The sequence below is a fragment of the Salvelinus namaycush genome, chromosome 3 (genome assembly GCF_016432855.1).
Source record: "Salvelinus namaycush isolate Seneca chromosome 3, SaNama_1.0, whole genome shotgun sequence".
Lineage (NCBI taxonomy): Eukaryota > Metazoa > Chordata > Actinopteri > Salmoniformes > Salmonidae > Salvelinus > Salvelinus namaycush.
Window position 1 is genome coordinate 32,885,720 of NC_052309.1, and position 144,179 is coordinate 33,029,898.

Here is a 144,179-nt window from a genome sequence, read left to right on the forward strand (position 1 = left end):
AACTTTGATGATCTTCATCAGATGACACTCATATGACATCATGTTACACAATACATTTATGTGTTGTTCGATAATGTGCATATTTATATCCACAAATCTCGGTTTACATTGGCGCCATGTTCAGAAATGCCTCCAAAATATCCGGAGAAATTGCAGAGAGCCACTTCAAATAACAGAAATACTCATCATAAACTTTGATGAAAGATACATGTTTTCCATATAATTAAAGATACACTTGTTCTTAATGCAACCGCTGTGTCAGATTTCAAAAAAACTTTACGTAAAAAGCACACCATGCAATAATCTGAGATGGCGCTCAAACATAACAACATTTCTCCGCCATGTTGGAGTCAACAGAAATACAAATTACATCATAAATATTCCCTTACCTTTGATCATCTTCATCAGAATGCACTCCCAGGAATCCTAGTTCCACAATAAATCGTTGTTTTGTTCAATAATGTCCATTACTTATGTCTAAGTAGCTACTTTTGCTAGCATGTTTAGTGCACATGTCCAAACGCTCGCGCAAATGCAGGCGAACTCGGACGAAAACTTCAAAAAGTTATATAACAGGTCGAATAAACTCGTCAAATTAAGTAGAGAATCAATCTTCAGGATGTTGTTATCATATATATCCAATAACGTTCCTTCATGTCTGTAGAAGTTATGGAACGCAAGGCGATATCATGAGGAAAGCGCGTTACCAGGAACTGGCAATCTGACAGACCACTGACTCATTCCCCTCCCATCCGGCCCCACAACACAGCATAAGCTTCATTCCACATTCTACAGACTGTTGATATCTAGTGGAAGGCGTAGGAAGTGGAATTGAATCGGCGATGAGTTGAACATTGACCAGTCTCAGAATTCTCACTTCCTGTTTGGATTTTTTCTCAGGTTTTTGCCTGCCAAATGAGTTCTGTTATACTCACAGACATCATTCAAACAGTTTGAAACTTCAGAGTGTTTTATATCCAATAGTAATAATAATATGCATATATTAGCATCTGGGACAGAGTAGGATGCAGTTCACTATGGGCACGCAATTCATCCAAAAGTGAAAATGCTGCCCCCTATCATAAAGAAGTTAAGTTAAGATAGGAGATGGTGCCAGACATGTGCCGGAAACAACCCTATGAACTACGCCTACAGTGGTTTCTCCTTTAAAAGTTGCGTCATACTGCGGTACACCTTGCGTGCTGCTGCAGCATGCTGTGGCACGTCATTTAATTCTCAGCTACTTTTTCTGTTACTGCAAGTTATTGCTAGTTTGACTACCAGAGGGCAACTTTAAAAAGCATTTGATAGTATTCCGTATACATAGTATATGGGATTGATTTTAAGACAGTTGGCTTAATTAATTTGATTAATATTATAGTGTTTCTATTCAGAGAAAAACAAAAATGTTTCCGTTAGGATGGAATGTAAAATATGGTGCTGTACAACATGATTGTCGGGAGTAGGCTACAGGATTGGAGGATTCTAAATAGTTTGCCTTCATTAAACAACTTTGTTCCAATATTTCTGTAAATCAGTGATATTTATTCCCATAGTAACTCATTATGGATCCATAACTGAATCAACATCTGCATTTTCAAAGACTATTTTTTAATCATTATTTTATTAATGAAATGTGTTTATTTGTTTATTAGGCTAGTGTGCAGTCTACAATGCATACTGTAGTAAACATGGGATAGTGCCTAATTCCTTACATAAGGGAGAGCAGGCCATGTCTGCACTACAGAATGCAGGGCATGTGGGAGACCGGTGTTATTTCATAGTTGTGACATCTTCACTATTATTATACAATGTAGAAAATAGTAAAAATAAAGAAAAATCCTGGAATGAGTAGGTGCGTTCAAACTTTTAACTCGTACTTGCTTAATTCATTTAATTAATATTATGGTGTTTCTATTCCATGAAAAATGAAAAACCCTCGGTCTCAGTTGATGGAAATTCAGGCCATTTTGCTCTCGGAGCACACACTGGATGTTCGGGCTGAGGAGTAGGGTTGATTTGAGCGTTCTGGCCTTACAACAGCAATCAAGCACCCAAGCTAACGTTGGCTAGCTTGCTAGCTACTTCCAGACACAAATGAGACCACTCTGACCATTTTACTCGCCCTAGCAGAGCTGGTAAGGCAGTTTTCGTGTTAACCAGCGCGTTGGTGACTGTAAATGTGCTGCTGGAAACAATTGAAATACGCCTTTTTCCCGACAATTACTGACACCGGCCATACTCAGTGGGTGTTGAGCGCTCGTAAATGAATTATTCTGCGTTCTGGTACACTCAAACGAGAGTGCTCTGAAATCCGTGTAGACAATAAGTTGGACACATTACATTTTTAACAACAGTCTTTTCTGATAAAAACTAGTTCATTGCACCTGCTGTGGAGCCCAGTTTCATAATATGAGCATATTTCCCAGCTGCTTGCCGTCATTTTGAAGTAATCACGAGAAAATGGGCCTTATTTTAGTGCATTTTTCACCCTGCCAGCTCCTATTAGTTCTATTGAGCACCGTGGCACCAGCTCGCCTTCCGAACGTTCTATTGCCAGCTTATTGTTCAACGTCACAATGCCTGCTTCGCTATTGTTGGCAATGAGACTTGCTCACGTTGTTTTATAGTTAAAATGTAAACAACAACAAAAATAATATTGGAACTCTGCGGTCTTCCCATTGTTTCCTATTGTGGAAATTTAGGCATGTCTGTCTATTTTGCCAAATATCTCGCAATGTGTATCTTCATATTTTTTCAAGTCGGACGCCATTTTAATCATGAGAATCTCCTCTTTCTAATTATGTAAGCCTGGGTAGCTAGCTCGGTTGTCATCAAATGCTAGCCCCAAAATACTTTTTGCCCTTGGAATGCTGAGCTCCCCCCATTGTTTTCCTATGGAGAGGCATGCCAGTCTATTTCTACAAATATCTCACTGTGTATATTTTGTTTTTTTCAAGTCGGGCGCCATTTCAATCAGGAGAATCTCCTCTTTGTAAGTCTGGGCAACGAGCTCGTTTGTCATCGATTGCTAGACCAGAAATAGTCAGAAGTTTTTATTTTTCCCCTACTTTCTCATTACGCAGACCATCGAGGTGCGAATGTTTACTTTCTACACAAGTTGTTTTTTTCCAGATTCGTCCGACGAACAGATTGTAGTGGTAAAAAAAAATGATACATTTGTTTCATAAACTTTACATAAAAATACTTGTTGTATGGCAAATGAAAGATACACTGGTTCTTAATGCAACCCCTGTGTTAGATTTAAAAAAATAACTTTACCATAACATACAGCTTGCGTTATTGTGAGACAGTGCTCACTAACACGGCGGAGAATAGGAGTCAACATTTTACACAGAAATACGAAATAACATCATATTTGTTTTCTTACTTTTGCTGAGCTTCCATCAGAATGTTGTACTTGGTCCAGAATAAATCGTTGTTTGGTTTTAGAATGTCCATTTCTTCTGTCGAATTCGCGCCACAATGCTAGCCAAGGTTGCTAACATTCCCATCCTCTCTTGACGCAAAGAACGGAAAACTCCAAAAGTCCCAATAAACGTTGAATAAACTGATAAAACTCGGTTGAAAAAACCTACTTTATGTTATTATCATATGTATCAAATAAAATCAGAGCCGGAGCAATTCGCCGTGTATACCGAACGCTTTTCAGAAGACAATGTCCAGGTCCCTCGCGCGCCGTCGAAGACAAAGAAAATACCGGACCTGTCACTCCAAAAGCTCTTGTTCGGCCTCAGATCAAGCTAGACACCCCATTCCACCTTCCACTGCCTGTTGACATCTAGTGGAAGGCGTATGAAGTGCATGCATATCGATAAATAAAAGCCAGTTGAATAGGCAGGCCCTGAAACAGAGCCTCGTTTTCAGATTTTTCACTTCCTGTATGGAAGTTTGCTGCCAAATGAGTTCTGTTTTACTCACAGATATAATTCAAACAGTTTTAGAAACTTGAGAGTGTTTTCTATCCAATAGTAATAATAATATGCATATTGTATGATCTAGAACAGAGTACGAGGCCGTTTCATTTGGGCACGATTTTTTCCAAAGTGAAAACAGCGCCCCCGTATTGACAAGAAGTTAAACAGTCATATCTCAGTTGTTTTCATATCTATAAAAAAATAAGCTGTTTTCTTTACTTTCAGAGAGCGAGCTGATCAAGGGTTGGAAAATGTAGATATTGACAGATGTTCACTGTCCGAGGAACAGGCCGTGGAAGCTTTATTGCTGGCAAAAGTGTCCATAACCAGAGGTAATTAACCTGTTTGGGATAAGAGGCAGCATTTTCACGTTCGGATGAAAAGCATGCCCAGAGTAAACTTCCTGCTACTCTGGCCCAGAAGCTATTATATGCATATTATTAGTAGTATTGACTGCCACATATACAAAAAGGATGTGCTTCTCTATAAAAGCTGAGAACCGACACTGTTCGTTGAGCTTTTCAAATATGCACTGTTGAGTGGATAGTTGATTCTCCATTTCTGCAAATCTTATAATAAAGTGTTGTTTAAAAAAATATACAGTCTCTCTCCCCTTTGATTAGAATTACCACAACATAAGTGTTTCAAAACAAACAGAGGGATTGAGCAGTGGGACTGAAATTAAATTAGAGGCCACCATCTGGTGTTTGGGTTAGAGATAAGCTTCCCGTGGAACGATAGATAGTCACCAGTACACACTGTACTCAAACAAGGGACACATTGGGGGTAAGGGACACAGTGGGGAAATTTGTAACAGAGATATGAATAATTGAATAAGACACATTTTTGACAATGTATTACTTAATTCTATAACTTGGGTAGCACCAGTGATTTAAGTAATGCCATCTAAAACAATATGTTTCCATCACGTGGAACTGTGTCCAGACTAGAAGTAGATCCAAGTAAATGTTTTAAAGTTCCGAATATTGAGCTGATAAGCCAGCACCAACTTTTTGAAGGACCTAGCAGATTTGTTAAACAACAGGTTTCATATATTGACTAGTTTACAATGTCAATCAATCAATCAAATGTATTTATAAAGCCCTTTTTACATCAGCCGATGTCTCAAAGTGCTATACAGAAACCCAGCCTAAAACTCCAAACAGCAAGCAATGCATATATAGAAGCACGGAGGAAAAACTCCCTAGAAAGGAAGGAACCTAGGAAGAAACCTAGAGAGGAACCAGGCTCTGAGGCGTGGCCAGTCCTCTTCTTGCTGTGCTGGGTTGAGATTATAACAGTACATGGCCAAGATGTTCAAACGTTCATAGATGACCAGCAGGGTCAAATAATAATAATCACAGTGGTTGTAGAGGGTGCAACAGGTCAGCACCTCAGGAGTAAATGTCAGTTGGCTTTTCATAGCTGAGCATTCAGAGTTAGAGACAGCAGGTGCGGTAGAGAGAGACAGAGTCGAAAACAGCAGGTCCGGGAAAAGGTAGCATGTCCGGTGAACAGGTCAGGGTTCCATAGCCGCAGGCAGAACAGTTGAAACTGAAGCAGCAGCACGACCAGGTGGACTGGGGACAGCAAGGAGTCATCAGGCCTGGTAGTCCTGAGGCATGGTCCCAGGGCTCAGGTTCTTCGGGAGGGAGAGGGATGGAGAGGGAGAGAATTAGATGGAGCATACTTAAATTCACACAGGACACCAAATAAGACAGGAGAAGTACTCCAGACATAACAGATTGACCCTAGCTCCCCGACACAAACTATTGGAGGATAAATACCGAAGGCTGAGACAGGAGGGGTCGGGAGACACTGTGGCCCCGTCCGATGATACCCCCGGACAAGGCCAACCAGGCAGGATATAAACCCACCCACTTTGCCAAAGCACAGCCCCCACACCACTAGAGGGATATCTTCAAACCACCAACTTAGTACCCTGAGACAAGGCTGAGTATAGCCCACAAAGATCTCCCCCACAGCACGAACCCGAGGGGGGTGTCAAACCCAGACAGGAAGATCACGTCAGTGACTCAACCCACTCAACTGACGCACCCTTCCTAGGGATGGGATGGAAGAGCACCACTAAGCCAGTGACTCAGCCCCTGTAATAGGGTTAGAGGCAGAGAATCCCAGAGGAGAGAGGGGAACTGGCCAGGCAGAGACAAGAAGGGCAGTTCGTTGCTCCAGTGCCTTTCCGTTCACCTTCACACTCCTGGGCCAGACTACACTCTATAGGACCTACTGAAGAGATGAGTCTTCAATAAAGACTTAAAGTTTGAGACCGAGTCTGCATCTCTCACATGGATAGGCAGACCATTCCATAAAAATTGAGCTCTATAGGAGCTCTATATGCCTCCAGCAGGGTTTTCTAGGGACAGTAAGGAGGCCTGCGTCTTGTGACCGCAGCGTACGTGTGTTGGAAAAATCAGAAAGATAGGTAGGAGCAAGCCCGTGTAATGCTTTGTAGGTTAGCAGTAAAACATTGAAATCAGCCCTTGCCTTAACTTCTCTTGGATATGTGGGACGCTAACGTCCCAGTTGGCCAAAAGCCAGTAAAAATGCAGAGCGCCAAATTCAAATAAATTACTTTGAAAATCAAACTTTCATGAAATCACACATGAAAGACACCAAATTAAAGCTACACTTGTTGTGAATCCAGCCAACATGTCTGATTTCAAAAAGGATTTACGGCGAAAGCACACCTTGCGATTATGTTAGGTCAGTACATAGCCAGAGAAAAACACAGCCATTTTTCCAGCCAAAGAGAGGAGTAACAAAAAGCAGAAAGAGATAAAATTTATCACTAACCTTTGATGATCTTCATCAGATGACACTCATAGGACTTCATGTTACACAATACATGTATATTTTCTTCGGTAAAGTTCATATTTATATCCAAAAATCTGAGTTTAGGCAGGACGCTACTGTCTCACTTGGCCAAAAGCCAGAGAAAATGCAGAGCGCCAAATTCAAATAAATTACTATAAAAATCTAACTTTCATTAAATCACACATGAAAGATACCAAATTAAAGCTACAGTGTTTGTGAATCCAGCCAACATGTCAGAATTCAAATAGGCTTTTCGGCGAAAGCAAACGATGCTATTATTTGAGTTAGTACCATAGTAAACAAAGAGAGAGAAGCATATTTCAACCCTGCAGGCGCGACACAAAACGCAGAAATAAAAATATAATTCATGCCTTACCTTTGACGAGCTTCTGTTGTTGGCACTCCAATATGTCCCATAAACATCACACATGGTCCTTTTGTTTGATTAATTCCGTCAATATATATCCAAAATGTCCATTTATTTTGCGCGTTTGATCCAGAAAAACACTGATTCCAACTTGCTCAAACGTGACGACAAAATATCTCAAAGGTTACCTGTAAACTTTGCCAAAACATTTCAAACTAATTTGTAATACAACTTTAGGTATTTTTTAACGTAAATAATCGATAAAATTGAAGACGGGATGATCTGTGTTCAATACAGGATTTAAACAAACTGTAGCTAGCTTTCTGGTCATGCACCTCTAACAAACAGGACACTTCGAGTGACCCTCGTTCAAGATGGCCGTACTTCTTCATTACACAAAGGAAAAAACTATTTCTAAAGACTGTTGACATCCAGTGGAAGCGGTAGGAACTGCAAGAAGGTCAATTAGAAATCTGTATTCCCAATGAAAATCCATTAAAAAGAGAGTGACCTAAAAAAAAAAAATCTGAATGGTTTGTCCTCGGGGTTTCGCCTGCTAAATAAGTTCTGTTATAGTCACAGACATGATTCAAACAGTTTTAGAAACTTCAGAGTGTTTTCCATCCAAATCTACTAATAGTATGCATATCTTTTCTGGGGATGAGTAGCTGGCAGTTGAAATTGAGTATGCTTTTCATCCAAACGTGAAAATGCTGCCCCCTATCCTAGAGAAGTTAACAGAGAGGCTAGCACTGGAGTAATATGATACATTTTTTTGGTTCTAGTCAAGATTCTAGCAGCCCTGTTAATCACTAACTGAAGATATTTTTATGCTTTATCCGGGTAGCTGAAAAGTAGAGCATTACAGTAGTCTAATCTAGAAGTGACAAAAGTGTGGATTAATTTATCTGCATCCTTTTTAGACAAAGTTTCAGATTTTTGCAATGTTACGAAGATGGAAAAAAGCTGTCCTTGAAATAGTCTTGATATGGTCGTCAAAAGAGAGATCAGGGTCCAGAGTAACATCGAGGTCCTTTACAGTTTTATTTGAGACGACTGTACAACCATCAAGATTAATTTTCAGATCCAACAGAAGATCTCTTTGCTGAGTGAAAGCCATGCTCTCTTGTGGAATGCTTGTTAGTTAGATTTGCGACAGTATACATTTTTTTGGGGGGGATTGTTCTATTTCTCCTCAATTAAGTTGGAAAAATAGGATGATTGAGCAGCAGTGAGGGCTCTTTGATATTGTACAGTACTGCCTTTCCAAGCTGGTCAGAAGACTTCCAGTTTGGTGTAGCGCCATTTCCGTTCCAATTTTCTGGAAGCTTGCTTCAGGGCTCGGGTATTTTCTGCATACCAGGGAGCTAGTTTCTTATGACAAATGTTTTTGTTTTTAGGGGTGAGATTGCATCTAGGGTATTACGCAAGGTTACAGTTAGTTCCTCAGTTAGGTGGTTAACCAATTTTTGTACAACAACGTCCTTGGGTAGGTGGAGGGAGTCTGGAAGGGCATCTAGGAATTTTTGGGTTGTCAGGGAATGTTTAGCATGGCTTTTGATGATCCTTGGTTGGGGTCTAAGCAGATTATTTGTTGCGATTGCAAACGTAATACATTGGTGGTCCTATAGTCCAGGATTATGAGGAAAAACATTAAGATCCACAATATTTATTCCATTGGACAAAACTAGGTCCAGAGTATGACTGTGGTAGTGAGTAGGTCCGGAGACATGTTGGACAAAACCCACTGAGTCGATGATGGCTCCGAAAGCCTTTTGGAGTGGGTCTGTGGACTTTTCCATGTGAATATTAAAGTCACCAAAAATTTGAATATTGTCTGACATGACTACAAGGTACAATAGGAATTCAGGGAAATCAGTAAGGAACGCTTTATACGGCCCAGGAGGCCTGTAAACAGTAGCTATAAAAGTGATTGAGTAGGCTACATAGATTTCATGACTAGAAGCCCAAAAGATGAAAACTTAGCCTCTTAAAGATGAAGTTACAGGTCTGTGAGAGCCAGAAATCTTGCTTGTTTGTAGGTGACCAAATACTTATTTTCCACCATAATTTGCAAATAAATTCATTAAAAATCCTACAATGTGATTTTCTGGATTTTTTTTCTCATTTTGTCTGTCATATTTGAAGTGTACCTATGATGAAAATTACAGGCCTCTCTCATCTTTTTAAGTGGGAGAACTTGCACAATTGATGGCTGACTAAATACTTTTTTGCCCCACTGTATATCCCACTGTCTGTGCCAATTTGTATTATTCTTTCATTCTAAGGACAATCGAGTTTATTTGTGCTTCTAACAGTGTTCTTTTTCCAGAGGAAAGGAATCTGAACAGGTTGGAAGAGCCAGTGCACAGTGAGTGTGTACTCTCCACATCTGCTATAGCATCCCTGAGAGAACATGCTGCCACCACCACCTTCAGCAGAGAACAAAAAAGATGACCATGCATGAAAAGTTAGCCAGGGAATTTCATGAGCATGAAATGAAAAATCTGAAGGAAGAACATGAAATGAAAATGAGAATTATACAAGTTGAATTGGATATGAAGTTAGAAGAGAGAGGTATGATCCCAAAAAATATACAGTAATGAGACAATTGTGATTACCAGCCATGGTGCATAATATGATATGTAAAAAAATTATGTTTTGTCATTTGGATATTCATGAGTGAGTTTTAATCACCACAAACTACATTTTAAACCAGCCTTGGCTTAGTAACTCATTTAATTTTGCTGCACACTATTGAATGTTGTAGAGAACAAACATCAAAGCAAAAATAAGCCATAATGAAAACGTTCCATATTTAAATGGATCTCATCTAGTTGAAGTGCTGCAATGTGACTCTGTGTGCAAGTCCTCGTTGATCATTGTCTGCCTCAGCCATGGGCACATCTGCTTGATACTGATCTTCCATTGGAAGAAATTAATGCTGCTTCAGGTAGTTGTGCAGTACAGCATCTTTTTGGCTTGAAATTAAGTGTATTGCGTAAACACTGGAATTGATTTTTCCATACTCCAAACATATGCGCGACCATCTCTCTCGTGTGGATATGAGCTCTGTTGTATCTTTGCTGCTCAGCTGTTGTGGGATTTATGTATGGAGTGAATAAAAAGTTACTCTAACCATATCCACTGTCACCAAGTAGTAGTCCACTATGTTGTCCTCTCTGAAACTGAGCACACAATGAAGAGTTGAGAAAAATCCTTGAATCGTGAGTTGCACCTTTCCAACGGGCAACAATGTCATGAGTTGCACCTTTCCAACGGGCAACAATGTTTAAAAACTTTAAATTAGGAGAGCATACACCCTGGGCATTGATGGAAAACCAGTTCTTACGGTTCATGTACTCCTTAGTGTCCTTAGTGCCGAACAAGTCGGCTCCTCTCCTTGTTCGGGCGGCGTTCGGCGATCAACGTCACCGGCTTTCTAGCCATCGCCGCTCCATTTCTCATATATCCATTTATTTTGTCTTGTTTCATACACGCCTGGTTTTCATTCCATAATCACACTACATGTATTTAGTCCTCCGTTCCCCTCAATGTCTTTGTGTGTAATTGTTTATTGTTAATGGTGTATGTTCACACGTTGTGTTTTTGGGCACTTAGATGTCATTTTGTGCCTATTTTTTGACCGGAATAAAAGTCACCTGTTTACTCTACTCTGCTCTCCTGCACCTGACTTCACCTCCCTTACACAGCCTTAACACTCAGCATCAGGAGTTGATGGACACTTGATGGGAACATGACATCCATCTATCCAGCCAATCACTCCTGGGAAGTGCTGATATTCATAGAATTGCACTTTATAGTTGGCTTGGCCAGCAGCATCAGGAAACTTGATGTAAAGACTCCTCAGTTTACAAATGGCCCTGCAGACTTTGTGAAGTGTTCTACACACAGTTGCTTCACTGGCACCGCACAAATCACCAGTTTCACGAAGAAAGATTCCAGATGCCAAAAACCTCAAATTGATCAGAACTTGAAGAGAATTGGGTAAAGGCCTTCCTCTTTGAGACAGAGAGGAAAGTCTAGGCTCAAGCAAACATATTATCTCCAATGCATTTTCTTTGTACAAGTGAAAACGTTCTCAAAAAGCTATTTCATCAAAGTAATTTAATGGATTACTCCTATCCACAAGTACTCGTCTGGCTGGCCTCTGTAGTGCATGTTGGTCTTCATTTATATATTCCAAATAGTCCATGCTCCCTCACAAACAGTACTAAGCAGAAGTTAAACCTGCCTCTTTGAAGGATTAATTTAAGCTTCAATTTAGTCCTAGAGTAGCTCTAATCCTCCCTCTTGCAATCGGCTTTGTTTAATCCAGAACAGGCTAAATCTACGACTATTTTAAGATAAGTCTGTGCAAGTCGCTTTGAGTTAAGACAGCTCAAACAGGCATTTTAGTCTGGGACTAGGCTTGAGCCTTGTCTGTGAAACTGGCCCTACTACATGTGTTATTTCATAGTTTTGATGTCTCACTATTATTCTACAATGTAGAAAATAGTACAAATTAAGAAAAACCCTTGAATGAGTAGGTGTGTCCAAATTTATGACTGGTACTGTATATAAAAATTGGGTTGGGGGACTGACCCAGCAGCTGGGTCATTTATGTAATCCTTAGGTCATCCTAATTTCAATTTTGCTTGCATATTTTTGCCTTCTCTACCACCCCACCCCCTCCCTTTCCTACACACACAATCAAGATACAAATGAATCATTTGAAATTCAACTTGGTATTGCCTGCATTTCAGAACATACATTGCCAGAGAATTGTCCACAATGTACAAGAATATATATATTTTTTAAATAGCACATTGAAACAAAGCCGTATTGTCTAAATGTGTTATTTTACAAAAGATAGGATTGATTATTCAAATGTATTTATTTTATTTGATGAACCAAACATCAGACTAAAGCCTCAGCTGAACTTGATGTGCTCACTCAGATTGCAATCGGAGAAAAACAAAGCATGCGTGCGACCCTGTGTCTTAAGTAGTATTAACACAGATCTGTCTATCAAACAGTGCCAGAGCCAATCAATAGATATTCACATTCACTGACACACTTCGGTGACAGCACACACACACCATGCTGTTTTGCCAAACAATAATGTTCTACATTTGGGTTGAGTTTAAACATTGTCACACAGAGAACAAGTGTAAAATATTACATTTGAAGGTCACCCTACTAAAGGACATGAACTAATGACTCATTACTTGAGCATTAACTGTATTTCATTCATAAAGCACTTTTCACAATCCCCAAAATGTAACATTTGCATACATTGTTGTGATAGAATGCGTGCGTACCAGAATACGCTTCAATAGTTGAACTAAAGGAAAATGAGCCACATAACGTATTGCAAGCAAAAAGCAAGAACAAATGCAAAAAACAACAACTAAAAGTCAATTTAATAGAGCTATAAATATTGCTTTAAGAGCATAGCATTGGAATGAGATACTCATAGCTCGTCCATCCATTGATATATTAATTCACATCAGGAAGACATGTGCTTCCACCTGTCACACTACATACAAGAGCAGATCCTTAGCCACTATTGCCCAGTGGGAAAAAAGACATGCTCGCAACAGTCTTACTGCAGGGGATTCTGTTCCTGGCAGCTGATACACCGGGATCTGTTGGAATTCCCATGCTGGGGCACAGTCTGAAAGTTGATATCAAACACATAATAGGACTTGAAGCACACATCCAGTGCTCCAAACAGTGTACCTTGCTCCAATGCCGGTCCACTAACGACTGTAAACACCTGTGAGAAGTCCCCAAGAGCCAACACAAATGGGTAGGGTCTGGTCACCTCCGGCCGGTGCAGGTACTCAACCATGTTGGTCCCAACCTGTTAGAGAAATCATTTGACTTTAGAATATGAGCACTTACGCAAAGCATGGAGGCACACTGACAATACCATCACACATAATTGATTTAGTATATTTTAGAGCCATTAACATCAATCAACGCCCAATCCCTGTTTGATGCCTACACCTTTCATTCATTTGGGGCTGGGGCTCATAGGTTCATTTACACAACACTAATCACATTTCCATACAACCATTTCATGCGGATTAATTACATGACCCGACAAAAGTCACGACCAGGTTAATGTTAACATGAAATGTTGGTACAGAGGATAAACGGGAAACGGGGTACCTAATCAGCTGCACAACTGAATGCATTAAACCAAAATGTGTCTTCAGCATTTAACCAAACCCCTCTGAATCGGAGTGGTACGGGGGGCTACCTTAATCGACATCCACGTCTTCGGCGCCCGGGGAGCAGTTGCTGTTGGGGTTTAACTGCCTTGCTCAAGGGCAGAACAGCAGAATTGTCCACCTTGCTGCTTCAGGGATTCAAACCAGTGACCTTTCAGTTACTGGCCCAACACTCTTAACCACTAAGCTTAACTGCTAGGGGGGAGATTTCTAAATTAAATACTTTGAGGGAAGGGTTGATAAGCCATGTCAATTGGTTGAACAAAGGCAAGGGAGTGAGTAAAGAGCAAAAAGAATAAGGGCGGCAGTAGCTTTGATGTTAGACAGGCAGCAAGTATGGTAAAATGAAGGCCAGATTACCTGTGCATGCACTCTATCTAGTGGTTTCATGGTTCTAAGAGGCTCTGGTGAAGTTAAGCATTTACATTTCCATTAACGTTGTACTATTGGTTATCGATGACAATGTGGTAGATGTTGTTTGACACAGGGTCAATGAAAATCTGACCTTTCATTGGCTTTGACCTCTGCATTTAAGTACTGAAATAAAGAAATGTTAGAAAGCTAGCTAGCTATACTAACTTGGCTACATCAAATGTAAGGTAAACTCTAATGGTTAGCTAGCTTACAGAATTTGCATCCATCCTCCTCCTCAGTCTTACTAAAGCTGTCACTGTCAGAAACCATTGAAAACCAGTACAGTAATGCTAGTTAACTCAATCAATCACCATGCAAACATGAGATAAGCCTGCCAAATAGCTTGGTTAAATTAACTCAGATGGAGAATAAGTCAAATCTAGCCATGGTAAATTAGCTAGCCAGCTAATTTAGCTAACGAGTGAAACAGTGTCCGATACAGTTCTGAGGGGTATTCCAGAAAGATGGTTTAACAACATCAGAATTTCCTGAACATAAAGTATAAGGCATGTTTTAACCAGATGAGGAAGTCCAGGATTTTTTGGTTCCAAAACGGCTGCTTCACTAAATTATTAGGCTTAGCGAAGCGCTGATTGTTTGATCTGACAACTGCCGCATGCACACAACATTCAAAAAGGTAAAGTCGATGACAGAAAAATCCATAAATATGGAGTCAAAAGACAGAGCCCAATATTTCACAAGTCTAGAAAAAAAACAACTGTAACATACAACAAATATATTCACATATTTACAAAAAAAAGTAATACATCCGCTTCCGCAAAAGACAGAGGGAACCTGGCAAAAAATTGAAGACTGAGTAAATGCACAAGTGAAATGGCACGATTACAATATCTAATAGGCGTAGCATACACACATGGGTGATTAGTAATAATGCTTTAACTTTATAGATCACTTTTATTGCAACGCTGGTGATTTTACATGTCAAGGCCACAGCCTAAAATATAAGTTGTAGTAGCCTATATCACAATTGCAATGGTAGGCCCATTCCAAAGCCTATGTAGGATGAATACTAATTTATTGAATTCATAGAGTGCTTTTCATCACAACACAGGCAACTATGTGTTATATGTTGTAAGCCCATGGGAGTCACAGATCTGACAAAAAAAGTAGGGAAGATCATTGAATTGAATGACTGTTTCTGAAATTGATTTGGTCTGGTAAAAGTGTAGGATACATTATTCAATAGCTACCTGTTTGTTTATGCTGTGAAAATATGTTATTTTCATGTAGTCTCCTTAATTTGGTCCAGAGGGTCTTTGAATGGGGGATGTGTGTCCCATCTATAGCATCAATGACATTTGGAAAATCTGCAGGATGAATTAGGCTATTTATAATTTTTATCATGTTGCCTATGTTTATTAATTTGAGATTAGCAAACCGTCGCTGACAGTCAACTGACTGTGTCGGTCCACTCCTTTTATACAGTTTCATGCTTATACAAGTTTCATAGTCCCTACACATTATGCTAATAACTATATCCCCCTCGGCTTTACTCCACCATTGTTTCCACGTCTAAGTTCTTTCCTCTAGGCGGCGTTTCCCCTCCCCCTAGTTCCTTGGATCAATTATATTGGTGGCATGCCTATACATTATTTCCAGAAAATAATAAGTACAGATTACTATAGGCAATTATAAGATTGCTACACGCCATTATCGGACTATAATATTACTACGGGCCATTATAGGATTAAGTACAGATAACTATGGGCCATTATAGATTTATACCAATAAATACACTTAATCCCAAGATTACACATAGTGCTTTTGCTTACTCCCTTAAAACTTCTTATGGCTACAATCCTGTTAACGGGATGAAATTTCAGAGTGTTTTCTATCCAATACTAATAATAATATGCATATATTAGCAACTATGACTGAGGAGCAGGCCGTTTACTCTGGGCACCTCTGTGCATAACCGCAGCCTACTGTACCTGCAATTCTTTAAAGGTTGTCCTTGATGGACAGCTTGATGACAAGGGAATGCAACAAAGACATAAAACATATCTTCAATGTGAGGCAGACTCTTCTTACTGGTCTACACAAATACTTACCAAACACTTCAGCATCGCCCACATTGCACAGGAAACTTTGTGGCAAAAAAAATAGTTTGTATAGCAGTCAAAGCAAAACCGAGTTGGTTTATATTTTCTATATATATGGGTTGAGTAAATTGACCAGATATGACTGATTGTGCGGAAAAATGATTTATTCTAAAATGATCTAAAGGATGTATTTGAGGTCCAATAATTTGTTCCCTTTGTAAAGCACAGTGAACAATGCAGGCTCCGATGTCAAGTGGATTTTCCAAGAAGGACCAGGCCAGTGTCGAACAAGAATCTGATTCGCGGAGAAGATCGATGTTTATTCACCAGGACAGGCTAAGTTCAAGTTAACCTAGTAGGTAGTAGGTTTGCTTCAGAGCATCCGTTGCTATGGTTTCTGATAAGGCTCTCTTTCAAGCTCTCTTTCTGAGTTTGCACAAGTTTTGGTTTGACAGATATCGCTAAATCCCTAATCCGGCTTTCTGCAATACCCTTCAGATGAAGTGTCATACTTGGCTAGCTTGGTAGCTAACTTAAGACACTGACAATTAGCTAGCTACCTGAACATTGACAAAAAACCTACATTTAGTTATATTCTGCGACAACACTTCAGTAAGCTAGCGTCGCGAGCATAGACATGAGGCTAACATTACCACAGCCAGAGAAATTAGTACAGAAAATGGATAGCTAGCTGACTTTAACCAAAGCTCAAGCTAACGTTAACTAGCTACATAATGATTGGACAACCTATTTAACCTGAATGACCATCAAATGTATAATTCGTAACGTTTGTTTCATACCATTTTCATATTTTTCAGTCAGCCAAAACACCCGTAATCAGTCGAAATAACATTAGCCGTTTGCCACTCAGTCGCACTAGAACTATCTATAAGACTTTCAAGTCCTTACACTTGCTCACATTCTGGTTGGTGGTGGGAGATTTAACCCACTGGCTGGGTCAAACATCCATAGCCCAACCTTAATAACCCAGCACCAACAACCCAACCATTCTGTTTTTACACAAAACAACCCAACTATTGACCCAATGTCTGCAACCCAGCAATTGGGTCATCCAAGCAACCCACATTTTTTTTGTGTAAACTTACATCTCAAAGCCATGCATTTGCTTACATTATCAATCTTGAAGACTATACACTTTTATCACTCAAAAAAAGTGGTATGAGTGAGTTCAAACAAATGTTTAGGCAAATCATTAGTTAGCTAGCTACCCATCACGTGAATTGGGCAAAAATATGATCAATAACATTAGCTAGTGGCACTGACAGATTGAAACTGGTATCAACAAAATGGGTTTCACTCTATCTCATAAAACATGACATTGTTAACGAGGCATCATTTAGCTAATAAGATATTCGAGGTAGCTATATTCAAGGTTTCTATTTTCCAACACATTTTATAATCTCCCTGATTGGTCATCAACGGTCACTGGTCTTGGAACTCATGTGTTCACCAGAAACGGCTTTACATTTTGTTTGCCACCACTAGTGGCAAACGTTTGCAAACTTCTGGCGACATTTTGTGGCACACTATTTAGGTTGCAGCAAATTTGCCACAAACTTGCAGAAAGTTTGCTGCAACAAATTCAGTTTTGTAAGGTGGGTGATCGAGATAAGACCAAGAACCACCAATATAAATAAAAACGTATGAAACTTTTAGAATTGTATTGTTTGCATTTTAATGTATCCTAGGCCTATAGGGAAGAAAGGCCATGTGGAGATGTTCATATTGAAACAAGTCTTTTAAAAGTTTGATAAGATTAGTACAGATTCTCAGGGGATCTCTCCCTCTCCACTAAGCGCCACATCAGTGTCTCAGTAGCCTAAAGCAAAATTATTATCAAGAACATAGTAGCCTATTTTTTTTCTCCTGCTGAGGTAGGCTCCATTTAATGTTAGCCAGCTGAGAACCGATGATGACTTCTTTGACACAACTCTGCAATAAAGAGCTCTAGAGTCTCATATGTATGCTCTATGTCATCAAACCAGACATGTTTTAGCCACCTGAGAACCGACAATCACCTCTTTGACACAACTCTGCAATAAAGAGCTCTGGAGTCTCATATGTAGTACAGCCCTGATCGCTAGACGGTCGCGGATTACGCCCACCAATGGAAGCTGCTGAGGGGAGGACAGCGCTAATGGAATGGCATCAAACACATGGAAACCATGTTTCATGTATTTGATATTATTCCACTCCAGCCATTACCACGAGCCCGTTCTCCCCAATTAAGGAGCCATCAACCTTCTGTGACGCCCCTCCATCCTACCCGAACATCATCCCTATTTACATTTCAGTCTAAAGTAACTAGACCATTAGTAGGTATCATACGTCTTGGAAGTGCTCAGGAATACATTAAGTATGTTTTGTTTGGCTCTTACGCCAGGCTGGGCTGCAATGATGTTACTTGAAACCTTTGTTCAGTTTTGAGGATTGTGCTTCACAAAGCAGGATTAGTTTAGAAGATTTATTTAGACATTAGAGATATGGCACAGTAACTAAAGGCCTATTTCATTGGGGTGGACTATAAATGAGCACTAGCTGGGGCATTGCATGTCATTTTAATTTGCTGTCTAACAAAGCATTTTATAGTATTGCAGGGATTAAAACGTTAATCATGCACACTGCCATAATTCTTGTTTAGTTTAATTGAGTTGTAAAAAATAAAGATATTGCCTTTTGTTAATGCCCCTTGGAATGTGCTTGGCGGGTATACAGTACATACTGTTGCATTGTGTATTACTGGTTTTGTTTGCTGTGGATAGAATCTGATTATATACTTATGCATGGGCAATGAAATTGTCAATCTAAATAGCGTCAATCACATTTAATTCGTCTCTATTACGCTCAAGCAGTGGGTCTTCTGTGTGCTTATTATTTCACATCCTTATGATTCATTTAGCACTAGCTCATATGGATTACATGTATTTATATATTTCCATACACATACAGTGCTATAATTGAAACCATTCATTAATGTGTGCATACTGGATAATTGGTTCAATATACTGGCTCAATAATAGGTGTTCTCTTTAGTATTGGGTGCCACAGATTCACAGTTGATTGGAAGAATGATTTATCAATCAGTTGAGATAAAGAGTATTTCTTAATTTGTGTCGATTCTAAAGAGGTAATAACATGTATAGTGCCTTCAGAAAGTTATTTGCAACCCTCAACTTTCTCCACAATTTTTTTTGTTACAGCCTGAATATATATTTTTTTATTACATTGAGATTTGTCACTGGCCTACACACAATGTCAAAGTGGAATTATGTTTTTATTTTTACAAATTTCTAACAATTGAGAACCTAAAATGTCTTCAGACAATAAGTATTCAACCCCTTTGTTATGGCAAGTTTCATGGACTCACTGTGTGCAATATTAGTGTTTAACATGATTGAACGACTACATCATCTCTGTACCCCACATAGAGATAATTGTAAGGTCCCACAGTAAAGCAGTGAATTTCAAACACAGATTCAACCACAAATACCAGGGAGGTTTTCCAATGCTTAACAAAGAAGGGCACCTATTGGTAGTTCCCCAGCAAGAAATGTCACTGAAACAGAAGGGGGACTAACAAAGGGTCACTGACCAACAACCAAAACCAAACAGTTGGGGTTTTAGTAGGGGTTCTGAAAGACACTCATGGGGGTGTACACTGAAAGTTGACAAGCAACAACAACTGGTACCTAAGACACCCAACATGAGCGCCCAGTAAATTTGCCCAAGAACAGGCAAACAAAATAAAAACCAACACCAAACTTAAAGACGGGAAGCAAACCAAAATGCTTTTCTAGAAATCAAACCAGGCGCACCAACTTTCACAGATGCACAATTGAGAGCATCCTGTCGGGCTGCATCACCGCCTGGTACGGCAACTGCACCGTCTGCAACCGCAGGGCAATCCAGACGGGCGGCAAACTACCTGCTCTCCAGGACACCTACAGCACCCGATGTCACAGGAAGGCCAAAAAGATCATCAAGGACAACAACCACCTGAGCCACTGCCTGTTCACCCCGTTATAATCCAGAGGGCAAGGCCAGTACAGGTGCATCAAAGCTGGGACCAAGAGACTGAAAAACAGCTTCCATGTCAAGGCCATCAGACTGTTAAATACCATCACTAGCACATTAGAGGCTGCTGCCCTATATAAATAGACTTGAAATCACTGGCCACTTTAATAATGGAACACTAGTCACTTAAATAATGTTTACATATTTTGCATTACTCATCTCATATGTATATACGGTGTTCTATTCTACCTTATCTTAGTCTATGCCGCTCTGACATTGCTCAACCAAATATTTATATATTCTTAATTCCATTCCTTTACTTTAGATGTGTGTATTGTTGTGAAATTATTAGTTATTACTTGTTCGATATTACTGCACTGTTGGCGCTAGAAACATGAGCATTTCGCTACACCCGTAATAACATCTGCTAAACACGTGTATGTGACCAATAATATTTGATTTTATACACATCTTTTAACCTGTTTGGGCTGCAGGGGGAGTATTGAGTAGCCAGATAAAAGGTGCCCATTTCAAACGGCCTCGTACTCAATTCTTGCTCGTACAATATGCATATTATTATTACTATTGGATAGAAAACACTCTCTAGTTTCTAAAACCGTTTGAATTATATCTGTGAGTCAAACAGAACTCATTTGGCACAAACTTCCTGACCAGGAAGTGGAAAATCTGAAATCGATGCTCTCTTCTGGGTCCTGCCTATAAATGGGCATGATACCTATTAGTATACATGCACGTCATACACCTTCCCCTGGATGTCAAGATGCAGTGAGAGAAGAAATGGAGTGTTTATCTTGGTCTGAGATGGAATACGTCCTCTTGGAATGACGTGTCACCCATTTCATGTTTTCAGGAAGGCGCGAAGTTGGACCTGGATTTGCCTTCTGAATAGCTGTCGTTATAGGCGACTACTATCTCCGGCTTTGATTTTATTTGATACATGTGACAATATCATCGTAAAGTATGTTTTTTCAATATAGTTTTATTAGATTTTTGAAATTTATTCGGGATATTAGGCGTGTTGCGTTGTGTGCCTTTGTTCAGAAAGGAGAGCTTCGCGCCACTTGGCTAGTGCGCTTGTTAATTCAAGAGGGAAAATGGACGTTCTAAATCCAAACAACGATTGTTCTTGACAAAGGACACCTTGTACAACATCAAGTAACTCATGCAAGCAGTAACATTAGATAAAAAAAACGCCTTATAGAGCAACGGGGACTGTGAAGCAACACAAACATAGACACATGCATACACACACACACACGATAGCATACGCACTATACACACACGTACACATGGATTTTGTACTGTAGATATGTGGTGGAGTATGGGCCTGAGGGCACACGGTCTGTGAATGTATTGTAGTGTTTTTAAAATTGTATAAACTGCCATAATTTTGCTGGACCCCAGGAAGAGTAGCTGATGGGGATCCATAATTAAAAACAAATACAAATACCCAGGTCAAGCTTTTGTTTCAAATTAATGGAAGCTTATGAGCGCAATGGCAAAAACGGACGCCGATCTCTGGTTGGACCTTGAGATGAAATTATGTCGGTAGGCCACCAGGTTGCACGGAGGGATTAAAAGAGGTCTAAAGTGAATGAGGAAAGCAGATGTTGGATTTGAATTTGAAGAAGATGTCATAAAAATGGAGATGGGGTGTTCAGAACATTAGTGACAAGTGCAAACAAAGCGAGCGGTGCACCAGACAGAATTCTAGAGGTGAAATGGACGTTATTGAGGGCGAGGTAAGGGCGGTGGAAGGTGTAGCGTAGAGTTCAGAGCCCGAGCCTGGCATTGATGGACATGATAAAGAAAAATGTGGTCCAGTCGGAGCGACATTTTGGGAGAAAATGGATCCTTGTCTTTTGGCAGATCCATTTGTGACTCCTGGATCACCTGGATTCGGTCTTATGTAGCAACATTTGAATTTCTGTTTTTACATTGGAGAAAAGTAGCGACAGAGCTACAAAATGGTATATCATACACTGCATTTGAGGAAACAATGGGAAAGTAATTCTGCTTTGAAAGTTGATCAACTTGTAAACACACTTTTGAGAACAGTCTTTTGTAGATTTTCCAGTCATCTGATGATTCTCAGTACCTATACTGTTCTCTTTGAAGTAGAAAGAATAATCAATATAAGTTTAAATATTAGACATGTGTAAGGAGAATGAAGGCTGAAGGCCATGTGAGTGTACAAAGCTGAATCAACATCGAATTGACCATTGGACATGTAAAAAACAGAACGTAAGCAGAATATGTGTAGATGACGCAAGGTAGACTAACAAAACGTGTCTGGTCTGGGCCATGTCTGATCTTGTGAAGGCTACTGGACACGCACATGGGTTAAAACCTCTCTGGGATAGGGGGCAGTATTTTCACGTCCGGATGAAAAGCGTACACTTATGACAACAGCCAGCTCAAAGTGCAGGGCGCGAAATTCAAAATATATTTTTTTTAAATATTTAACTTTCACACATTAACAAGTCCAAGACACCAGATGAAAGGTACACATCTTGTGAATCAAGCCAACATGTCCGATTTTTAAAATGTTTTACAGGGAAGACACAATATGTAAATCTATTAGCTAACCACGTTAGCAAAAGACACCATTTTTCATTACTCCACCAGTTATTTACTCCATCAGTAGCTATCACAAATTCGACCAAATAAAGATATAAATAGCCACTAACCAAGAAACAAATTCATCAGATGACAGTCTGATAACATATTTATTGTATAGCATATGTTTTGTTAGAAAAATGTGCATATTTCAGGTATAAATCATAGTTTACATTGCAGCTACAGTCAGAAATTGCACCGAAAGCAGACAGAAAAATTACAGACACCAACGCCAAATAACTAAATACTCATCATAAAACATTTCTGAAAAATACATAGTGTACAGCAATTGAAAGACAGGCATCTTGTGATTCCAGACAATATTTCTGATTTATTAAGTGTTTTACAGCGAAAACAAAATGTAGCGTTATATTAGCTTAGCACAATAGCCAGAAACACTTGGGCGCCGGCGACTACGGCAGATATATGAAATAACATCATAAAATGGGTCTTACTTTTGCTGATCTTTCATCAGAATGTTGGACAAGGTGTCCTTTGTCCAGAACAGTCGTTGTTTGGATTCAGAACGGACACTTTCCCTCTTCATTTAGCAAGCGCGCTAGCCGGGTGCCACGACACTCTCCATGTCAACAAACGGAAGAGAACGGAACACAGCAAAACTCCCGAAAAAATTTCAATAATCTGATGAAACCATATTGAAAAAACATACTTTACGATGATATGGTGACATGTATCAAATAAAATCAAAGCCGGAGATTGTAGTCGCCTATAACGGAAGCTAAACAGAAGGCAATCACACTGTCCAGCTCGCGCTATTCAGAGTACCGAAAATGGTGGACACGAGATTCCAAGATGATGTGTTCCAACTCAGATCGAGATAATCACCTCATTTCTTCTCTCACAGCCTCTTGACAACCAGAGGAAGGTGTATGACGTGTATGTATACTAATAGGTCTTTTGCCCATGTATAGGCATGAAGAAGAACAGAGCATCGATTTCAGACGTTCCACTTCCTGGTCAGGAAAAGTGCTGCAGAATGAGTTCTGTTTCACTCAGAGAAATAATTCAAACGGTTTTAGAAACTAGAGAGTGTTTTCTATCCAATAGTAATAATAATATGCATATTGTACGAGCAAGAATTGAGTACGAGGCCGTTTGAAATGGGCACGATTTAACTGGCTACTCAATACTGCCCCTTGCAGCCATAACAGGTTAAGAAGTAGGGCTGTTCTTTGTAGGTGTCACTCTGAAGGGCTTTAGTCTTTTGTTGCGCGTGAACTGGAGCGCGCTTCACGTTATTTTTATCCGGTATTAGAAACAGTTTACTCCGTCTTCAATTTATCGTTTATTTACATTTGAGGTTGGAGGTGTGATTAGGAACGTTGTTTGATATGTTTGGACCAAGTTTACAGGTAACTTATTAGATACTTTATAGTCATGTTGGAACCGGTGTATTTCTGAATCAAACGTGCCAAATTTTGGGGATATAAAGAAGGAATTTATCAAACAAAACGACCATTCATTGTGTCACTGAGACATTTCACATTGCAAAAAGATCTTCAAAGGTAAGGCATTTATTATATGGCTATTTCTGACTTTTGTGTCGCACCTGCCTGTAACGGTAGTCTTCGTCCTCAGTCTTCGTCTGAGGAGTAAGAAATGTCGGACCAAGATGCAGCGTGGTGAGTATCCATTTTAATAGGAATACGTGAAACAAACAAAATAACAAATAAACGAACGAAGACGCAACAGTCCCGAAATAGTGAACACTAAACACAGGAACACAGTAACAGGAACAATCACCCACAACCCACAATACAAAACAGGCTACCTAAATATGGCTCCCAATCAGAGACAACGACAAACACCTGCCTCTGATTGAGAACCATATCAGGCCAAACACATAGAAATAGACAAACTAGACAAACAACATAGAATGCCCACTCAGATCACACCCTGACCAAACAAAACATAGAAACATACACAGCAAACTATGGTCAAGGTGTGACACTGCCTGGTTGAAAAATTATTTTCATGTGTTTGTATGCGGGGCGCTGTTCTCAGATAATCGCATGGTTTGCTTTCGCCGTAAAGCCTATTTGAAATCTGACACAGCGGCTGGATTAACAAGAAGTTAAGCTTTATTTTGATGTATTACACTTATATTTACGTGAAGGTTGAATATTGATATTTCTGTAGTTTGAATTTGGCGCGCTACAATTTTACTGGATGTTGTCAAATCAATCCCGCTAATGGGATTCGAGCGGGATTCGCACTTAACCCTTTCATGCGTGAGTTCCAAATATCTCTAACGGTCGCCCCAGCGTGAGTTTTTTATGCACGAGATGTTAGAATGTTCTCTCCATTCCAGAATGTGATTGATACGTAACAGTACATTTTATCCGCGCTGCCCTCAAACCAAAGCACGCAGCCTGTTTATATTTATAGGCTGTTTCAACTTCAATTTCAAATTATTTTCTAAAAACAGTTTGAATTTAGGTGTGTTCCGCCTCCTCATACATTCACATAAAAATAGTAATTTTTACTTTTGCGGAAAATTTTATTTTTGGGATATTTCTGACACGGACAAAATTCCCCAAGCACTTCCCAATTGTTTGTGCAGTTCACGTCTGCAGACATTTGCTCATCTCCCGTCAGAACATGATCTGCACACGTGTTCACATTTTCCATCTGTTGCCCTCATTGCAGTCATTGTTTTCGTTAATAATAATAATAACTTTGGAAATGTGTGCGTTTCTATCAAAGTAAGTGCATTATTACGTTGTAATAGTTTCTGTATGTCGTTTCTATTGTAGTGTACTGTATGTATGGAGCATAACATATGTGTATATTCTTTATAACCGCGGACACGTGAGGTAACGTTACTCATTTTATAACCTTTATGGTGTTATAGTCAATCGTGCTTATGTAGCTACATTATTCATTTAGCTCTGTAAAACAATGCTAATTGCGTCAGAAGTACTATCTTGTGTTGTATTTTGAAGCTACATGACTCCCAAGTGGCGCAGCGGTCAAAGGCACAGCACATCAGTGCTACAGGCGTCACTACAGACTCCCTGGTTCAAATCCAGGCTGCGTTTCTATCAAAGTAAGTGCCTTATTATGTTATAATAGTTTCTGCTGTAGCTCACTGTATGTATGGATCATAATATATTCCTTATAACTGCGGACACGTGAGGTAACGTTACACATTTTATAACCTTTATGGTGTTATAGTCAATCGTGCTTATGTAGCTACATTATTCTATTAGCTCTGTAAAACAATGCTAGTTGCGTCAGAGAACTATTAGCTTGTGTTGTATTTTGAAGCTACCCTGACCTTATGACTCCCGAGTGGCGCAGCGGTCTATGGCACTGCATCTCAGTGCTAGAGGCATCACTACAGACACCCTTTTTCAAATCCAGGCTGTATCACAACTGGCTGTGATTGGGAGTCCCATAGGACAGCGCACGATTGGCCCAGCTTTGTCCGAGTTTGGCCGGTGTAGGCCATCATTGTAAATAATAATTTGTTCTTAAATTACTTGCCTAGTTAAATAAATAAAAATATGACCATGGTTTGTTTATTTGGTCTATTCAGCATAGCTCTGTTCTGCCCTGCCTTGCCCCCTTGTGGAGCTCAAAAGTTACCACTTGGTTGTTTTCCGAGTGCATTCCACAAAGCTGTTTATCATGTCTGCCTTATCCACTGCCTCCATTTTGAGGTTATAGTCAAGCACACAATCTGGTTTGATCTTACTCTCTCCCGTCAGGTGGTCCACCTTCCCTGTGGCCGACATGGTTGCTGTATGGACAGTGGAGAGGACATGGACGTCTCGTTTGTCATGCCACTTCACTGCCAGCTGTTGACCGTTCTCCTGGAACTCCACCTCCCCTCTCTGCATCTTCCTGCATCCGAATGCCGGCATCCCCTTCCTGTTCGACCTGACTGTGCCACAGGCCCCTGTGCTGTTGGAGAGCAGATGCTGGAAGAGTGTGGGACTGCTGTACCAATTGTCCACGTACAAAGTGTGTCCCTTGCCGAGATGAGGAGCCAGCATGGTCATCACCACAGACCCGGACACCCCAAACACCTCATGGTCCCGTGTGGCTCAGTTGTTATAGCATGGCGCTTGCAACGCCAGGGTTGTGGGTTCGATTCCCACGGGGGACCAGTACAAAAAAAGTATGAATGTATGTACTTGTAAGTCGCTCTGGATAAGAGCGTCTGCTAAATGACTTAAATGTAAATGTAATAATGTTTGATGTCAGTGGTGGACCCTGTGTAAACTATAATATCCTGGACAAATCCTGTCTTCATGTCGCACATGACAAAGAACTTGACTCCAAACCTGTGCCTTTTGGAGGGAATATATTGACGGAACGCCAGCCTACCTTTCCATAACATCAGGGACTCATCAATGCATAGGTCCTTGTATGGCACAAAGACCCGACCAAATGCTGATGTCAGGCTGATAAGAACATTTCTTATTTTGTATAACGGGTCACTTAGGATGGCAGTAGCATTGTTGACGAAATGCAGGCATCGCAGCAGAACTAGGAAGCGGTCTTGGGAAAAGAGGGTGGCAAAGAAGGGAGTTGCAAACATAGGATCTGTGCTCCAGTATTCTCTTAGAGAGTTCTTCTTTACTATCCCCATGAGGAGGACTGTCACCAGGAAGGTATACATTTCACTAATTGTGGTTGTCACCCATTTAGCGAGTTTCCCCCTCACTCCTGGCTCTCTCTTCTCCTGTAGCTCCAAGGCATAGCGATTGGTCTCCTCTACTATGTTTCCCATCAGCTCCTCTGTCAGAAACAACTTGAAGCACTCTGCCTCAGTTGGAAATGGCAAGGGGCGTTGCACTCAAGACTGGGACTCGTCAAAGCAAACAGCAGGGCCAGGAGGGGTGAAATGACTGGTGGCCTTCCAGCTACCACAGAACTCCTGTACTTCATCCACTGTCGGTCTGCCTCCACCACCAGCATCTTCAAAGGGAACTGGTACTTCGTCAGTGGACAAGGGAAATTCAGATTCAGGGTTCTCAATGGCTACAAGGTTGGGGGGCAGCTCCTCACTGTCACTGTCAGAATCTGATTCCTGACTTTCAGATTCATTGTCAGAATTTTAAAAAATCTCCAGAATTTCCACATTTGAGAGTTGTCTCGTTTTGAAAGAGATTGCTAATGCTACAGCTTAGCTCACTAGCTACATACATAAACAACAACACTGAATGGCTCAGAGTGAGAGGGTACGTGTTTGACTGCCGGCACGCACCACTTGTATCAATTATTTGTGTATTTACGGTTTTATTCACATGTTTTCAATTCTAGGTGACAAATCATGTATTCTGATTCTTGCACAGGTTGTAATGGGCACATATTATGTGTGTAAAATACTTTTTTTGAAGGTTGTACTGATTATGATGAGCTAAGCTAATTCCAGCTGTGTAGCCATGTTTGTTGACATTACAATGCATTCTGGGTTTCACGTAATCGTCTGTTTGACCAAAGATGTTATAACACAATGAGGTGAGTAAGAGTTCACAAATTTGAGGACTTCCGGAAATGAATGGTGGGATGTGAACGACGGTAGATGACACACCCCTTCAACATGCATACTATAAACAGACCAAACTCATCTCGTCTTCTCTTATTATCTTCGGTTTCTGTGAGGAAAAATGCATGGCTGCGCGCTGAAACTAATCATCGGATTACTTTCGATTTCTATAAAGTGTTTTACCTAATTATTTCGATCAATGGTGAGCTCACCCTTGATGTGATTAATTATACATAGTAATTGCTATTAGCTAATTTATATTGTAGTTTATGTCAGCCGAGAGTTAGAAAATATGACTGCTTGTGTTGGGTCAATCTTTCCTCAGTTAGCGCTAGGATGATTGTGTTATGCTATATATACTTCTGTGAATATCTGAACATTGAATCCAGAAATAAACTGCTCACATTCTGGACATAACTTTGTAAGGACTGTGTTTGTGTAAATAGTTTCTGAAAAAAGTGTGGCCAGCTCAAACGCTGATTGTTGCGCCATTCGAAACTGGCCGTTCTAAACGAGCGTTCTAAATGAGTGTTCTAATCACACGGGTGTGATCGTACGCTTCAGGGACCACTGTAGAACGATCACACCCGTGTGATGGTACGTGTGAAAGGGTTAAGGGATCCATAAGAGGGTAACTTGTTAAGGATAGCCCTCCCCATTTTCTCAATTTCCGCCTGAAAACATACCCTAATCTAACTGCCTGTAGCTCAGGCCCAGAAGCAAGGATATGCATTTTCTTGGTATCATTTGAAAGGAAACACTGAAGTTTGTGGAAATGTGAATTGAATGTAGGAGAATATAACACAATAGATCTGGTAGAAGAAAATACAAGGAAATAGACATTTTCTGTTCTTTTACTGTTGTTGCATCTTTAAAATGAACAAGAACAGCCAAACATTCAGATATGATGCTGGGGATCATTTCAAATAAGAACATAGTGGGCAACAGTATTTGACCAAAGTTTCAGACAGATACCTTCAGGAATGAATGAGGTACATGCCATTGAGCATGAAGTCACCCAGGTGTCCCTCACACGTTTCCTAAATGTACCCAAGTGGCCGAATTGGTACAGTGATACATTGATGCAAATAACTATATAAAAAATGTATTCTAACACCCCCAAAAAAACATATTTGAAAAATTTTAAAAAATAAAAAAGGAATATTTCAAAAAATGTAAAAAACAAGGGTAACTATTTACACTTTCAATGTACAATAATGTGAAGACCCTCAGTCCTCTACACAATATTGTGCTGCTGATGCCATAGCCCATAGCAGTCTCTTTCTGGTGTGAAGCAGAGAGTCACCGAACAGGTGGTGCAGGTGACTTCTTGTGGCAAAGAGCACAACGAAGCCTCCCTACTGAGCCCTTTTTTCCCTGAGGCACATTCCTGCCTGCAATGATGGATTTTGGCATGTGAACACCACTGGTTGGAGCAGAAGGGACAGAGGTAGAGGGGACAGAAGGTGCTACAGTGGTCTTGCTGTAGCAAGACACATGCACATTTGTGGCCTGCTGGAGGTCATTTTGCATGGCTCTGGCAGTGCTCCTCCTTGCACAAAGACGGAGGTAGCGGTCCTGCTGCTGGGTTGTTGCCCTCCTACGGCCTCCTCCACGTCTCCTGATGTACTGGCCTGTCTCCTGGTAGCGCCTCCATGCTCTGGACACTACGCTGACAGACACAGCAAACCTTCTTGCCACAGCTCGCATTGATGTGCCATCCTGGATGAGCTGCACTACCTGAGCCACTTGTGTGGGTTGTAGACTCCGTCTCATGCTACCACTAGAGTGAAAGCACCGCCAGCATTCAAAAGTGACCAAAACATCAGCCAGGAAGCATAGGAACTGAGAAGTGGTCTGTGGTCACCACCTGCAGAACCACTCCTTTATTGGGGGTGTCTTGCTAATTGCCTATAATTTCCACCTTTTGTTTATTCCATTTGCACAACAGCATGTGAAATTTATTGTCAATCAGTGTTGCTTCCTAAGTGGACAGTTTGATTTCACAGAAGTGTGATTGACTTGGAGTTACATTGTGTTGTTTAAGTGTTCCCTTTATTTTTTTGAGCAGTGTATATAGAGTAGGGAAACAATCACTATGGTGAGGAGCTGTTCCATTCCATGTTTAGATAAAATAAAATGTAAAAAAATATCTAATATATACAGACACACAGACACAGACATACACCCACCCACAATGTAGCGCAATGTGTACTTTACACATTTCATTACTGATTATATTTTTATATATGGCAAATAAAATACAAATATCTCAAACAACTCAAATTAATAATATTTGATATCATTAATTTCAAACAACATTACTCACCAATCCAACACTGAATCTTCTCCATACAAGAACATACAAGAACATCTCCTCAGATTGAGAGTCAAAAGTATTCTCACTGTCTGAATCATCTTGGAGTAATTCACTATCAATTTCTTAAATAATATCGTGTAGATCTGTATATTTTGTCTTTGTCTTTGATTTTAAAGATTTACTCGCCATAATTCTTCTCTGAAAATGCTCTCAAAACAAAAATGCTGCGAGTAACCAGCGTGGCTGCTTCTGGTAGAATTTTCAATGGCAAATGGCTGTGTTTACGTTCGAGTTTCCCACAAAGGCTAGTCTTCCCGGATAGAACCATTACATGTTGCCGTTTACCTCAGCTCATTGGCTATCTACAAAGCTAGATTTCAAGACGATCAGTGGTCATTGGTCCGAAATACAGTCAATCAACAAAGAACTGGTCATATCATTGGTGTGCAATGAGGTCATAGTTTGGTGTGTTCAAATCAGTTCCTTTCGGTCAATATGTCCCGGGAAAAGAACCATGAAGTATGGCTGTGTTAGTAACAAACAGAGGATTGCAATGAAACATGGCTCGATAAATGTCCGTTTTAGAGTGAGTAATTACATCGAATGTTACGTCCAAAGTTGAAGGACACTGAATTTACGACACAAGCCGTTTACAAAATGTTTCGTGTTAGGCTATAAAAATGGATTATATCGAACAAAACAACAATTTATTGTTTCATCGTGACCTTTAATATTGCCAAAAGAAGAAGATCTTCAAAGGTAATTGATTAATTTCTGACTTTCGTGACTAATCTACTTGGCTGGTAACTGTACGTAATGTTTTGTCTGCTGATCGATAATCGCACGGTTTGCTTTCGCAGTAAAGCCTTTTTGAAATCTGACATGGTGGCTAGATTAACACGAGGTTTAGCTTTCATTTGGTGTATTGCACTTCTGATTTAATTAAAGTTAAATATTTATAATGAAATTTCTGCAATTTTGTCGAAACATTCCGCTAGGGGAACCCCTGTCCTAGACAGGGTAAACATTATATAAAGTGACATAGTTTAAAGTGACTAGTGATACATTTATTACATCCAATTTTTAATTATTAACCTTTAGTCAATAGGGCTGCGCTATTTTCACTTTGTAAAAAATCGTTCCCAAATTAAACTGCCTCGTACTCAATTCTTGCTCGTACAATATGCATATTATTATTACTATTGGATAGAAAACACTCTAGTTTCTAAAACCGTTTGAATTATATCTGTGAGTAAAACAGAACTCATTTTGCAGCAAACTTCCTGTCAGGAAGTGAAAAATCTGAAATCGAGGCTCTGTTCCAGGGCCATCCTATTAATTTGCCTGAAATCTATGGATCTACATGCACTGCATACGCCTTCCACTAGATGTCACGAGGCAGTGAGAGGTGGAATGGGGTGTCTAGCTTGATCTGAGGCCGAACAAGAGCTTTTGGAATGACGTGACTAGATTTTTCATTGTCTTGGAAGGCGCGAGAAGGGACCCCCAGATTGCGTTCTGAAAAGCTTTCGGTATAGACGATAGATATTCTCCGGCTCTGATTTTATTTGATATATGTGTTAAAAACATATCAGTTTATTGCGTTTTTCGGCATTTTATTTTCTTTGCGTTATGTGAAGTTGGGCACGTTTGTGCCACATGGCTAGCTTTGGTTGCTAATTCGACAGGAGAAGACGACATTCTACAACCAAACAACGATTATTCTGGACAAAGGACAACTTGTACAACATTCTGATGGAAGCTCATCAAAAGTAGGAACCATTTATGATGTTATTTCGTATTTCTGTTGAAAATGTTTAGTAATATTTTCCGCCCTGATTTTGGGCGCTGTCTCGCTATAACGTAAAGCTGTATGTCGTACTAAAGTTATTTTAAAAAATCTAACACAGCGGTTGCATTAACCTGTTATGGCTGCAAGGGGTAGTATTGAGTAGCCTGATAAAATGTGTCCATTTCAAACGGCGTCGTACTCAATTCTTGCTCGTACAATATGCATATTATTATTACTATTGGATAGAAAACAATCTAGTTTCTAAAACCGTTTGAATTATTTCTCTGAGTGAAACAGAACTCCTTCTGCAGCACTTTTCCTGACCCGGAAGTTCAAAGTCTGAAATCGAGGCTCTCTTCCTCTTCATGCCTATACATGGGCAATGAACGTAAGAGTCTACGTACACTTCATACACCTTCCTCTGGGTGTCAAGAAGGCTGTGAGAGAAGAAAGGAGGTGATTATCTCGATCTGGGATGGAATAAACCCTCTTGGAATGACGTGTACCCAACTTCCGGTAATCTGAAGAACGCAATTTGGACAGTCGGGTTGCCTTTTGTTTTGCTGACGTTATAGGCGAATATTATTTCCGGCTTTGATTTTATTTGATACATGTCACCATATCATCGTAACGTATGTTTTTTCAATATAGTTTCATCAGATTATTGAAATTTTTTCGGGAGTTTTGCCGTGTTCCGTTCTCTTCCGTTTGTTTACATGGAGAGATCCGTGCAACCCGGCTAGCACGCTTGCTAAATGGAGAGAGAAAGTTGCCATTCTGAATCCAAACAACGACTCATCTGGACAAAGGACACCTTGTTCAACATTCTGATGAAAGATCAGCAAAAGTAAGACCCAATTTATGATGTTATTTCATATATCTGTCGTAGTCGCCGGCGCCCAAGTGTTTCTATTGTGCTAAGCTAAGCTAATATAACGCAACATTTTGTTTTCGCTGTAAAACACTTAATAAATCGGAAATATTGTCTGGCATCACAAGATGCCTGTCTTTCATTTACTGTACACTATGTATTTTTCAGAAATGTTTTATGATGAGTAATTAGGTATTTGACGTTGGTGTCTGTAAATATTATGGCTGCTTTCGGTGCAATTTCTGAATGTAGCTGCAATGTAAACTATGATTTATACCTGAAATATGCACATTTTTCGAAAAAAACATATGCTATACAATAAATATGTTATCAGACTGTCATCTGATGAGGTTGTTTCTTGGTTAGTGGCTATTTTTATCTTTATTTGGCCGAATTTGTGATAGCTACTGATGGAGTCAAAAACTGATGGAGTAAGAATAGTGGTGTCTTTTGCTAACGTGGTTAGCTAATAGATTTACATATTGTGTCTTCCCTGTAAAACATTTAAAAAATCGGACATGTTGGCTTGATTCACAAGATGTGCACCTTTCATCTGGTGTCTTGGACTTGTTAATGTGTGAAAGTTAAATATTTAAAAAAAAAAATCTTTTGAATTTCGCGCCCTGCACTTGAGCTGGATGTTGTCATAAGTGTACCGGTGTCGGGCTGCAGCCCAAACAGGTTAAGAACTAGTGTATCTTTCATTTGCTGTCCAACATGTATTTTTTAGTAAAGTTTATGATTAGTTATTTGATTAGATTAGGTGAGTGTCAGAAATATATCCGGACATTCTGGGAAATGTATAATTTCCGGATTCATTTACATGTATAACCACGGATTTCAGCTCTAAATATGCACATTTTCGAACAAACCATATAAGTATTGTGTAATATGATGTTATAGGACTGTCATCTGATGAAGTTTGTGAAGGTTAAGTGAATAAATGTATATCTTTTGCTGGTTTTTTCGCTATCGCTACCTTTGCGTTGAATGAATGCGGTTGTGTGGTTGGCTATTGTAGTAAGCTAATATAATGCTATATTGTGTTTTCGCTGTAAAACACTTAAAAAATCTGAAATATTGGCTGGATTCACAAGATGTTAGTCTTTCATTTGCTGTACACCATGTATTTTTCATAAATGTTTTATGATGAGTATTTAGGTATTTCACGTTGGTCTCTGTAGTTATTCTAGCTGCTTTGGTGAGATTTGTGATGGTGGCTGCAATGTAAAACTATGATTTATACCTGAAATATGCACATTTTTCGAACAAAACATAGATTTATTGTATAACATGTTATAAGACTGTCATCTGATGAAGTTGTTTCTTGGTTAGTGACTAATTATATCTTTATTTGGTCGAATTTGTGATAGCTACCTATGCGGTAAAAAAATGGTGAAAATATGTGGTTGAGTCTTTTGCTATCGTGGTTAGCTAATAGAAATACATAATGTGTTTTCGCTGTAAAACATTTTAAAAATCGGAAATGATGGCTGGATTCACAAGATGTTAATATTTTATTTGGTGTCTTGGACTTGTGATTTCATGAAAATTATATGCTATGCTAGTCAGCTTTTTTGATGGGGGATCCCGGATCCGGGTTTGTGACTCGTGAGAAGTTAAAGTGGCTAGAGATTGAGTCAGTATGTTGGCATCAGCCACTCAATGTCAGTGATGGCTGTTTAAAGGCAATGCTACCGAACACTCAATTAGTATATGTAAACTTCTGACTCACTGGGAATGTGATGAAAGAAATAACATTTGAAATAAATCATTCTCTCTACTATTATTCTGACATTTTCACATTCTTAAAAAAAAGTGGTGATCCTAACTGCCCTAAAACAGGGATTTTTTACTAGGATTAAATGTCAGGAATTGTGAAAAACTGAGTTTAAATATATTTGGCTAAGGTGTATGTAACCTTCCGACTTCAACTGTGAGCAGTGCATTTTAAACACAGATTCAACCACAAAGACCAGGGAGGTTTTCATCCCTTTAAGTCACTACAAAGATACAGGCGTTCTTCCTAACTCAGTTGCTGGAGAGGAAGGAAAGTCAATGGTGACTTTAAAACAGTAACAGAGTTTAATGGCTGTGGTAGTATAAAACTGAGTATGGATGAACAACATTGGAGTTTATTTATTTTATTTAACTAGGCAAGTCAGTTAAGAACAAATTCGAATTTACAATGACGGCCTACCAAAAGGCCTCCTGCGGGGACGGGCCTGGGATAAAACAACAATATAAATATAGGAGAAAACACACAACACTACATAGAGACCTAATACAGCAACATAGCATGGTAGCAACACAAAACATGGTACAAACATGATTGGGCACAGTCAACAGCAAAGGGTAAGAAGTTATAGATAACAATACAACACACCAAGTAGCCACAACTGTCAGTAAGAGTGTCCATGATTGAGTCTTTAAATAAAGAGATTGAGATAAAACTGTCCAGTTTGAGTGTTTGTTGCAGCTCGTTCCAGTTGCTAGCTGCAGCGAACTGAAAAGAGGAGCCGACCCAGGGATGTGTGTGCTTTGGGGACCTTTAACACAATGTGACTGTCAGAACGGGTGTTGTATGTGGACAAACAAAGTTACTCCACAATACTTGACAGAGTGAAAAGAAGGAAGCCTGTACAGAATACAAATATTCCAAAACATGCATCCTGTTTGCAACAAGGCACTAAAACAATACTGAAAAAAATGTGGCAAAGCAATTAACTTTTTGTTCTGAATACAAAGTTTTATGTTTGGGGCAAATCCAATACAACACGTTACTGAGTACAACTGTCCATATTGTCAAGCATAGTGGTGGCTGCATGATGTTATGGGTATGCTTTTAATCATGGGGCGGCAGCGTAGCCTAGTGGTTAGAGGGTTGGACTAGTAACCGAAAGGTTGCAAGTTCAAATCCCTGAGCTGATAAGGTACAAATCTGTCATTCTGCCCTTGAACAAGGCAGTTAACCCACTGTTCCTAGGCTGTCATTGAAAGTAAGAATTTGTTCTTAACTGACTTGCCTAGTTAAATAAAGGAAAAATAAAAATAATTAAAGACTGGAGTTTTTCAGGATAAAAAAGAAATCTAATGGAGCAAAAAACAGGCATAATCTTAGAGGAAAACTTGGTTCAGTCTGATTTCCACCAGACACTGGGAGATTTTACCTTTCAGCAGAAAAACGAATTACCGGAATCTAGCAGTATGCCTTTCACTTGTGTCGCTATGCGGGTGGGCTCTGTTATTTTTCACGTTGCATTATTGCAACGTTGCAACTTTACCGCTATATGATAATCAGCTGCAAATTAGATCAGTATTCTCCTGTGCATCATGTGTGATTTATGAGAGGTGACTCCATGATGTGGCCCTCAAGGCCAGTGTGTGCATTGGAAATGACAGTGTGCTGAAGCCCTCCGGAGTGTTGGGCTGAGTTATTCATGTCCACTAAAATATCACTGGATGGTCTCATTAGGGCAACACAGTCAACACCACAGGTCCCCTGTCAGAGTAGCCTACACCCAGTATACCAAAGACCCTGTTGAGCTGTTTTTCTTTTTCTCTCTTCTCTTCATTGCCCTCTCTAACTGTTTCTCTGTCTTTCTCCCCCTTTCCTCGCTCCCTTCTTTCTTTCTCTCTTTCCATCTCTCTTAGCATGTATTGTTTTCATGCATCAGCCCCACTCACTCAATCTGATTTGTGAGGATACATATCAACAGATTTTTTAAATAAAAAATGTGACAGCAGCTTAGATACAGCAATTGATAATGCAGTTTTGAATGCAGACCCATTCGCACTCAATACTGGTGAATCTGCAGACTAATTGCCTCCTAAACACACATATGTTGCATTATTAATCAGAAGAAATATGGGAGGCATTAGACAAGTGAAATGTCTAGCTACCAAATTACTGTTAGTTTGACAGATTTGTTTGGAAATAAACTGCAAAAAAAAAAACTTGTAGATGAATCTCATTTATTTAGCTGCGGTTGTGTGTGTATGTGGTAGTGCATGTGTGAACATAAAACCAATGTCTCTGTGTGTGTTTAATTCATGGTGGTCAACCTTACATTCTACAATGACATATGTCTCTTCAGACCCAGACCTCCAGCCTACAGGATATGTGTGATTAACTGATTAACTGGCCCCCTGTAGTCCCAGCATGTGCCATGGTCCTCTTGTCGACCTAACCACACCACACAACCGTGCCTCCTGCTCCAAACTTAGTTTTACTCAGTTGATGTCCCAGAACACAACCCCCTACCCTATACAGCCCCTGCTGTCCTGATGAAGAGCAGATCAAGGTGGAATAGAGGCATGTGCTTGGGAAGGGCCAATCCCTCATTTGTTCTGACATGCCATAGCGGTACTGACCAGCTTGCTGAGAAGGGGATGGACAGGTTGTTCATAGAGGCACAAAGTCATATATAACACCTGTCAGTTCTTGCTCCACATCTGCCTCAGCCACACTATGCGTCTGCTCATGGTCTAAATTAGAAGACAATGACCTTGTGGAGAGAGATATTGTGCATTCTATGAGTTAGTTTAGCTAGAGAACTATATTTAATTGTGTTGGTAAACTGAAGTATTTTAGGTGCAGTACTACATTTGATTCAAGGTCCATTCGATTCAAGGTAATTTCATATCAACTCTAAACTGAGCTCAATGGAGATTATCCTTTGCTTAAGTGAATTCATCAAGACACCAAAAACCCACATAGTTTGATCTATCACCTCTGCATATGTCCTGCATTTAAGTGTCACAATCAAAGTGCCAGCCTGACAGATTTGCCCATGTACTTTAATTTCTCTTATACTGTAACTCACTTTTTTTATTCAGCCTCACCCATAGCCTGCCATTTCAAACGCAAATACTATTATACTTGTTATAATTCATTATTATTTGAATGAGAGAGGTCTTGCTCTGAAGGTGACTTCATTACATTATAGGTTATTGCCTCATATATCAAACCGGGGTGGCCCCAATTTTAGAAAGGGGTCTGTGCCTGACTGTGAAATTGACTGCTCTCTATCATAAAGTAATTAGACTAGCCCACTGGTTATATATAAAATAGTGCAGACTGGGTGGGGTGGTCTCCTGGGGCCGCTGGCAGAGGATGGATAGCTCCTGTTGATGAGGGAGAGGCTTGGACAGATTTGGTATTTTAAGGAAGAGTGTACATGGTGTTTAGGATGGAAGTGGAGGAATCAATGTAGTAGTTTGAAGTTTTCGGACGTTTGTTTTGATATAGGCTATATTGTATAAAAAAATTGAAATATTTGAAAGCAACGTATCTTACCTTCATATGATCATACATTATATGAATTCGGAAAGTATTTAGACCCCTTGACTTTTTCCACATTTTGTTACATTACAGCCTTATTCTAAAATGGCTTAAATTGTTTTTCCCTTATCAATCTACCTCCAATACCACATAATGACAAAGCAAAAAAAGTTTAGATTTTTTAAAAAATAATAATAAAAAAAACTGAAATCACATTAACATAAGTATTCAGACCCTTCACTCAGCACTTTGTTGAAGCATCTTTGGCAGCGATTACAACCTTGAGTCTTGGGTATGACGCTACAAGCTTGGCACACCTGTATTTGGAGTTTCTCCCGTTCTTCACTGCAGATCCTTTAAGTGCCTTTTGGAAAACTCCAAGTGGTCTGTCATGTGGTTTTTACTGAGGAGTGACTTCCGTCTGGGCACTCTACCATAAAGGCCTTATTGGTAGAGTGCTGCAAAGATGGTTGTCCTTCTGGAAGGTTCTCCCATCTGCACAGAGGAACTCTGGCGCTCTGTCAGAGTGACCATCGGGGTCTTGGTCACCTCCCTGAACAAGGCCCTTCTCCCCCGATTGCTCAGTTTGGACAGGCGGCCAGCTCTTGGTGATTCCAAACTTCTTCCATTTAAGAATGATGGAGGCCACTGTGTTCTTGGGGACCTTCAATGCTGCCGACATTTTATGGTACCCTTCCCCAGATCTGTGCCTTGATTCAATCCTGTCTCGGAGCTCTACGGACAATTCCTTCGACCTCATGGCTTGGTTTTTGCTCTGACATGCACTGCTAACTGTGGGACCTTATAAAGACAGGTCTGTGCCTTTCCAAATCATGTCCAATCAATTGAATTTAACACAGGTGGACTCCAAGTTGTAGAAACATCTCAAGGATGATCAAAGGAAACAGGATGCACCTGAGCTCAATTTCGAGTCTCATAGCAAAGGGTCTGAATACTTATGTAAATAAGGTATTTCAGTTGTTTAAAAAATATATATATTATTATTTAATCCATTGTAGAATAAGGCTATAAAGTAACAAAATGTGGAAAAAGTCAAGGGGTGTTTAATACTTCCCAAATGCCTGCCACATCTACGTCCCTGAACAAGGGGGCTACGACTTGAGAGGGTGGAATTATGGGTGCACTCAGGACAAGAACCTTCCCTGAATCATGGAGACTGGACAGGGCATCGGCTCTGATGTTCATTGAACATGTCAGAGTGAAGTTGAATCCAGTGAAAAAAAGGGCTCACCTTGCCGTCTTGCTGTCCATATGTACTCCAGGTTCCGATGGTTGGTGAGGATGAGAAATGGGTCTTTGGTTCCCTCCAGTCAGTGTCTTCACTCCTCTAATGCCAACTTCACCGCCAGGAGCTCCCGATCACCGGCATCATAGTTCCTCTCTGCAGGAGACCGTTTATTTGAGTAATATGCACATGGATACAATTTCTGTGGATTACCTTGTCGTTGGGACAGGACAGCCCCCACACCCACTGAACCGTCCACCTCCACCACGAAATGTAGCGTAGGATTTGGGTGTTAGAGCAACGGGCGGTGGTGAAACGTCCCTTCAGTAGCCAGAAGGCTTCATCGGCTGCAGGTCTCCACCCCAACTTACAGGGACCACCCTTGAGGTGAGAGGAGAGGCGATAGAGCTAAAGTTCCTAATGAAATGGCTAGGGCTGTTGTGACTGTATTACCGCCACATCTGCGGTCACGAGTCATGAAGGCAGTCAAATTCCGAGTGACCATTTAGTCACGGTAATTAGGCTTCTTCAAGTTCTGATGCTGCTGATGGTCATTACTTACTGACTTTATTGTCCCCATAGGGACATTTTGTTGCAGTGTCATGTACACATTTAAAGTGGCGTTTCAATACAACTTTCATAACAGTTACGTACCAAAAAATAAGAAATAAAACATTTAAAAAAAGAAAAGACTAGCCTGCTGGCCTTACGGAGTCGATGGGAACATTCGCCCGAGCTATTTAGGAGGGATATCACACCTGGCATAAATGATTGTCTCGTTCTGTTTTTCCTGCTGAGGGGTGCCCTATACCTGCGCCCAGAGGGGAGTAGTTCAAAGTCCAGGTACAGGGGGTGGCTTGGTTCTAAAATTATTTTGTGAGCCTTACGGAGGGCCCTGACCTTAAAGATCTCATCCAGGCCTGTCTGTTTGACTCCAAGTTCCTTGCTTGCTGTGGTAATAATCCTTCTCATCATATTTCTCTGGCTGACAGTGGCATTGCCAAACCAACAAACAATACAAAATGTTAAAATACTCTCAATAAAAGATTTGTAAAACAGAGTCAATATAGTACAGTCTACATTAAAAGATCCCAGCTTTTTGAGAAAGTACAGTCTCTGTTGGCTCTTTTTGTAAATCAGGTCTGTACATTTACTCCACTGAAGCTTATTGTCCAAAAGGACACCCAGATATTTATATTTCTATATTCTGACCTCTGATAGATGTGCATAGACTTCAGGAAGCGTACAACACCTACCTTGGCAACATCTCTTTGGTCTTGTTGGTATTGAGGACCAAGTGTGATTCCTCACACCACTCTACAAAGTCATCTAGGACTGGGCCATGATGTTCCTCGTCATCATGCAACAGGCTGATCAAGGCAGTGTCATCAGCGAACTTAACGAGGTGTCTGTCAGTATGGGAACTAGTACAACTATTAGTGTACAAGATGTACAGAAGTGGGGACAAAACACATCCCTGAGGAGAGCCTGTGTTGGTATTGCGTATATCCGACACGTGGGGACCTATTTTGACTCGCTGTGATCGTTGGCTCAGGAAGTCCAACAGCCACAAAACCAGCCCCCCATCTAAGGAGAAGTCCCGAATGAGTCTCTGTGCCAGAATGTAAGGCTGGATTGTGTTGAAGGCAGAAGAAAAGTCAACAAACAGAACCCTGACATGGGATTTGGCTGTCTATAGACCATATTAAAACTTCTTATGGCTGCAGTCCCGGTAACGGGACCGATATGACAACAGCCAGTCCAAGTGCAGGGCGCCAAATTCAAAACCCAGAAATCTCATAATTAAAATTCTTCAGACATTCATGTGTCTTATATCATTTTAAAGGTAATCTTGTTGTTAACCTGATGAGGACAGAGGGCGCTGTTGTCACTTTGGGGGAAAAACGTGCCCAATTTAAACGGCCTCGTACTCAATTCTTGCTCGTACAATATGCATATTATTATTACTATTGGATAGAAAACACTCTAGTTTCTAAAACCGTTTGAATTATATCTGTGAGTGAAACAGAACTCATTTGGCACAAACTTCCTGACCAGGAAGTGGAAAGTCTGAAATCGAGGCTCTCTTCTAAGTCCTGCCTATAAATGGGCATGATACCTATTAGTATACATGCACGTCATACACCTTCCCCTGGATGTCAAGATGCAGTGAGAGAAGAAATGAGGTGATTATCTTGGTCTGAGATGTAATACGTCCTCTTGGAATGACGTGTCACCGATTTCATGTTTTCAGGAAGGCGCGAGGAGGACAGTGGGATTGCCTTTTGAAAAGCTGTCGTTATAGGCGACTACTATCTCCGGCTTTGATTTTATTTGATACATGTGACAATATCATCGTAAAGTATGTTTTTTCAATATAGTTTTATTAGATTTTTGAAATTTATTCGGGACATTAGGCGTCTTGCGTTGTGTGCCCTTTGTTCAGAATGGAGAGCTTCGCGCCACTTGGCCAGTGTGCTTGCTAATTCAAGAGGGAAAAACGGAAGGCAGTAGGGGGTTTATTCGATCGCATACGAATTCTCAGAAAGCAGCCTGCCCTCCGGACCCTTTTTCTCCGCATTCTCTTCACGCAAATGACGGGGATCTGGGCCTGTTCCCGGGAAAGCAGTATGTTATTCACGTCGGACTTGTTAAAGGAAAAAAAATATTCTGCCAGTTCGTGGTTAGTAGTCGCAGTTCTGATGTCATAAGAGACAGTAGCAGCAACATTATGTACAAATTAAGTTACAAACAAGACACGAACAAAAAACACAATTGGTTAGGAACACGTAAAACGTCAGCCATCTTCTCCGGCAGTATTACTTATGGCTACGATGCGGAGATTGAGCTTGGGCCGATTCCGGTGTGAGTTATCTGGCTCAAATGTATTATTTGGGGCTCGGGCCGATTGTGTCTACTCTCTGGCAGATGATTACACAGCTGCTTTGTATAATAATTAACATTACATTATTTTTCTATATTTTCTCATTGTTTCTGTGATAAAGAATTGAATTTAAATGTAAAATGTTAAATTAAAAAAGTTAAATGTTTAATTTAAATGTAAAACATGTAAGAGTCTTTCCTGTTTAAGTAGTATTTTGATACTTTGTGCGAGGCAACTGATCAGCATTAAAAACTTTGGTCAAGGGGGCCTCCCGAGTGGAGCAGCGGTTTAAGACACTGCATCACAGTACAAGCTGCATTGCTACAGATGCTGGTTTGATACCTGTCTGTGTCTCAGCCGGCTGCGCCCGGGAGACAATTGAGGCGACGCACAATTGGCCCAACGTCGTTAGGGGAGGGTTTGGCCAGCCGGGATGTCCTTGTCCCATCGCACTGTAGCGACTCCTGTGGCGGGCTGGGCGCATGCACACTGACACGGTTGCCAGGTGTACAGTGTTTCCTCCGAAACATTGGTGCGTCTGGCTTCCGGGTTAAGCATGCATTGTGTCAAGAAGCAGTGCGGCTTGGCGGGGTTGCGTTTTGGAGGATGCACGGCTCTCGACCTTCACCTTTCACGAGGCAAGACAGGCGTGTTCAGCCCCTGCCTGCATATTTTGTTAATTGTGTTGGATATGACGAAAAGGGGGTAAAAAAATACCTTGTGGATTGTTGTAATTTGTATGTATAATAGTAATATTTAGAATGACTAAATAGGGTAATTTTGTATACAATTATTTACATTTGCATCGGGCCGCATCTGGGGGGATTCTGGTAAGATGCCGGCAAAGTCGGCTGAATTCCGATAGACGGAAATGGCTGATGTACTTGTGCTGATTCTGGGCAGTCATTAATTTAGATTCCGCGCCTGATTCCTGGCCTATTCAATCAGAGGGCCACTTCTGGGCCGATTCCTCATTGGTAGCTGGGAGAACAGCTGGAGGATCTAAGGGCCAATGCCAAATCTTTTCAGCCTACTGAGGGGTAAGAGGCATTGTCGGGCCCAATTCACAACTGTGTTGGTGTGTTTTGACCATGATAGGTCCTTAAAGTTCTCCGGTTGGAACGTTATTCAAGATGTATGTTAACTATATTCTAAAGATTGATTCAGTACATCGTTTGCCATGTTTCTACTGACTATAACGGAATGTTTGGACATTTCGTCACGTTATAGTGGTCGCGCTTTGAGACTTTGGTTAGGGTTTTGGTAAACAATTCGAAAGTAGCTAATTTGACATAAATAACGGACATGAACGAACAAATCAAGCATTTATTGTGGACCTGGGATTCATAGGACTACATTCTGATGAAGTTCATCAAAGGTAATGAAACATTTATCATGTATTTTCTGGTTTCTGTTGAGTCCAACATGGTGGCTAATTTGGCTAACCACCTGAGCTCCGTCTCAGATTATTGCATGGTTTATATTTCCGTAAAGTTTTTTTGAAATCCCAGTGGAGTGGGTCAAAAGCTTCAAGTGTCCACATCGTTAATGCAACCGCTGTGTCAGATTTCAAAGAAACCCACGCTATAATCTGAGACGGCGCTCAAAAGTAAAATACCACAGCTGCAAAGATGGCGTCAACATAAACACGAAAATACATGATAAATATTCCCTTACCTTTGATGATCTACATCAGAAAGCACACCAGGAATCCCAGGTCCACAATAAATGTTTGTTCTGTTCGAAAAAAATCAGTTATTTATGTCCAAATACCTTCTTTTGTTAGCGCGTCTGGTTTACATATCCAAACGCTAATTCTGGTCAGCGTTATATCGGACAAAAACTTCAAAAAGGGATATTACCGGTCGAAGAAACATTTCAAACTAAGTACACAATCAATCATTAGGATGTTTTTAACATATAGCTTCAATAAAGTTCCAACCGGAGTATTCCTTCTTGTCTTCGTGAGCCATGGAACGCAAGTGACTTCCACGAGGAAAAAGCATGATCAGAAAATGGCTGCTTGATGGACACCTGACTGATTCTGCTATCATTCTCTCCCACAACATCATAGAAGCCTCATTATAATTTCTATTGATGGTTGACATCTAGTGGAACCCCTAGGCAGTGCATAATCATTCATAACTCAAGGGGATTTCTTTAGGGACTCTGGTGAATACATACAAGCTCAGATTTCTGACTTCCTGTTTTGATTTCAACTCAGGATTTTGCCTGCCATATGAGTTCTGTTATACTCACAGACATCATTCAAACAGTTTTAGAAACTTCAGAGTGTTTTCTATCCAAATCTATTATATGCATATTCTAGCTTTTGGGCCTGAGTAGCAGGCAGTTTTCTCTGGGCACCTTATTCATCCAAGCTACTCAATACTGCCCCTCAGTCCCAAAGAAGCTAAGGGAGCTTTCCAGTTATGAACTACGCTGACGTCTGAGCAACCGAAGGATTTCAGTCAGCCGTAGCTATTATTTGCGGCACGCTTTTATAGTTCAGTTTTGAATGGACAGTGAGGGCGGGGCTAGGTGCTGATGTAACAGGTGAAAATATACATTTCACCGAAAACATATTTTAATTTATTATTTTAAGGTTATTTTAAGATGTATTGCATTTCTTTTCTAAATTGTGTTAATGCTGTGATGTCATCAACGGGAGCCATGCTCTAACTGCTAAATTTGCTCAGAGCGTGATGAGGAGAGGTAGGTGTTACGTATGCTCCGGTCTTTTGAATGCACATGTTCAAATGTTCACGAATTCACAAGAAAAGACAAGCAAAAGTTATATCGTCACTGATTTAGTGTTGCATTACTGTTTATAGGAATATATATTCATGTGAATGGGGATAATGTTCGAGTGCAACTTTACAAGGCTAGCTCAACTATCGTTAGCTTTTATGGCGGGAGAGGGTCTCTTTCAGGTGCAGACATCGTGAGTTAAAAAATATATATTTTCTCATCTTTCTCGTCTTTTATCAGGCCAATATACTTGTATGGAGTCCAGACTGCAGCAGTAACTTTTGCCTTGTATTTGTATCCATTCCATGCAGGTATGTTGTGAAATGTGATAATTTTGTATTTCATGTTTTAATGTGCCTAGTTAGCTGTGTTACTTGCCCGGGCATGTCAAAAATGGTGTTGTTCCTCCATTAGTATGCTTCAGGTATAATGGTACAATAGTACACTCTCTAAGAAATAGTTTGCACTTATTAGCAAATTATTAGTCTATTGGTGTACAACATTTATCTTTTGAGTCTTTTGAAAATACGAACATGTATTTTTTGTTGATACTCTTACTACAGTTTGCTCAGTGTGATGAGGAGAGGCAAATATACTTGTATGGAGTCCAGACTGAAGCAGTAACCTTTGCATTGTATTTGTATCCATTCCATGCAGTCATTAAAAGAGAGACAACCGGCTGAATTGTATCCAGAGCCTTATCTTCCACCTACACCTTACCAGAACACAACGCAGAAAGGTACCGGTGCAGAACCGGTTACACGGAGGATCCTTGCCTCAAACATTTCATGGTCTCACTTAGCAGGAGATGCACCCAACCCCAGGGAGGAGTCCCTTTCCTTAGTGAGTTTAATATTGTTCCGTTGTTGATGAATAAATCCTTTATACAACCGGTAAAGGTGGGTCATTGTTCAGGGCATAATGTTCCCTACATAATGATACAAAACATGACATGTTCTCCTTGAAATAGAGAGAACTTATTCACAACTGGGAGAATACACAATATAATTTAACAAGTCTACAGCACACAATGATCATAGCATTCATCAGTACACTTCTTGCCTCCCAGTTTTGAACCTTATGTAATGATTTCTGATTCCAATTGATTGGTCTGGATTCTGTCTGTTTAGAGCAGTGCAAGCAATTTGGCGGGCCCCTGCTGTTACGGTGCTATCCTGTCCTAGATTGAAGGTTTGAAGTGGATGTTCTGCCATTTAATGGGCCTCTGGAGTGTTATCTTGTAATCCGGAGTGTGTAGGGAAAGGGGGAAAAGAGTGGCTGGGTTGTGTCATTTCTTTTCCATCTCTACTGTTGTCATGCCGATGGCTGAGTAGATGTGTATTGGGTACGATCTGACAACTGCCAGGGATTGGCCTGGTCTTTTGTCAGCACGACATCCCTACACCTCTGCAACTAGAGGTGAAAAAAACTTGATCTCTTTTACTCCACACACAGAAGCGCATACAAAGCTCTCCCCCCATTTGGCAAATCTGACCATAACTCTATCCTCCTGATTCCTGCTTACAAGCAAAAACTCAAGCAGGAAGTATCAGTGATGCGCTCAATACAGGAGTAAAATATGATATTATTGCTTGACTGTGATATCCTTCTATATAATCTATGAATAAGTGAACAGGAACGGACTATTATTACTCATTGTTTATTGCGAACAAACAGTTCTGGACGTGGCACACTAACCTCACATAGCCAGGCAAGACGTAGTGGCTCACTACCACCATCTGCTAGATGATTTTGAGATTACACCATGAAATAGCACTGTGACATTTACAATTGCTCATGTTATTAGAAAGTCGATTTTGCTGGCTACTTACCATATTATCAACCGCTTTACTGATTTGTATATACAGAGCACAACCGCATCCTCAGAGCATGCACAGGCCAGCTGGCTGGGGTGTTTACGGACATATTCAATCTCTCCCTATCCCAGTCTGCTGTCTCACTTGCTTCAAGATACCATTGTTCCTGTACCCAAGAAAGTCATATATTTCAGTTAGCTTTTCTATCTCCCCCTAGCACTCACTTCTGTCATCATGAAGTGCTTTGAGAGGCTAGTTAACGTTTATCAGTGGGGAAGCCCAAGAAGACGCATCAAACCATATAGCGCTACCCTGTCTATAGATTACGGGGTGATAAAGCATTGGATCCATGAATTTGTTTCAATGCAATTTTGTTTAAGTATAGGCCTATAGCAATTTGCAACAAAAATATAATTTATGTCCAAAAGTATGTGGACACATGCTCGTCAAACATCTCATTCCAAAATCATGGGCATTAATATGGAGTTGGTCTCCCTTTGCTGCTAAAACAGCCTCCACTCTTCTGGGAAGGCTTTCCACTAGATCAGCGTTTCTTAAAGTATGGGTAGGTGGGTCGCGACGTAAATGTATAATTATTTCATTAATTACTGGAATTGATTTGGCCAAGTGCAACTGCGCTCTCTGCTTATCAGCGGTGGTCCCTGCTTATCAGCGGTCCCTGCTCAGTTTGGCAGCTGCGTGAGAGGTAGAGGGAGATGCCCGTGTGCTTCGCGGTTTACCGGATCTTTTTTTCTGCAGTTTTCTTGAAGATCACCCCGCGACCCACACGCTGCAGCACTGTCGTTCAAGCCGCTGACTTGTTATTCCCACTCGCCATCATGAAATTGACTTATGCTAGCCACTAGTTCTGACTGAGCTCAATTGTCATGAAACTCAAATACAGTGATTACTTTTTGTCTCTTTCATACAAACTTTGAGAAATAACGAGGAGCGCCCACAATGTGTTTTGTGTGGGGAAGTGCTTAGTAATGAGTCTCTCAAAACGAACAAATTAATAAAACGACAAGTCCTGACCAAACATCCAGGCACAACATGATGGTAACATAAACCCAGGGAGTTCTTTCAGAACAGGGGAGAATGCTTCAAGAAACAGTGCTTCGAAAGTGGAAAAGTAAGAAAGACAGAAAAGGCAGAAATAAGAGAGTACTATCTCATAGTAGATGTGAGTTTCTCTTTCAAACAATCCCCTGGCCTTGTAACGTTACACAGCTAATAGCTAACGTTAGCCAAAGCAAGCTAACTAGCTACTGATAATCCAACCCTGAGAAACATTTTTTTACCTTTATTTAACTAGGCAAGTCAGTTAAAAACAAATTCTTATTTAAAATGACAGCCTAGGAACAGTGGGTTAACTGCCTTTTTCAGGGGTAGGAAGTCAGATCTTTACCTTGTCAGCTCAGGGATTTGATCTAGAAATCTTTCAGTTACTGGCCCAACGCTCTAACCACTAGGCTACCTGCCGCCACAGATGAAAAATGATCAGGCCTGCTGTACATTTTATTGTTGAAATCAAGTCTAGGTTGGAACTATTGCTGTTACAAGTAATCATTTTTATTCTGAACTGGAATAAACTGAATGAAGCAAGATGCTTTTTGAGACAAACACTCACACGGTTCTGGGTTGCTCATCTGCAGCAGGAAGCAGTCTCCTGCATGACTGAGATAGCAGTAGATGTTCTGAGCCAGTTTGGGACAACATTCCTATGCAAGTCAGGGTTCTCAAGTACAGAAACAGTGTCAATGCTGAGCATGACCTCAGTGTTGCACTGTCAAACTGAGCCCGGAATAGACATGCTTGTTGAAAACTTCAACCAGCCACACAACTCTCATTTGGACTGTGTGTATGTATGTGTTTTCTGGTCTACATCTGTGTGATGTGATCAATCAGTTTATTCCAGTATAGAATAAACATATGTATTTTAAGAGCAACAGTTCCAACCTAGACTTTCAATCAACTATAATGTATACAGTAAGATGTACAGTAGGCCAGAATATGTATCTGTACTGTTACTTAGGGTTGCACGATCAAAAAGCCTGTGTGTTTGTGTGTTCTGTAATACATCTGTGTGATGTGATCAATCTGTTTATTCCAGTTCAGAATGACATTATTTATTGTATTTTATTAACAGCAACAGTTCCAGCCTAGACAGGTATGTAAGAGTGTTTTTAATGGGGAAAAATAAACGTGAAAAGATACTTGGATATTTTATGATTTGTTTTGTCTAAATTTAAAAAAAAATTAGGCATAAGGGCAATGAAATGTACCGATATTTACGTGTAGTTGCATATTTTCCTAAGCTTGGATCACAGGAAAACACAGAATTTCTCATTTAGGTCACAAGCTGAAAAAGTTTAAGAACCCCTGCACTAGATGATGGAACATTGTTGAGGGGACTTGCATCCATTCAGCCACAAGAGCATTAGTGAGGTTGGGCACTGATGTTGAGCGATTAGGCCTGGCTCGCAGTCGGTGTTCCAATTCATCCCAAAGGTGTTCGATGGGGGTGAGATCAGGGCTCTGTGCAGGCCAGTCAAGTTCTTCCACACCAATCTCGACAAACCATTTCTGTATGGACTTCGCTTTGTGCACAGTGGCATTGTTCTGATAAAACAGGAAAGGTCTTTCCCCAAACTATTGCCACAAAGTTGGAAGTACAGACTTGTCTAGAATGCCATTGTATGCTGTAGCGTTAAGATTTCCCTTCACTTGAACTAAGGGGCCTAGCCCGAACCATGAAAACCAGCCCCAGACCATTATTCCTCTTCTACCAAACTTACAGTTGGCACTATGCATTGAGGCAGGTAGCGTTCTCCTGGCATCCACCAAACCCAGATTCGTCCGTCGGACTGCCAGATTCATCACTCCAGAGAACGCGTTTCCACTGCTCCAGGGTCCAATGGCGGTGGGCTTTACAACACTCCAGCCGACGCTTGGCATTGCGCATGGTGAATCTTAGGCTTGTGTACAGCTGCTTGGCCATGGAAACCCACTTCATGAAGCTACAGACTAACAGTTATTGATCTGACATTGCTTCCAGAGGCAGTTTGGAACTTGGTAATGAGTGTTGCAACCGAGGACAGACATTTTTATGCACTACGCGCTTCAGCACTCAGCGGTCCAATTCTGTATGCTTGTGTGGCCTACCACTTCGCGGTTGAGCCATTGTTGCTCCTGGACATTTCACTTTACAATAACCTCACTTAAAGTTGACCGGAGCAGCTCTAGCAGGGCAGAAATTTGATGAACTGACTTGTTGGAAAGGTGACATCCTATGACGGTGCCACATTGAAAGTCACCAGGCTCTTCAGTAAGGCCATTCTACTGTCAATGTTTGTCTATGGAGATTGCATGGCTCTGTGCTCAATTTCATACACCTGTCAGCAATGTGTCGGGCGGAAATAGCCGAATCCACTAATTTGAAGGGATGGCCACATACTTTTGTATACATAGTGTTCATTGTCACTAAATGGCTTTACATTATTTAGCCAATCCAACGATGACATGGCCTATGTGACCCGTCTGCAGTGGGTATACATCCTAAATCAAAGTAGCATTTGAGTCCAGCCTCAAGCGGGCCAGATTCACAGCTGTCAAAAGGCCTATAGACGATTTACCGCATGACGACACCACTGGTATAGACAGACACCATGGAATACTGCATAAAGCCTGTTCTCAATCATTCATTTCACTATATGGATAGGCTATACTTGGCCTATTCAATAGTAACTTTTTTGTATCATAGGCTAAGTGACCAGTCAAAGTAGCCTATATTTCTACAAAACATTTCTCTGACAATCAAGGCTAGCCTTCTACAAAAATAACAACTTGTGAAATCGCTGGGAAGTAAGTAATTTGATGCGCCCCCCCCCGCCCATCCAGCTATATGGAGAGCCGCTCAGCGCCCCTTCATTGTAACGGCATAGTATCCAACATATTTTGATAAACATTGTAAAACAAAGCCTAATAGCATTGCCAACTTGGTTGTCGAACTGTGAAGCACTTTTCCACGGGACTGTCAATGAAGGTGACGCAGTCAAGGAGAGCCCAGATGGTTAAGGTCTTAAATGCTCTGTTGCACATTGGAGAGTTTCAAAGGATATGTCATATGCTCATAGGTCCGTGGACAGAGCTCAGTTTTTATATCATACCTATTTATTGATGTAGTTCATATAGGCTCATCAGACATGTCCAGATCTTGAAATAGGCAAAACTAGAAACTGTTCTCCATGGGTCATGACCACTGTATATTGTGTAGATCATTGGTCATGACACACAAATTTCACCAGACCGCGGCTATAATGACATATCGAATGACATTCATGCTTTCCTGTAAAATCGAGTCATTATGTTGTCTAAGCTCGTATGCACTGAAGCTTGTGGTAATCAGTTGCATGTTTGCATGTTATTGAGCCTATCCACAGTTATATCGACTACAGGTTAATGTGCTTAAGGTTGTAAAGTTGTGGAAGTGCCCGTGTCAACTGACCTAGGCCAATTTGGACTGGGCACATTACCCACTATAGTGACTGTCAATCATCAACTCATTAGAATGAGAAACAAAATCTATAAATAACATTTCTGTTTATTCGATTACATAATATGTACTAACAAAAACATGAACACCCATTTATAATTTGTGCGGGGTGGAGATGTTGTTACCTACCCTCACCACCTGGGGGCGGCCCGTCAAAGTCCAGGACCCAGTTTCACAGGGCGGGGTCGAGACCCAGGGTCTTAATGACGAGTATGGAGGGTACTATGGTGTTAAATGCTGAGCTGTAATTGATGAACAGCATTCTTACATAGGTATTCCTCTTGTCCAGATGGGTTAGGGCAGTGTGATTGCGATTGCGTCATCTGTGGACCTATTGGGGCAGTAAGCAAATTGGAGTGGGTCTAGGGTGTCAGGTAGGGTGGAGGTGATATGATCCTTGACTAGTCTCTCAAAGCACTTCATGATGACGATAGTCGTTTAGCTCAGTTACCTTAGATTTTTTGGGAACAGGAACAATGGTGGCCCTCTTGAAGCATGTGGGGAACAGCAGACTGGGATAGGGATTGATTGAATATGTCTGTAAACACACCAGCCAGCTGGTCTGCGCATGATCTGATGACACGGCTAGGGATGCCGTCTGGGCCGGCAGCCTTGCGAGGGTTAACACGTTTAAATGTTTAACTCGCGTTGGCTGCGGCGAAGGAGAGCCCACATGTTTTGGTAGCGGGCCATGTCAGTGGCACTGTATTGTCCTGTTGTTTAGATTGTCTGGGAGCAAGACGTTGGTGTCCACAACGGTGCTGGTTTTCTTTTTGAAATCTGTGATTGACTGTAGACCCTGCTACATACGTCTTGTGTCTGAGCCATTGAATTGCGACTCTACTTTGTCTCTATATACTCATGCTTAGCTTGTTTGATTGCCTTGCGGAGGGAATGGCTACACTGTTTGTATTCGGTCATGTTTTCGATCGCCTTGCCATGAATAAAAGCAGTGGTTCGCGCTTTCAGTTTTGCGCGAATGCTGCCATCAATTCACGGTTTCTGGTTGGGGAAGGTTTTAATAATCACCATGGGCACATCACCGATGCACTTGCTAATAAACTCGCTCACCGAATCAGCGTATACATCAATGTTGTTGTCAGAGGCTATCCTGAACATATCCCAGTCCACGTGATCGAAGCAATCTTCAAGCGTGGAATCAGATTGGTCGGATCAGCGTTGAACAGACCTGTAGGTATAGCTCCCATGCCGAAGCTGGATGAACAGGTTCCCGTACCTCAGCCGAGGCAACCAGGGAGGTCTCAGCCGGCCCATCAGGTTCACTCCTCAGCCGGTTCGTTTGGTTTCTGCGCCTCAGTGGAGGCGACCGGTCCGCTCCGGATCCCCGGGATCGTCTCTGTGGTTGGCGTCCTGCGGCTGGAGCTGAACGCGCCGGAGAGAGGGTACTGTCACGTATGCTCTCTCTCCGCGCCTCAGCCGGATCGACAGGTGCGATGGCGATGGCGATTGCGATTGCATCATCTGTGGATCTATTGGCTAGGTATGCAAATTGAAGTGGGTCTAGGGTGTCAGGTAAGGTGGAGGTGATATGATCCTTTTAACTTCTTTGGGCTGCAGGGGCAGTATTGAGTAGCTTGGATAAAAGGTGCCCATTTCAAACGGCCTCGTACTCAATTCTTGCTCGTACAATATGCATATTATTATTACTATTGGATAGAAAACACTCAAGTTTCTAAAACCGTTTGAATTATATCTGTGAGTAAAACAGAACTCATTTTGCAGCAAACTTCCTGTCAGAAAGTGAAAAATCTGAAATCGAGGCTCTGTTCCAGGGCCTGCCTATAAATGTGCTTGATATCTATTAGTATACATGCACTTCATACGCCTTCCACTAGATGTCAATAGGCTGTGAGAGGTGAAATGGGGTTTCTAGGTATTTCTATGGTCAAAAGAGAGAGCTTGGAATGACATGACCCCAGAATTCCTTTGTTCAGGAAGCGCATAAAGGTCACCAGTATTGGCTTCTGAAAAGCATTCGTTATAGACGTCTTATATCTCCGGCTTTGATTTTATTTGATAAATGTGATAATATCATCGTAAAGTATGTTTTTTCAATATAGTTTTATTAGATTATTGACATTTTTTCGGGAGGTTAGGCGTGTTGCGTTCTGTGCGTTTGTTCACGAAGGAGAGCTTAGCGCCACTTGGCTAGTTATGCTTGCTAATTCAATTGGGAAAAAGGCCATTCTAAAACCAAACAACGATTGTTCTGGACAAAGAACCCCTTGTACAACATTCTGATGGAAGATCATCAAAAGTAGGACCCATTTATGATGTTATTTCATATATCTGTCGAACATGTTTACTATTAGTTTGCGCCCAGATTTTGGGCGATCTCTCGCTATAACGTAAGCTGCATGTCGTACTGAAGTTATGTTTAGAATTCTAACACGGCGATTGCATTAAGAACTAGTGTATCTATCATTTCCTATACAACATGTATTTTTTAGTAAAGTTTATGAATAGTTATTTGGTCAGAATAGGTGAGTGTCAGAAACATATACGGAGATTCTGGAAAATAATTGCTACATGGTCACATTGTATAACCACGGATTTCAGCTCTAAATATGCACATTTTCGAACAAACCATATATGTATTGTGTAATATGATGTTATAGGACTGTCATCTGATGAAGTTTATGAAGGTTAGTGAAATAATTAATATCTTTTGCTGGTTTTGTCGCTATCGCTACTGTTGCCTTGAATCAATGTAGCTGTGTGGTTGGCTATTGTAGTAAGCTAATATAATGCTATATTGTGTTTTCGCTGTAAAACACTTAAAGAATCGGAAAAATTGGCTGGATTCACAAGATGTTTGTCTTTCATTTGCTGTACACCATGTATTTTTCATAAATGTTTTATGATGAGTATTTAGGTATTTCAATTTGGTCTCTGTAATTGTTCTAGCTGCTTCGGTGCTATTTCCGATTGTAGCTGCAATGTAAAACTATGATTTATACCTCAAATATGCACATTTTTCGAACAAAACATAGATTTATTGTATAACATGTTATAAGACTGTCATCTGATTAAGTTGTTTCTTGGTTAGTTTGGTTGGTTCTTGGTTAGTTTGGTTGGTTTTGTGCATGCTACCTGTGCTGTGAAAAATGTCTGTGCTTTTTTGTATTTGGTGGTGAGCTAACATAAATATACGTGGTGTTTTCGCTGTAAAACATTTTAAAAATCGGACATGTTGGCTGGATTCACAAGATGTTTATCTTTCATTTGCTGTATTGGATTTGTTAATGTGTGAAAGTTAAATATTTCTAAAAAATATCTTTTGAATTTCGCGCCCTGCACTTGGACGGGCTGTTGTCATAAGTGTACCGACACCGGCCTGCAGCCATAACAGGTTAACCTGTTATGGCTGCAAGGGGCAGTATTGAGTAGCCAGTTAAATCGTGCCCATTTCAAATGGCCTCGTACTCAATTCTTGCTCGTACAATATGCATATTATTATTACTATTGGATAGAAAACACTCTCTAGTTTCTAAAACCGTTTGAATTATTTCTCTGAGTGAAACAGAACTCATTCTGCAGCACATTTCTTGACCAGGAAGTGGAATGTCAGAAATCGATGCTCTGTTCAACTTCCTGCCTATACATGGGCATGATACGTAAGAGTCTACGTACACTTCATACACCTTCCCCTGGTTGTCAAGAGGCGGTGAGAGAAGAAATTTCGTGTTTATCTTGGTCTGAGGTGGAATTAAAGCTCTTTGTTTGACGTGACCGTCCATTTCCTGTTTCTGGAGCGCGCGAAAGAGGACATGGATTTGCCTTCTGTTTAGCTGTCGTTATGGACGACTAACATCTCCGGTTTAGATTTTATTTGATACATGTGACCATATCATCGTAAAGTATGTTTTTTCAATATAGTTTAATAATCAGATTATTGAAATTTTTTCGGGAGTTTTGCCGTGTTCCGTTCTCTGACTTTGTTGACGTTGGAGAGATCCGTGCCACTTGGCAAGTGCCCATGCTAAATGATGAGGGAAATTTGCCGTTCCAGATCCAAACAACGACTGTTCTGGACAAAGGACACCTTGTCCAACATTCTGACGGAAGATCACCAAAAGTAAGAAACATTTTATGATGCTATTTCTAATATCTGTCGTGCATGTGAACTGGTCGTCGGCGCCCAAGTGTTTCTGGCTATTGTGGCTACGCTAATATAATGCTACATTTTGTTTTCGCTGTAAAACATTTAATAGATCGGAAATATTGTCTGGAATCACAAGATGCCTGTCTTTCAATTGCTGTACACTATGTATTTTTCAGAAATGTTTTATGATGAGTAATTAGTTATTTGACGTTGGTGTCTGTAAATATTATGGCTGCTTTCGGTGCAATTTCTGATTGTAGCTGAAATGTAAACTATGATTTATACCTGAAATATGCAAATTTTTTGAACAAAACATATGCTATACAATAAATATGTTATCAGACTGTCATCTGATGAGGTTGTTTCTTGGTTAGTGGCTATTTTTATCTTTATTTGGTCGAATTTGTGATAGCTACTGATGGAGTAAAAAACTGTTGGAGTAAAAAAGTGGTGTCTTTTGCTAACGTGGTTAGCTAATAGATTTACATATTTTGTCTTCCCTGTAAAACATTTTAAAAATCGGACATGTTGGCTTGATTCACAAGATGTGTACCTTTCATATGCTGTATTGGACTTGTTAATGTGTGAAAGTTAAATATTTTAAAAAATATATATTTTGAATTTCGCGCCCTGCACTTTGAGCTGGCTGTTGTCATAAGTGTACCGACGTCGGGCTTGCACGCCAAACAGGTTAAAAATATGGCAAATAGAAATCGAAACTGGATGGTCTTCAGAGATCGATGGGAGGGGTTGAGGGTAGGAAGGATGAGACTAAAAACAAACAAAGATAACTATTGTAAAATGTATATAGTATGTATAAGCTGGAAGTAGAAGCCTAAGTGTTGTTGTCCATTTGTTTACTCCAATTAGGGTAGGGGGTATAGGAAATAATAAAGGAAAATATATATTGGGGATTGGAAATGATGCAGACAATTACAATGATGGAAGCCACAATCTTTTTGGTATTTTATTAGGATACCCATTTATCTGCAATATTTAAGCTGATCTCTATATGTCCGCTCATGATTACATTTACTGTATAATGTTTATATGTGGAGGCGTTGCCTGACCAAAGCGTGTACACTATAGGCTTGCTTATAAGAGATTTGTTTATCATCTCAGGCACTGGCCTCTAATTGGCACTGAGCCTGTTTTACTTGTTTTCTGACAGCTTCAGGATCCTGGACTGCGTTGATAAAAGACGCATGTGCTGAGAGTTCTGGATGAGATGCAACCTGGCGTAATCTTCATTGGCTGGTTACCTGCATTTAAAGGTGGAGTTTCGAAACAGAAGTGCGCAACTCCAGGGAAGAAAAACATGACCACTGCTCCAAGCCCAGACAGGAGGCAACAGGATACAAAGCTTTCCAACTCTGCTCTTGAGACATGGTCATTTTTGAACCTACCTACTAATACAGTGCGAGTTATTTAGGCTATGTCATCCTGTTGACTTTTATACATGACTTTTCAGTGTCCCTCCAGCCTCTGCATTGCCTGCTAGCCTACTGTTGAGGATGTCGACCTACAAACAGGCTGCCTCTCCAACACCCAGACACGGATCTTCACCTCGAATCTCAGAATGCCACTACTACCTGTGACAGGAACCTTCCAGACAACGCTCTCAAGCCCTGCTAAAAGGGACGATCTTCCAATTAGGCCTACCTCAATCTTTGCTTGAGTGAGCTTAACCTGTTTGGCGTGCAAGCCCGACGTCGGTACACTTATGACAACAGCCAGCTCAAAGTGCAGGGCGCGAAATTCAAAATATATATTTTTTTAATATTTAACTTTCACACATTAACAAGTCCAATACAGCATATGAAAGGTACACATCTTGTGAATCAAGCCAACATGTCCGATTTTTAAAATGTTTTACAGGGAAGACACAATATGTAAATCTATTAGCTAACCACGTTAGCAAAAGACACCACTTTTCTTACTCCATCAGTTTTTTACTCCATCAGTAGCTATCACAAATTCGACCAAATAAAGATATAAATAGCCACTAACCAAGAAACAACTTCATCAGATGACAGTCTGATAACATATTTATTGTATAGCATATGTTTTGTTAGAAAAATGTGCATATTTCAGGTATAAATCATAGTTTACATTGCAGCTACAGTCAGAAATTGCACCGAAAGCAGACAGAAAAATTACAGACACCAACGCCAAATAACTAAATACTCATCATAAAACATTTCTGAAAAATACATAGTGTACAGCAATTGAAAGACAGGCATCTTGTGATTCCAGACAATATTTCCGATTTATCAAGTGTTTTACAGCGAAAACACAATATAGCGTTATATTAGCGTAGCCACAATAGCCAAAAACACAAGCAATTTCCCAGTAGCAAAAGTAAGCGATCGTAACAAACAGGCAAAAGATATATAATTTTTGACTAACCTTGATTTTCTTCCTCAGATGACAGTCCTATAACATCAGGTTATACATACACTTATGTTTTGTTCAAAAATGTGCATATTTAGAGCTGAAATCAGTGGTTACCCATTATGCTAACGTAGCTACTATTTCCCACAACGTTCGGATATTTTACTGACACTTTTTCTGACACACATATTCTGACCAAATAGCTATTCATAAACATAACTAAAAAATACATGTTGTATAGGAAATGATAGATCCATTAGTTATTAATGAAATCACAGTGTTAGAATTCTAAAAATAACTTCATTACGTTATGCAGCTTCGGTATAGCTTAGAGTAGCCAAAACGTTGGCCGCCCACGACTAGTACACAGTTCGACAGATATATGAAATAGCATCATAAAATGTTTCTTACTTTTGCTGATCTTTCATCAGAATGTTGGACAAGGTGTCCTTTGTCCAGAACAGTCGGTGTTTGGATTTAGAACCTTCATTTTCTCTCTCGATTTAGGAAGCGCACTTGCCAAGTGGCACAAAGCTCTCCAAACGTCAACAAAGTCAGAGAACGGAACACGGCAAAACTCCCGAAAATTTTTCAATAATCTGATGAAACTATATTGAAAAAACATACTTTACGATGATATGGTCACATGTATCAAATAAAATCTATCCCGGAGATGTTAGTCGTTCATAACGACAGCTAAACAGAAGGCAAATCCATGTCCTCTTTCGCGCGCTCCAGAAACAGGAAATGGACGGTCACGTCAAACAAAGAGCTTTTATTCCACCTCAGACCAAGATAAACACAAATTTTTTTCTCTCACCGCCTCTTGACAACCAGGGGAAGGTGTATGAAGTGTACGTAGACTCTTACGTATCATGCCCATGTATAGGCAGGAAGTTGAACAGAGCATCGATTTCTGACATTCCACTTCCTGGTCAGGAAGTGTGCTGCAGAATGACTTCTGTTTCACTCAGAGAAATAGTTCAAACGGTTTTAGAAACTAGAGAGTGTTTTCTATCCAATAGTAATAATAATATGCATATTGTACGAGCAAGAATTGAGTACGAGGCCGTTTGAAATGGGCACGATTTAACTGGCTACTCAATACTGCCCCTTGCAGCCATAAGAAGTTAAGAAGCCTTTGAGTCCAGCGTGACAGATGCACAGTGTCAATAGGTATATGGATGCAATTAGGCCTACAGCTTGACCGACACTACTTGTAGGCTATAGAGATGGACACCCTGGAATATTGCATAAATCCCGTCCTTAATGGCCATACTATAGGCTACCGTAGGCCTTTTAATTTGTAGCTTAAGGCTATTGTCAAAGCAGTCTATATTTCTAAGAAACATTTCCCCCACAATACAGCAACTTGTGAAATTGTTCGGAAGTAATTTATCTGACACCTTTGATCATGTAGGCCTAGACCTAATATCTAGCTCCCATATGTGTCACAGATCAAATGTTATTTTGTCACATGCGCCGGATATAACTAGTGTATGCCCTTAACCAACAATGCAGTTTTAAGAAAGTATTTAATAAACTAAAGTTAAAAAAAAAGGTGCTGGAAATTCGGGAAGTGTGTAATTCTAGAAAACAGCTGCTGGTTTTCAGTGAAATAGCAGCACAGAGATGCAGAGGAAAGTCCGTTTTAAATTGTTTGATATTCACTTGTAAGCGTAGGCAAAAATGTTCCCTCCCATGTGACCCTGCAACGGTATAGTAGCCTACATAATTGGACAAATAAACATTGTAAACCATAGCCTAGTCTACCTCATTTGCCAATTTTGTTTTCGAAGTGACAAGCACTTTCCCCAGGACTGTCTGGAGAACACAGGTGTCTGAAGGTGACACAGTCCAGGAGAGACCGACGGATCAGGGTCTACTTTCCCAGTTGCGATGTAACTTAAAGGGGCAATCATCAGTAACTACATTATTTTTTAATAAACATATAAATTAATGATATTTATCCATTGATTCTAGAAGAATATAACTTATGATCTTAGTTCAACTGTCATAACAGAATCCAAAATATAAGCTTGTTTTACTCCGTTTGTCAACAAAACAAATGTAAACAAACACTATATAGCCTCAAAGCATGATTTAAACCATCATTTTGATATCATGGGATGGTCATTCCTTGCATTCATAGCTCTGTCAATACATTTGAGAGTGGTATTATTTCTCCAGCCCCATCCCTCAGCTTTGAGGAGTATGCAACCTCAGTCACCGGCTTCATCAATAAGTGCATCGATGACGTTGTCCCCACAGTTACTGTACGTACATATCCCAACCAGAAGCCATGGATTACAGGCAACATCCGCACTGAGCTAAAGGCTAGAGCTGCCGCTTTCAAGGAGTGGGACACTAATCCGGACGCTTATAAGAAATCCTGCTATGCCCCGAGATTAACCATCAAACAGGCAAAGCGTAAATACAGAACTAAGATTGAATCCTACTACTACGTTTGTCGGATGTGGCAAGGCTTGCAAGCTATTACGGACTACAAAGGGAAACTCAGCCGCGAGCTGCCCAGTGACGCGAGCCTACCAGACGAGCTAAATGCCTTTTATGCTCGATTCAAGGCAAGCAACACTGCATGCATGAGAGCACCAGTTCTCCGTAGCCAATGTGAGCAAGACCTTTATACAGGTCAACATTCACAAAGCCGCAGGGCCAGACGGATTACCAGGATGTGTACTCAAAGCATGTGCAGACCAACTGACAAGTGTCTTCACTGGCATTTTCATCCTCTCCCTGACCGAGTCTGTAATACCTACATGTTTCAAACTGACCACCATAGTCCCTGTGCCAAAGATAGCAAAGGTAACCTGCCTAAATGATTACCGCCCCTTAGCACTCAACGTCGGTAGCCATGAATTGCTTTGAAAGGCTGGTCATGGCTCACATCAACACCATCATGCCGGAAACCCTAGACCCACAACAATTCGCATACCGCCCCAAAAGATCCACAGATGACGCAATCTCAATCACACTCCACACTGCCCTTTCCCACCTGGACAAAAGGAACACCTATGTGAGAATGCTATTCATTGACTACAGCTCAACATTCAATACCATAGTACCCACAAAACTCATCACAGTACTTAAATTAATGCCGCTTGTGTCGTAAGCAAACACGACTAATAGCCCACATTGTATGTGAAACGTAGGCTAGGCCTTTACATTTCGCAGAGTAGTTTTTATGAATGAAAATAAATAACACCCATAATCTACAAACTAACCATTTTCATCATATAATGTTGATTGATATCAAGATTTGACCCCGGTTGTCTTCTTTCCTCCACAGTTCTTTAACTGCACCACAATGTTTTGACTATGTGTTATGTCCTGATCTCTGTTTATTTAACTGTATGATGTATTTCTGTTTTGTGTATAATGTTTCCATGTCTAGATGTTCACCTATGTCTTGATGTTTTAGGGACTACAGATGGAAATGAGCTATTAGCTAAATCTGGTGTGCTCTGAGACTTAGCCTGTTTTTGTTGTGCATTGCCCTGCCAAATAATCTTCATAATAAAATAAATATGTCTCAGATAGTTTCCTTTTAGCCCACAAATTACAAATATATACAGTAACTAACCCTCTACTGCACTCATTTTAATTTCTTTTTTGTTTTAATTCTGAGGATGTGTCCATCCCCAAGGACCTGGAGAAAACTCCTGACCGTGTGAAAGCACAAGGCTGTTGTGCAAAGTTGCAGCGGGTTGGTCGGTTGATTGAGGGAGGCACAAGGTCAAGGAGTCTGAGTATCTCCTCTCATGGGACCCTGTATTTCTGACCCATCATTGAGAGTCTGCAATGGGCTCAGGTTGTTGAGAATATGCACATTTATATACTCCAACTGACACTACACTATTTCTAATATTACATTAGATCATATACAGTACATTTGTAAAGGCTGTCGTATGAAGAAGGTGTGGACCAAAGCGCATCGTGGGAAGTGTTCATGATTATTTATAAAAAAACTGAACACTGAAACAAAATAACAAAATGTAACAACACGAAACAGTTCTGTCTGGTGAAGACACAAAAACAGAAAACTACCCACAAAGCATCGGTGGGGAAAAGCTACCTAAGTATGGTTCTCAATCAGAGACAACGATAGACAGCTGCCTCTGATTGAGAACCACACCCGGCCAAAACCAAAGAAATACAAAACATAGAAAATGAACATAGAATACCCACCCAAATCACACCCTGACCAAACCAAAATAGAGACATAAAAAGATCTCTACGGTCAGGACGTGACAACATTACCCAAATGAAACATTTATCATTGTATGATCGTGCCTATTTACACAAAACTCTTATAAATTGTTTTAGAATTATATATTGTGAGGTAAGTTAGAAAATAAGCCTTACAGTGCACTTTGGCTGCTCTATGAGTGGTCTGGATCACTTGTAGATGTGCAAGGATTTCAAGAGCCACGTTACTAAGGAAGGCTCTGGGAAACACCTCTGCTACTAAAGATACATCGTAAGATGGTTCTAATGATGATTTTAACACTATACGAAGGCTCTGGGGAACTGTAGCTCATAGGCTCATCACAAATGGACAGATCCTGACATAGGCAAAACTAAAAACTGTTATCCATGGATCATGACTACTATATAGATCATTGGTCATGATGCGTGAATTTCACCAGACCGCGGCTGACTGCCCATGTGGTAATGTTGTCTAAGCTTGTGGTGATCGGTGGCATATTATGGAGCCTGTCCACAATTATGTAGGCTACTGGTTAGTCGTTAATGTAGTAAACGTTGTGGAAGTGACTGTCTCACTGACCTAGGCCAATTTGGACTCAGGACTGGTCACATGATCCACTACAGTGACTGTCAATCATCAAATCATTAGAATTAGATTTTCTAAATGTTTTTGTAGATAACTTTCATCTGATTACATATGCACATCAAAAACATAAAGAAAGACCCATTTTTCTGTCTTGTCAAGAAGCCACGACTATTACTTGGTCAAAATGTACAGCTCACAGGTAGAACAATACCAGGAAGACCAGGAGATGCGGTTATTTTGGACACAGGGCTTGTGGCAAGGTTGACATTGCTTTGCATCAACTCATTTTATTCACTCTCAAACCCTCCAGTTCATTAAGAAACTTAAAACACAATTAGGGAGCTGTCTTAGTTTTTTATTCTTCTCAGGTGTGAAATCAAGAGAGAGCTAGCAATTTGTAGAACTATGTTTCTCCTCATGTATCTCCAAGTAGCATGATAGACATGAGTACACTTGTGTGTGTATGAGTGGGAGTTTGAGAGTGGAGAGGTGCTCTGCATAGTTAGATTGGAGCATATTGACGAGGGGTCACCCCACATCAGCGACGTCACACGCTCGCCCGTTTTCTGAGCTCTCATTAACAGCATGCCAGCCTCTCGTTATGCTTTCTCTCCTACTCTCCTTCCTCCAGTCTGATGGTACTCTGGAGCCACAGGACAGGAGGGGACGGAGGGAGAAAGAGAGAGAACAACAGCTGGTTCATGTCAGACTGAGGACATGAGAAGTGAAGGATGGAGTAGACATACCAAAGAGGCTGTAGAGCAGGGGTAGAACTAGAACTAGATTCAGCCGCGGGCCGATTTTTGTCGAAATGGATGGTCGGGGGGGCCAATTATAATCATTTGTACACTGAAAATTGTCCACAACTAAGCCCAAAAAGAGGTCATATTTGAAAATAACAGTAATTTCCTACCTTGCATATATTGAGACATGATCAAATACTGTATGTCTTTTTTTATTCGTGGGACTATTTTGGGGCCCGGTTTTGGCCCGTGGGCCGGCTGTTGCCGACCACTGCTGTAGAGCAGGGTTTCCTAAACTCCGTCCTGGACCGAGTTTGGTAAACCCTGCTGTATAGGATGGTTAGATGTTGTGCTGCTCTGTGGTCGAATAACTCTTCTTGGTCATTAATTATTCACATCGCATTCTCCTTTCTTGCCTTTGTTTATTCTATATTTCTTTTTTGGGAGAGAAAAATCATATTTCTCTTTCCTGCCTCAAAGTTATGTAGTCCCCCTAAAAAAACACAACTTTATCTCAGAGCGCAAGTCTTTGAAATAGGTAGTTTTGTAAATCCTTTGAACAGACATTGACTTTTTGACTGTCAAATGGCCTTCATCATCAGACCTGATCAAAGTTCACTGCTCTTCTTCAAATCTGTCTGTGGACTGTATGGTGGAATACTGACACCACCAGCCAAAATTCCTTACAACGTCTACTGAATTCTCAGAGGTGCTAAGAACTCTGTAAATACAGCACAGAAGTATTCTGAAGGCTACTTTCTACAAGAGGTGAATACAAAACAATACTACATCTATCCAACTAAAACAGTGCCAGAAACCTTTGCTCCAAACTTAAAATATAGTCATGAAATAGGAGGATGAAATTCTATTAGGCGAACATCTCAGGTGAAATATGACTGTGAATGCGCTAATTAATTATGGGGCTTAGTTGTTTCAGTTTTTTCGGCCACATCTCTCCAGTTATTAAAAAGATCAGAAAAGCCTATTTTCTTATCGCGCTGTACTGTAGAACATAATTGTTTCTTTTGTACCGTCATTATCAGTATACTGCTTATGTAACCTAATGAAGTAAAAAATATGAGAAATCCTGTCACGTTCCTGACCTATTGTTCCTTTTTCTGTTATTTATTTAGTTGGTCAGGGCGTGAGTTGGGGTGGGTTGTCTTTGTGTGTTTTGTCTAGTCTAGGGGTGTTGTATGTGTATGGGGTAGAGAAGAGTGAGGTTGTCTAGTTATGTCTATGGCTGCCTAGATTGGGTCTCAATCAGAGACAGCTGTCATTCATTGTCTCTGATTGGGAGCCATATTTAAGGCAGCCATAGGCAGTAGGCTTTTGTGGGTAGTTGTCTATGTTGAACGTTTGTTGCTTGTCTGTGCACTTACGTTATTTAGCTTCACGGTCGTTTGTTGTTTTGTTAGTTTGTATGTAGTGTTCGTTTTGTGTTTTCTCTCTCTTCTCAATAAAAGAAGATGTATTTTGCACACGCTGCGCCTTGGTCCAATCTCTCTCAAGAAGACGATCGTGACAAATCCAAACATGGATTGCTGAAGACATTTTTTATTTTTGTGGGAAAATTTCCACCGATGGCCTTTTTTCAACCCATAATGAAAAAAATACATTTCTATGTATTTAACTTAATGTAAAGAAAAATTATAATACATGTACTGTAGATACATTTCCATCTTTGCTAAAATGCAGGTAATGCTTTAAAGCTATGGAAAACCAAACCAGCCATAAACAGAAAATAAATAAATAAATAAATCCACATATATAGTTAAATAAATGAGCACAAAAACACAAAAATACTGACAAAAATTAATTCATTTTCTCTACATATCTGTATGTATGTTATTATTTATCTACACTGACAATACTTTTTCCATGAGCTGAAATAAACAAATCCCAGATATTTTCCATAAGCACAAAAAGCTGATTTCTCTCAAATGTTGTGCTAAAATTAGTTTACATCCCTGTTAGTGAGCATTTCTCCTTTGCCAAGATAATCCATCCACCTTACAGGTGTGACATACCAAGAAGCTGATTAAACAGCATGATCATTACACAAATACACCTTGTGCTGGTGACAATAAAAGGTAACTTTTCTGTCTAATCAAGCCCTTTTGTGGGGGAAAAAAATCTGATAAACTGGGCCTAGCTCACCCGTGGTACGGCTTGGCTGCCAAGTGCGTGGGTATATGCCTTACAATCTATGGATTTCACATGACTGGGCAGGGGCATCTGAAATTCATATATTAGGGTCTAATTTACTTATTTCAATTCACTGATTTCCTTATATGAACTATAACTTAATCTTTGAAGTTGTTGCATGTTGCGTTTATATTTTTGTTCAGATTAAGTATTATCCAATTTATTCCAACTTTAATTAATTTATGTATGTACACTACCGGCCAAAAGGTTTTGAACACCTACCCATACAAGGGTTTTTCTTAATTTTTTACTATTTTCTACATTGTAGAATAATAGTGAAAACATCAAAACGATGATATAACACATACGGAATCATGTAGTAACCAAAAAAGTGTTAAACAAATAGAAATATATTTTATATTTGAGACTCTTCAAATAGCTACCCTTTGCCTTGATGACAACTTTGCACATTTGGCATTCTCTCAACCAGCTTCATGAGGTAGTCACCTGGAATGCATTTCAATTAACAGGTGTGCCTTGTTAAAAGTTAATTTGTGGAATTTCTTTCCTTAATGTGTTTGAGCCCATCAGTTGTGTTTTGACAAGGTACGGGGGGGGGGGGGGGGGGGGTATACTGTCTAACTTGGTAAAAGATCAAGTCCATATTATGGCAAGAACAGCTCAAATAACAAAGAGAAATGACAGTCCATCATTACTTTAAGACATGAAGGTCAGTCAATCCGGACATTTTAAAGAACTTTGAAAGTTTCTACAAGTGCAGTCGCAAAAACCATCAAGCGCTATGATGAAACTGGTTCTCATGAGGACCGCCACGGAAATGGAAGATCCACAGTTACCTCTGCTGCTGAGGATAAGTTCATTCGAGTTACCAGCCTCAGAAATTGCAGCCCAAATAAATACTTCAGAGTTCAAGTAACAGACACATCTCAATATCAACTGTTCAGAGGAGACTGTGTGAATCAGGCCTTCATGGTCAAATTGCTGCAAAGAAACCACTACTAGAGGACACCAATAATAAGAAGAGACTTGCTTGGGCCAAGAAACACGAGCAATGGACATTAGACCTGTGGAAATTTGTCCTTTGGTTTGGAGTCCAAATTGGAAATTTTTGGTTCCAACCGCTGTGTCTTCGCGAGATGCGGTGTGGTTGAACGGATGATCTACGCATGTGTATTTTCCACCATAAAGCATGGAGGAGGAGGTGTTATCTTCTCTAGGATAGGGGGCAGCATTTTCACGTTTGGATGAAAAGCATACCCAAATTCAACTGCCAGCTACTCATCCCCAGAAGATAAGATATGCATATTGTTAGTAGATTTGGATAGAAAACACTCTGAAGTTTCTAAAACTGTTTGAATCATGTCTGTGAGTATAACAGAACTTTTTTCTTTTTTAGCAGGCGAAACCCCGAGGACAAAGCATTCAGATTTTTTGTTTTTTTTGAGGTCACTCTCTTTTCAATGGATTTTCATTGGGAATACAGATTTCTAATTGACCTTCTTGCAGTTCCTACCGCTTCCACTGGATGTCAACAGTCTTTAGAAATTGGTTGAGGGTTTTTCCTGTGTAATGAATAAGTACGGCCATTTTGAATCAGGGTCACTTGTTGTGTCCTGTTAGATAGAGGCGCATGACCAGAAGGCTAGCTACAGTTTGTTTTAATCCTGTATTGAACACAGATCATCCCGTCTTCAATTTGATCGATTATTGACGTTAAAAAATACCTAAAGTTGTATTACAAAAGTAGTTTGAAATGTTTTGGCAAAGTTTACAGGTAACTTTTGAGATATTTTGTAGTCACGTTTCACAATTTGGAACCAGTGTTTTTCTGGATCAAACGCGCCAAATAAATTGACATTTTTGATATATATCGACGGAATTAATCGAACAAAAGGACCATTTGTTGTAACGTAACTCTAGTTCTTCCTCCTCCTCGGACGAGGAGAGGAGAGAGGGATCGGAAGACCAATGTGCAGCGAGGTATGATGACATAATGATTTATTTACTGAAGTCAAAGACGAACACGAAAAACACTTGGAAAAATTACAAAACAACAAACGAAACGTAGACTGACCTAAAACATGTGAACTTACATATAACGAAGAACGCACGAACAGGTACACGACTACAAACAAACGATACAGTCCCGTGTGGTAACATATACGGACACAGGAGACAACCACCCACGACAAACAATGTGAAACAACCTCCCTATGTATGTCTCTCAATCAGAGGAAAACGAAAACACCTGCCTCTGATTGAGAGCCATACAAGGTCAATTAACCCTGACACTTAACAAGGAACAAACACAGAGAATGCCCACCCAGCTCACGTCCTGACCAACAAAACAAAGCTATACAAAAGGAAAACAAGGTCAGGAACGTGACATTACCCCCCCCCCAAGATGCGGACTCCGGCCGCAAAACTCAACCTCAAGGGGACAGCTCCGGGACGAGGTAGCTCAGGACAGAGAGGTAGCTCAGGACAGAGGGATAGCTCAGGATAGAGAGGTAGCTCAGGATAGAGGGGCAACTCCGGACTGAAGGACAGCTCCGGACAGAGAGACAGCTCTGGACTGAGGGGCAGTTCTGGATAAATAGCCGCTCTGGGCTGAGGGGCAGCTCATGACTGGCTGACGGCTCTGGACGCTCATGGCTGGCTGACGGCTCTGGACGCTCATGGCTGGCTGACGGCTCTGGACGCTCATGGCTGGCTGACGGCTCTGGACGCTCATGGCTGGCTGACGGCTCTGGACGCTCATGGCTGGCTGACGGCTCTGGACGCTCATGGCTGGCTGACGGCTCTGGAAGATCCTGTCTGGTTTGCGGCTCTGGCAGATCCTGTCTGGTTGGCGGCTCTGGCAGATCCTGTCTGGTTGGCGGCTCTGGCAGATCCTGACTGACGAATGGCTCTAGCGGCTCCTGACTGACTAACGGCTCTGACGGCTCGGGACAGACGGGCGGCTCTAATGGCTCGGGACAGAACCACCCACCTCTCCAGAACCAAGCAGCGCAAGTTCGAGCAGCGGCCAAGAGATCAGGACTCATGGACTTGGGAGGAAGTATTAGAGGGAAAAGGACACTGGGCACACATTGGGGAATATCGCCGCGCTCGTGAGGAGATGGAGGCAGCGAGAGCCCAACAGCGGTGGTATGAGGAGGCAGCTAGGAGACGTGGCTGGAAACCGGAGAATGAAGCTCAAAACCGGATTTATGAAGGTACGCGGCTAGCAAGGAAGCCCGTGAAGAAACCCCAAAAATTTCTTGGGGGGGGGGCTAAGAGGTAGTGGGCCAAGGGCAGGTAGGAGACCGGCGCCCACTTCCCAGGCTAACCGTGGAGAGCGGGAGTACGGGCAGACGCCGTGTTACGCAGTAGAGCGCACGGTGTCTCCTGTACGTGTTCATAGCCCGGTGCGGGTTATTCCACCTCCCCGCACTGGTAGGGCTAGATTGGGCATTGAGCCAGGTGCCATGATGCCGGCTCAACGCGTCTGGTCTCCAGTGCGTCTCCTCGGGCCGGCTTACATGGCACCAGCCTTACGCATGGTGTCCCCGGTTCGCCTACATAGCCCGGTGCGGGTTATTCCACCTCCCCGCACTGGTCGGGCGACGGGGAGCATTCAACCAGGTAAGGTTGGGCAGGCTCAATGCTCAAGGGAGCCAGTACGCTTGCACGGTCCGGTATTACCGGCGCTACCTCCCCGCCCCAGCCCAGTACCACCAGTGCCTACACTACGCACCAGGCTTCCAGTGCGTTTTCAGAGCCCTGTTCCTCCTCCACGCACTCTTCCTATGGTGCGTGTCTCCAGCCCAGTGCCTCCAGTTCCGGCACCACGCACTAAGCCACCTGTGCGTCTCCAGAGCCCTGTACACACTGTTCCTTCTCCCCGTACTCGTCCTGATGTGCGTGCCCTCAGCCCGGTGCCACCAGTGCCGGTACCACGCACCAGGCAAATAGTACGCTTTGAGAGTCCAGTGTGCCCTGTCCCTGCTCCCCGCACTAGGCTTGAAGTGCGTGTCTCCAGTCCGGTGCCTCCAGTTCCGGCACCACGCACCAGGCCTACAGTGCGTCTCAGCCGGCCAGAGTCTGCCGTCTGCCCAACGGCGCCTGAACTGTCCGTCTGCCAAGCGCCGCATGAACTGCCCGTCTGTATTGAGCCTTTAAAGCCGCCCGTCTGCCATGAGCCTGCAAAGCCGCCCGTCTGCCATGAGCCTACAGAGCCTTCCGCCAGACAGGAGCCGCTAGAGCCTTCCGCCAGACAGGAGCCGCTAGAGCCTTCCGCCAGACAGGAGCAGCCAGAGCCTTCCGCCAGACAGGATCAGTCTGAGCCATCCGTCTCCGCAGCGCCATCTGAGCCATCCGTCTCCTCAGCGCCATCTGAGCCATCCGTCTCCCCAGCGCCGTCTGAGCCATCCGTCTCCTCAGCGCCATCTGAGCCATCCGTCTCCCCAGCGCCGTCTGAGCCATCCGTCTCCCCAGCGCCGTCTGAGCCATCCGTCTCCCCAGCGCCGTCTGAGCCATCCGTCTCCCCAGCGCCGTCTGAGCCATCCGTCTGTCCCGAGCCATTAGAGCCGCCCGTCTGTCCTGAGCCGTCAGAGCCGTTAGTCAGTCAGGAGCCGCTAGAGCCATTCGTCAGTCAGGATCTGCCAGAGCCGCCAACCAGACAGGATCTGCCAGAGCCGCCAACCAGACAGGATCTGCCAGAGCCGCAAACCAGACAGGATCTTCCAGAGCCGTCAGCCAGCCATGAGCGTCCAGAGCCGTCAGCCAGCCATGAGTGTCCAGAGCCGTCAGCCAGCCATGAGCGTCCAGAGCCGTCAGCCAGCCATGAGCGTCCAGAGCCGTCAGCCAGCCATGAGCGTCCAGAGCCGTCAGCCAGCCATGAGCGTCCAGAGCCGTCAGCCAGCCATGAGCGTCCAGAGCCGTCAGCCAGTCATGAGCTGCCCCTCAGCCCAGAGCGGCTATTTATCCAGAACTGCCCCTCAGTCCAGAGCTGTCTCTCTGTCCGGAGCTGTCCTTCAGTCCGGAGTTGCCCCTCTATCCTGAGCTACCTCTCTATCCTGAGCTACCTCTCTATCCTGAGCTATCCCTCTGTCCTGAGCTACCTCTCTGTCCTGAGCTACCTCGTCCCGGAGCTGTCCTTTATCTTGGTGTTGCCCCTTAACCTAAGTGGGTGTATAAGGAGGGTGGTCATTCTAAGGGGGAGACGTAAGCTGGGATTGTCTATGGTGGGATGGGGACCTCGCCCAGAGCCTGAGCCACCACCGTGGTCAGATGCCCACCCAGACCCTCCCCTAAACTTTGTGCTGGTGCGCCCGGAGTTCGCACCTTAAGGGGGGGGTTATGTCACGTTCCTGACCTGTTTTCTGTTAGTTTTTGTATGTGTTAGTTGGTCAGGACGTGAGTTTGGGTGGGCAGTCTATGTTTTCTGTTTCTATGTTGGTTAATGGGTACCTGATATGGCTCTCAATTAGAGGCAGGTGTTTTTCATTTCCTCTGATTGAGAGTCATATTAAGGTAGGTGTTTTCACACTGTTTGTTTGTGGGTGGTTGTTTCCTGTGTCAGTGTGTGTTGCACCATACGGGACTGTCTAGGTTTGTTTGTACGTTCGTTCTTTGATGTAGTCAGTTTTCCTGTTCATGCGTTCTTCGTGTTTAATGTAAGTTCGTCGTACAGGTCTGTCTACTCCGTTTGTTGTTTTGTTAGTTTATAGTGAAGTTCGTGTTTTCGTCTTTTCTTTAAATAAATTATGTCAACTCAAGACGCTGCATTTTGGTTTAATCCCTGCTCCTCCTCTTCGGATGAAGAGGAAGAGGAAAGCCGTGACATTTGTGATGTTTATGGGACATATTGGAGTGCCAACAACAGAAGCTCGTCAAAGGTAAGGCATGAATTATATTTTTATTTCTGCGTCTTGTGTCGCGCCTGCAGGGTTGAAATATGCTTCTCTCTGTTTACTATGGTGCTATCCTCAGATAATAGCATCGTTTGCTTTCGCCAAAAAGCCTATTTGAATTCTGACTTGTTGGCTGGATTCACAACCAGTGTAGCTTTAATTTGGTATCTTTCATGTGTGATTTAATGAAAGTTAGATTTTTATAGTAATTTATTTGAATTTGGCGCTCTACATTTTCTCTGGCTTTTGGCCATGTGAGACAGTAGCGTCCCGCCTAAACTCAGATTTTTGGATATAAATATGAACTTTACCGAACGTAACATGAAGTCCTATGAGTGTCATCTGATGAAGATCATCAAAGGTTAGTGATTAATTTTATCTCTATTTCTGCTTTTTGTTACTCCTCTCTTTGGCTGGAAAAATGGCTGTGTTTTTCTGTGGCTATGTACTGACCTAACATAATCGTTTGGTGTGCTTTCGCCGTAAATCCTTTTTGAAATCAGACAAGTTGGCTGGATTCACAACAAGTGTAGCTTTAATTTGGTGTCTTTCATGTGTGATTTCATGAAAGTTTGATTTTTATAGTAATTTATTTGAATTTGGCGCCCTGCATTTTTACTGGCTTTTGGCCAAGTGGGACGTTAGCGTCCCACATATCCCAGAGAAGTTAACTTCTTTCAGCTAAGGGGCAGAATTTTTATGTTTGGAAAAATAACGTTCCCAAGGTAAACGGACTATTTCTCAGGTCCAGATGCTAGAATTGACAGATTAGGATAGAAAACACTCTAAAGTTTCCAAAACATTGTCTGTGAGTATAACAGAACTGATTTTGCAGGTGAAAACCTGAGGAAATCCAACCCGGAGGTGCCTTTTTATTTGGAGAAATCCCTGTTCCGTTGCCTGCCCCTCTTCCATTTAAAGGGGTATCAACCAGATTCCTTTTCCAATGGCTTCCTCAGGCTGTGACCAGGCTTTAGACATAGTTTCAAGTTTTTATTTTGAAAAATGAGCAGAATTTTTCAAAACGCGTCAGGTGTCCTTTGATTAGTTCCTGCGCGCGAGAGATGTAGCTCGACATTTTCTTTGTCTGTAGTATTGAATAGGTTACCGTCCGGTTGAAATATTATCGATTATGTATGTTAAAAACAACCTGAGGATTGATTATAAAAAACGTTTGACATGTTTCTACAAACATTACGGATACTTTTTGGAATTTTCGTCTGCCTTTCAGGACCGGAACGAGCCTGTGGTTTTCAATAACATTTATTGTGTAACTGGGAGTCTCGTGAGTGCAAACATCCGAAGATTATCAAAGGTAAGCGATTAATTTTATTGCTTTTCTGACTTTCGTGACCAAGCTAATTTGAGGCTAGCTGTTCTTACTGTTTTATCTGGTGATTGATAAACTCACAAACGCTTGGATTGCTTTCGCTGTAAAGCATATTTTCAAAATCTGACACGATAGGTGGATTAACAACAAGCTAAGCTGTGTTTTGGTATATTTCACTTGTGATTTCATGATTATAAATATTTTTAGTATTTTTTTTGAATTTGGCGCTCTGCAATTCAGCGGTTGTTTACGAAAATGATCCCGCTAAAGGGATCCGTGCGGCAAGAAGTTTAATTAAGGTGTGGGGGTACTTTGCTGGTGACACTGTCTGTGATTTATTTAGAATTCAAGGCACACTTAACCAGCATGGCTACCACAGCATTCTGCAGCGATACGCCATCCCATCTGGTTTGGGCTTAGTGGAACTCTCATTTGTTTTTCAACAAGACATGACCCAACACACCTCCAGGCTGTGTAAAGGCTATTTTACCAAGAAGGAGAGTGCTGAATTAGATGACCTGGCCTCCACAATCCTCCGACCTCAACCAAATTGAGATGGTTTGGGATGAGACGGACCGCAGAGTGAAGGAAAAGCCGAGTGTCATGTATGCGGATGACTCAACACTATACATGTCAGCTACTACAGCGACTGAAATGATGCAACACTTAACAAAGAGTGGGTGATAAGGAATAAGTCAGTCCTAAATATTTCTAAAGCTAAAAGCATTGTATTTGGGACAAATCATTCACTAAACCCTTAACCTCAAATAAATATTGTAATAAATAATGTGGAAATTGAGCAAGTTCAGGTGACTAAACTGCTTGGAGTTACCCTGGATTGTAAACTGTCATGGTCAAAACATATTAATAGTAGCTAAGATGGGGAGAAGTATGTCCATGATATGGCACTGCTCTACCTTCTTGACAGCACTGTCGACAAGGCAGGTCCTTACAGGCCCTACTTTTGTCGCACCTGGACTACTGTTCAGTATTGTGGTCAGGTTCCACAAAGAGGGACTTAGGAAAATTGCAATTGGTTCAGAACACGGCAGCACGGCTGGCCCTTGGATGTACACAGAGAGCTAATATTAATAATATACATAATAATATGCTCAAAGTGGAGGAGAGATTGACTTCATCACTGCTTGAATTTATGAGAGGTATTGACATGTTGAATGCACCGAGCTTTCTGTTTGAACTACTGGCTCGGACACCCATGCATACCCCACAAGAGGTCTCTTCACAGTCCCCAAGTACAGACTATGGAAGGTGTACAGTACTAAATAGAGCCATAACTACATGGAACTCTATTCCACATCAAGTAACTTATGGAAGCAATAAAATTAGATTTTATAAAACAGATTAAAAACACCTTATGGAACAGCGGTGACTGTGAAGCAACACAAACATAGGCACAGGCACATGCATACGTACACATGGATTTTGTACTGTATATATGTGGTACTGGTGGAGTAGGGGCCTGAGGGCACATGTCTGTGAAGGTATTGTAGTGTTTTTAAAATTGTATATACTGCCTTAATTTTGCTGGACCCCAGGAAGAGTAGCTGCTGCCTTGGCAGTAGCTAATGGGGATCGATAATAAATACAAATAGAGCTTCAGAGTTCCTCTGTGGAGATGGGAGAACTTTACAGAAGGACAGCCTTCTCTGCAGCACTCCACCAATCAAGCCTTTATGGTAGAGTGGCCAGACGGAAGCCACTCCTCAGTAAAAGGCACATGACAGCCCGCTTTGAGTTTGCCAAAAGGCACCTTAGAACTCTCAGACCATGAGAAACAAGATTCTCTGGTCTGATAAAACCAAGATTGAACTCTTTGGCCTGAATAAGCGTCACATCTGGAGGAAACCTGGCACCATCCCTACGGTGAAGCACGGTGGTGACAGCATCATGCTGTGGGGGATGTTTAACAGCGGCAGGGACTGGGAGCCTAGTTGGGATCGAGGGAAACATGAACGGAGCAATGTACTGAGAGATCCTTGATGATAAATCTTCTCCAGACCGCTCAGGACCTCAGACTGGGGGCAAAGGTTCACCTTTCAACAGGACAACGACCCTAAGCACACAGCCAAGACAAAGTAGAAGTAGCTTCGGGACAATTTTCTGAATGTCCTTGAGAATGTCCCTGCAGATAAGAATGGGAGAAACTCCACAAATACAGGTGTGCCAAGCTTGTAGTGTCATACCCAAGAAGACTCGAGGCTGTAATCACTGCCAATGCTTCAACAAAGTACTGAGAAACGGGTCTGAATACTTATGTAAATGTTCTTTTTCAGTTAAATTTTTTATAAACAAATCTAAAAACTTGTTTTTGCTTTGTCATTATGGGCAGATTGAGGGGGGGAAACTATTTAATCAATTTTTGAATAAGGCTGTAACATAACTGTCACGTTCTGACCATAGTTCTTTTGTGTTTTCTTTGTTTTAGTGTTGGTCAGGACGTGAGCTGAGTGGGCATTCTATGTTGTGTGTCTAGTTTTCCCGTTTCTGTGTTTGGCCTGATATGGTTCTCAATCAGAGGCAGGTGTTAGTCATTGTCTCTGATTGGGAACCATATTTAGGTAGCCTGTTTTCTGTTGGGGTTTGTGGGTGGTTGTCTTCAGTCTTTGTGTGTCTGCACCAGACAGAACTGTTTCGTTTCGTGTTGTTCTCGTTTATCGTTATTTTGTTTGTTTGTTGAACGTATTCTATTAAAATGGATACTTTTCACGCTGCGCCTTGGTCCTCCTCTCTTCCTCCATGCGACGAACATTACAATAACATTTGGAAAAAGTCAAGGGGTCTGAAGACTTTCCGAAAGCACTGTAAATTCAACAAAAGACAATAATTAGTTAATTCACCAACAAAAAATAATATGTTGAAATCGCACTGTGGGTGAATTAGACTTTAGAATTGAATTGGGGGCATACTGTATGCATTGTACAGCCTTGCCTATGGATCTTGGGTACATTAAATGTTCACAACTGTCGAGTTTACACAAGTTGTAGCTTTTATTGCAGTACTTTAACTGTGGGAAATAACCTATTTTTTTCAGCCTATTGTGCATGTTGGACATTCATATTGCAATGTACAGCTTTACCTATGGATCTTGGGTCTATGAAATGGGGTATCAGCTGACTCAGCCTACTCAGTGACACCCACAGAACAGAACTGTGAAATGTTTACAAAAATATTAAGGTCGTATTTCTTACTGCAGGACATTGACACCACTGTGAAATGAACCACATTAGCTCACCAGTCAATAGGCTGAATAGTGAGGTGATATCCCACTGTCAAAGTCCTGCAATATGAGCTACAACGCTAGTATTTGTGTACACTTCACAATTGTGTTCTGTGGGTGTCACTGAATAGGCTGATACCTATGGATCTTGGGTCCTTGAAATGGGGTATCAGCCAATTCAGTGACATTCTGCCTTAGATGTTGTGCTAAAGGCTCTAGCACAAAATGAATAACATCCCCGAAAAATAGGTAATGTACTTCAGTGTATGCCATTAATAGAAACCATAGCAACAGGGTTAGCATATGTGACTCACCACCTGGATTCCGTCTTATGTAGCAACATTTGAATTCCGTTTTTTACATTGGATGAAAGTTAAGACTAAGAGCTGCAAAATGGTATATCATACACTGCATTTGAGGAAACAATGGGCAAGTAATTCTGCTTTGATAAACTAACTTTTGAGAAAACCGTCCTTCAATGTTTTGGTACTACCATTGGAGAGCCCTTTTTTGTCTACACCCATTCAGCATTGTTCACACCCTCTTAAGCCTTAGCCCCACCCATCTCTTTAAGGGTTGAGCTGAGATTTCTGTTTCTAACTTGCCAGCTACTTCCAGACATTTAAGAGAGAGAGAACAGCTCACTAACATTACTCGCCCTAGCAGAGCTGGTTAGGCTGTTATGTTATCCAGAGCGCTGGTGACTGCAACTGTGCTGTCAGATTGTCCCGTTCGTAAATGCAGACCGTTTCGTGTTCAAAGCACACACTGGGCGCTCTGGCCAATAAATAGGGTTGGTCCGAAAGCTGTGACCTCACAACGTCAGTCAAGCACCCAAGCTAACTGGCTAACATTGGCTAGCTACATCCAGACATAATGAGAGAACACCCGACTCTGACCATTTTACTCACACTAGCAGAGCTGGTTAAGCTGTTTTCATGTGCTGCTGGCAACAATTGAATTACGCTTTATTGCCGACATTTACTGACACCAGACATATTCAATGGGTGTTGAGCATTTAAAAATGCATCAGTTGTTCTGCGCTCTGGCACACTAAGATGAGAGTATTTTGTTTAAAAAATGTAGCTAGAATGCTAGCTAGGTAAACAATTAATCCCAACGCATGACGTAACGTTTGTTTGCAAGTCAGCCACTTAACGTTAGCTAGCTAACAGTACACTTTAACTTGAAATGAAAATACTTTATCAAAATTAGAAATGCATATTATATTATATTAACAGCCCGTCTGGTGTTCAACCTTCCCAAGTTCTCTCACGTCACCCCGCTCCTCCGCTCTCTCCACTGGCTTCCAGTTGAAGCTCGCATCCGCTACAAGACCATGGTGCTTGCCTACGGAGCTGTGAGGGGAACGGCACCTCCGTACCTTCAGGCTCTGATCAGGCCCTACACCCAAACAAGGGCACTGCGTTCATCCACCTCTGGCCTGCTCGCCTCCCTACCTCTGAGGAAGTACAGTTCCCGCTCAGCCCAGTCAAAACTGTTCGCTGCTCTGGCACCCCAATGGTGGAACAAACTCCCTCACGACGCCAGGTCAGCGGAGTCAATCACCACCTTCCGGAGACACCTGAAACCCCACCTCTTTAAGGAATACCTAGGATAGGATAAAGTAATCCTTCTAACCCCCCCCCCCCCCCCTTAAAAGATGTAGATGCACTATTGTAAAGTGGTTGTTCCACTGGATATCATAAGGTGAATGCACCAATTTGTAAGTCGCTCTGGATAAGAGCGTCTGCTAAATGACTTAAATGTAAATGTAAATGTAAATATTATCTGAAAATGTAGCTAGCTAGACTATCTTACCTGTGGTCTGAAATTGGAGTAGATAGCCAGAGCGAATTTACCAGCTAGTATGTCTATCAACAGTTGCAGTGATATTCTATTGAAATGGATACATGTATAGTGGAGTCTTTTGTTAAGACATGTAGCTAGCTAGCTAAACAATGGACCATAATCACAACTCATGACGTTACTACCCTGCATGAATCTGCAGGTAGCTAACCAACCAGGTTCTATGGCTATAACTAGTCAAGCAAATGTCTGATATACGAAGAATAAGATCATACACATAATGTTAGCGAACTAGCTAGACTTTTACTCGTATACATCATGGTTGGACGTGTCTCCTGTCTGATGCCATGCATGGTTTCCCATAGTTTGAAGATGTAATCGAGACTGGTGCTTTCTCCATCTCCTTAGCTATCATACTCAAATTCCACTGATTTCAAAACTCGGTCCTCCAGAAAGTGGAGAGCATACACATAATGTTAGCTAGCTAACAGTACACTTTAACTTGACATTAGCTTTATGCAGTTTTGCTAAATTATACATTTTTTAAAAAGCCACATTCGACATGATTACCTAGACGCATGCTATATGGCAGACAAATCCAAACTCATCTCTCGGCATGTCCAGCCCACTCATTATCTCAGCCAATCATGGCTAGCGGGAAGGTTCGTAATTTAACAATTTTATTCATATTTACAGATGGCATACAAGTTTGATATTAAGGCACATGAAAGTTCACATGTTCGAGAAGGCATTTCTTCCAAAAAAAACGCATTTAAAAAAACAACATTTTTTACGTTCAAACGGCTCTCCTGTGAAGCCGTGACTTGCGACATACACCTAGTTTCCTGAAACGGGTCACATATAACACACAAACCATATCGATAAAATTATTTCCCAAGACAGCCCACAAGTACTGGCAGTCAAGCCTGTCAAAAGCCTTTTCCATCCGTAACGCCAATACTTTTGAATACAATTTTTGGTCAGAATGAATTAAAGATATTGTATGATAATTTGCACAATCTGTGTGATCTTTCCCTTTCTTTGGCATTAGAGAGATTAATGCAGAGTTAGTATGCTCATGAAAAAAACTTGTCGATGGCCGAATGAATTGACTCAAATAATACTGGTCCTAAAATAACCCAAAAATAGTAATAGTTCAGGTGGAATGCCATCCGGACCAGGTGATTGACCCTTTTCAGCATATTTCAATGCTCACTCCTATTCCTCTAATGAGATGGGTCGGCCCAGATCCGCATATTGCTTCTCATCCAATACGGGCAAATCAAGACTATGTAAAAACGGCTTGATGAATTGACCTCAATAATACTGTTCCTAAAATAAACCAAAAATGTAGTAACAGTTCAGGTGATTGACCCTTTTCAGCATATTTCAATGCTCACTTCAGTTTCTCTAATGAGATGGGTCAGCCCAGATCCGCAGATTGCTTCTCATCCAATACGGGCAAATCAAGACTATGTAAAAGCGGCTTGCATTTGTCTTGCTCAAACTGGATAGAAGATTTATATAACTAATAAAAGACTGAAATGTTGCATTAATTTCCTGTGGATCAGAAAGTCAGCATTTAGATGGGGATTGAATAGATTCCATAGAAGTACAAGATTCACTTTGTTTAAATTTTAAGGCTAGATGCTTGCTTGGTTTGCTCCCATTAAAATAATAGTACTGCCTCACTCTATGCATGATGATCTCAGCACTCCTCCTTAATAAATCATTCAGTTCCAGTTTAACCACCCTCAAATCATTTCTGACATTATTTAAATAATTCCTTTTCGGGTTCTGTTCAAGTGATTTACATTTTTACTTGATTCCGTGATTCCTGGGTTTATTGAGGGGAGATGCAAAATATGATATATTGTCTCTGATAAACCCTTTAGTAGCCATCCATGTAAACCTTGGGCCACTACAGAGTCCTTGTTTTTTGCTAAGAATTCAACTACTTCTGCTTGAAATTCAGCCACGAACAACTCGTTTTGAAGAAGGGTCGTATTAAAACGCCAACATTTTGTTTTATTCACCTGAAGCTCATATCCACTTTGGTAATCTGCGGATTATGATCTGAAAAAGTCGCAGGCAATATTTGTATTGGCGCAAAGCACATACAGTGGGGAGAACAAGTATTTGATACACTGCCGATTTTGCAGGTTTTCCTACTTACAAAGCATGTAGAGGTCTGTAATTTTTATCATAGGTACACTTCAACTGTGAGAGGTGGAATCTAAAACAAAAATCCAGAAAATCACATTGTATGATTTTTAAGTAATTAATTTGCATTTTATTGCATGACACATCAGAAAAGCAGAACTTAATATTTGGTACAGAAACCTTTGTTTGCAATTACAGAGATCATACGTTTCCTGTAGTTCTTGACCAGGTTTGCACACACTGCAGCAGGGATTTTGGCCCACTCCTCCATACAGACCTTCTCCAGATCCTTCAGGTTTCGGGGCTGTCGCTGGGCAATACGGACTTTCAGCTCCCTCCAAAGATTTTCTATTGGGTTCAGGTCTGGAGACTGGCTAGGCCACTCCAGGACCTGGAGATGCTTCTTACGGAGCCACTCCTTAGATGCCCTGGCTGTGTGTTTCGGGTCGTTGTCATGCTGGAAGACCCAGCCACGACCCATCTTCAATGCTCTTACTGAGGGAAGGAGGTTGTTGGCCAAGATCTCGCGATACATGGCCCCATCCATCCTCCCCTCAATACGGTGCAGTCGTCCTGTCCCCTTTGCAGAAAAGCATCCCCAAAGAATGATGTTTCCACCTCCATGCTTCACGGTTGGGATGGTGTTCTTGGGGTTGTACTCATCCTTCTTCCTCCAAACACGGCCAGTGGAGTTTAGACCAAAAAGCTATATTTTTGTCTCATCAGACCACATGACCTTCTCCCATTCCTCCTCTGGATCATCCAGATGGTCATTGGCAAACTTCAGACGGGCCTGGACATGGGCTGGCTTGAGCTGGGGGACCTTGCGTGCGCTGCAGGATTTTAATCCATGACAGCGTAGTGTGTTACTAATGGTTTTCTTTGAGACTGTGGTCCCAGCTCTCTTCAGGTCATTGACCAGGTCCTGCCGTGTAGTTCTGGGCTGATCCCTCACCTTCCTCATGATCATTGATGCCCCACGAGATGATCTTGCATGGAGCCCCAGACCGAGGGTGATTGACCGTCATCTTGAACTTCTTCCATTTTCGAATAATTGCGCCAACAGTTGTTGCCTTCTCACCAAGCTGCTTGCCTATTGTCCTGTAGCCCATCCCAGCCTTGTGCAGGTCTACAATTTTATCCCTGATGTCCTTCCACAGCTCTATGGTCTTGGTCATTGTGGAGAGGTTGGAGTCTGTTTGATTGAGTGTGTGGACAGGTGTCTTTTATACAGGTAACGAGTTCAAACAGGTGCAGTTAATACAGGTAATGAGTGGAGAACAGGAGGGCTTCTTAAAGAAAAACTAACAGGTCTGTGAGAGCTGGAATTCTTACTGGTTGGTAGGTGATCAAATACTTATGTCATGCAATAAAATGCAAATTAATTACTTAAAAATCATACAATGTGATTTTCTGGATTTTTGTTTTAGATTCCGTCTCTCACAGTTGAAGTGTACCTATGATAAAAATTACAGACCTCTACATCCTTTGTAAGTAGGAAAACCTGCAAAATCGGCAGTGTTTTAAGTACTTGTTCTCCCCACTGTACTTAGACATATGTATGCGAGAATAGAAAACAATCAATTCTTGAGTATGATTTCTGATATGCAGAAAGAATAGGTATAATCTCTGATGGCCAGATTCTGAACTTGCCACACATCAGAGATATTGAGATGTTCCTTCATTGCATTCAATGCTAATGATGCTGATTATTGGGCATGTGAAAAACTTTTTGTGGATCTATCAAACTTGAGATCGAAAACTGCATTCATATCTGCCTCTATGACCAATTCATACTCTGAAAGTGATAATAATTCTTTGGTAAACCCAGGGAAAGAGGTGTCCTAAAAAAGAGCAGGTGCCTTGCTAGTCTAATCTTTAAATCAAATAACCACGCCTTTGGACTTAGTGGCTCCACTAGTCAAAGCGGCAACTTTATACTCCTTATCCTGTAAGCAAGAGATATCTTTTACTCACAAATGAGATTCCTGGATAAATGCAATATCAATATTTTTACAGCGAATTAAGTGTAAACATTTAGTTCTCTCAATTTTCGCATTCAAACCACGGACATTCAGGCATAAAACAGACAGCTTAACCATTGTCAAAAACAATCCTGACAATTACGAGTTGAACTGAAAGTGGTTCATACATGCCTTTTTTAATAATTTTAAAATTATTAAAAAACAAGCCTAGTTGGTTAAGCCACAGAAAAAGCAACCTTCCCGCTAGCCATGATTGGCTGAGATGGGCTGGACATGCCGAGAGATGAGTTTGGATTGTTTGCCACATAGCACGCTTCTGTTTATTTGAAATGGTCAGTATGTGCAGAGTAATCCTGTCTAATGCAGTTTTTTTTTCTTGTATCGCGAATTAAAACTTAACAAAAAACTCCACTATGCAAGTATACATTTCAATAGAACATCACTGCAACAACTGTTTCAGAGCACTCTCGTCTGAGTGTACAAGAGCGCAGAATAACATGATGATTTACAAACGCGCAATTAAATTGTTGCCAGGAGCAAAGTTACAGTCACCAACGCCCTGGATAACATGAAAACAGCCCAACCAGCTCTGCTAGGGCGAGTAAAATGGTCAGAGTTTGGGTGGGGACTACTTCTTAGGGATAGGGGGGAGTATTCGGAAGTTCGGATGACTGACGTGCCAAAAGTAAACTGCCTGTTACTCAGGCCCAGAAGCTAGGATGTGCATATGCATGGTAGTCTTGGATAGAAACCACTCTGAAGTTTTTAAAACTGTTAAAATAATGTCTGTGAGTATAACAGAACTTATATGGCAGGTGAAAGCCCGAGGAGAATCCATCCGGAATTTCTTTCTTGAGGTGACAATCAAAGGAAATCCTCCCAGATTGCAGTTCCTATGGCTTCCACTAGATGTCAACAGTCTTTAGAAAGGGTTTCAGGCTTGTGTTTTGAAAAATTAGCTAGAATTTGTAGTTTTTCAAGGTGGCTCTCATTTTGACTGTAGTCTTGTGGCGCGCGTGGATGAAGGCGCGCACTTCGTTATTTATCTCCGGTATTGAACACACTATTCTCCGTCTTAAATTTGATCGTTTATTTACATATTAGGGTACCTGACGATTAATTAGAAACATTGTTTGACATGTTTGGACGAAGTTTATTGGTAACTTTTGGGATTCCTTTGTATGCATTTTGAACGAGTGGAACAGGTGGATTAATGAATCAAGCAAGCCAAATAAACTTACTTTTTTGGGATATAAAGGACTTTATCGAACATTTGTTGTGTAGCTGGGACCCTTGGGATTGCAAACAGAGGAAGATCTTCAAAGTTAAGTGATTTATTTTATCGCTATTTCTGACTTTTGTGACGCCTCTGCTGGTTTGGAAAATGTTTTAATGCTTTTGTATGCTGGGCGCTGTCCTCAGATAGTCGCATGGTATGCTTTCGCCGAAAGCCTTTTTGAGATCTGACAAAGCGGCCGGATTACCAAGAAGTTAAGGTATTAAATGATCTATGACAATTGTATTATCATGAATGTTTAATATTACGATTTTTGTATTTTGAATTTCGCGCAATTTTACCGGATGTCAAGGTGGGTCGCTAGCGGCACGTCTAGCCCAAAGAGGTTTTAAGATGATTATCATGGTATTGCACACAGTCAGTGTGAACCAGAGTGACTTGACACAGGCAAGCTGTGCATACAAAATGGAAAAGACACAGGACGTCTTATTTAACTTCTTGACGCTAGGGGTCAGATTTTTTTTTTTTTAAATAACGTTCCCAAGGTAAACGGACTATTTCTCAGGCCCAGATCGTAGAATATGCATATCATTTACAGATTAGGATAGAAAACACTCAAGTTTCCAAAACTGTCAAAATATTGTCTGTGTACAACAAAACTGATTCTGCAGGCGAAAACCTGAGGAAATCCAACCCGGAAGTGCTTTTTAAAATTTTCTATCCCTGTTTCATTGCCTGCCCCTCTTCCATTTAAAGGGGTATCAACCAGATTCCTCTTCCAATGGCTTCCTCAGGCTGTGACCAGGCTTTAAACATAGTTTCAGGCTTTTATTTAGAAAGATTAGCGCAATTTTTCAAAACGAGTCAAGTGTCCATTGATTAGTTCCTGCGCGCGAGAGGAGTAGCTCGACATTTTCTTTCTCTCTTTTATTGAATAGGTTACCGTCCGGTTGAAATATTATCGATTATGTATGTTAAAAACAACCTGAGGATTGATTATAAAAAACGTTTGACATGTTTCTACGAACATTACGGATACTGTTTGGAATTTGTCTGCCTTTCAGGAACGGAACGAGCCTGTGGTTTTCTGAGCATAACGCGCAACCCAAATGGCGTTTTTTTGTTATAAAACGAATATTTATCGAACAAATGGGAGTCTCGTGAGTACAAACATCCAAAGGTAAGCGATTAATTTGATTGCTTTTCTGACTTCCGTGACCAAGCTAATTTAAGGCTAGCTGTTCTAGCATTGATTGATACACTCACAAACGCTTGGATTGCTTTCGCTGTAAAGCATATTTTCAAAATCTGACACGATAGGTGGATCAACAACAAGCTAAGCTGTGTTTTGGTATATTTCACTTGTGATTGCATGATTATAAATCTTTTTAGGATAATTTTTGAATCTGATACTTTTTGGAATTTTCTTCCGGAACGAGCATGTGGTTTTCTGACCATAACGCGCAACCCAAATGGCGTTTTTTTGTTATAAAACTAATATTTATCGAACAAAAATAACATTTATTGTGTAGCTGGGAGTCTCGTGAGTGCAAACATCCGAAGATCATCAAAGGTATACTCCTCTATTCTATTTCATCAGGGAAGAGATGTTCTCAAGCTGAATTCCCACCATTAGCTGGTAAATAAGCAGGGAAGGAGGAAGGGGGGTAGAGAGGAGAGGAGGGTGCACAGAGGATAGAAATCTGTATGTGCTTGGGGAGGGAGCTAACAATTTTCTGCATGAGTTGCCTGGGCTCATCATAGATGTCCCCGGAGATGTGTAGGTTGCATTGTGTGTGTGATGTGACAGTAGCTTCATTCTCTCACTCCCCCACTCTCCACTTCACCTTCATTCTAAGGCCTGTATCTCTACTGTTGTAACACTGAAATCTGTATGTGCTTGGGGAGGGAGCTAACAATTTTCTGCATGAGTTGCCTGGGCTCATCATAGATGTCCCCGGAGATGTGTAGGTTGCATTGTGTGTGTGATGTGACAGTAGCTTCATTCTCTCACTCCCCCACTCTCCACTTCACCTTCATTCTAAGGCCTGTATCTCTACTGTTGTAACACTGAAATCTGCTGGCCTCGTATGTCAGTAATGCCCAGGCACACATGCTGTTTGTGGTTATATTAGGTAACTCCCCCCTAAAGTATGTACTTTGGTGGCAAAAAACATTAGTCAAATGAATATAATGTGAAAAGCCATGGAGGTATTTTGGTACAATGAGTGGTAGGGGAGATTGGGGTATGTTGAGCCATTTTTTACATTCAGCATCACTACGTCAAGAGAAATATAGTATTCTTTCTAACAAAGATATCTACATATGTAGGTTGTGGGCCGAAGCGTCGCATCTATTTTAGTTTTCAAGATGATTGGTCACTGGCGAGGGGGAGCTGTTTTTTACCTATTGTGCATATGTATTTATTCTGAACACATTTCCGTTTGTTGGCAATGTCAATTCTTGCACATATTCTTTAAATACTTACTTTTGACAGGCAAACAGCAATCATGACAGGCAAACAGCAATCAAAACTTGTGTACTATCCAGGTACCATCTCTGCTGATCACGTCTGCCAATCCCATTCACTGTATCTAAGGTACTAAACACAGCTGGTGACAGCTTGAGAGAGATCTCCATCCGACAAACTGCCATGGGTAAAGTAAAAAAAATAATTGTAGTCTACCCTTTAGTTATATTTTGCTCATGTTTCTTTTCCCAAGAAAAGTTTTAGCTGCATTTAGCTGAGTAAGAACAATATTTAATGGTCATAAGAAGTGAATGCAAGTATTATTTAATGAATGGATTCACATACAGAAAGCAGCTCTGTTTTCATCCTATATAGAAGCAGGCCATTGGCTTCGTATGTACGGGAGTTCTGATTGGTTCCAGGTTTAGCAGTTCAGCAAATTTGCCTGAGCAGACAGTGTTGAAATATACTTTCTATGAGAAAATGTACAAAAATTGAAGGTGCCAACACATTTTATAGTCATATAGAAAATATCTGCTCCTCCTTCGACGGGGATTGATCAACTTCCATACCACTTTTTTCATGTGGTTTCTTTCTTCATTAAATGACGACCTCTTCCTAAATATTTGGTCACATGATTCTTTTAGTTTATTGTTTCCCTAGAAACAAGGGGTGGCTCAACTAACCCTTTTGCTCAACTTACTCCACTTTCCCCTTATGGTAAGATTGCAGTGTTTTCTATGTTGTATAACTTGGTTCAAATACTGTACCAACAGTAAATTAATTAGGGGAGAACCTATACCTCCTGTTTTTCTGCAACATTTGTTTCATATCTTCAGTTTTCATAACTTTCACTAGCAGGCCATAGAGGGCCATGGCAATTCAAGTGGGGAAAAATCTAGGATCCATCAAACCTGTAAAGATAAAATCTTTCTTTGTGATGAGAATGTGGATTCTCTGAATACTTCCAAACCACATACTTTTAGTGCTTGAGTCAACACTAAAAATGTCAGAGAATATGCAACACCCCGAGAATTACATTCTCCAAAGAAATACTCTGTTCAACCCACCAGAAGATGACCTGGAATCGACTGCGAGAAAAATAAATACAGTTTACAGATTTGTTTTTAATGCGGTAAACACGTCTGTCAGCAAATGTTGCTGACCCTCATTTGGCCCCTCAGTGTGAAGTAGCTACATTTAATTTGCACAAATATGAGCTGAGCTATTCCCAAATGTTCACAACTCTGTTGGATGAAAAGCACCACAGGAGCTCAGCCTACAGAACATCAGCCTGGGAGACATGGGCTCAGCCAAGGCAAGTCTGTCTACCACAGCACAGGCTGTCTGCCTCAGACAATACAAGAGATAAATTACATTAAAATAGAGCCCTCCCTTGCTGATACTAAACGCTAGCTAAACCTCCCCAGAGCAACCTTTAGCTACAGTATCTACGTGGTTGTGTGGCAGTTAAGACTCTGGTTGTGAGAATACTGTTTCTGCCACCACCTTCACTGCTAGAACCCAGTTCACAAGGTTATCCAGAGTGGAGTGGGTGGTGCTCAACTTGGCCTCCTCAATGGGAGGGAGGAATGACGAATTGAGGGTCAGGGAGGAGTCGGCGTGGTGGCACAGTGGAAGGGCATGAGCTGTGTGTACACCGGGGTATAGTGGCTGGCGATCAATCCATAATCAAAGGTTGTGATGGATTTTAGCGGGCCCTTGAAGAGGTGCACCTCTGTCCGCTGGCAGGCCGTTAAAGCTAAAGATAAAAGAGAGGCTCATTGTCAGGACTCACCCTCGGCATACATCACCCAGGCATCTCGCTCATTACCATCCTGCAGAATTACAGATGGCCCCGTTCAACCCAGGGCCACATCGCTTTCTCAGACGAGTTATGGTGCTAATGATCTTTGATCTCCCCCCTGCTAATTTCCCTGTCTACACATGGACCATCTCCACCCGCAGAATGGATGGGGTCAAAGACATGTCACCATATACTATACTAATGCTTTCTGGATCTTTACTGAATAAAAATATAAACGCATAATGTAAAGTGTTGGTCCCATGTTTCATGAGCTGAAATAAAAGCTTATTTCTCAAAAATGTTGTGCACAAATTTGTTTATGTCAAAGTTAGTGTGCATTTCTCCGTTGCAAAGATAATCCATCCACCTGACAGGGTCTTGACCTGACTGCAGTTCGGCGTCGTAACCGACTTCAGTGGGAAAATGCTCACCTTCGATGGGCACTGGAGAAGTGTGCTCTTCACGGATTAATCCTGGTTTCAACTGCACCGGGTACATGTCAGACCATATGGTGTCGTGTGGGTGAGCGGTTTGCTGATGTCAACGTTGTGAACAGAGTGCCACATGGTGGCGGTGGGTTAGGGTACGGGTAGGCATGAGCTACGGACAATGAACACAATTGCATTTCATCAATGGCCATTTGAATGCACAGAGATGCCGTGACAAAGTCCTGAGGCCCATTGTCATGCCATTTATCCACCACCATCACCTCATATATTAGCATGATAATGCACGGCCCCATGTTGCAAAGATCTGTACACAATCCTGGAAACTGAGAATGTCCATGGCCTGCATACTCACCAGACATGTCTCCACCCATTGAGCATGTTTGGGATGCTCTGGATCGACATGTACGACTGCGTGCTCTAGTTCCCGCCACTATCAAGCAACTTTGTACAGCCACTGAAGAGGAGTGGGAAAACCGGGAAAACACCCCTCTTTCCCCTGGTCCCAGCGGGATTCCCGAGGGAGTATGATGGGACGCCTGCCGGATGCCAGGGTTTTCTACTACAGCTGGAGCTCTACCTGGCTCCTTCGGAGCGTGAGAGTGTGTCCGCCCTCGTCTCCTGCCTCTGAGGCAAAGCCCTGGAGTGGGCCAACACCGTATGGTGTGAGGGAGATGCGGCGTTTGATCATTACGCAGAGTTCACCCGCCTCTTTCGGGCAGTGTTCGACCACCCATCTGAGGGTAGAGCAGCGGGTGAACGTCTGTTCCGCCTGAGGCGGGACGAGGAGGGCGCATGATTTCGCCTTGGACTTCCAGACCCTGGCCGCCAGCGCGGGATGGAACGACAGGGCCCTGATCGATCACTACAGGTGCAGTCTGTGCGAGGACGTCCGTCGGGAGTTGTCCTGCCAAGACACCACCCTCACATTGGACCAGCTGGTGGACTTGTCCACTGCTCCGACGCCCATGGAGCTGGGAGGTGCTGCACGTAGGGCAACCGGAGGAGGGGCCATTCCCTGCGGCCACAGAGGGTACACTGCTGGTCGGTGCTGGAGGGGTTCCTCAGGGAGTCGAGGCAGCAGGCAGGGCACTATCCTGTCACCCCAGGTGAGTCGGCACCAGGCTCACCCAGAGCCCCCTGTTGCTCACATGTATGTGTTTATTTCATTTCCTGAGTTTTCCCTGCATAAGGCACTAGTAGATTCAGGTGCTGCTGGGAATTTTATTGACCGATCATTTGCTCATAGTTTAGGGATTCCCCTTGTTCCTGTGGATATGCCTTTCCCTGTGCATGCCCTAGATAGTCGACCATTAGGGTCAGGGCTGATTAGGGAGGCCACCGCTCGACTTGACATGGTTACGCAGGGGGGGTCATGAGAAGAGAATCAGTCTCTTCCTCATTGATTCTCCTGCGTTTCCCGTGGTGCTGGGCTTACCCTGGTTGGCCTATCATGACCCCACTATTTTGTGGCAACAGAGGGCTCTCAAGGGGTGGTCATGAGAGTGCTCAGGGAGGTGTGTGGGGGTTTTCATCGGTGCGACTACGGTGGATAGTCCAGACCAGGTCTCCACCGTGCGCATCCCCTCAGAATATGCCGATTTGGCTCTCGCCTTCTGTAAGAAGAGGGCGACTAAATTACCACCTCATCGACGGGGGGATTGTGCGATAAATCTCCTGGTAGACGCAGCACTTCCCAGGAGTCACGTGTATCCTCTGTCACAGGAGGAGATGGTGGCTATGGAAACATATGTCTCCGAATCCCTGGGGCAGGGATACATTCGGCCCTCCACTTCACCTGCCTCCGAGTTCTTTTTTTGGTGAAGAAGAAGGATGGGGGTCTGCGCCCGTGTATTGACTGTCGGGGGATCAATCAGATCACTGAGGTACAGCTACCCGCAGCCTCTCATCGCCAGTGCAATCGAGTCAATGCACGGGCGCGCTTCTTCACAAAATTGGATCTCAGGAGCGCTTACAACCTGGTGCGTATCCGGGAGGGAGACGAGTGGAAGACGGCATTTAGTACCACCCCTGGGCACTATGAGTACCTTGTCATGCCGTACGGGTTGATGAATGCTCCATCAGTCTTCCAGGCCTTTGTTGACGAGATTTTCCGGGACCTGCACGGGCAGGGTGTAGTGGTGTATATTGATGACATTCTGATATACTCCGCTACACGCGCCGAGCATGTGTCCCTGGTGCGTAGGGTGCTTGGTCGATTGTCGGAGCATGACCTGTGCGTCAAGGCTGAGAAATATCTGTTCTTCCAACAGTTCGTCTCCACACGTCAGTGGTGGAGATGGACAGTGACCACATTTCAGCCGTGCGTAATTGGCCGACTCCCACCACGGTAAAGGAGGTGCAGCGGTTTCTAGGGTTTGCTAACTACTACCGGAGGTTTATCCGGGGGTTTGGTCAGGTAGCAGCTCCCATTACCTCACTGCTGAAGAGAGGACCGGTGCGGCTGCAGTGGTCGGCTGAGGCGTACAGGGCTTTTGGTCACCTGAAAACTCTGTTTACCTCGGCTCCCATGCTGGCTCATCCGGATCCCTCTTTGGGGGTGGTTTACATGATCATGATCATGTATTATGTCAAATCATGTGCTCATTCTGTTGTCAATTATGTTCTATAGGCCCTCAGAATGCCTTCTCTGTTGCATATTTTGGCCACATTTGATCTCTTCATGTTGGCCCTCTTCTTGTGCTCTTGTCTGTCTAAAAATGGAATTAGCTGTCAGGGTCAAAGGTTAGGATGACCTGAAATATTCTGCTTTTACAAAATGTGATGCTGTTTTCAAATGAAACACAATACCTTGCTCTTGTTAAAGCTTTTAGAATTTCAGCGCTCGGGCACGCCACCAAAGCTCCGCCCCGTGCCTTCTTTTCGAAGAAGCTCAGCCCGGCGGAGCGAAACTATGATGTGGGGGACCGGGAGCTGTTGGCTGTTGTCAAGGCTCTGAAGGCGTAGAGACATTGGCTTGGGGGGGTTAAACACCCTTTTCTCATCTGGACTGACCACCGCAATCTAGAGTACATCCGGGCGGCGAGGAGACTGAACCCTCGCCAGGCAAGGTGGGCTATGTTCTTTACACGTTTTGTTTTCACCCTATCCTACAGACCAGGTTCCCAGAACGTAAAGGCAGACTCACTATCTCGGATGTATGACACAGAGGAGCGGTCCATCGATCACACTCCCATACTCCCGGCTTCTTGCCTGGTGGCACCGGTGGTGTGGGAGCTGGACGCGGACATCGAGCGGGCGTTATGCACAGAGCCCACTCCCCCCCAGTATCCAGCTGGGCGCCTTTATGTTCCGTCTACTGTCCACGACCGTTTGATCTATTGGGCCCATACGTCACCCTCCTCTGGTCATCCTGGCATTGGGCGGACGGTGCGTTGCCTTAGTGGGAAGTACTGGTGGCCCACCTTGGCCAAGGACGTGAGGGTTTATGTTTCCTCCTGCTCGGTGTGCGCCCAGTGCAAGGCTCCCAGGCACCTGCTCAGAGGGAAATTACAACCCCTACCCGTTCCACAACGGCCGTGGTCGCACCTGTCGGTGGACTTCCTTACGGATCTTCCTCCCTCACAAGGCAACACCACGATCCTGGTCGTTGTGGATCGGTTTTCTAAGTCCTGCCGTCTCCTCCTTTTGCCCGGTCTCCCTACGGCCCTACAGACTGCGGAGGCCCTGTTCACTCATGTCTTCTGGCACTACGGGGTGCCTGAGGACATAGTCTCTGATCGAGGTCCCCAGTTTTCGTCCAGGGTCTGGAGAGCGTTCATGGAATGTCTGGGGGTCTCGGTCAGCCTCACCTCAGGTTTTCACCCCGAGAGTAACGGGCAGGTGGAGAGAGTAAACCAGGAGGTGGGTAGGTTTCTGCGTTCATATTGCCAGGACCGGCCGAGGGAGTGGGCGGCGTTCATACCCTGGGCAGAGATGGCCCAAAACTCACTCCGCCACTCCTCCACTAACCTCTCTCCTTTAAAGTGTGTACTGGGGTATAAGCCGGTTCTGGCTCCGTGGCATCAGAGCCAGATCGAGGCTCCTGCGGTGGACGAAAGGTTTAAGCGCTCGGAGGAGACCTGGGACGCCGACCATGTGCACCTACAACGGGCCGTGAGGCGGCAAAAAGAGGGCGCTGACCACCACCTCAGCGAGGACCAGGTCTGGCTCTCGACCCGAAACCTACTCCTCCGCCTGCACTGCCGGAAGCTGGGTCCGCGGTTTGTGGGACCATTTAAAATCCTGAGGAGACTGAATGAGGTATGCTACAGGTTACAGCTTCCCCCAGATTATCGTATTAATCCCTCGTTTCATGTGTCTCTCCTCAGGCCGGTGGTGGCTGGTTCACTCCAGTAAGCTGAGGTGCGGGAGGTTCCTCCGCCCCCTCGGCGTATGTGGTTTGAGCTATCCTGGACTCGAGGCGTCGGGCGAGGGGCCTTCCGTACCTCGTGGAGTGGGAGGGGTACGGTCCGGAGGAGAGATGCTGGGTGCCGGTGGAGGACATCCTGGACCCTTTGTTGCTGCGGGATTTCCATCGTCTCCATACTGATCGCCCTGCGCCTCGTCCTCCGGGTCGTCCCTGAGGTCGGTGTTGGTGCGCTGCTGGAGCCGCGCGTCAAGGGGGGGGGGGGGTCCTGTCACAACTTCTGCTGAAGTCGGTCCCTCTCCTTGTTCGGGCGGCATTCGGCGGTCGACGTCACCGGCCTTCTAGCCACCGCCGATCCACTGATTTCAATTCCACAATTACTTGTTCATTATTTAACCCTCTGTTCCCCCATGGTTTTTGTGAGTGATTGTTGTATTTTCGGTCTGTCATGGTGTGCGTGTATTTGTTACTTACTATATTTGACATTTTGAGTAAAGTACATTGATTACTCATATCTGCTGTCCTGCTCCTGACTCTCTACACCAGCTACACATAGGACCCCTTTACATGGTGACATGATGATCATTGCTTGGCTGCCAATTATCAAATAAAGATGATATTGCTCTTATTCATGGTTGCTTGACTTTGTCTGAAGATGGGGGTGCAAAAGCTTGTGAGGGGAAGGGATGTGCATTTTTTATCCTTCAATTTTAAATGGTTTCTGAACAGGGAGAATCCATATTTATGAACATAACTATTTTTTATAAGGTTTTGCCACAATAATTTATATTGAAAAAGTGTTTTAATTACTAATCTACTCCCTTGCCTGAAAATCCCACCCCCAGTAATTAATATGTATGCATGTCCCAAGATGGCATAGCAGTCAGACATCCTTTGTCCTCGTCGTGTCCCGTGTATATATTTTCTTTTCCAAAAACTCAACTTCAAAACACTCTCCTGCAATCCGCCTCACCAATTACAAAAAAAAGTATTATTTACCTCAAATCTGAAATCCACAATAGAAGCTAGCCAGAAGCTAGCCAGTTTACTGGCTAACGTTAGTATTCAGCTAACCACGGTTTGTGGTCATCAGCTATCCTTTAGCTCGAAAAGCTATCGCCAGTTTTGTACAACGAGACTCAGACCAGAACATACCGGACCTATTTTTCTCTCCATATCCCCGGATTTCAACCGCAAGCTCTGGACATTTACACCTGGATCTCGCAGCTAGCTAGCTGCTATCCGTGTGACTATTGGCTTACGTCGATCCCGGAGCAAACATCAATTATTCCAGAGCTAGCCAGCTGAAGAGTTCCATCGGCCACTCCTGGGCTACAATCACCTATCCGGACCTGTTTGACTGCCGATGCGGAGCCCCACCGGGCCTTCACGACTGGACTTCCGACGTTATCTGCCCGAGGGAGTTATCCAACTGGCTCCTCCGTCGCGACGTTACCTGAACGCCCGTCTGCGGCCCGCTAATCATTAGCTGTCTTATCGGCTGCTCTCTGAATAGGTCTATCTATCGGACTATTTTTCTTGGGTCACTATATATATTTTGCCAATTGGATTGATCCCCTCTACCACACGGAACCCCACTAATCTACCATCGGAAACGCATGAGGTGGCTAAAATCAGACTTCCATCCTATGCTAGCTTGCTACCGATGGCTCAGCTAGCTGTCTGAATTGCCGTTACCCCAACCAACCTCACTACTCACTGGACCCTTATGATCACTCGACTAAGCATGCCTCTCCTTAGTGTCAATATTCCTTGTCCATTGCTGTTCTGGTTAGTGTATATTGGCTTATTTCACTGTAGAGCCTCTAACCCTGCTCATTATACCTTATCCAACCTTTCAGTTCCACCACCCACACATGCGATGACATCACCTGGTTTCAATGATGTTTCTAGAGACAATATATCTCTCATCATCACTCAATACCTAGGTTTACCTCCACTGTATTCACATCCTACCATACCTTTGTCTGTACATTATACCTTGAAGCTATTTTATCGCCCTCAGAAACCTCCTTTTACTCTCTGTTCCGGACGTTCTAGACGACCAATTCTCATAGCTTTTAGCCGTACCCTTATCCTACTCCTCCTCTGGTGATGTAGAGGTGAATCCAGGCCCTGCAGTGCCTAGCTCCACTCCTATTCCCCAGGCGCTCCCTTTTGATGACTTCTGTAACCGTAATAGCCTTGGTTTCATGCATGTTAACATTAGAAGCCTCCTCCCTAAGTTTGTTTTATTCACTGTTTTAGCACACCCGGATGTTTTAGCCGGGTGTCTGAATCCTGGCTTAGGAAGACCACCAAAAATTCTGAAATCTCCATTCCTAACTACAACATTTTCAGACAAGATAGAACGGCCAAAGGGGGCGGTGTTAAAATCTACTGCAAAGATAGTCTGCAGAGTTCTGTACCCAAGCAATTTGAACTTCTACTTTTAAAAATCCACCTCTCTAAAAACAAGTCTCTCACCGCTGCCGCCTGCTATAGACCACCCTCTGCCCCGGACACCATATGTGAACTGATTGCCCCCCATCTATCTTCAGAGCTCGTGCTGCTAGGCGACCTAAACTGGAACATGCTTAACCCCAGCCATCCTACAATCTAAGCTTGATGCCCTCAATCTCCAACATCACTACTCTGGACGGTTCTGACTTAGAATATGTGGACAACTACAAATACCTAGTTGTCTGGTTAGACTGTAAACTCTCCTTCCAGACTCACATCAAACATCTCCAATCCAAAGTTATATCTAGAATTGGCTTCCTATTTCGCAACAAAGCATCCTTCACTCATGCTGCCAAACATACCCTTGTAAAAACTGACCATCCTACCGATCCTCGACTTCGGCGATGTCATTTACAAAATATCCTCCAATACCCTACTCAATAAATTGGATGCAGTCTGTCACAGTGCCATCCGTTGTGTCACCAAAGCCCCATATACTACCCACCACTGCGACCTGTACGCACTAGTTGGCTGGCCCTCACTTCATACTCGTTGCCAAACCCACTGGCTCCAGGTCATCTACAAGACCCTGCTAGGTAAAGTCCCCCCTTATCTCAGCTCGCTGGTCACCATAGCAGCACCCACCTGTAGAACGTGCTCCAGCAGGTATATCTCTCTGGTCACCCCCAAAACCAATTATTCCTTTGGCCGCCTCTCTGTCCAGTTCTCTGCTGCCAATGACTGGAACGAATGACAAAAATCTCTGAAACTGGAAACACTTATCTTCCTCACTAGCTTTAACTTCTTAGCGCTAGGGGTCAGATTTTTATTTTTATTTTTTTTAAATAACGTACTCAACGTAAACGGACATTTTCTCTGGCCTAGATCGTAGAATATGCATATAATTTACAGATTAGGATAGAAAACACTCCAAAGTTTCCAAAACTGTCAAAATATTGTCTGTGAGAAAAATAATACTTATTCTGCAAGCAAAATCCTGAGAAAAAGTAACCCGGAAGTTATAACTTAAAAATAAAAACTTTGTTTCCTGGCACGTCTAACCTCCATTTAAAGGGGTATCAACCAGATTATTTTTCCAATGGCTTCCTCAGGCTGTGACCAGGCTTTAGACATAGTTTCAGGCTTTTATTTTGAAAAATGAGCGAGATGTTTCAAAAGAGGTCAGGTGTCCTCTGAATATTTCCTGCACGTGCGGGAGGAGCTCACCATTTTCCTTTTCTCTCTTATTGAATAGGTTATGCTCCGGTTGAAATATTTTCGATTATATTTGTTAAAGACAACCTGAGGTTTGATTATAAAAAACATTTGAAATGTTTCTACGACCATTTCGGATACTTTTTGGGATTTGTCGAATGGAACACGGCTTTTGTTTTCTCAAAATAATGCGCAACCCAAATGGCGTTTTTTTGTGATAAAAGTAATATTTATCGAACAAAAAGAAGATTTGTTGTGTAACTGGGAGTCTCGTGAGTGGAAACACCCGAAGATTATCAAAGGTAAGCGATTAATTTGATTACTTTTCTTACTTTCGTGACCAAGCTAACCAAGCTAATATAAGGCTAAGCTAATGTAGTATTGAAAGCTACACTCACAAAAGCTTGGAATTCTTTCGCTGTAAAATATATTTTCCAAATCTGACACGATAGGTGGATTAACAACAAGCTAAGCTGTGTTTTGGTATATTTCACTTGTGATTGCATGATTATAAATATTTTTAGTAATATTTTTTTAATCTGATACGTTTGGAAATGTTCATCTTCCTTTCAGGACCGGAACGAGGCTGTAGTTTACTCATCATAACGTGCAACCCAAATGGCGTTTTTTTGTGATAAAAGTAATATTTATCGAACAAAATAAGATTTATTGTGTAACTGGGAGTCTCGTGAGTGGAAACGTCCATAGATTATCTAAGGTAAGCGATTCATTTTATTGCTTTTCACACTTTCGTGACCATGCTAATTTGGGGCTAGCTGATGTATCATTGAAAGCTACACTCACAAAAGCTTGGATTTCTTTCGCTGTAAAATATATTTTCAAAATCTGACACCATAGGTGGATTAACAACAAGCTAAGCTGTGTTTTGGTATATTTCACTTGTGATTGCATGATTATAAATATTCTTAGGAATATTTTTGAACTTGGCACCCTGCAATTCAGCGGTTGTTTAGGAAAGTGAACCCGTATTCGGTATCCGTAGCGCAGAAAAGTTAAGGTCACCGATTACTGCACCTGTACATAGCCCATCTATAATTTAGCCCAAACAACTACCTCTCCCCCTACTGTATTTATTTATTTTGCTCCTTTGCACATTCTTCCACTGCAAATCTACCATTCCAGTGTTTTACTTGCTATATTGTATTTACTTCGCCACCATGGCCTTTTTTTTGCCTTTACCTCCCTTATCTCACCTCATTTGCTCACATTGTATATAGACTTGTTCCAGTCTGTGCTAGAAAAACAGTCCTGTAGCTTAGCATCTGCTTCATCTGATCACTTCTTTATTGAACGAGTCACTGGTGCTTCCTACTTTAATTTGAGCTCGTAAGCAGGAATCAGGAGGATAGAATTATGGTCAAATTTGCAAATGTAGGGCGAGGGAGAGCTTTGTATGCGTAGTAAAGGTGGTCCAGAGTCTTTTCCTTCTGGTTGCACATTTAACATGCTGATAGAAATGTACGTTTCCCTGCATTAAAGTCCCCGGCCACTACGAGCGCCACCTCTGGGTGAACGTTTTCCAATTTGCTTATGGCGGAATACAGCTCATTGAGTGCGGTCTTTTGCCAGCATCAGTCTGTGGTGGTATGTAGGCAGCTATGAAAAATACAGATAAACTCTCTAGGTAGATAGTGTGATCTACTCTACCTCAGGTGAGCAAAACCTTGAGACTTCCTTAGATATCGTGCACCAGCTGTTGTTTACAAAAATGCAGGGTCCACCGCCCTCTTTAATACCAGACACCGCTGTTCTATCCTGCCGATACAGCGAATAACCAGCCAGCTGTATTTTGATAATGTCAATCTTCCGCGTAGGTCATCAATTTTATTTTCCAAAGATTGTACGTTTGCTAGCAGAATGGAAGGCAGTAGGGGGTTTATTCGATCGCATACGAATTCTCAGAAAGCAGCCTGCCCTCCGGACCCTTTTTCTCCGCATTCTCTTCACGCAAATGACGGGGATCTGGGCCTGTTCCCGGGAAAGCAGTATGTTATTCACGTCGGACTTGTTAAAGGAAAAAAAATATTCTGCCAGTTCGTGGTTAGTAGTCGCAGTTCTGATGTCATAAGAGACAGTAGCAGCAACATTATGTACAAATTAAGTTACAAACAAGACACGAACAAAAAACACAATTGGTTAGGAACACGTAAAACGTCAGCCATCTTCTCCGGCAGTATTACTTATGGCTACGATGCGGAGATTGAGCTCGGGCCGATTCCGGTGTGAGTTATCTGGCTCAAATGTATTATTTGGGGCTCGGGCCGATTGTGTCTACTCTCTGGCAGATGATTACACAGCTGCTTTGTATAATAATTAACATTACATTATTTTTCTATATTTTCTCATTGTTTCTGTGATAAAGAATTGAATTTAAATGTAAAATGTTAAATTAAAAAAGTTAAATGTTTAATTTAAATGTAAAACATGTAAGAGTCTTTCCTGTTTAAGTAGTATTTTGATACTTTGTGCGAGGCAACTGATCAGCATTAAAAACTTTGGTCAAGGGGGCCTCCCGAGTGGAGCAGCGGTTTAAGACACTGCATCACAGTACAAGCTGCATTGCTACAGATGCTGGTTTGATACCTGTCTGTGTCTCAGCCAGCTGCGCCCGGGAGACAATTGAGGCGACGCACAATTGGCCCAACGTCGTTAGGGGAGGGTTTGGCCAGCCGGGATGTCCTTGTCCCATCGCACTGTAGCGACTCCTGTGGCGGGCTGGGCGCATGCACACTGACACGGTTGCCAGGTGTACAGTGTTTCCTCCGAAACATTGGTGCGTCTGGCTTCCGGGTTAAGCATGCATTGTGTCAAGAAGCAGTGCGGCTTGGCGGGGTTGCGTTTTGGAGGATGCACGGCTCTCGACCTTCACCTTTCACGAGGCAAGACAGGCGTGTTCAGCCCCTGCCTGCATATTTTGTTAATTGTGTTGGATATGACGAAAAGGGGGTAAAAAAATACCTTGTGGATTGTTGTAATTTGTATGTATAATAGTAATATTTAGAATGACTAAATAGGGTAATTTTGTATACAATTATTTACATTTGCATCGGGCCGCATCTGGGGGGATTCTGGTAAGATGCCGGCAAAGTCGGCTGAATTCCGATAGACGGAAATGGCTGATGTACTTGTGCTGATTCTGGGCAGTCATTAATTTAAATTCCGCGCCTGATTCCTGGCCTATTCAATCAGAGGGCCACTTCTGGGCCGATTCCTCATTGGTAGCTGGGAGAACAGCTGGAGGATCTAAGGGCCAATGCCAAATCTTTTCAGCCTACTGAGGGGTAAGAGGCATTGTCGGGCCCAATTCACAACTGTGTTGGTGTGTTTTGACCATGATAGGTCCTTAAAGTTCTCCGGTTGGAACGTTATTCAAGATGTATGTTAACTATATTCTAAAGATTGATTCAGTACATCGTTTGCCATGTTTCTACTGACTATAACGGAATGTTTGGACATTTCGTCACGTTATAGTGGTCGCGCTTTGAGACTTTGGTTAGGGTTTTGGTAAACAATTCGAAAGTAGCTAATTTGACATAAATAACGGACATGAACGAACAAATCAAGCATTTATTGTGGACCTGGGATTCATAGGACTACATTCTGATGAAGTTCATCAAAGGTAATGAAACATTTATCATGTATTTTCTGGTTTCTGTTGAGTCCAACATGGTGGCTAATTTGGCTAACCACCTGAGCTCCGTCTCAGATTATTGCATGGTTTATATTTCCGTAAAGTTTTTTTGAAATCTGACACAGCGGTTGCATTAAGGAGAGGTATATCTATAATTCCATGTGTTTATATGTATTATCATCTATATTTATGATGAGTATTTCTGTTGAAACGATGTGGCTATGCAAAGTCACTTGATGTTTTTGCAACTAGTCAATCTAGTCGCCTCAATGTAAACTCAGATTTTTTGATATAAATATGAATTTAATCAAACAAAACATGCATGTATTGTGTAACATGAAGTCCTATGAGTGTCATCTGATGAAAATAATCGAAGGTTAGTGATTCATTTTATCTCTATTCTGGTTTTTGTGAAGCTATATTTAGCTGAGAAAAATGGCTATGCTTATTGTGGTTTGGTGGTGACCTAACATAATCGTTTGTAGTGCTTTTGCTGAAAAGCCTATTTGAAATCGGACACTTTGGTGGGATTAACAACAAGATTACCTTTTAAAATGATATAAAACACATGAATGTCTGAGGAATTCTAATTATGAGATTTCTGTTTTTTGAATTTGGCGCCCTGCACTTGGACTGGCTGTTGTCATATCGGTCCCGTTACCGGGACTGCAGCCATAAGAAGTTAACTTCTTATGGCTGAAGGGGCAGTATTGAGTAGCTTGGATGAAAGGTGCCCATATCAAACAGCCTGCTCCTCAGTCATAGTTGCTAATATTTGCATATTATTATTAGTATTGGATAGAAAACACTCTAAAGTTTCTAAAACTGTTTGAATTATGTCTGTGAGATTAACATAACTCATATTGGCAGGCAAAATCCTGAGTTGAAATCAAAACAGGAAGTCAGAAATCTGAGCTTGTATGTATTCACCAGAGTCCCTAAAGAAATCCCCTTGAGTTATGAATGATTATGCACTGCCTAGGGGTTCCACTAGATGTCAACCATCAATAGAAATTATAATGAGGCTTCTATGATGTTGTGGGAGAGAATGATAGCAGAATCAGTCAGGTGTCCATCAAGCAGCCATTTTCTGATCATGCTTTTTCCTCGTGGAAGTCACTTGCGTTCCATGGCTCACGAAGACAAGAAGGAATACTCCGGTTGGAACTTTATTGAAGCTATATGTTAAAAACATCCTAATGATTGATTGTGTACTTAGTTTGAAATGTTTCTTCGACCGGTAATATCCCTTTTTGAAGTTTTTGTCCGATATAACGCTGACCAGAATTAGCGTTTGGATATGTAAACCAGACGCGCTAACAAAAGAAGGTATTTGGACATAAATAACTGATTTTTTTCGAACAGAACAAACATTTATTGTGGACCTGGGATTCCTGGTGTGCTTTCTGATGTAGATCATCAAAGGTAAGGGAATATTTATCATGTATTTTCGTGTTTATGTTGACGCCATCTTTGCAGCTGTGGTATTTTACTTTTGAGCGCCGTCTCAGATTATAGCGTGGGTTTCTTTGAAATCTGACACAGCGGTTGCATTAACGATGTGGACACTTGAAGCTTTTGACCCACTCCACTGCATCCATGTTTATGTGAATAGGGGCGTGTTTGTGGCGTGTTCAGCCCCAGCCTGCATATTTTGTTAATTGTGTAGGCCTAATTTGATTAATTGAAAATAAAAACAGCACTGCATAAATAATGTAATTGCAATTTAGTTCTAAAAACCACACATTTTGAACAAAAATCTAAGTGTGCCCCCTCTCCGGCCTCTAGGTCACCAGGCTGCCCGTTATGGCACACACCTGTCACCATCGTTATGCGCACCTACGTGTCGTCAGACTCACCTGGACTCCATCACTTCCCTGATTTACCTTCCCTATACATGTTACTCCCTTTGGTTCCTTCCCCAGGTGTTACTGTTTCTGTTTCTGTTTCATGTCTGTGCGTTGTTCTTGTTTATGTTGCGTTTATTTATTAAAACACTCACTCCCTGAACTTGCTTCCCGACTCTCAGCGCATATCGTTACAATTGTAGCTTACCTTGAGGATCTTGCCTTTTTAACTTCTCTGCGCTACGGATCCCTTTTACGGGATAATTTTCCTAAACAACCGCTGAATTGCAGGGCGCAAAATATTACTACAAATATTTATAATCATGCAATCACAAGTGAAATATACCAAAACACAGCTTAGCTTGTTGTTAATCCACCTATCGTGTCAGATTTTGAAAATATGCTTTACAGAGAAAGAAATCCAAGCTTTTGTGAGTGTATCAATCAATGCTAGAACAGCTAGCCCCAAATTAGCATGGTCACGAAAGTCAGAAAAGCAATAAAATGAATCGCTTACCTTTGATAATCTTCAAATGTTTGCACTCACGAGACTCCCAGTTACACAATAAATGTTATTTTTGTTCGATAAATATTACTTTTATAACAAAAAAACGCCATTTGGGTTGCGCGTTATGTTCAGAAAACTACAGCCTCGTTCCGGTCCTGAAAGCCAGAAGAAAATTCCCAAACGTATCAGATTCAAAAATATTTATAAAAATATTTATAATCATGCAATCACAGGTGAAATATACCAAAACACAGCTTAGCTTGTTGTTAATCCACCTATCGTGTCAGATTTTGAAAATATGCTTTGCAACGAAAGCAATATAAGCTTTTGTGAGTGTATCAATCAATGCTAGAACAGTTAGCCTTATATTAGCTTGGTTAGCTTGGTCACGAAAGTCAGAAAAGCAATAAAATGAATCGCTTACCCTATGATAATCTTTGGATGTTTGCACTCACGAGACTCCCAGTTACTCGATAAATATTACTTTTATAACAAAAAAAAACGCCATTTGGGTTGCGCGTTGTTCAGAAAACCAAAGCCTCGTTCCGTTCGACGAAAATTCCAAAAAGTATCCGTAATCGTCGTAGAAACATGTCAAATGTTTTTTATAATCAATCCTCAGGTTGTTTTTAACCTGTTTGGGCTGCAGGGGCAGTATTGAGTAGCCGGATAAAAGGTGCCCATTTCAAACGGCCTCGTACTCAATTCTTGCTCGTACAATATGCATATTATTATTACTATTGGATAGAAAACACTCTCTAGTTTCTAAAACCATTTGAATTATATCTGTGAGTAAAACAGAACTCCTTTTGCAGCAAACTTCCTGACAGGAAGTGGAAAATCTGAAATCGATGCTCTCTTCTAGAGGCTGCCTATTAAAGTCCTTGAGATTTATTCGTTTAGATGCACTTCATACGTCTTCCACTAGATGTCGACAAGGAGTGAGAGAAGAAATGAACTGTGTAACTTGATCTGGGCTCGTATAATTGCTCTTTCTATGACGTGTCACCAGTTTCCTGTTTTCTGGAGAGCGCGTCATGGGACCTGGATTTGCCTTCTGATAAGCTGTCGTTACGGACGACTAATATCTCCGGCTTTGATTTTATTTGATACATGTGACCATATCATCGTAAAGTATGTTTTGGAGAGACATGGAGAGATTCGTGCCACTTGGCTAGTGCGCTTGCTAAATCGAGAGGGAAAAAGGCTGTTCTAAATCCAAACAACGATTGTTCTTGACAAAGGATGCCTTGTACAACATTCTGATGGAAGATCAGCAAAAGTAGGAAACATTTTATGATGCTATTTCATATATCTGTCGTACATGTGAACTAGTCGTCGGCGCCCAGCTTTTGGGTACTCTCTAGCTATACCGAAGCTGTATGTCGAAATGAAGTTATTTTTAGAATTCTAACACGGCGATTGCATTAAGAACTAGTGGATCTATCATTTCCTATACAACATGTATTTTTTAGTTATGTTTATGAATAGCTATTTGGTCAGAATATGTGTGTCAGAAAAAGTGTCAGAAAAAAATCCGGACGTTGTGGGAAAAAGTAGCTACGATAGCACAATGTATAACCACTGATTTCAGCTCTAAATATGCACATTTTCGAACAAAACATAAGTGTATGTATAACCTGATGTTATAGGACTGTCATCTGATGAAGAATATCAAGGTTAGTCAAAAATTATATATCTTTTACTGGTTTGTTACGATCGCTAACTTTTACTGCTGGGAAATGGCTTGTGTTTTTGGCTATTGTGGTAAGCTAATATAACGCTATATTGTGTTTTCGCTGTAAAACACTTAATAAATCGGAAATATTGTCTGGAATCACAAGATGCCTGTCTTTCATTTGCTGTACACTATGTATTTTTCAGATGTTTTATGATCAGTATTTAGGTATTTGGCGTTGGTGTCTGTAATTATTCTGTCTGCTTTCGGTGCAATTTCTGATTGTAGCTGCAATGTAAACTATGATTTATACCTGAAATATGCACATTTTTCGAACAAAACATAGATTTATTGAATAACATGTTATAAGACTGTCATCTGATGAAGTTGTTTCTTGGTTAGTTTGGTTGGTTCTTGGTTAGTTAGGTTGGCTTTGTGCATGCTACCTGTGCTGTGAAAAATGTCTTTTTTTGTATTTGGTGGTGAGCTAACATAAATATACGTGCTGTTTTCGCTGTAAAACATTTTAAAAATCGGACATGTTGGCTGGATTCACAAGATGTGTACCTTTCATTTGCTGTATTGGACTTGTTAATGTGTGAAAGTTAAATATTTCTAAAAAATATATTTTGAATTTCGCGCCCTGCACTTGAAGTGGCTGTTGTCATATTGTGGGCGGCCTCGGGCTTGCAGCCAGAAGAAGTTAACAAACATAATCGATAATATTTCAACCGGACCGTAACCTACTCAATAAGAGAGAAAAAGAAAATGGAGCGCTACCCTCTCGCGCGCAGGAACTAATCTGAGGACACCTGACTAATTTTGAAAAATCTCGCTCATTTTTCAAAATAAAAGCCTGAAACTATGTCTAAAGCCTGGTCACAGGCTGAGGAAGCCATTGGAAAAGGAATCTGTTTGATACCCCTTTAAATGGAAGAAAGACGGGCCAGGAAACACAGATTTCTTTAAAAAAAATATCACTTCCGGGTTTTGTTATACTCACAGACAATATTTTGACAGTTTTGGAAACTTTGAGTGTTTTCTATCCTAATCTGTAAATGATATGCATATTCTACGATCTGGACCTGAGAAATAGTCCGTTTACCTTGGGAACGTTATTTAAAAAAAATAAAAAAATCTGACCGCTAGCGTTTAATAAGTGCTCATAAAACTCCAAAAACCAAAATATACCAAAAATTGGTACAAAACCCGTCTCACACCGACACATGACTTTCACAATACATACAATCAAACAATCTCCGACAAGGGCATGAGGGGAAACAGGGGGTTAAATACACAACATGTAATTGATGGGATTGGAACCGGGTGTGAAGGAAGACAAGACAAAACCAATGTAAAATGAAAAATGGATCAGTGATGGCTAGAAGGTCGGTGACGTCGACCGCCGAACACCGCCCGAACAAGGAGAGGGACCGACTTCGGTGGAAGTCGTGACAGCCATATATGTTGTCTGCCCGGTACAGTTAAAACCGGGATTCATGCAGAAATGCTTTGGTTGCGCAAACCCACAGTTTCATCAGCTGTCCGGATGGCTGGTCTCAGACAATTCCGCAGGTGAAGAAGCCAGATGTGGAGGTCCTGGGCTGGCGGGGTTACACGTGGTCGGCTGTTGTGAGGCATACTGCCAAATTCTCTAAAACGGCTTTGGGGGACATTTATGGTAGAGATATTAACATTAAATTATCTGGCAACAGCTATGTTGGACATTCCTGCAGTCAGCATGCCAATTACACTTTCCCTCAAAACTGTGGCTTTGTGTGACAAAACTGCAGATTGGCCTTTTATTGTGCCCATTACAAGGTGTACCTGTGTAATGATCATGCTGTTTAAATCTGTTGGATTATTTTGGCAAAGGAGAAATGCTCACTAACAGGGATGTGCACAACATTTTAGAGAAATAAGCTTTTTATGCATATGGAACATTTCTGGGATCTTTTATTTCAGCTCATGAAACATGGGACCAGCACTTTACATGTTGCATTTATATTTTTGTTCAGTTTAATATGGCTCTGATTTATCAATGAAAACATGGGTATCTGTTGCATGTGACAGTTTGATAAATCCCAATAATTTCTGGCATACACAAATCCTAGAATCTCCACATACCCAATAATTTAGTAAGAAATGTACGTAAGGTTGATAAATGAGGCCCCTGGCCAGAAAGTTTTTTATAGACTATCATAGCTTCGTTACAGACTACAACTATGTTTCAGAGAAACATTTACCAGATGATTTTGAGTTCTCCTGACTGAATGTGAATTCTGAAAGAGGTTTTCAGTGCATTGGAAGTATGAACATTATCAATGCAGGTAAAAACACTTATGATATAGCCATATGGGCCGCAACTTTCCTTCATGCACTGCTAGGACTGAACAGTGGTTGTTGGGAGTTCAGTGGCAACCCGTCATTCAGGGCAGAGCCCCACATGTTTTGAGCCCCACCTGAAAATATTTTGCCTGTTTTGCATGCTATTTAGGTATTAATACGTGTCACATCAGTTTGCAAACAATGTAAAAAAAAAAGTATTGAGTTAATAAAGCGCCAAAATGCAGGTGTTTCGGCCTAGCTCAGCGCTTTCAGTGGTTGTGGGGTAGCCAGCGGAAAATACGGAGCGGAGGGGTTGGTCATTTTCTCTAGTTGCACCGTGATTGGCTCAGTGTTCTGTCACTCATGGGGACAATAAGTCACCGCAAAATCTACATGGAGAGCTACACATTTCAGGCCCCCTTGGGTCCAGCCATAGATTTATATTAGAAGTTCCCATCCAAGAAGGCTCAAGGTCATTGGTCACAGATAAAATTACTTAAATCACGTCATATCTACCGTAGCTTTGATTGGACTGATCATGTCAACATCATACTTTCGAAATCTTAGCTAGCAAGCTAGACAAGCACTCATCATCATGAGTCATGTCGACAATCTACTGGCAAATCCTTTTTAGTCCTTGTCATTGAAAGAGAAATTATAGATAAAATGTACAGGTGCTCATTGACCATTGGACATAAACACTACACAACAAGTTGGACCCCTTCTCTACAGCAGTATTTGCAGGTTTTATACAGCATGCTTCAGTAGGAACAGGGCTAGAAAGACATGCCATATTTTGAGGGGTTGGTTGATATTGATTATCCCACAAGGCATTGTAGCGGCCGTGGCATGCCGTGTAGAATATTGATCATATTATTTGCATGTCAGTCCAGATGTTTTTGGAAGTTTAGTTGATTTACAGGCGATATGGGACCGGAGCTGAAAGCCAATCTCCTCCTCACCAGTGTTTTCTATTCACAGCACATGGCAGCCTGAGCAGACTGAGCCATCAGAGCACTGCTACTGAGGACTGGCTGCATAGTGATCAGAAGTGGATAGGCAGCTATAACTCTAAGGTGGACAGGGACGGACTGTATAGCGCACCTGGACAGACTGTATAGCGCACCTGGATTCAGCATTATATTAATGCAAGCATTATACTATGATTATAATCCAAAGTAAATGTGCAATAGCATGTATATTTAGACTTCGGCTGGGCTTGCTAACTGCTAACATTAACCAGCGGAGTCGTAGTAGAGTCTGGGAGTCATAGTAAAATGGTTATATTATAAAATGGAATTTTCTCTGTAATATTTTTAACACTTGACCTCAGAACACTTAACTGTGCTTGTATGATATAAACATTGTGGTGTCATTGTATTTTGTAGGCTTGTGTTCCACACTTTCAAAACTTTAATTTATAATGATTGAATGGGGCTTTATTATTGTTAATTCGTAGGCTACTGATTCAATATTTATTTCAAAACGCACACACTAATTATACATTTCTATAATGTGATGCTTAAAGTATTCATTATTATGTATATCCTATTGAAGGCAAGTAGCTACACTTCATGGTCAAAAGTATGTGGACACCTGCTTGTCGAACATCCCATTCCAAAATCATGGGCATTAATATGGAGTTGGTCCCCCCTTTGCGGCTATAACAGCCTCCACTCTTCTGGGAAGGTTTTCCACTAGATGTCGGAACATTGCTGCGGGGACTTGCTTCCATTCAGCCACAAGAGCATTAGTGAGGTCAGGCACTGATGTTGATCGATTAGGCCTGGCTCGCAGTCGGCGTTCCTATTCATCTCAAAGGTTTTCGATGGGGTTGAGGTCAGGGCTCTGTGCAGGCCAGTTAAGTTATTCAACACCAATCTCGACAAACCATTTCTGTATAGACCTCGCTTTGTGCACAGGGGCATTGTCATGCTGAAACAGGAAAGTGCCTTCCCAAACTGTTGCCACATATTTGGAAGCACAGAATTGTCTAAAATGTCATTGTATAATGTAGTGTTAAGATTTCCCTTCACTGGAACTAGGTGGCCAAGCCCAAACCATGAAAAACAGCCCCAGACCATTATTCCTCCTCCTACAAACTTTACAGTTGGCACTAAGCATTAGGGCAGGTAGCGTACACCAAACTCAGATTCGTCTGTCGGACTGCCAGATGGTGAAGTTTAATTCATCACTCCAGAGAACGCTTTTCCACTGCTCCAGCCAACGGTTGGCATGGTGCATGGTGATCTTAGGCTTGTGTGCAGCTGCTCATTCATGGAAACCCATTTCATGAATCTCCCGACGAACAGTTCTTGTACTGATGTTGCATCCAGAGGCAGTTTGGAACTTGGCAGTGAGTGTTGCAACCGAAGACAGCACTTGGTAGTCCCGTTGTGTGGCCTACCACTTTGCGGCTGAGCCGTTGTTACTCCTAAACACTTCACAGTGCTTACAGTTGACCGGGGCAGCTCTGGCAGGGCAGAAATTTGACTAACTACCTTGTTGAAAATGTGGCATCCTATGACGGTGCCATTGTACAAATTACTGATCTCTTCAGTAAGGCCATTCTACTGACAATGTTTGTCTATAGAGATTGCATGGCTGTGCGCTCGATTTTATACACCTGTCACCAACGGGTGTGGCTAAAATAGCCGAATCAACTAATTTGAAGGGATGTCAACAAACTTTTGTATATATAGTGTATGTCCAGTTTATATATAATATAATAATTAACAGACTACATTTAGCATCCCTCCTTTCCCCTCCCCGTCGCCTCAAGCTGAATGGTTTTGACCACTGGAGAGTTTTGCTTCGCTCTGTGAGCCATTGTTGGTTTTTGTTCTACAAATAAGAATTTGTTCCTAACAACATTCTAAAGATTGATTCAGTACATCGTTTGACATGTTTCTACTGACTGTTATGGAACTTTTGGACATTTCGTCACGTTATAGTGGACGCGCTTTGTTTACCAAACGCGCTAACCAAAGTAGCTAATTGGACATAAATAACGGACATTATCGAACAAATCAAGCATTTATTGTGGACCTGGGATTCCTAGGACTGCATTCTGATGAAGTTCATCAAAGGTAAGGAAACATTTATCATGTATTTTCTGGTTTCTGTTGACCCCAACATGGCGGCTAATTTGGCTATTGTTCTGAGCTCCGTCTCAGATTATTGCATGATTTGCTTTTTCCGTAAAGTTTTTTTGAAATTTGACACAGCGGTTGCATTGAGGAGAGGTATATCTATAATTCCATGTGTATAACTTGTATTATCATCTACATTTATGATGAGTATTTCTGTTGAAATGATGTGGCTATGCAAAATCACTTGATGTTTTTGGAACTAGTGAATGTAACGAGCCAATGTAAACTCAGATTTTTTGTTATAAATATGAACTTTATCAAACAAAACATGCATGTATTGTGTAACATGAAGTCCTATGAGTGTCATCTGACGAAGATAATCAAAGGTTAGTGATTAATTTTATCTCTATTTCTGCTTATTCTGACTGCTATCTTTCGCTGGAAAAATGGCTGTGCTTATTGTGGTTTGGTGGTGACCTAACATAATCGTTTGTAGCGCTTTCGCTGAAAAGCATATTTGAAATCGGACACTTTGGTGGGATTAACAACAAGATTACCTTTAAAATGATATAAAACACATGTATGTTTGAGGAATTTTAATTATGAGATTTCTGTTGTTTGAATTTGGCGCCCTGCACTTTCACTGGCTGTTGTCATATCGATCCCGGTAGCGGGATGCAGCCATAAGAAGTTTAACCTCTTGACGATAGGGGTCAGATTTTTTATTTTTTAAATAACGTTCCCAAGGTAAACGGACTATTTCTCAGGTCCAGATCGTAGAATATGCATATAACTTACAGATTAGGATAGAAAACACTCCAAAGTTTCCAAAACTGTCAAAATATTGTCGGTGAGTATAACAAAACTGATTCTGCAGGCGAAAACCTGAGAAAATCTAACCCGGAAGTGATATATTTTTTTTATCTGTGTTTCCTGGCCCGTCTTTCTTCCATTTAAAGGGGTATCAAACAGATTCCCTTTCCAATGGCTTCCTCGGGCTGTGACCAGGCTTTAGACATAGTTCCAGGCTTTTATTTTGAAAAATGAGCGAGATTTTTCAAAAGTAGTCAGGTGTCCTCAGATTAGTTCCTGCGCGCGAGAGGGTAGTGCTCCATTTTCTTTTTTGAGTAGGTTACGGTCTGGTTGAAATATTATCGATTATGTTTGTTAAAAACAACCTGAGGATTGATTATAAAAACATTTGACATGTTTCTACGACCATTACAGATACTTTTTGGAATTTTCGTCGAACGGAACGAGGCTTTGGTTTTCTGAACATAACGCGCAACCCAAAAATCTGACACGATAGGTGGATTAACAACAAGCTAAGCTGTGTTTTGGTATATTTCACTTGTGATTGCATGATTATAAATATTTTTATAAATATTTTTGAATCTGATACGTTTGGGAATTTTCTTCTGGCTTTCAGGACCGGAAAGAGGCTGTAGTTTTCTGAACATAACGCGCAACCCAAATGGCTTTTTTTAGTTATAAAAGTAATATTTATCGAACAAAAATAACATTTGTGTAACTGGGAGTCTCGTGAGTGCAAACATTTGAAGATTATCAAAGGTAAGCGATTCATTTTATTGCTTTTCTGACTTTCGTGACCATGCTAATTTGGGGCTAGCTGTTCTAGCATTGATTGATACACTCACAAAAGCTTGGATTTCTTTCTCTGTAAAGCATATTTTCAAAATCTGACACGATAGGTGGATTAACAACAAGCTAAGCTGTGTTTTGGTATATTTCACTTGTGATTGCATGATTATAAATATTTTTAGTAATATTTTGCGCCCTAAAATTCAGCGGTTGTTTAGGAAAATGATCCCGTAAAAGGGATCCGTAGCGCAGAGAAGTTAAACGACTCCGTTTATACCAAGTTCGTGCTCCTGTGCCTGACTTCCCTGCCACCAACACCCACCCTCTACAGAATCTCCGACCATAACTATGGAGTCAGCAGGATGAGGAGCGCGTCCAGGAGCATGCAGTTATGCTTTACCATCTTGGCGCCGCCATGGATCGCGTTGTCCAGACAATGGACCGCTGGGAGAGACAGGGAGTTCTTCCAGCGCCTCCACCAGCACAACCGGGGTCTCCCCTGAGCGCCCCTTTCCCGCCTGAACCCAGTGGGATCCGCCTCTCCTTGCCCCAGGAGTACGACGGGAGGGCTGTGAACTGCCAGGGGTTCTTGTTACAGTTAGACCTTTATCCGACTCCATCGGTCCACCCTCGTCTCGTGCCTCACCGGGAGAGCCCTGGAGTGGGCCAACGCCGTGTGGAGAGAGGGAGATGTGGCGTTGGACCAGTTTGAGGGGTTCACCCTCTGTTTCCGGGCAGTCTTCGACCACCCGCCCGATGGTAGAGCGGCGGGTGAGCGCCTCTACCATCTGAGGCAGGAGACGAGGAGCGCCCAGGAGTTCTCCCTGGAGTTTAGGACCCTTGCTGCCGGCGCGGGATGGAACAACAGGGCCCTGATCAACCATTACCGCTGCAGTCTGCGCGAGGACGTCCATCGGGAGCTGGCCTGCAGAAACACCACCCTCACGTTTGACCAGCTGGTGGACCTGTCAATCCGGCTGGACAACCTGCTGACTACTCGCGGACGTTCAGATCGGGGTCTGGTGGTTCCATCCTCCCGTACCCCCTCTCCGATACCCATGGAGCTGGGAGGGGCGGAGCGCAGGGAGACCGGAGGGGGTTCCCGCTCGTGCATCATCTGTGGCCGCAGAGGTCACACTGCTGGGACGGTGCCGGGTTGGTTCCTCTGGGAATCGAGGCAGCAGGCAGGGCGCTCTGGCGTCACCCCAGGTGAGCCGGCACCATTCTCACTAAGAGCCCTCTGTTGCACATATGTTTTTGTCTGTTACGTTCCCTGAGTTTTCCCCGCCATCCCAGCATAAGGTGCTCATCGATTCAGGCGCGGCTGGTAAATTTATTGATAGTGCTTTAGCCTATAGTTTAGGGATCCCCATCGTTCCCGTGAATGTGCCCTTCCCCGATCACGCCTTAGAAAGTCGACCATTAGGGTCAGGGTTAATTAGGGAGGTCACCGCGCCTTTGACGCAGGGGGGTCATATGGAGAGAATTAGTCTCTTCCTTATTGACTCTCCTGCGTTTCCCGTGGTGCTGGGCCTACCCTGGTTAGCTTGTCATAACCCCACTGTTTCTTGGCCACAGAGGGCTCTCACGGGGTGGTCGCAAGAGTGCTCAGGTAGGTGTTTAGGGGTTTCCGTTGGTGCTACTACGGTGGAAAGTCCAGACCAGGTCTCCACCGTGTGCATTCCCCCTGAATATGCCGATTTGGCTCTCGCCTTTTCCAAAAAGAGGGCAACTCAATTACCACCTCATCGACGGGGCGATTGTGCGATAGATCTCCTGGTAGAAGCTGCACTTCCCAGGAGTCACGTGTATCCCCTCTCACACGCGGAGATGGAGGCTATGGAAACATATGTCTTCGAATCCCTGCGTCAGGGGTACATTCAGTCCTCCACTTCACCCGCCTCCTCGAGTTAATTTTTTGTGAAGAAGGAGGGAGGTCTACGTCCGTGTATTATCTATCGGGGTCTGAATCAGATCACTGTGAGGTATAGCTACCCGCTACCGCTCATAACTACAGCGATAGTCAATGCACGGGGCGCGCTTCTTCACCAAACTAGATCTCGGGTGTAGTGGTGTATATTGATGACATTTTGATATACTCCGCTACACGCGCCGACCATGTGTCACTGGTGCGCAGAGTGCTTGGTCGCCTGTTGGAGCATGACGTATACGTCAAGGCTGAGAAATGCCTGTTCTTCCAACAGTCCGTCTCCTTCCTAGGGTATCGCATTTCCACTTCAGGGGTGGAGATGGAGCGTGCGTAATTGGCCGACTCCCACTACGGTAAAGGAGGTGCAGCGGTTCTTAGGGTTTACCAACTACTACCGGAGGTTTATCCGGGGTTTTGGTTAGGTGGCGGCTCCCATTACCTCACTGCTGAAGCGGGGCCCGGTGCGCTTGCAGTGGTCAGCTGAGGCGGACAGGGCTTTTAATCACCTGAGGGCTCTGTTTACCTCGGCTCCCGTGTTGGCCCATCCGGATCCCTCTTTGGCGTTCATAGTGGAGGTGGACGCGTCCGAGGCTGGGATAGGAGATGTGCTCTCTCAGCGTTCGGGTACGCCACTGAAGCTCCGCCCCTCTGCTTTCTTCTCGAAGAAGCTCAGCCCGGTGGAGCGAAACAATGATGTGGGGGACCGGGAGCTGTTGGCTGCCGTCAAGGCCTTGAAGGCGTGGAGACATTGGCTTGAGGGGGCTAAACACCCTTTTCTCATCTGGACTGACCACAGCAATCTGGAGTACATCCGGGCGGCAAGGAGACTGAACCCTCGCCAGGCAAGGTGGGTCATGTTTTTCACCCGTTTTGTATTTACCCTTTCCTACAGACCAGGCTCTCAGAACGTTAAGGCAGACGCATTGTCCCGGCTGTATGACACAGAGGAGCGGCCCATGGATCCCACTCCTATACTCCCGGCCTCTTGCCTGGTGGCACCGGCAGTGTGGGAGCTGGATGCAGACATTGAGCAGGCGTTGCGTACAGAGCCCGCTCCCCTTCAGTGTCCGGCTGGGCGTCTGTACGTTCCGTCTGCTGTCCGCGACCAGCTAATCTATTGGGCCCATACGTCACCCTCCTCTGGTCATCCTGGTATCGGGCGGACGGTGTGCTGTCTTAGTGGGAAGTACTGGTGGCCCACTTTAGCTAAGGACGTGAGGGTCTATGTTACCTCCTGCTCGGTGTGCGCCCAGTGCAAGGCTCCTAGACACCTGCCCAGAGGTAAGTTACAACCCTTAGCCGTTCCACAACGGCCATGGTCGCACCTGTCGGTGGATTTCCTGACTGATATTCCTCCTTCACAGGGTAACACCACGATCCTGGTCGTTGTGGATCGTTTTAATAAGTCCTGTCGTCTCCTCCCTTTGCCCGGTCTCCCTACGGCCCTGCAGACGGAGGCTCTATTTACACACGTCTTCCGGCACTACGGGCTGCCTGAGGATATAGTGTCTGATCGGGGTCCCCAGTTTACGTCGAGGGTCTGGGTCAGCCTTACCTCAGGTTTTCACCCCAAGAGTAACGGGCAGGTGGAGAGAGTTAACCAGGATGTGGGTAGGTTTAACCACTAACCTTTCTCCCTTCCAGTGTGTATTGGGGTATCAGCCGGTTCTGGCTCCTTGGCATCAGAGTCAGACCGAGGATCCTGCGGTGGACGACTGGTTCCGGCGCGCGGAGGAGACATGGGACGCTGCCCATGGCCATCTTCAGCGCGCCGTACTGCGCCAGAAATTTGGTGCAGACTGTCACCGCAGTGAGACCCCGGTGTTCGCACCGGGGGACCGGGTCTGGCTCTCGACCCGAAACCTGCCCCTCCGCCTGCCCTGTCGGAAGCTGGGTCCGCGGTTTGTGGGGCCATTTAAAGTCCTGAGGAGAGTGAACGAGGTAGGTTACAGCTTCCCCCCAATTACCGCATTAACCCCTCGTTATGTTTGGAGGAAAGAGGGGGAGGCTTGCAAGCCGAAGAACACCATCCCAACCGTGAAGCACGGGGGGTGGCAGCATCATGTTGTGGGGGTGCTTTGCTGCAGGAGGGACTGGTGCACTTCACAAAATAGATGGCATCATAAGATAGGGAAATTGGGGATATATTGAAGCAACATCTCAAGACATCAGTCAGGAAGTTAAAGCTTGGTCGCAAATGGGTCTTCCAAATGGACAATGACCCCAAGCATACTTCCAAAGTTGTGGCAAAATGGCTTAAGGACAACAAAGTCAAGGTATTGGAGTGGCCATCACAAAGCCCGGACCTCAATCCTATAGAAAATTTGTGAGCAGAACTGAAAAAGCATGTGCGAGCAAGGAGGCCTACAAACTGACTCAGTTACACCAGCTCTGTCAGGAGGAATGGGCCAAAATTCACCCAAATTATTGTGGGAAGCTTGTGGAAGGCTACCAAAAACGTTTTACCCAAGTTAAACAATTTAAAGGCAATGTTAACAAATACTAATTGCTTGTATGTGAACTTCTGATTCATTGAGAATGTGAAGAAATTAATAATTCTGTCTACTTATTATTCTGACATTTCAAAATCTTAAAATAAATTGAATATAACTGACCTAAGACAGGGAATTTTTACTAGGATTAAATGTCAGGAATTGTGAAAATTTAACCTCTCTTGGGTAGGGGGCAGTATTTTCACGTCCAGATGAAAAGCGTGCCCAGAGTAAACTGCCTGCTACTCAGGCCCAAAAACCTTACCAGGAAGTGGGAAATCTGAGGTTTGTAGTTTTTCAACTCTTTGCTTATCCAAGATACAGTGGAAATGGGGTCATGTTGCACTTCCTAAGGCTTCCATTAGATGTCAACAGTCTTTAGAACCTTGTTTGAGGCTTCTACTGTGAAGGTGGGGCGAATGAGAGGGGATTGAGTAAGTTTCTCCCAGAGTGCCACGAGCTGACAATGCACGTTCATGTGAGAGAGTTAGCTTGCGTTCCATTGAATTTCTGAAGACAAAGGAATTCTCCGGTTGGAACATTATTGAAGATTTATGTTAAAAACATCCTACAGATTGATTCTATACATCGTTTGACATGTTTCTCACTTACAACTGCGTCCTGGCCAACGAATGAATGAGCAATGGATAAATGGTAGCCTAATATTTGTTGTTTAGCGGAAATAAACCAGTCATGTCAGAAAAGGAGAGTCACACCTGCTCTCGCTCTCCCTCTCTGAAGCCCATCATTACGCGCATCAGTGCTTCATTGGACTCACCTGGACTCCATCACTTATTGATTGCCTCCCCTGTATCTGTCTATTCCTCAATTTCTTCCCCGTGTCAGCAATAATGTTATGTGTCCTTTGTTTCCTGTCTCTTTATTCATTAAATATTCACTCCCTGTACTTGCTTCTCGTCTGTCCTTACAGAGAGACATGATTTAGGCCTATATAATAAAAGTCAAATAAATATCAGGTGACATGCTGCTTACTATGCCATATTCTTACCAACGACAAATACATCCTTTTGTAATGAACACGAGAGGAGACAGAGAGCTGGTTTCAAGTGCAGGGCGCAGCAGGTGTTTACTGCAAAGGACCACAGGATGTCCTTTGCAGAGGTAGGGGGTCCTCTGCCCCTGGACCCACAGGCAGAAGGTCATACACAGGGGTCCAAAAAGGGTGGCAGGGAAAAGGCTAGTAACGTAGTCCGGGAGATCAGGCAATAGGTTGATAACAGGAAATCCAATAGGCTAAAGTACAGGCAGGGAATAGGCAAAAGGCGTCATTAGTGAGACAGGCAAAAGCTATCATACAAGGGAGGAGTAAATCACGGGGAAAACCAAGACTCCGAAAGACGTGTGTCACAAAACAAAAAACTGAACTATATAGTGTGATAATGACATACAGGTGATTGGGATCTGGAGATTGAGCTGCTTTCAGGGGATCTAGATGTTTGAGGGTGTGAGTTGGAAGCAGACGTTACACTATTTTATCATTAGGCTACCATTATTATAACTCCCGTGCATCAAACACCTCAATTTCCCCAACATAACCATATTTGCTTGCAATACAGTTGATCAACCACTAGAAGTTGTACATATGCATGGTTTGAGATTTGGGTGGAGATATGCACACTTTCCCGTGAAGTTAATCATTTATAAATACCAACCTTTTCGGGGAAACTTGTGCACACAAGGTTTTTAGTCTTTTTTGTGTGACTTTGATAAATGAGGCCCCAGGTCACAAAGTCAGGAAAAACTACTTGAGAGTTAGGTGAGAGTAACATTTAAATATCGGTCTCCCACCAGTACTCTTTGGAGAGTCACCTGCCTGGAGCGAGAGGCACAGATGCTTGGCTTGGCTGACCACTGGCAGCACACAGGCAGGGGGCAGAGTAGCCTTCACACCCCTGTGGGGACAACCACAGAGCGGAGAGATGGTGGGCGTGAGGGATTTGTCTGGTAGACAAAGGTGAGTTGTCGACAATGAACACAGAGAGAGCACAAAGTACTGTCTGTACCCTGTCAATGTCTCTTTGGTCAGACATCTGCTATGACAGGATGAGAGGAGAATAAACTATGACAGCAGTGTTGGCTTGTGTGATAGGATAAGATTGGGCAGAGGTTTTTTGTAAGTGGTTATCGATTTATTTTTGTAACAGAAAAGCACTGTGCATTAATGTAGTTGACGTATATTATCCTGTTCCTTCTGTTCCATTATGGTTAACAATGCATATAGGGAGGAATTACGACTTGAGTCGTAATTGGAATGTAATTCCCTTTTTATGCACTTTTCTCTCTATGCGTATTCTGAATTTAAGCATGAGATTCACCCGCTATCCGTTTGGGTGGAGATCGAATAAATTAAGGTGAGGTGGAGGTGCGTCTACAGATACGCCATATTCTTACTTTGACTAAATATCCTAATAATTGCGCCACCTTGTGAGGAAACCATTAATAAGTTCTAGCGAACCGACCGGTTCCAAGTGGAGACGCATCTACTTTATTTTTTCTGATAGAAATAACACCATTCTCTATGCACTGTAATTTACAACTTGATAAGAGAGATTGATAAGAGCTAGGTAAAGTTTAGGAAATGCTGTGCCATTATGCAGAACTTAAATTGTACATTATCATTCTGTTTTATTACATTGTTTTGTTTACCTTTATTTGCTTCCTCTGTAAACGCCATCACGGCCATTTGGTTGTTGCTGAAGATATTTAATACCAGTTGATAATATAAAAAATAGACATGCAGGCTAATTAAATCGTTATGGAGCAGAGCTCAGACCAAACCATAACAGTTTGAACCCGACGCATGGTGCAATACTTGGCCATGGCAGGCAATAGACGAGGGTATAGCATTATTCTCCATATTATAATTCTATGTACACTAATCTTCCAACTTTACCATGGGTTGAAGAACTGAATGTGCCAATTGTTTTTAATTTAAATGTAACCTTTTATTTAACTAGGCAAGTCAGTTAAGAACACATTCTTATTTACAATGACGGCCTACCCAGGCCAAACCCTAACCTGGACAATCTTGGGCCAATTGTGCGCCGCCCTAAGGGACTCCTAATCACAGCCGGTTATGATACAGCCTGGATTCGAACCAGGGTCTGTAGTGACGCCTCTAGCACCACTGGGATCAAACCACCATTTTCTTTGTTTTGTGCGTAAAGGCTCTGCAAGCAGTTTTTTTTCCTAAACCTAAATAATCTACAAGATCAGAGTTTTTTTTTTTTTATCTACCAATTGTTGCTGAAACAGAGATGAAAATGCATTTGTACTGAACAAAAATATAAACGCTACATGCAACAATTTCAAAGATTTTACTGAGTTACAGTTCATAGAAGGAAATCAGTCAATTTAAATAAATGCATTAGGCCCTAATCTATGGATTTCACATGACTGGGCAGAGGTGAAGCTAAAAACGACGTTGGAGGCGTCTTATAATAGAGAAATTAACATTAAATTATCTGGCAACAGCTCTGGTGGACATTCCTGCAGTCAGCATGCCAATTACATGCTCCCTCAAAACTAGCATTGTGTTGTTTGACAAAACTGAACATTTTAGAATGGCTTTTTATTGGCCCCAGCATCTGTGTAATGATCATGCTGTTTAATCAGCTTCTTGATATGCCACACCTGTCAGTTGGATGGATTAAGCGTTTTGTGTGTCTGAAATTTCTGGGATCTTTTATTTCAGCTCATGAAACATGGGACCTATACTTTACATGTTTTGTTTATATTTTTGTTCAGTATATTTGGATGGCTTTCTTTCATTTATGCTTAATATTCTGAAATCGTTCTCCTGAAATATCTGTAGAAAAATTCGAACTAAAAGGTACACCGTATTTAAAGGGATGGCTTAAGATAAATGTACTGAAAACCCTATTGAATGAATACTTAGCAGTTTAATTAAATGTATATAGTCCACAAGATGGCCACTCCTGCAGAGGGACTGAATAAGGTAGGCCTAAATTCCAAAACCTGAGAAATGCATAGGAAAGTGGTAAATTCATAAGTCTGAATCGGCATAATGTTGCACCACTGACAGCAATGAAATGTTATAATGTGCCAGATACAGTATGTGCCAAAGATAACTTTGTAAATATTATTTAGTCTGTCAATTATAAAAGTCTATATCGTGAAATAAATTCTGACACAGTACAAATTACATTTTTACCAGATTATTATTATTTTTTTTTTTCTCTCGATTGATCTGATCCGACACTGAGAAATGTGATATTCTTATGCCACGGCACTTACTATCTCACCAATACTCTCTTTTTCGCTACAGTATATTTTTTACCCACCCCATCTTTGCAAGCTTGGTTCCCAACCAGAGTTAAAGTTCGCACTGCTTGCTGAGTGAGCCATTTATTGCCTTTAAAATCCTCCATTTTGATATAGATTGAGATTCATCAGGCTTCATTCAGTCTGTGAATATGAACCCAATGAGACGTGCCATTATCAGCATTCACATGAGACATCGTCGGAGAACGAATGGGATATTTCTATGAATTTCCACCAGGAGACTGACCATGAAGGGAGGCAGAAAAGAGATTTGTCACCGGGAAGCCTGGTTTAATGTTCCGGCTAAACTGTTACAAAATAGATGTTGACACAAAAGTGGCAGATTCTAAAAACTGACATGACTGTGGGGATTTGGTGGAACAATCCCTGAGGATCTCCATAAGTAAATGTGACACGAGGCAATACATCAGAGACCCTTCCAGATAATGGGGGGATTGTCAGAGAGGAGCGATAGCTACCCAGAACTCCTCAGCTCTCCCTCCAGGTGAGACAGCCAGGCTGGCTGGGCTTAGCTGGATACAGCCATGGCTCTGATATATGCTCAGGGGCAGGTTCTAGGTTAAGTTAACAGTTGATGGTTGACTAGTGAAAGTAAGGTAAAGGCTGAAACTATGATTGGTTCATAGCTTCTATGATTAGATTTGGGGAAAATCATGTGACCATTTGCAGAATGTGTTTTGGGGAAAACAGGTGTGTAATATGGTTTAGGTTCTCATCAGGAATAAGGGCAAGTAGTAATAGGGTGTTAGTGACTCTCTCAAGCAAATAATAATGCAAGGGTAGAGAGAGAGAAGTGAATGAGTGTGTATGTGAAACATAGAGAAGGGGGGAGAGAGAGAGAAGGGAAAGAGAGCAAGTGAGAGAAGTTGACAGCACTCTTCAATCGTATTATTTCAGTTAATCTCCAACCTTGCCGGGTCTTTTCCCTCGCTCCCCAATTTCTGTTGTTTACAGTACACACTGCATTTCCAGAAATGTTCCATCTAATTGCTTTTTTGTGAAATGCATTTCCTCCTCCTGCTTTGCATGGCAAGCCGTCCTTGATTAGTTGGCTAATTAGTTTCTAAGCAATTACCTGCCTCACTGCTCTGTGATGGTCTCTCATATTTTTGAACACAGACCAAATACGGAGAAGAAACAACATGTTTGACATGTGATGTGTCCTCCCCTTCGTTTTACTTTAATTTTACAGTCTAATTGATCAACGAAATGAAATGGCCACTCGACTGCAAGTTTTTGTTTATTAATTGAAGAAGAACAAACTCCACACTGGGTCGTACCATGTGTGAGGACGAGGTTGAATGGATGACATGTTCAGTATTTGTCTCTTCCTCCCTTGGCTTGGAAAGAGGTATCCATCTGGAAGACAAGCAAGGCCTAGTCAGCCACCTATTTGCTAGTGTTTTTAATACTGTGTGAAGACATTAGGGAGCATAATGTGGATTGATATTTGAAAAGCATGATGTATATCAATATACCAATACAGAAGGCTTCCCCACGGTAGAGTGGTCACATGCTCCTCAGGCCTCCATGAGCTGGAGACATGCAAACATACTTACTACATAGAGAGATTCATTAATTCATTAAATGATACTCCACTCGCATTACTGAAGCACTTTGCCCCCTATAGATTAATGTATAGATAATGATGATGAGGGTATGGAATCAGCAGTTTTGGGGAGTAGTTCCACTACTTGTAACTCAACTACTAATTAAACTACATGTTGCAATAGCTTTGTGGTAGTTTAACTACATTCAAAGCTTAGTGAATTAATTAATTAATTAAATTGTATTTCCGTGTCAAATCGCCAATTGGCAACCCATCCCTGACACAAACAAACATTACAATAATTCCCTGTGTTAATTAAATTATAATTATTTCCCGGCATTCTCTACATTGCGCATCACATAAAGAGTGAACAAAAAAAATACAATACATAATAGTAAATAAAGTTATCCAAACAATAATTACATCCCTTGAGCAGTAAAATACTATACATACATGTATACATATCATATACAGACAAGAAAATAAAATAATCACTTGAACCCAGTCTGGCACAAACAGAAGATTCATACAGTATGGCAGACAAGCCGATACACAATTTATATGCACACACATAGAAGCTAAATATTTACCACATAGAAGCTAAATATTTGTGCAATTTAATTATAGGTTGCCCTTTTCTTTTATTCCAGGCTTTATCTAAATATTCCGCAAACAGAAATACACAATGGACAAAAAAAACCATTTCAATTTCTCCTCATTTACATTTACATTTAAGTCATTTAGCAGACGCTCTTATCCAGAGCGACTCCTCATCACTCAGTGTCACGTTCTGACCTTAGTTTTTTTGTTATTTCTTTGTTTTAGTATGGTCAGGGCGTGAGTTGGGTGGGTTATCTATGTTCGTTTTTCTATGTTGTTTTTTTCGTTTGGCCTGGTATGATTCTCAATCAGAGGCAGGTGTCGTTAGTTGTCTCTGATTGAGAATCATACTTAGGTAGCCTTTTTTCACCTGGGTTTCGTGGGTGGTTGTCTTCCACACGGAACTGTTTCCGTTTTCGTTCGTTCACTTTATTGTTTTGTATTTCAGTGTTCAGTTTGTTCCATTAAATATTCATCATGAACACTTACCACGCTGTGCTTTGGTCCTCCTCTCTTTCTCCCAGCGAAGATCGTTACAGAACCACCCACCACCAAAGGACCAAGCAGCGTGGTATGGGGCAGCAGCGAGATCTGGACTACATGACAACTTGGGACGAAATAGAAAGGTGGTCGGTCGACCCAGGGAGAGTGCCGGAGCCCGCCTGGGATTCTCTGAAGCAGTGCGAGGAAGGTTACAGGAGAATGGAGTTGGCGACACGCACACGGCAGCGCAACAGGCATGAGAGGCAGCCCCAAAAATTTATTGTGGGGGGGGCACACAGCTAAGTCAGGTAGGAGACCTGAGCCAGCTCCCCGTGCTTACCGTGGAGAGAGAGGTACCGGGCAGGCACCATGTTATGCCGTGAGGCACACGGTGTCCCCGGTGAGCAGGCATAGCCCGGTGCGGTACATAGCAGCGCCTCGTATCGGCCGGGCTAGAGTGGGCATCGAGCCAGGTGCCATGAAGCCGGCTCAACGCATCTGGTCTCCAGTGCGTCTCCTCGGGCCGGGGTACATGGCACCAGCCCTACGCATGGTGTCCCCGGTTCGCCAGCACAGCCCAGTGTGGCCTATTCCACCTCGCCGCACTGGCTTGGCTACGGGGAGCATTCAGCCAGGTAGGGTTGGGCAGGCTCGGTGCTCGAGACCTGTAGATCGCCTTTACGGTCCGGTCTATCCGGTGCCACCTCCACGCAACAGCCCTCCGGTGGCAGCCCCCCGCACCAGGCTGTCTCTCCGTCTCCGCACTACAGGTGCTCCCGCCTGCTCAGCGCCGCCAGAGTCTTCCTCCAGTCCAGCGCCGCCTGAGTCTCCCTCCAGTCCAGCGCCGCCTGAGTCTCCCTCCTGTCCAGCGCCGCCTGAGTCTCCCTCCTGTCCAGCGCCGCCTGAGTCTCCCTCCTGTCCAGCGCCGCCTGAGTCTCCCTCCTGTCCAGCGCCGCCTGAGTCTCCCTCCTGTCCAGCGCCGCCTGAGTCTCCCTCCTGTCCAGCGCCGCCTGAGTCTCCCTCCTGTCCAGCGCCGCCTGAGTCTCCCTCCTGTCCAGCGCCGCCTGAGTCTCCCTCCTGTCCAGCGCCGCCTGAGCGTCCGTCTGTCCAGCGCCGCCTGAGCCGTCCGTCTGTCCAGAGCCGCCCGTCAGTCAGGAGCTGCCAGAGCCGCCCGCCAGTCAGGAGCTGCCAGAGCCGCCCGCCAGTCAGGAGCTGCCAGAGCCGCCCGCCAGTCAGGAGCTGCCAGAGCCGGCCGCCAGTCAGGAGCTGCCAGAGCCGCCCCTCAGTCCTGAGCTGCCCCTCACTCCGGAGGCGCTCCTCAGTCCAGTGGGGTCCTTTAGTAGGGTTGCCAGGCCAAGGTCGGCGGCGAGGGTCGCCGCTCAAAGGACCCCACTAAAGCGGACTAAGACTATGGTGGAGTGGGGTCCACGTCCAGCGCCAGAGCCGCCACCGCGGACAGATGCCCACCCAGACCCTCCCCTATAGGTTCAGGTTTTGCGGCCGGAGTCCGCACCTTGGGGGGGGGGGTACTGTCACGTTCTGACCTTAGTTTTTTTGTTATTTCTTTGTTTTAGTTTTAGTATGGTCAGGGCGTGAGTTGGGTGGGTTATCTATGTTGGTTTTTTCGTTTGGCCTGGTATGATTCTCAATCAGAGGCAGGTGTCGTTAGTTGTCTCTGGTTGAGAATCATACTTAGGTAGCCTTTTTTCACCTGGGTTTCGTGGGTGGTTGTCTTCCGTGTCTGTGTGTTCCACACGGAACTGTTTCGGTTTTTGTTCGTTCACTTTATTGTTTTGTATTTCAGTGTTCAGTTTGTGCCATTAAATATTCATCATGAACACTTACCACGCTGCACTTTGGTCCTCCTCTCTTTCTCCCAGCGAAGATCGTTACACTCAGCCACATAATGCCAGGGTATATCTAGTGTGCTTTCTGGAATAAGAGCAAGTGTATATCGTTGTAGAAAGGGCAATAGAGGATAAAATGAGTTTCATTCTCTATCTCTTCGAGGTCACAATAGTTACATAGTCTTTCCTCTTCCATTTCACCACAATACCGACTTGTTTCAATATCCCTGATCTTACCTGTGCACATAGCAAACTCTTGCTTTTAGGTAGGCTTTACATAATTTCTCTCTCACACATGAATTCACCCTTAACACTTTATTAGAGTTGATACTGTTATGGGGGGGGAGGGGTTAATGTTGTAAAGCCTTATTTGCTTATTTCCCAGCATGCCTTTCAAGTGAATGTGAGAGATACCCACCCATCACTGTTTGTTACTGATTGTTGCATTCAATTATGTGTATTTCTGAAGCTTTCACCAAGAGACTGCCTTAGTGAATGTGTTTGAATGAAGTCTTTATGACTACATATTATGGGTTTCATAAGGTCTTTGACTAGGCCATAACTAATGTGCATGCAGGAACATATTTGACCGACTGCCTTGATAAGGCTGTATGTAACACAATTTGAAATGGTGTATTTTACATTGGATAAAAGCAGAGACACAAAATGGTATATCATACACTGCGTTTGAGGGACAATGGGAAAGTAATTCTGCTTTGAAAGTTGATAAACTTGTAATCTTACTTTTGAAAAAATGGTCTTTGAATGTTTTGGTACCTACTGGAGAGCTCTTCTTTGTCTACACCCATTCAGCATCATTCACACCCTTCTAAGCTTTAGCTCCACCAATCTCTTTAAGGATTGATCCGAGCATTCTATCCTAACAGCAGTTAACTTCTTATGGCTGCAGGGGCAGTATTGAGTAGCTTGGATGAAAGGTGCACATAGCAAACTGCCTGCTCCTCAGTCCCAGTTGCTAATACATTGGATAGAAAACACTCTGAAGTTTCTAAAACTGTTTGAATTATGTCTGTGAGTGTAACAGAACTCATATGGCAGGCAAAAACCTGAGAAGTTCCACTTCCTGTTTGAATTTTTTCTGAGGTGGCAGATTTTCAACCAAGCTCTCATTGAAATTACAGCGAGATATCGATGAGTTTTCACTTCCTACGGCTTCCACTAGATGTCAACAGTCAATAGAACTTCGTCTGATGACTCTAATGTGAAGGGGGCCCGAAGGAGATAGGAATTAGTCCCCACTGCCACGAGCTGACCATGCTTTCACATGCGCATTCACATGAGGAGGACCTCCGTTCCACCGCACATCTGAAGTCAATCTAATTCTCCGGTTGGAACGTTATTCAAGATGTATGTTAACCTGTTTGGGCTGCAGCCCGACACCGGTACACTTATGACAACATCCAGCTCAAGTGCAGGGCGCGAAATTCAAAAGATATTTTTTTTAAATATTTAACTTTCACACATTAACAAGTCCAAGACACCAGATGAAAGGTGCACATCTTGTGAATCAAGCCAACATGTCCGATTTTTAAAATGTTTTACAGGGAAGACACAATATGTAAATCTATTAGCTAACCACGTTAGCAAAAGACACCACTATTCTTACTCCATCAGTTTTTGACTCCATTAGTAGCTATCACAAATTCGGCCAAATAAAGATATAAATAGCCACTAACCAAGAAACAACCTCATCAGATGACAGTCTGATAACATATTTATTGTATAGCATATGTTTTGTTCGAAAAATTTGCATATTTCAGGTATAAATCATAGTTTACATTTCAGCTACAATCAGAAATTGCACCGAAAGCAGCCATAATATTTACAGACACCAACATCAAATACCTAATTACTCATCATAAAACATTTCTGAAAAATACATAGTGTACAGTAAATGAAAGACAGGCATCTTGTGATGCCAGACAATATTTCCGATTTATTAAGTGTTTTACAGCGAAAACAAAATGTAGCGTTATATTAGCTTAGCTTAGCACAATAGAAACACTTGGGCGCCGGCGACTACGACAGATATATGAAATAACATCATAAATTGGGTCTTACTTTTGCTGATCTTTCATCAGAATGTTGAACAAGGTGTCCTTTGTCCAGATGAGTCGTTGTTTGGATTCAGAATGGCAACTTTCTCTCTCCATTTAGCAAGCGCGCTAGCCGGGTTGCACGGATCTCTCCATGTAAACAAACGGAAGAGAACGGAACACGGTAAAACTCCCGAAAAAATGTCAATAATCTGATGAAACTATATTGAAAAAACATACGTTACGATGATATGGTGACATGTATCAAATAAAATCAAAGCCGGAAATAATATTTGCCTATAACGTCAGCAAAACAAAAGGAGACAGTCCCGTGTGGTCCCGTGTGGCTCAGTTGCTAGAGCATGGCGCTTGCAACGCCAGGGTTGTGGGTTCAATTCCCACGGGGGGACCAGGGTTCAATTCCCACGGGGGGACCAGGATGAATATGTATGAACTTTCCAATTTGTAAGTCGCTCTGGATAAGAGCGTCTGCTAAATGACTTAAATGTAAATGTAAAAAAGGCAACCCCACTGTCCAAATTGCGTCCTTCAGAGTACTGGAAATTGGGTGCACGTCATTCCAAGAGGGTTTATTCCATCCCAGATCGAGATAATCACCTCCTTTCTTCTCTCACAGCCTTCTTGACACCCAGAGGAAGGTGTATGAAGTGTATGTAGACTCTTACGTTCATTGCCCATTTATAGGCAGGAAGAGGAAGAGAGCCTCGGTTTCAGACTTTGAACTTCCGGGTCAGGAAAAGTGCTGCAGAATGAGTTCTGTTTCACTCAGAGAAATAATTCAAACGGTTTTAGAAACTAGAGAGTGTTTTCTATCCAATAGTAATAATAATATGCATATTGTACGAGCAAGAATTGAGTACGACGCCGTTTGAAATGGACACATTTTATCAGGCTACTCAATTCTGCCCCTTGCAGCCATAACAGGTTAACAACATTCTAAAGATTGATTCAGTACATCGTTTGACATGTTTCTACTGACTGTTACGGAACTTTTGGACATTTCGTCACGTTATAGTGGACGCGCTTTGTGACTTTGGAATTGTTTACCGCTAACGCGCTAACCAAAGTAGCTAATTGGACATAAATAACGGACATTATCGAACAAATCAAGCATTTATTGTGGACCTGGGATTCCTAGGACTGCATTCTGATGAAGTTCATCTAAGGTAAGGAAACATTTATCATGTATTTTCTGGTTTCTGTTGACCCCAACATGGCGGCTAATTTGGCTATTGTTCTGTGCTCCGTCTCAGATTATTGCATGATTTGCTTTTTCCGTAAAGTTTTTTTAAAATCTGACACAGCGGTTGCATTAAGGAGAGGTATATCTATAATTCCATGTGTATAACTTGTATTATCATCTACATTTATGATGAGTATTTCTGTTGAAACGATGTGGCTATGCAAAATCACTTGATGTTTTTGGAACTAGTGAATGTAACGCGCCAATGTAAACTCAGATTTTTTGTTATAAATATGAACTTTATCAAACAACATGCATTGTGTAACATGAAGTCCTATGAGTGTCACCTGATGAAGATAATCAAAGGTTAGTGATTTCTTTTATCTCTATTTCTGCTTTTTCTGACTGCTATCTTTCGCTGGAAAAATGGCTGTGCTTATTGTGGTTTGGTGGTGACCTAACATAATCGTTTGTAGTGCTTTCGCTGAAAAGCATATTTGAAATCGGACACTGTGGTGGGATTAACAACAAGATTACCTTTAAAATTATATAAGACACATGTAGGTTTGAGGAATTTTAATTATGAGATTTCTGTTGTTTGAATTTGGCGCCCTGCACTTTCACTGGCTGTTGTCATATCGATCCCGGTAGCGGGATGCAGCCATAAGAAGTTTTAAGCACCCATACTAACTAGGGACTTTTCTATCATGTCAGTAACCAATGTATGTCATTCTGTGATTGATTATGTTAGTTAACTTCTAGTTCCTCCCAAACCCGGATCCGGGAGCACCCCCACCAGTAAAAAAGCTGACTAGCATAGCCTAGCATAGCGTCACAAGTAAATACTAGCATCTAAATATCATTAAATCACAAGTCCAAGACACCAAATGAAAGATACACTTCTTGTGAATCAAGCCAACATGTCCGATTTTTAAAATGTTTTACAGGGAAGACACAATATGTAAATCTATTAGCTAACCACGTTAGCAAAAGACACCATTTTTCTTACTCCATCATTTTTTCACTCCATCACTAGCTATCACAAATTCGACCAAATAAAGATATAAATAGCCACTAACCAAGAACCAACTTTATCAGATTACAGTCTGATAACATATTTATGGTATAGCATATGTTTTGTTAGAAAAATGTGCATATTTCAGGTATAAATCATAGTTTACCATTGCAGCCACCATCAAAAATCTCACAAAAGCGACTAGAATAAATACAGAGAGCAACGTGTATTACCTAATTACTCATCATAAAACATTTCTTAAAAATACACAGCGTACAGTAATTGAAAGACACAGATCTTGTAAATCCAGACAATATTTCAGATTTTCTAAGTGTTTTACAGCGAAAACACAATATATCGTTATATTAGCATACCACATGTGCAAACATTACCCCAGCATTGATTCAAGGCAAAAAGAGCGATAACGTTATCACCACCAAAATATATTAATTTTTTCACTAACCTTCTCAGAATTCTTCAGATGACACTCCTGTAACATCATATTACAACATACATATAGAGTTTGTTCGAAAATGTGCATATTTAGCCACAAAAATCGTGGTTATACAATGAGAAAAGTAGCCAAGCTGGTCAGAAAATGTCGGGCGCCATCTTGGAAAGACACCTAGTCTAATCAATAAATAATCATAAACTTGACTAAAAAATACAGGGTGGACAGCAATTGAAAGACAAATTAGTTCTTAATGCAATCGCTGAATTACATTTTTAAAATTAACCTTACTGCGCAATACAAGGTGCGCTAAAGCGAAGCTACCCAAAAATTAATGGCCGCTTATGCATTTAACATTTTTCAACAGAACAACGATTTATCAGCATAAATAGTTCTTACTTTTAGATGAACTCGCATCAGAATCTTGGGAAAGGTGTCCGTTGTCCAGAACAATCGTCTTTTGGTCGAAAGATGTCCTCTTGTCCTGTCGAAATGGCCACTAACGTTCGGCATGTACCGGAAAAGTGTCCAACTCTTGAAAGTGCGTCACAAAGAAATGCCAGAAAATCGCAATAAACTGCTATAAACTGCTATAAGTCGGTTTAAATTAACTACCTTATGATGTCTTTAACACCTATAACGAATAAAAACATGACCGGGGATATAGAACTTGCTAAACCAAAGCTTGGAAGGAGGCCAGTCCGACGTCTATTCTGCGTCAAGCGCACAGCTGAAAAGAAAGGTACTTCCGCACCGTGGTCTTATATAAAGTCCCAGATTGCGCAATCGACTCCATTCAAATTGTCACCACTTACTGACATCTAGAGGAAGGCGTAGGCAGTGTTTGTAGCCCCACAGCGTTCACAGGGACTTATAAACTGACCTGGGAACAGAGGCCAAGATTTCTGAAATCTCACTCCCTGGCAGGAAAAGTGCTGCAGAATGAGTTCTGTTTCACTCAGAGACATAATTCAAACGGTTTTAGAAACTAGAGTGTTTTCTATCCAATAGTAATAATAATATGCATATTGTACGAGCAAGAATTGAGTACGAGGCAGTTTAATTTGGGGACCAATTTTTCCAAGATCGAAATAGCACCCCCCATAGGCTCAAGAGGTTAATAAATCATTAAGCTAATTTGTATATCACCGATTCATGATCTAGGCTAGGGTTTGCAACATTCAGAATATGACTGATGAGGTAAATTTCATAAGATATGAAAATATCTAAAGAGTTATATTCGGGACATAAATACTCTTTCAAACATTTTCCTGTGGTGCCCCGACTTCCTAGTTAATTAAAGCTACATGATTAGTTTAATCGCGTAATTAAATTACACATAGAGAATTGATTTGATAATATACAGTCTTCAAATTTAATGATAGTCAATTCTACGACTAGCTAGCTAGCTAAACAATGAACCATAATCCAAACTCATGACATTACTACCTTGCATGAATCTACAGGTAGCTAACCAACCAGGTTCAATGTTAGCTAGCTAACATTAGGCTATAATTAGCCAAGCAAATGGCTCTGAGGTACGAATAATAAGATCATACATGTAACATTAGCTAGCTTGCTATAAGTACACTTTAACTTGAAATTAGAAATGTGTAATATCTGAAAATATAGCTAGCTTGCTAACAGTACACTAACTTGAGATTAGAAATGTGTAATATTTGAAAATGTAGCTAGCTAGACTATCTTACCCGTATACATCATGGTTGGACGCTTCTCCCTGTCACGGATGCCATAGTTGCCCTTAGTTTGAAGATGTAATCTGGAAACAGGTGTTTTCTCCATCTTCTTAGCTAGCTTACTCTAATTCCACTGATTTAAAAACTCGGCCCACCAGAAAGTGGAGAGCAACACTTATGCAGTTCTACTAAGCAATATATTTCTAAAAAAGTCTGCGTTAGACAGGATTACCTACACATACTAACCAGCTAAAATTGACAGAAGCGTGTTATATGGCAGACTAATCTGAACTCATCTCTTGGCATGTCCAGCCCACTCAGTCAATCATGGCTAGCGGGAAGGTTGCTGACTTTTTCTGTGGCTAAACCAACTAGGCTCGTAATTTAACAATTGTATTTGTATTTACAGAGGGCACACAAGTTTGTAATTAAGGCACATGAAAGTTCACATGTTCCAGAAGGCATTTCTGCCAAAACAAAAAGCATTTTGATGAAAAAAAAGATTACGTTCCTCATGAAGCTGGTTGAGAGAATGCCAAGAGTGTGCAAAGCTGTCATCAAGGCAAAGAGTTGCTTCTTTGAAGTATCTCAAATTTTAAATATTTTGGTTATTACATGATTCCATGTCTTATTTCATAGTACAATGTAGAAAAACCATTGAATGAGTAGGTGTGTCCCACCTTTTAATTGGTACTGTATATTAAAACAAACTATTCTAAAAATCCAACTACAATTAATTATGGGAAGAAGATTAATGAGGCTCCTCCCACGTCTTTATCACTCAGAGTTAACGGAAATGAACTCAACACATTCGAGTAACAACACTGTGATTAAAAAAACACTTAATTTATTCACCACGTTGTAATGATGGGGCGGTGAGTCAGAAGCAGGTGAAACATTTTAATAAAACAATAAAACCAAGAACACGACACTGACATAAGGCAGTGCGCCGATACACAAGAACAATACCAACTGGTGAGTGAACCTGGGAGAGTGACATATAAAGGGGAGGAAATGATGAAGGTAATGGAGTCCAGGTGCGCGTAATGATGAATCCCAGGCCCGGTGGTTAGTACAACGTCGTACGCCGGAGGGGAGGAGCAGGAGCAGATGTGACACGTGGTGCCAATTTCAATCCCACTGGTGTTAACCCTACTAGAATCTACACTCAGATATAACACTCACAACACTTTTTAGCTTAACACTGAGATTTTAATACTTGCAAATTTGCTGTGTATCATTATACAGGGTGTATTGACATGATCTCATTTTACCGATTGCGCATCTCTGCCATTAATGGAAGCATAACTCTCTTACTTAAACTTTTGCATTAAACATCTGAACTTAGCAAAAGTGCTTTCGGTGGCAAGACAGGACTTATGAGGGCACTCACAACTCAGGTCAACCATCTGATCGTTTTTCATTAGCATTTTCCCACCAATAGCTTATTATTTATATTAGGTGCCTGCAGTGCATAAATGCATATAGGAAATGACATGTAGGCCTGCGCAGGCCCCATGCTAGGAGATACTAATTTATTCTACCATTACAGGAGCACAGAGCACCTCACTGACACCGTACACAGCCACACTATCCACTCTCGTCTAGGATTTTAATGAGCACAATAGCTGGGAATTAGTTTCAATAGAACTCTCGCCGAAGGAGAGTTTTCTTTTTTAAAGCAGAGAGCCCTCATTGAACTCTTTATATGATGAATCACCCTAGCTGTGTTCGGCTCTCACATGTAAGTCTTTAGAATTAGGATGTTCCTATTAAGGCTATGTGATAAATCACAGTTAAATTGTGGTCAATAAATATGCTTTAAGGTTTGGCCACACATAAACATGTTCTTAGAAGGGACTAACAGTTCAAATGAAAGTCATACTGTTCTTGAGTTAGTTTAAAGATGTGACTTAATTTATATGGATGGTTCTATAATACCAGGTGAGCTCTGAATGTGATCCTGTACTCAAGTTTGTAGATATTGCACTGTGTGTTATACCTCCTCCCTCTCGTCTAGCAGGATATGTGTCAAGATTCCCTTGGTGAGTACAGTAGGAAATGCCACTGCAATCTCATAGACATGTTAAACATCCCATAAACCGCTGACCTTTCAAAAAGGGATTGCTTGATATTTGCAGTGGCAAGTAAACTGTAATAGTGCTGTAGGCCATGAGGCAAAATCAATAAGTATAAGGATATATAGACCAACAACCTTGAGGCTAAAAGTGATAAACGTGGGATACACACTAAAGGAAACGTATCCCATAATATTGGATGTATATGTCATCTGTTCCACAATATTATCAAGTTTATGCCCTCCCATTTTCTTTCAAACTATACACACATTTAAACAGTATTATGATGAACCAAACTGGTTGAAAGGAAAAATTCTACATTCAGTTTTGAAAGATCACTGACCATAAACTTCTGAACATGCCAATACATTTTGGCAATTGTAGTACAACATCGACTCTCAGGAGTAAAATTCCAGCTCTTTAGAGAGGTTTATGCAACATACGTTTCCTAGCTCTTGCATAATGGGAGTCAGGCTCCCTGGGGTGAGGAAGACTGGATCTGTCTCCCTTCATCGCCTGTGAACATCTGTTGGACTTGACCTTCCGCCTTTGATCAAAGAGGCCTCTTTTGTCTCTTATTAACATCAAATGATGAACATGCTTTTTTACTCTGCCCTTTATCTTCTGCTCCAGATACGCAGCGGAAATTCCTAACCTCTCCTGCTTTGTATTCAGAGGGGCTTGTATAAATGATTATGAGGCTGGCACTGTTGGAGGGGTACAGAGGTGTAATACAGTGTTCACAGGACATTGTGCCATAGACCTGTTCTAGTGGACCCTTGTCATCCACAGAGGATGGAGTTTGTCTACTTAAGGGGAATTAATGAATTAACACATGAAGAGCACATTGTTCCCGATGGCATTATGCAGTATAGTCTGTGGACCCAATAGGTCCCCAGACGATGCAATCGCTATCCCACTGCACACTGCCCTATCCCATCTGGACAAGAGAAGCACCTACAGTTGAAGTCGGAAGTTTACATACACTTAGGTTGGAGTTATTAAAACTCGTTTTTCAACGACTCCACACATTTCTTGTTAACAAACTATAGTTTTGGAAAGTCGGTTAGGACATCTACTGTAACGGCTCTCGTTGGTGGTAGAAAGAGTAGACCAAAGCGTTCATGATTTTAATTTAAAAAACACTCAAACAAAAATAACAAAATCGAAAACGAGAACGCACAGTTCTGTCAGACAACAGTAACTAAACAGAAAACAAGATCCAACAACCTAATGGTGGGAAAAAGGGCTGCCAAGTATGATCCCCAATCAGAGACAACGATAGACAGCTGCCTCTGATTGGGAACCACACTCGGCCAAAAACAAAGAAACAGAAAACATAGAATTTCCCACCCGAGTCACACCCTGACCTAACCAAACATAGAGAATAATAAGAATCTCTAAGGTCAGGGCGTGACATCTACTTTATGCATGACACGTAATTTTTCCAACAATTGTTTACAGCCAGATTATTTCACTAATAATTCACTGTATCACAATTCCAGTGGGTCAGAAGTTTACATACACTAAGTTGACTGTGCCTTTAAACAGCTTGGAAAATTCCAGAAAATTATGTCATGGCTTTAGAAGCTTCTGATAGGCTAATTGACATAATTTTAGTCAATTGGAGGTGTACCTGTGGATGTATTTCAAGGCCTACCTTCAAACTCAGTGCCTCTATGCTTGACATCATTGGAAAATCAAAAGAAATCAGCCAAGAGGTCTACAAAATTGTGGAGGTCTACAAAATTGCAGATGCACATGGTGACAAATATCATACTTTTTGGAGAAATGTCTTCTGGTCTGATGAAACAAAAATAGAACTGTTTGGCCATAATGACCATCGTTATGTTTGGAGAAGAAAGGGGGAGGCTTGCAAGCCGAAGAACACCATCCCAACTGTGAAGCACGGGGGTGGCAGCATCATGTTGTGGGGGGGCTTTGCTGCAGGAGGGACTGGTGCACTTCACAAAATAGCATCATAAGGTAGGAAAATGATGTGGATATATTGAAGCAACATCTCAAGACATCAGTCAGGATGTTAAAGCTTGGTCGCAAATGTGTCTTCCAAATGGACAATGACCCAAAGTTGTGGCAAAATGGCTTAAGGACAACAAAGTCAAGGTATTGGAGTGGCCATCACAAAGCCCTGACCTCAATCCTATAGAAAATTTGTGGGCAGCACTGAAAAAGCGTGTGCGAGCAAGGAGGCCTACAAACCTGACTCGGTTACACCAGCTCTGTCAGGAGGCATGGGCCAAAATTCACCCAACTTATTGTGGGAAACTTGTGGAAGGCTACCCGTAATGTTTCACCCAAGTTAAACAATTTAAAGGCAATGCTACCAAATAGTAATTGAGTGAATGTGATGAAAGAAATAAAAGCTGAAATAAATCATTCTCTCTACTATTATTCTGACATTTCACATTCTTAAAATAAAGTGGTGATCCTAACTGACCTAACACAGGGAATTTTTACTCTGATTAAATGTCAGGAAATTTGAAATACTGAGATTAAATGGATTTAGTTAAGATGTATGTAAACTTCCGACTTCAACTGTATGTAAGAATGTGGTTCATTGACTACAGCTCAGCATTCAACACCATAGTACCCTCCAAGCTCATCATTAAGCTTGCGGCCCTGGGTCTCAACCCCACCCTGTGCAGTTGGGTCCTGGACTTGCTGACGGGCCGCCCCCCAGGTGGTGAAGGTAGGAAAAAAAAGTCTTGACTTCACTGATCTTCAACACTGGGGCCCCACAAGGGTGCGTGCCCAGACCCCTCCTGTACTCCCTGTTCACCCATGACTGCGTGGCCATGCACACATCTAACTCAATCATCAAGTTTGCAGATGACACAACAGTATTAGGCTTGATTAGCAACAATGACGAGACAGGCTATAGGGAGGAGGTGAGGGCACTCGGAGTGTGGTGTCAGGAAAACAACCTCTCACTCAACGTCAACAAAACAAAGGAGATGATCGTGGACTTCAGGAAACAGCAGAGGAAGCACCCCCCTATCCACATTGACTAGACAGCAGTGGAAAGTTTTAAGTTCCTCGGCATACACGTCACCGACAAACTGAAATGGTCTACCCACACAGACAGTGTGGAGAAGAAGGTGCAACAGCGCCTCTTCAACCTCAGGAGGCTGAAGAAATTCGGCTTGTCACCTGAAACCCTCACAAACTTTTACAGATGCACAATTCAGAGCATCCTGTCGGGCTGTATCACCGCCTTGTATGGCAACTGTACCGCCCACAACCACAGGGCTCTCCAGAGGGTGGTGCAGTCTGCACATCGCATTACCGGGGGCAAACTACCTGCAATCCAGGACACCTACAGCACCCGATGTCACAGGAAGGCCAAAAAGATCATCAAGGACAACAACCACCGGAGCCACTACCTGTTCATCCTGCTACCATCCAGAAGGCGAGGTCAGTACAGGTGCATCAAAGCTGAGACCGAGAGACTGAAAATAGCTTCTATCTCATGGCCATCAGACTGTTAAACAGCCATCACTAACACAGAGAGGCTGCTGCCTACATACAGACTTGAAATCATTGGCCACTTTAATAAATGGATCACTAGTCACTTTAATAATGTTTATATATCTTGCATTACTCATCTCATATGTATATACTGTATTTTATACCATCTATTGCATCTTGCCTATGTCGCTTGTTCATTGCTCATCCATATATTTATATGTATATATTGTTATTCCATTCCTTTACTTAGATTTGTGTGTATTAGGTAGTTGTTGTGGAATTGTTAGATTACTTGTTAGATATTGCTGCACAGTCAGAACTAGAAGCACAAGCATTTTGCTACATACGCAATAACATCTGCTAACCATGTATATGTGACCAATAAAATCTGATTTGATTTGTCGATATTGATAACTGAAATGCCAGGAAGAAAGCAAAACCAGCTAGATTGGGATCATGGAGAACTTTGGGATTTGTACACTGCATCATATCTGTGGTTTTAATCAACTTTTGAGATTGAACCATGTCTTGCACACACTACTTTATGCTCTGATAAATCAGTCACCACTTGCAACATTGGATTGCAATTTGTTGAGCCTTTTGATGCAATACATTTACGTAGAAGTACTTTCCTTGGTGATACGGATACACATAGAAGGACATGGGGTGATCAAATCGATGGAGAATGGGTATGCTTGATATACTGTTACTCTTGAGAGGATAGAATTGAAGTAATTCAAATTATTAATTCAAATTTTTACTGTGAGTCAATGCTGACTCAACATCATTTATCAACGTATTGTGATGTGGAATCTACGTCGAAAATACATTGGATTTGAAAAAAGTTATTAACGTAAACTGTTGTTTTGAGGTTGAAATTTCAACCACAGGATTACGTCATTATGGTAACCAGATTTCAACATAGACCACCAACCTTTTATAAAATATGTTGAATTTGAACCTTTAAAACAAAAGAAATTGGCTGGGCAGCACATCCTACTAGATAATTGATCTATTCACAGCTACCATTTGGTCTCCGATCCAGAGTTTTTCCAAGCTCTGCTTAGCTATGATATTTGTCAATGACTATTACCAATGTCCTGTCATGAGAATGAATGTTGAGAGATCTCCACTTAAAAATGACATATATTCACTGTTGCTATCGAAGTCATTATAAAGGGTAGGTTTAAAATCCTTAAGAGTATATTGACGCAAGGAACGTAATAAAAAAGATCCCTATCAAAATCTGTCAGTTTAGGCTAGAGATACCAGGTTTTTTGCATGGGCTGCGTCTCGCCTATGTTGGCCTCCCACATCTCCGGTGGAAAGCAGCCGAGCTACGGCGATGTTTGTCAGACTATGAGACATCCCGAAAATCGGTCTTCTCACAAAAACGTCTGTAGTGTCCAAACAAAATATTATGACCACTATGGAAAGGGGAGACTCTCACAAACACAATTTTGCTCTACGACCCCCACTATGTGTCGGGACTTGTCTGAAGTCGGTTATGCTGATGTGCCAACTTCTGTCTGTAGCGTCAGAACCGTTTGAGCTACAAACCCCACTATGGAAAGGGGAGACTCTTACAAACACGATGGCTCTACGACCCCCATAAGTGTCACAGGACTCGTCTGACGGTAACCCATATAAACAAATGGACGTATGGAGGTCTTTTTGTGTCAACAGAAATAAAGGGTTAAATATGTGTAAAAAATATATACAGTATATATTTCCTGAGCTTTCTTATATCTCCCAAATATAGGACAGACACTTCAAAACCTTATTTCTTCTGATTCATTTTTTGCCATTTATGAATGTATTATTCAATGTTTAAAAAAAAAAAAAAATTCACCTTTATTTATCCAGGTAGGCTAGTTGAGAACAAGTTCTCATTTACAACTGCGACCTGGCCAAGATAAAGCAAAGCAGTTCGACACATACAACAACACAGAGTTACACATGGAAATAACAAACATACAGTCAATAATACAGTAGAAAAAGTGTGTGTGCAAATGAGGTAAGATAAGGGAGGTAAAAGGCAATAAATAGGCCATGTGTAACGCTCGTCCTCCTCCTCGTCTGAAGAGGAGCATGGATCGGACCAATATGCATCGTTGTTTGAATACATAATGATTTATTTAACAAAGACGAAAAAACACTTAAACAAACTACAAAACAATAAACGACGTGAACAGACCTGAACTTCAGAACATATAAAAATGAACGCACGAACAGGAAAGAAGGAAGGAACAAACGAACGAACGAAACAGTCCCGTGTGGCACAAACACTGACACAGGAACAATCACCCACAAACAAACAGTGAGAACAGCCTACCTTAATATGGTTCTCAATCAGAGGAAACGTAAAACACCTGCCCCTGATTGAGAACCATATCAGGCTAATTGAAAATGAACCCAACATAGAAACACATAACATAGAATGCCCACCCAGCTCACGTCCTGACCAACTAAACAAAGACAAAACAAAGGAAATAAGGTCAGGAACGTGACAGTATCCCCCCCCCTTACCCTGGCCGCAAAACCTGAACCTATAGGGGAGGGTTTGGGTGGGCATCTGTCCACGGTGGCGGCTCTGGCTCTGGATGTGGTCCCCACCCCACCATAGTTAATCCCCGCTTCCGTGGCCTCCTCCTAATGGCTACCCACCATATTAACCCCACTGGATTAAGGGGCAGCACCGGACTGAGGGGCAGCACCGGACTGAGGGGCAGCACCGGACTGAGGGGCAGCACCGGACTGAGGGGCAGCTCCGGACTGAGTGACGGCTCTGGCAGGTCATGGCTGGCTGACGGCTCTGGCAGGTCATGGCTGGCTGACGGCTCTGGCAGGTCATGGCTGGCTGACGGCTCTGGCAGGTCATGGCTGGCTGACGGCTCTGGCTGCTCCTGCCTGGCGGGCGGCTCTGGCTGCTCCTGCCTGGCGGGCGGCTCTGGCTGCTCCTGTCTGGCGTGCGGCTCTGGCTGCTCCTGTCTGGCGGACGGCTCTAGCGGCTCCTGACTGACGGACGGCTCTGAAGGCTCAGGACAGACGGGCGGCTTTGAAGGCTCAGGACAGACGGGCGGCTTTGAAGGCTCAGGACAGACGGGCAGTTCAGACGGCGCTGGGCAGACGGATAGCGCAGACGGCTCTGGGCAGACGGGCAGTGCAGGCGGCTCTGGGCAGACGGGCAGTGCAGGTGGCACTGGGCAGACGGCAGTGCCGGAGGTACCGGGCTAAAGACACGCACCTCAAGGCTAGTGCAGGGAGCAGCAACAGGGCGCACAGGGCTCTGGAGACGCACAGGAGGCTTGGTGCGTGGTGCCGGAACTGGTGGTACCGGGCTGGAGACTTGGTGCGTGGTGCCGGAACTGGTGGTACCGGGCTGGAGACACGCACCACAGGGCTAGTGCGTGGAGGAGGAACAGGGCTCTGGAGATGCACAGGAAGCCTGGTGCGTGGTGTTGGCACTGGTGGTACTGGGCTGGGGCGGGGAGGTGGCGCCGGATATACCGGACCGTGCAGGCGTACTGGCTCCCTTGAGCACCGAGCCTGCCCAACCTTACCTGGTTGAATGCTCCCCGTAGCCCGACCAGTGCGGGGAGGTGGAATAACCCGCGCTGGGCTGTGTTGGCGAACCGGGGACACCACGCGTAAGGCTGGTGCCATGTATGCCGGCCCGAGGAGACTCACTGGAGACCAGACGCGTTGAGCCGGCTTCATGGCACCTGGCTCAATGCTCAATCTAGCCCGGCCAGTGCGGGGAGGTGGAATAACCCGCACCGGGCTAAGCACACGTACAGGAGACACCGTGCGCTTTACCGCATAACACGGTGTCTGCCCGTACTTTCGCTCTCCACGGTAAGCTCGGGGAGTTGGCGCAGGTCTCCTACCTGACTTCGCCACGCTCCCTTGTAGCCCCCCCCCCAAGAAATGTTTTGGGCTGACACACAGGCTTCCAGCCTCGCTTCCGTGCTGCCTCCTCATACCACCGCCTCTCGGCTTTAGCTGCCTCCAGCTCTTCACGAGGGCGGCGATATTCTCCAGGTTGTGCCCAGGGTCGCTTACCGTCCAGAATTTCCTCCCATGTCCAGAAGTCCTGTGTATGCTGCCGCTGCTGTCGCTGCTGCCCGTTACCACGCTGCTTGGTCCTTGGTTGGTGGGTGATTCTGTAACGCTCGTCCTCCTCCTCGTCTGAAGAGGAGCATGGATCGGACCAATATGCAGCGTTGTTTGAATACATAATGATTTATTTAACGAAGACAAAAAAACACTTAAACAAACTACAAAACAATAAACGACGTGAACAGACCTGAACTTGAGAACATATAAAAATGAACGCACGAACAGGAAAGAAGGAAGGAACAAACGAACGAACGAACGAACGAACCAGTCCCGTGTGGCACAAACACTGACACAGGAACAATCACCCACAAACAAACAGTGAGAACAGCCTACCTTAATATGGTTCTCAATCAGAGGAAACGTAAAACACCTGCCCCTGATTGAGAACCATATCAGGCTAATTGAAAATGAACCCAACATAGAAACACATAACATAGAATGCCCACCCAGCTCACGTCCTGACCAACTAAACAATGACAAAACAAAGGAAATAAGGTCAGGAACGTGACACCATGGTGGCGTAGTAGTAAAGGCACAATTCAAAATTGCATCAAATAATTTTAAAATATATATTTTTTGATACCTAAAGGAGTCCTACATTCCATATGTTCGCTTAGTACTCCCCTCCCCAAATGGCTTAGACTTTTAACAGAGAAAATTACATGTGACCATACTTTATCACTCGTGTATCGTCAATGATGCTATATCTAAGTAGCATTTATAAAGTCATCAACAGCTATTGTTTCAATTCAACCTAGAATTCAACAAAAAATAGACATAATTGGCCTAAGGTTTCATGCTCTGGTTCATGATTTCAAATTGAATTACATTTAGTTATATTGAATCGTGTTTGGTTGTCAAAGCAACCAAATATCCACATTTAGATTGTTCGTCGAACATCTCATTCCAAAATCATGGGCATTAATATGGAGTTGATCCCCCCTTTGCTACTTTAACAGCCTCCACTCTTCTGGGAAGGCTTTCCGCTAGATGTTGGAACATTGCTGCAGGGACTTCCTTCCATTCAGCCACAAGAGCATTAGTGAGGTAGGGCACAACGTTGGGTGATTAGGCCAGGCTCGCAGTCTCGTTCCAATTCATCCCAAAAGGGTTTGATGTGCAGGTCGACCGCATTATCTACCAAGGGAATTCTCTTCGATTATAATCACAGCCGTATATATTCCCCCCCAAGCAGACACAACGATGGCCCTGAACGAACTTTATCTGACTCTTTGTAAACTGGAAACCACACACCCTGAGGCTGCATTCATCGTAGCTGGGGATTTTAACAAGGCCAATCTGAAAACAAAACTCCCTAAATTCTATCAGCATATCGATTGTGCTACCAGGGCTGGTAAAACCTTGGACCATTGTTACACTAACTTCCGCGACGCATATAAGGCCCTCCCCCGCCCTCCTTTCGGAAAAGCTGACCACGACTCCATTTTGTTGCTTCCAGCCTACAGACAGAAACTAAAACGAGAAGCTCCCGCGCTCAGGTCTGTTCAACGCTGGTCCGACCAATCTGATTCCACGCTTCAAGACTGCTTCGATCACGTGGATTGGGATATGTTCCGCATTGCGTCCAACAACAACATTGACGAATATGCTGATTCGGTGAGCGAGTTCATTAGAAAGTGCATTGACGATGTCGTATCCACAGCAACGATTAAAACATTCCCAAACCAGAAACCGTGGATTGACGGCAGCATTCGCGTGAAACTGAAAGCGCGAACCACTGCTTTTAACCAGAGCAAGGTGACCGGAAACATGACCGAATACAAACAGTGTAGCTATTCTCTCCGCAAGGCAATCAAACTAGCTAAGTCCCAGTACAGAGACAAAATTGAGTCGCAATTCAACAGCTCAGACACAAGAGGTATGTGGCAGGGTCTACAGTCAATCACGGATTACAAAAAGAAAACCAGCCCCGTCGCGGACCAGGATGTCTTGCTCCCAGACAGGCTTAATAACTTTTTTGCTCGCTTTGAGGACAATACAGTGCCACTGACATGGCCCGCTACCAAAACCTGCGGGCTCTCCTTCACTGCAGCCGAGGTGAGTAAAACATTTAAACGTGTTAACCCTCGCAAGGCTGCAGGCCCAGACGGCATTCCCAGCCGCGTCCTCAGAGCATGCGCAGACCAGCTGGCTGGTGTGTTTACGGACATATTCAATCAATCCTTATCCCAGTCTGCTGTTCCCACATGCTTCAAGAGGGCAACCATTGTTCCTGTTCCCAAGAAAGCTAAGGTAACTGATCTAAACGACTACCGCCCCGTAGCACTCACTTCCGTCATCATGAAGTGCTTTGAGAGACTAGTCAAGGACCATATCACCTCCACCCTACCGGACACCCTAGACCCACTCCAATTTGCTTACCGACCCAATAGGTCCACAGACGACGCAATCGCAACCACACTGCACACTGCCCTAACCCATCTGGACAAGAGGAATACCTATGTGAGAATGCTGTTCATCGACTACAGCTCAGCATTTAACACCATAGTACCCTCCAAACTCGTCATCAAGCTCGAGACCCTGGGTCTCGACCCCGCCCTGTGCAACTGGGTCCTGGACTTCCTGACGGGCCGTACTCCCTGTTCACCCACGACTGCGTGGCCATGCACGCCTCCAACTCAATCATCAAGTTTGCGGCTGACACTACAGTGGTAGGCTTGATTACCAACAACGACGAGACGGCCTACAGGGAGGAGGTGAGGGCCCTCGGAGTGTGGTGTCAGGAAAATAACCTCACACTCAACGTCAACAAAACAAAGGAGATGATTGTGGACTTCAGGAAACAGCAGAGGGAGCACCCCCTATCCACATCGACGGGTCAGTAGTGGAGAAGGTGGAAAGTTTTAAGTTCCTCAGTGTACACATCACGGACAAACTGAATTGGTCCACCCACACAGACAGCGTTGTGAAGAAGGCGCAGCAGCGCCTCTTCAACCTCAGGAGGCTGAAGAAATTCGGCTTGTCACCAAAAGCACTCACAAACTTTTACAGATGCACAATCGAGAGCATCCTGTCGGGCTGTATCACCGCCTGGTACGGCAACTGCTCCGCCCACAACCGTAAGGCTCTCCAGAGGGTAGTGAGGTCTGCACAACGCATCACCGGGGGCAAACTACCTGCCCTCCAGGACACCTACACCACCCGATGTCACAGGAAGGCCATAAAGATCATCAAGGACAACAACCACCCAAGCCACTGCCTGTTCACCCCGCTATCATCCAGAAGGCGAGGTCAGTACAGGTGCATCAAAGCAGGGACCGAGAGACTGAAAAACAGCTTCTATCTCAAGGCCATCAGACTGTTAAACAGCCACCACTAACATTTAGCGGCCGCTGCCAACATACTGACTCAACTCCAGCCACTTTAATAATGGGAATTGATGGAAATTGTGTAAAAATGTACCACTAGCCACTTTAAACAATGCCACTTAATATAATGTTTACATACCCTACATTACTCATCTCATATGTATATGTGTCACGTTCCTGACCTGTTTTCTGTTGTTTTTGTATGTGTTTAGTTGGTCAGGGCGTGAGTTGGGGTGGGTAGTCTATGTTATGTGTTTCTATGTTGGGTTAATGTGTTGCCTGATATGGTTCTCAATTAGAGGCAGGTGTTAGACGTTTCCTCTGATTGAGAACCATATTAAGGTAGGCTGTTCTCACTGTTTGTTTGTGGGTGATTGTTTCCTGTCTCTGTGTCTGTGTATACCACACGGGACTGTTTCGTTTGTTCGTTCGTTTTAGGTAGTCTGTTCCTGTTTCATGCGTTCTTCGTCTATATGTAAGTTCTTATGTTCAGGTCAGTCTACGTCGTTTGTTATTTTGTAATCAATTCAAGTGTACTTCGTGTTTCGTCT